The sequence below is a fragment of the Capricornis sumatraensis genome, chromosome 5 (genome assembly GCF_032405125.1).
Source record: "Capricornis sumatraensis isolate serow.1 chromosome 5, serow.2, whole genome shotgun sequence".
NCBI classification, from domain to species: Eukaryota; Metazoa; Chordata; class Mammalia; order Artiodactyla; family Bovidae; genus Capricornis; species Capricornis sumatraensis.
Window position 1 is genome coordinate 45,839,236 of NC_091073.1, and position 144,179 is coordinate 45,983,414.

A 144,179-nucleotide genomic window follows, 5' to 3' on the forward strand; every position below is an offset into this window, starting at 1 on the left:
ATGTAATTACTACAGATATTTTTCCCTTGTGGTTACCATGGAGCTTACATAAATATTTTGGAGATACAGCACCCAATTTTAAGCAGTTAACAACCTAACTTTGATGACATTCCTAAACTTTATACTTTTATTTCTCCCCCTCCCCTCACATTTTATGTTATTGATGTTACAATTTACATATTTTAATATTGTTTATCCAGATATAGATTATTATAATTATAGTTATTTTGCTACATTTGTTTTTTAACTTTGAGTTGTAAATGAATTATGCACCACCACTTACATATTTCTTCTTCATGGAAAGTCTGCTTTTGAAACTCTATTCAGTTCTTCAGATCAGTCATTGTATTTTTCAGCTCTTGGATCTTTGGTCAGATTTTGGATGGTTTCTATTTATTTTGAGGGCAAGAAGAGAAGGAGGCACAGAGGATAAGATGGTTGGATGGCATTATCAACTCAATAGACATGAATTTGAGCAAACTCTGGGAGATAGTGAAAGAGAGGGAAGCCTGGTATGCTCCACTCCATGGGGTTCCAAAGAGTCAGACATGACTGAGCAATTGAGCAACAACAATATTTATTCGTTGGACTTCTTTTGTTCATGCATTTTTTTCCCCTTAATTTTGGTTAGTTGTCTGTGTGTTCTTGTAGGTCACTAAACTTCTTTAGGAGAAATATTCTGAATTTTTCATGTTACAGTTCATAGGCCTCTATTCTTTGGAGTTGGTTCTTGGAGCTTTGTTAGTTTCCTCTGGTGTCATGTTTACCTGATTTTTTGTGATCCTTGGTTACTTATGTTGGTGTGAGCACATTTGAGTAAGTATTCTCTTCTTCTAGATTCTTTACAGCTTCACTTTGGCAGAGATAGTTCCTCACCAGTCAGCTCAGCTTGAGCTTCTGATTGTGTCCACTTGTAACATCCTTGGGCAGATGCAGCTTGCTGTTAGGGTCTGTTTTGGGGTGAGGCCACTGCCCACACTATGAGGTTGGGAGTGGTGCTATTGGCTGAGAAGAGTCGGTTTTCTGATTGATGGCTGACGTGGTTCCCTGTACAATGGGTTCTGCAGTGATGATGGTTCTCTGGTCAGGCTTACTAGATGGTTGGGACTGGGTACTACACTCAGTAGAAGGTAGGAGTATGAATAAGCTTCCCTTCCCTGGTGGGATAGCAGAAGGGGCCATGAGCCTGTGTGGCTCATTGTTTGGGGAGCTGAGTCAAGCAAGACTATGCATTGAGTTCCCTGGCCAGATGGAATCGGCTGTTTCTCTCTGCAAAGGGAGAAAGCCCTCGGCTGAGCGCTCTGTTCAGGTGCCGCTGTAAGCAAGGATGTTGGATGGGCTGTGCAGTGTTTCATGTGCTCTAGTTAAGCCTGATGATCAGATGGGTTGAAAGCTGTCTTCAGCAGTGGGTGAGGCCATGATTTAGTTTCCCTTCCCAGCTTGAGTGGGAAAATAGGCTCCAAGGCTGGAGCTCTTTGTTTGTGGTCTTGACTCAAGCTGACCCATGTACCAAGTTTTCTGCTCAAACCAGGCCACTGGCTTTGCTTTGTGAACGGTTGGCTCTGCCTGCCAGACTCTCTCATCAAGTGTTGCTGGGCTGTACAAATTACTATATCTAGGCTTTCTGGGCAGGCAAGATTGGGAGCTATATTTAGTAGTTCATTGGGCTAGGACTCAAACCTCCATTCCCCATTGCCAATCTGGATAGATACAAACCAGGGTCAAGGTCCTTATTTGAACACCCAAATCAGGCAGACCTGCAATCCCACCAAGTTCCCTGGAGTGACTGCACCACCATCTTGGTTCTTTAGATGAGCAAAGCTCCTGGTTGGGTCTTCTCCTTGAGTGTTGGATATAGGGAGTCAGCCTATCAAGACATGAGTGCTGCCTTGTTGCAAACCCCTCCTTGCTTCTCCATGACAGTGAGATTCCAACTGGTCGAGCCCCGAAGGTCCCCCAGGCTACTTCTGTGGGGTGAGACTGGAGTTGGAGTTCCCAAGAAATAACCCACAGTTTTGGAGGTTATTCCATCCTGGGCTCTTTTCCTCCGGGGAAGAACCGTAGAGTTAGGGAGCTGGCCAGCCTAGGGGAGGGGTGGTGCAGTCAGCTTGGAGTGGCTCCTCTTACCCTTCGAATGCAATCTGTCCTGGTCTCTGTGATGCAAGAAGGGTGTGCTTCAGTCTCACCCCTGCATTCTAGGATCTTCCTAGTTGTGTCTTGTCCATGAATAGTTGTCAGTTTCCCTCCCGTTGGGGAGCAAAATCAGGATCAGGTATGTTGACATCTTGGTGACAGCACTCCTGCATTTCGAATTGCTTTCTGATTAGCAAATAACCATAGTGTCTATAAATGAATCTGGTCTAACAGGTCAAATGCTTCTCACCTGCCCTTCACAATCACTAAAAATAAAGAGTATTTTTGCCATAGGCTCAAGGAAAAGAGGTAACATTTAGTTAGAAAATATGGAACTTGTATATGGCTTATATGAGCCAAATTTCAGGTGAGTCATGTTGAGAAAGAGCTCTTAACTGTAACTGCCAGCCAAGTGTGTGAAGTCTTCTACTGGTTAATAAACAGAATAACCATTGATTTTGATTATCCACATACTAATGCCAAGAAAAATCACAGGCCTAAAAAATAAAATTGTACTCTTTAAAATTCAGTAGAAGATTTATGCTGCTTTTTAGGGAAAATACTGCTTCCAGTGTGAATCAGGACATATTTAAGTAAAGATAAATGCAATCTACTGATTTAGTAATATGAAGAGTGGAAACAGAATTACCAGAATGAAGATAGGACTTACGTGTGAGCATGATTTGATTTTTCTAAAGATGGATTCTTTGATTCAAACATTAGATTGTTTGATATAAAAAAGGAATAAAAGTTTACTTGAATGTTAATGCCTTTAATGAATACATCATCATTTAACTCTGATAATTAAGTGTATATAAAACCTATTCTTTTTATTCTTACAATTATTAGAGAAACTTAAATCAGCTTTAATCATTTTGTGTGCTCAGTAGCTCAGACTTGTCTGACTTTTGCAGCCCCATAGACTGACTGTAGGCTGCTGGGCTCTTCTGCCCATGGAATTTTCCAATCAAGAATACTGGAGTGGGTTGCCATTTCCTACTCTAAGACCCGGGAATCTTCCTGACCTGGGGATCAAACCTGCGTCTCCTGCGTTGGCAAGTGGATTCTTTACCACTAAGCCACCAGGGAAGCTGTTTAATCATTTAGGCTATTCCAAACTTTAAAAAGCCCCAAATTAGACATATTTCTGAAATATGTCTTGATAATTTCAGCTATTTACAAGTAACATTATTCACATATCCCAATATAGTTTTATTTGGTACACATTATACTGAGAAAACATATTTCTCATGGAACGATTTTTGTATGTATATTCTAATTGAAAGCATAGCTAAAATATGCATATATGTAAAATAACCTTTCTCAGACTGCTACTGTTAAACTAATGAACTCAAATCCTGAGGGAACTTTAAGAATCTAGAAAGCTTCACTTATACAGATAAACAGATGTGATTTTATTAAAACTTAACAGATGTGATTTTATTGCTGTCTTCTGTTTTTATGAAAAGTGTGCATCTAAGGCCTTGGAATATTTGATATCCTATCCTGGTTTAAGCCCTTTAGAATATCAGATTCCTGTCCTCCTCCACACCTCCGGGGAGCTACTCTTTCTGAAAAAAAGTTCAGAAGCTTTTATAAAGCATGACTGTGCTCAGCCCAGGCCTGTGGGAGGTATGGAGGGAGAAAGGAATTTGGCCAGGGGAATTGAAACATATTAAAAAACAAAACACAACACAATAACAATGTTAAAAAAATAACCACTAATGTTGTGATTTGGCTTAAGAACGCTAAAGACATGGGTTTGTAAACCAGGATTTAGTAATTTTCCAGTGCCCTGATGGATCTATTCCTGTTCCATGTATTGGAACTAAAGATATAGCTATTTGAAAAATCCATTTCTTGAGTATGGATTTATTAGAGCTGACAAAGTAGCAGTGACAATGAGAGAGCCACTCCTCCCCCAACAGTAAAGGTCATATTGTGTCAAACCAAATCTTTGTATTTTATAACTGGAATAGTCTTCAGTTCCTAGCTTTTTATCCATGGTATGTGGTTCTCCTAAGCTTGAAAACTGTTCCATGGAATGCAGATGGAGGTGTGTGGAAGGAAAATAAACAGTGTTTCACTTTCCAAGTAGAAAGACAATGCAAGATGCTTGAATTGTTTATATTTCCCACCAGGCAGGTAAACCGTGTAAGAAGGAATATGTAGGATTTTAAAGATATATTTCATTTAACCCAGCATATCCAAAATACTGATTTACCATGTACATTCTTAGAACCCGCTGTGTCTTTTTCCCTCATGTCACACCTCAGTTTGGACCAGCTACATTTCTGGGCTCCTAGAAGGAAATGGCAACCCATTCCAGCGTTCTTGCCTAGAGAATCCCAGGGACGGGGGAGCCTGGTGGGCTGTCGTCTCTGGGGTCGCACAGAGTCGGACACGGCTGAAGCGACTTAGCAGCAGCGGCAGCAGCAGAGTAATATATTGGTGGTGGCTGCTTTGTTAGCACAGCTCTAGGCTTGTAAAACAGCAGGTTAGCACACACGGGAGCTTCTTTATTGTAGGACTTTTCAAGGCCATTGACAGGCTGTGTACACCAGACACACTTCACATCTGCTTTGTTGTTGATGTTCAGTCTCTCAGTGGTGTCAAACTCTTTGTGACCCCATGGGCTGAGCACAGCAGGCTGCCCTGTCCTTCACTGTCTCCTGGCGCTTGCTCATACTCGTGTCCATTGAATTGCTGATGCCATCCAGTGTTGTCCCCTTCTCCTGCCTTCAATGTTTCCCAGCATCAGGTCTTTTCCAATGAGTTGGCTCTTCACAACAGGTGCCGTGGTATTGGAACTTCAGCTTCAGCATCAGTCCTTCCAATGAATATTCAGGATTGATCTTCTTTAGCATTGACTGGTTTGCTCTCCTTGCAGTCCAAGGGACTCTCAAGAGTCTTCTCCAACACCACGGTTCAAAAGCATCAATTCTTTCGTGCTCAGCCTTGGTTATGGTCCAACTCTCACATCCATACATGACTCCTGGAAAAACCAAAGCTTTGTCTATACAGACCATTGTTGGCAAAGTGATCTCTGCTTTTTAATACACTGTCTAGGTTTGTCATAACTTTTCTTCCAAGCAGCAAGTGTCTTTTAATTTTATGGCTTCAGTCACCACCTGCAGTGATTTTGGAGCCTAAGAAAATAAAGGCTGCCACTGTTTCCATTATTTCTCCATCTATTTGCCATGAAGTGATGGGATTGGATGCCATAATCTTAGTTTTCTTTACCCTAGAGTTTTAAGCCAGCTTTTCCACTCTCCTCTTTCACCTTCATCAAGAGGCTCTTTAGTTCCTCTTTGCTTTCTGCAATAAGGATGGTGTCATCTACATATCTGAAGTTGTTGATATTTCTCCTGGCAATCCTGATTCCAGACTGTGCTTCATCCAGCCCAGCATTTCACATGATACACTGTGCATGTAAGTTAAATAAGCAGGGTGACAATATACAGCCTTGACATACCTCTTTCCCAATTTGGAACCAGTCCATTGTTCCATGTCCAGTTTTGACTGTTGCTTTTTGACCTACACACAAGTTTCTCAGGAGGCAGGTAAGGTAGTCTGGTATTCCCATCTCTTTAAGAATTTTCCACAGTTTGTTGTGATCCACACAGTCAAAGGCTTTATCATAGTCAATAAGCAGAAGTAGATGTTTTTCTGGAATCCTCTTGCTTTTGATCTCTGGTCAAAAGATCTTGGCAATTTGATCTCTGGTTCCTCTGTCTTTTCTAAATCCAGTTTGTACTTCTGGAAGTTCTCTTTTCACATACTGTTGAAGCCTAGCTTGGATGATTTTGAGCATTACATTGCTAGCATGTGGAATGAGTGCAATTGTGCTGTAGTTTGAACCTTCTTTGGCTTTGCCCTTTTTGGGGATTGGAATGAAAACTGACCTTTTCCAGTTCTGTGGCCACTGCTGAGTTTTCCAAATTAGCTGGCATATTGAGTGCAGAACTTTCACAATATCGTCTTTTAGGATTTGAAATAGTTCAGCTGGAATCCATCACCTCCACTAGCTTTGTTTGTAGTGATGCTTCTTAAGACCCACTTGACCTCAAAATCCAAGCTGTCTGGCTCTAGTTGAGTGATCACACCATTGTGGTTATTTGGGTCAGGAAGATCACATCTGCTTCAGTTCAGTTTAGCTCAGTCACTCAGTCGTGTCTGACTCTTTGCGACCCCATGAACCGCAGCACGCCAGGCCTCCCTGTCTATCACCAACTCCCAGAGTTCACTCACACTCACATCCATCGAGTCAGTGATGCCATCCAGCCATCTCATCCTCTCTTGTCCCCTTCTCCTCCTGCCCCCAATCCCTCCCAGCATCAGGGTCTTTTCCAATGAGTCAACTCTTCGCATGAGGTGGCCAAAGTATTGGAGTTTCGGCCTCAGCATCAGTCCTTCCAATGAACACCCAGGACTGGTCTCCTTTAGGATGGACTGGTTGGATCTCCTTGCAGTTCAAGGGACTCTCAAGAGTCTTCTCCAACACCACAGTTCAAAAGCATCAATTCTTTGGCGCTGAACTTTCTTCACAGTCCAACTCTCACAGACATACATTACCACTGGAAAAACCATAGCCTTGACCAGATGGACCTTTGTTGGCAAAGTAATAATGTCTCTGCTTTTTAATGTGCTATCTAGGTCAGTCATAACTTTCCTTCAAACAAGTAAGCATCTTTTAATTTCATGGCTGCAGTCACCATCTGCAGTGATCTTGGAGCCCAAAAAAGAGTGTGACACTGTTTCCACTGTTTCTTCATCTATTTCCCATGAAGCGATGGGACCGGATGCCATGATCTTCGTTTTCTGAATGTTGAGCTTTGAGCCAACTTTTTCACTCTCCACTTTCACTTTCATCAAGAGGCTTTTTAGTTCCTCTTCTCTTTCTGCCATAAGGGTGGTGTCATCTGCATATCTGAGGTTATTGATATTTCTCCTGGCAATCTTGATTCCAGCTTGTACTTCCTCCAGCCCAGCATGTCTCATGATGTACTCTGCATAGAAGTTAAATAAGCAGGGTGACAATGTACAGCCTTGACGTACTCCTTTTCCTATTTGGAATCAGTCCATTGTTCCATGTCCAGTTCTAACTGTTGCTTCCTGACCTCATATAGGTTTCTCAAGAGGCAGGTCAGGTGGTCTGGTATTCCCATCTCTTTCAGAATTCTCCACAGTTTATTGTGATCCACACAGTCAAAGGCTTTGGTATAGTCAATAAAGCAGAAATAGATGTTTTTCTGGAACTCTCTTGCTTTTTTGATGATCAATCAGATGTTGGCAATTTGATCTCTGGTTCCTCTGCCTTTTCTAAAACCACCTTGAACATCTGGAAATTCATGGTTCATGTATTGCTGAATATGTTCAGCACATCTGCTTAGGCAACTCCATTTGGGACACACTGCCTGATATCCTGCAGCACTCTGAGGGAATAACCTTTGATGTGACTGGATTCTGAAGACATGGCTAACAAATGACTCAGTCCTGGGTTGTGCTCACTCCCACTCTGCTGGTGACCAGGGGTTCAGCATTATACCAGACACTGAACCTTTCTTAATTGGTCTGCATATCAGAAAAGTGAAACTGACCAGTGGCATTGAAGGGCTGCTCTGATGACTAACTGAGGGAATTAGTAAATCACTGAGAGAAGTTCTGGCACATAGTAGATACCTAGGAAATGTGGTATATATGCATTTTCTATGTATAGTTGTGTTATTAGAAGGGACAGATTATCTGAAATATAATTGAACATTATCCTGAGCTTATGGTGTTGAATGAATCCTGTTAGTAAAACTTTTCGAAGGACTCAATTTGGAACTATGTTGATTTTCCTTATATATAAATACATATATCCATATTTTTGAAGTATAATTGATTTACAATGTTGTGTTACTTTTAAGTGTACCACAAAGTGATTCAGTTATACACACACACATCTATCTACCCAGCTTGCTATATTCTTTTTCAATTCTTTTCCATTCTAAGTTATTACAAGATACTGAATATAGTTCCCTGCCTGTTATAAATAAAATAGACAAAAAGCTATGTTATTTTAAATCTGCACTTAGAAGCTTTAGGTGCAAGAGATCAGAGGTGGAGTCTCAGAGAGAAGAAAGGGTGCCTTATACTGCTTCCATGCTTTCTTTCCTCTCTACCTTCAGCCAGAAGAACTCTTTAATCATTAGACATTAGGATGAGTTTCTTTCTGAAGAAACACATACACAGTTAAAACTAGTTCATAATCTAAAATAGGGAATTTAGGAATGGAGTAAAATGTATACCCAAGCCTGCAAGAGATCCACTTATTCAAAGTTAATTGCCTTGAAGTGAAGTAGGTTGCTATGCGAAATGGTCACTTATAACAACAAATTACTTATGTTTAAAAAGAGAAACATTATATTCTATTGGCATGAGGCACAATGTGCAGCACAATTTCGATAGAAGAACTTGGTGCTGGGATGGTCCACATTCCACAAGGTACAGAATTGACAATTCAGTATTTTTTTTTTCCCTTGAGTACATTTTTATTCAAAGACAAATAGAATTTTAAAGCTGGAAAGATGTCACACATCTATTCCTTATTCTATTTATTTTTTATTGAGATATAATTGACATATTTCAGGAGCACAACTTAATGATTTGGCATTTGTGTACATTATAAAATGATCACCTCAGTAAGCCTAGTTAAGGTCCATCACCACACATAGCTACAAACATTCTTTTGTAATGCCAACTTTTAAAATTTATTTTCTTAGCACCTTTCAAATATACAACACAGTGTTATTGACTATAGTTACACTGCTGTACATTAAATTATCCTCATGACCTTTCTTGTAACTGGCAGTTTGTACCTGTTGACCACCTTCCCATGTTTCCCCCACCTTCCCACTCCCCAGCCCCTGGCAAGCGCCAGTCTGTTGTCTGTACCGATGAGCTGGGTTTTTGTTGTTGTTTTTATGTTCTGTATATAGTGGGATCATACGGTAGTTGTTTTGTCTGACATATTTCACTATTATAATATCCTTAAGGTCCATCCATGTTGCAGATGGCAGGATTTCTTTTATTTGGCTGAATAATTTTCCATTGTGTGTGTATGTGATGTTTCATATATATATATATATATATGTTAAAATGACATCTCATATTGATATACAAATGTATACATGACATGATACACATGCATGTATATGATGCCGCCTTTTCCATATCCATTTACCCATCAGCAGACACTTAGGTTGCTTTCACATCTTGGCTGTTGTAATAACGCTGCTGTGAATATGAAGGCACAGATAACTCTTCCACACAGTGCTTTTGTTTCCTCAGGATATATTCCTGGGAGTGGAATTTCTAGGTCATTTGGTGTTTAATTCTTGAAAAACCTCCATACTATTTCCCATGGTGGCTGTACTTATTTGTATTTCTGTCAATGGTGCACAAGGATTCCCTTTTCTCCGTGTCCTTACCAGTGCTCGTGATTTCTTGTCTTTTTTATAAAATCCATTCTAACAGGTATGAGGTGATAGCTCATTCTGTTCTTTATTTTCATTTCCCTGATAGTGACGTTGATGGACCTGTTTTTCATCTATATGTCTTCTGAAAAATGTCTGTTGAGATCCTCTGTCCATCTTTAACTCAGACTGTATTTTTTGCTAATGTGTTGTAATGAATTCTTTATACATTTGGTCTTTATAGATTTAGGTATTAACCTCTCCCTTTATCAGATATATGGCTTGAAAAATTTTTCTGTTTCCAAAGGTTGCCTTTTCAGGTTGTTGGTTTCTTTTGCCTTACAGAATCTTTTTTTAGTTTAGTGTAGTTCCATTTGTCTATTTTTGTTTTGTGTTTGGTATCGAATCTAAAAATCATCACCAAGACAGATGTCAAGTAGCTTACTGCCTGTTTTCCTCTTCTAAGAGTTTTGGCCTTAGTACTAAATTCAAGTCTTGAATCAGTCTGTATTTAAGTCTTTTGTGTGGTGTAAGACAGCAGTCCAGTTTCATTCTTTTGCATGTGGCTGTCCAGTTTTCTCAACACTGTATGTTCTGGGATCCTCTGTGGTAATTAATTGACCATGCATATGTGGATTTACTTCTGGACTCTATTATTCCTCAGATATATATGTCTGTTTTTATGCCACTATCATAACTTTTTTGATTACTATGACTTTGTGATAAAGTCTGAAATCAGGGAGCGTGCCTTTAGGTTTGTTCTTGCTCAATATAGCTTTAGCTTTCAGAGGTTTTTGTGGTTCCACATAAAATTTAGGATTGTTTGTTCTATTTCTATGAAAAATGTCATTGGAATTTTGATAGGGATTGTATTGAATCTTTAGATTGACTTCTATGGATATTTCAACAATATTAATTCTAATTCATGAGCACGGAATATCTTTCCATTTATTTGTGTGTTCTTCAATGTCTTTTATCAGTGTCTTATAGTTTTTAGTGTATACCTTTTTGGGTTAAATTGATTCCTAGGTGGTTTTACTCATTTTGATGCATTTGTAATGGATTGTTAATTTCTGATTGTTTGTTATTAGTGATAGGCACCAGATTTTTGTATATTGACAATTATATCCTGCAATTTTACTGAATTTGCTTATTAGTTCTAGTAGCCCACAGCTTTTAAAGTATAAAAATACTATGGGATCACAAGCATAAATCCTATTGGCATCGGAGCCAGGTGATCTGGAGGCATCTTCTAGGCAGTGGTTGCAAACATTAGGGCATCAGATGAGTGCCTGAGCCCCTTCCCAGAAGGTACTAGCAATCTGGAGCAAGGAAGGGGGAGCACACAGATGGTGTCCCCCTGGCCACACTCCCCAGAGAACAGCTCAGTTGACCTCTAGACCTCTTTCATGTCAGAAGCCCACCCCTTAGGCTGCAGTTCCAGTACAAGGAAATAGGCCTCTTTTCCCATACAGACCAGGGTGTATGTACTTCAGTCTACCGTCTGCACTGTTCCCCAGGGGTGGTAAGCAGCTCAGAACTGTCTTCATTTGCTACAGTCCCATAACACTCATCAGTGAAAGCACCACTGGCCACCAGGGACAGGAGATGAAGGGATATCCTCTGGTTGACAGAGAAAAACTGAGCCACAAGACATAGGTACAGAGCTCCCCTCTGGCGGGTACTGTCACTCAAGAGCGCAGCAGAGGGAGAATGAGAAGATAGTGTCAGCCTCTGACGTCCCTGGAGAGAACTGGGGTGGCCCTTCGATGTGTGTTTAATAAGCAGCCTGCCCCTCAGGCTGCAGCTGTGAAGATGAGCTGTTGCATCGCTTTCACAGAAAGACCGGGCACCACAGTCTCCTGTCTCTCACTGAGCCCTGGGGCTGGAGTTTGTTAAGAACTCTTTCTGTTGGTGACAGTTCCAGGGGGACTGTGAGTTTCAGCCCCAATGGCACCAGAGCCAGGACTTCTAGAGGTGTCCTTGGCAGCAGCTGCAAAAGTTGGGGAACCAGATGAGAGTGAAAGTCCTTTCCAGGAGATACATGTGACCTGGAGCAAGGTGGAGGGGCCTGCTGTCCTCCGTTCCTGGAGAGTTTTCAGCAGGCCCTCAGTTCAGTTCAGTTCAGTTCAGTCGCTCAGTTGTGTCTGACTCTTTGCGACCCCATGAATCGCAGCACGCCAGGCCTCCCTGTCCATCACCAACTCCCGGAGTTCACTCAGATTCGCATCCATCGAGTCAGTGATGCCATCCAGCCATTTCATCCTCGCTCGTTCCCTTCTCCTCCTGCCCCCAATCCCTTGATGTGTTATATTAGATGCCTGCCTCTCGGGCCCATGCTGTGGGATAGACAGGTAAGCCTCTTTCACAGGGCTGTGTGCTTTTCAGGTGGCTGCCTCTTTGCTGGTCCCTGGCCTGGCTGGCTCCATTCCTCTGAGAAGTGGCTCTGTTTGCTGTAATCTTGAGAGTCTCATGGACGTGAGCCTGCTAGCTTTCAAAGCCAAATGTTTGGGGTGCTCATCCCTTAGGTGCAGGCCATAAGAGCTGGGGTGTACAAGGTGGGGTTCAAACTCTTCCCCAAGGAGAAGTGGGAGTTTTGAGTTCTCTCCTGATTTTGAGTTGCTGTGCCGGCAGTGGGTTTTATGATGAGATTGTGTTGTCTTTTACCTGCTTCGATGTGGCTTTTCTCATTTGCCCAGTGCAGAGGAGTCGCTCAGCTAGTTTTTGGTCTTTCTTCAGAAGCAGTTGTTTCACCTGTAGCTGTAAATGCAGTGTGTCTGGGAGGAGGTGAGTTTAGGGTCTTTTTCTATATCACCCTTTTGAACCACAACCCACTGATTTCATTCGATGAAAATTAAAGACAGAATTGTTTAGAAGTAGCTTTGACCTTACTCATTTTTTATTTTTAAAAGTAAGGAAAGGATCAAAGCTGAAATTATTTTCAAAGAAAATAATGAAAATTCAAGAAGATATAACAGAAAATTCCAGGTAATATCCAATCTTCACAATGGCTTATTTATAAGACTAGCTTTACAAAGAAATTGTAAAAATATATCAATTAAGTTAAAAATGCAAAAGTGTACATCTCTCTTGGAAAAGGAATTTCTTTGTTTGGGTTCTTAGGTTCTCAAGAGGCCTACTCCATGTGTTTTTGGTGAGGCACTGTGCCTCAGGATATGGTATCTTCTTTTGCTTAAAGTGGCACTCGCTTTCTAAAGTAGTATTTAGTAGTTAAAACCTGCTTTATCGTCTCTGCGTGGTTTGCTAATACTAGTGTCTAGTTTGTAACCATTTACAATGCATTCTTACTTTGAACAACTATCCTTTGGCAACGGCAATGTTTCCATTCAGTATGGAACCCCAGGAAGATGGCCAGTAAATCAAAGTCAGAGATATTTGAACTTGTATATGGTGCTCAAGAGTTATAATGTGGTAGGAAGGGATAGGATATCCACTCCAGTATTCTCAGGCTTCTCTAGTGACATAGGTGGTAAAGAATTTGCATGCAATGTGGGAGACCTGGTTTCGATCCCTGGTTTGGGAAGATTCCCTGGAGGGATGGCATGGCAACTCACTCCAGTACTCTTGCCTGGAGAATCCTCATGGACAGAGGAGCCTGGCGGGCTGCAGTCCATGGGGTCGCAAAGAGACAGATACGACTGAGCGACTAAGCGCACACAGCAGAGGACTGTCCTGGGTCAGGCCTCCTCAGCCCTGGCCTGCATGATTACAACAGATCCCTGCCTGTGCACATTTGGGTGTTTCTGGACTTGACAAAATGTGTTTCATAACTTTTAAAGTAACTGAAAAATACAAGTAAATAATAGAACACATCACAACAGACACCAAAGCAAAGCAGTTATTGGTTAAGGGAGAAATGCCCAGGAAACAGGCCAATGGAGTAGTAAAACATAAAACTCCTGATACAAAGACATTTTAATTATTAAGATGTAGGTTTCCAGAAGCAATTACAAGAGAAAATTTCCCAAACTTTAAAATTAGATAAATGTCCGTATTTTTGGTTACATTAAATAATGTAATAATAAAGAATAAAAATAACAGAAGTGTCCTGAAAATGAAGAAATGCATTTCTTTACCTCTGACATTTTCCAATGTCATCATCAATGTGAGACATTCAGAAGTTTCATCTATAAAGATGAACTATGATACTTGTTTTGAGACATTTTATTCAAAGATAGTATCAACAATTATTATTTAAGCACTGATTAGGGTTTTAAAGGCACCCCCAAATTAAAGTCTTTATAGTCAAGTAGCAGTACAACTTATCAAGTGCTTACCACATGCCAGACTCACTTCTAAGTGTGTAACATGCATTGTGAATTTAATGGCCTTATTATTTAATCCCTATTTTTTTTTCCAGATAAAAAGGAGACTAAGTACAATTAAATAACTTGCCCCAGTTTACCCAATCAATAAGAACCAGAGCCAGGATTTAAACTCACATAACACCAGTGCCTAGGCCACCCCCACCACTTTCAACTTTTCTCTAAAATAACACACTGAGCAATGAAAATGCTAACATCTATAAAGCAGATTACATTATTAAATCCCTTCACACAAGGCACCATGGGTGAGTCTGCTAACAATAAATGATGTAAAAATGTCCGTAACTGATTGTGTCCTTAAGAATCTTCACATCTAATGGGTGTTATCATAAATAGCTTTGATATGAGATTATAAGTATATGTATTTTTAAGCTTTTATGCATTTTGAGATATATTTGACATATAACATTTCGTGTGTACACTGAGTTTATGCTACTGCTAAGTCACTTCAGTCGTGTCCGACTCTGTGCGACCCCAGAGACAGCAACCCACCAGGCTTCCCCGTCCCTTGGATTCTCCAGGCAAGAACACTGGAGTGGGTTGCCATTTCCTTCTCCAATGCATGAAAGTGAAAAGTGAAAGTGAAGTAGCTCAGTCGTGTCCGACCCTCAGCGACCCCATGGACTGCAGCCTTCCAGGCTCCTCCATCCATGGGATTTTCCAGGCAAGAGTACTGGAGTGGGGTGCCATTGCCTTCTCCGAATGAGTTTATATATATGGCAAAATAGTCAAAATAAGTCTAGTTAACATCCATCACCACACAGTTACATTTTTTTTTCTTGCAATGAGAACTTTAAAAACTTACTCTTTGTAACTCCCAAATATGCTACACTGTTATTAACTATACTCACCATGGTATACTTTATATCCCCATGACTTATTTCATAGCTGGAATTTATTATTGACTCTCTCCACCCATTTCATCCACACGCACACATCACCTCTGGCAAGCACCAATCTGTTCTCTGCATCTATGAGCTGAATTTTCTTGATTGTACATATAGGTGATACCCCCTATTTGGCAGTCTCAGACTTACTTCATCTAGCATAATGTCCTCCTCAGGGTCCATCCATGCTGTTAAAAATGGCAAGATCTTGTTTGTTTTATGGCTGGTGATCATGCGTGTGTGTCTGGGTGTCTGTTGCATTTTCTTTATCATCTGTGCATAGACACTTAGGTTGTTTCCCTATCTTGGCTACTGTAAATAGTGCTGTCGTGAAAATGAGGGTGCATGTCTTTTTGAATCAGTGTTTTCACTCTCTTTTTGGATAAATACCCTGAAGTAGAATTTCTGAATCATATAGTCATTCCACTTTTAACATCTTGGGGAACCTTCATCCATAGTGACAGCCCCAGTGTACATCCTGACCAACGGGGTAAAAGGGTTCCTGGTTCAGCACATCCTTACAACGTTTGTTATTTCTTTTGGTAATAGTCATCCTAACAGAAGTGAAGTGATAGCTCACTGTGATTTTGATTATGTAATTCCCTGATACTTAATAATGCTAGGCAACTTACTGTGAACCTATTGGCTATCCATGTCTTTTTTGGGAAAAAAAAAAAAAAGTATATTCTCAGGCCATTTTAAAATCAGGGTTTTTTGGGTTTTTTTTGTGTGTGTATTTTGGATGTTAACTATTGGATTATATTTGGATTATAAAATATGATTTGCAGTTTTTTCTCCCGTCCCACAGGTTGCTGTTTCAGTTTGTTGATGGATTCCTTTGCTGTGCAGAAGCAGCTTCTTAGTTTGAATGTAGTCCCACTCTTTCTGTCAAATCTCAAAGATTATCACCAAGACCAGTGCAGAAGAGCTTATTATTGCCTCTGTCTTCTGGGAGTTTCATGGTTTCAGGTCTTAATCCATTCAGGACCTTAATCCATTTTGGGTTTATTTTTGTGTGGTATAAGATAATGATCCAGTTCCATTCTCTTGCATAGTGTCCAGTTCTCCCAACATCATTTATTGAAGACACTGTTCTTCCCCTGTTGTATATACTTGGCTCTGTCTCATAAATTGACCATATATGTCTGGGTTTATTTTTAGGCTCTCTATTCTTTTTCTCAGATCTATGTGCACGTTTTTATGCCAATAGAACACTGCTCTACTATAGCTTTCTAGTATAGTTAGTACAAAGCAGGACACATCATGCTCCATAATTTCTATCTTATGTATTTTTAGTCTAAAAATATGATTCAGATAAACTCAGAAGGTGACAGTGGGGGTGCTTAAAAGAATACTTAAGACATTTTCTGGAAATAAGGTAGCATTAAACCGATGTGAAGTCAGAAGTCACAGGTTTGAAATGTTGATCTTGGTTGATTAACCTCTCTGAGACTTGTTTAATCTATCTCACAGTTACTGCTGGCATTTAGTAAGAACTTGTGCATTTTAGTCAGCTTTTTTTTTTGGTAAAAGTCTGAACCTGAATGAATGACACAAAGTGTTATTTTTTAAAAGGATACTGAAATAAATGAAATGAAGGGACTTTAGCAGCCAGAAGAGCTTTAGGAAATTGAGAAATGAGAACTGGCTCTATGACTGGCTCAGCTGAGCTGCTTCCCAGTGAGGGGGATGAGGGCTGATCAGACTGAGCCTCTGGCCAGGGAGGTGAGAACTGTGATTGGCAGCCCTATGAGAACCATGCAGTTTCATGTAGGGCAGATGGAAGACAAAATGCCAGTTGATCTAAAAAAAGAAACCACCAAAAATAGTGCTAATAAATAACAATAACATTAATAGATATAAAGGAACACTTCCTGTGTCCCAGGCATTGTTTTAAGCATTTGCAGGCAGTATGTAGTATAGTGCTTGAAGGAAAGCCCAGGCTATGCATAAAGCACTGTTAGAATGTGTGGAAGGTGGCAGGGGGAGGGGACGTAGTGAAGTGGGCTCATATGATGAAGAGCATGAATGGAAGGCTAAGTAGATTTCATTTTACTGACAAGTCAGAGCGAATGCACAGAAAGGAACACAGGCGCAGTTCTAGATTAGGATAAGTAACCTGCACTGAAGAAAGGAGAAACTGGAAGCAAGTGGGGAATTTAATTAATAATCCATTTTAATTGGAAGTTAAACAAAGACCTGAATTCAGTAGATGGTAGTGGGAGTGGGAAAGAGAAATAAAACAAAAACCACATGTAAGGCACTGGGAAGGAGACCTGTATGCAAATAGTGGCTTATCAGAGATGGAGATGAGGGCTAAGGGCTTACGTGAATGGCGGTTCAGTGGCCAAGACAGAGGGTGAGAACTGGTTGACAGGGAAAACGATGATGAATTTGGTTTGGGCATACTGAGTTGGAGCAGGAAATTCCAAATGTGGCACCACATCTTGTGAGAAAATTTAGGGCAGGAAAAGTCAAGCTTTGGGAATAGATGAAATTGCAAACACAAAGGTAAAGAAGAAATGAACTATAGACTGATAAGTGCTAATACAAAAACATGTATTTAGCCAAGAGGTTTGTAAAATTTTAAAAATTCGAATTTATTAGATTTTATTAGTAACACAATTACACAGAATAAAGTTCAGGAATTCATCAATGGTGGTCACCAATATGTGCTTCTTTGTGGCTTTTTAAACTGTTATTTCTCATGATTCAAATCAATTCACAGGACAGTTGAATTTCATACATAGCTTCATAAGATGAATACAACAGGTCTTCCATCCATAAAATTAATGAAAACATATCTTTCATGAAAGGCACATAAAGAATCTAAACTAACACATTTATTTAAAGAATTTTGATAACTTTGAATTTCTTTACATTACAAAAAAGAAAAATCCCCAAATGAAACAGATGTAAATGTAGTTTCTGGTTACATACACACACACAAACACACACACACTGCAACAAATAGACCTCAACAAAATGATAACACACAGCTAAATTTAGAAACTACTTACCCACAAAGCTTATTGAAACACTACATAAATGTTTTTAAGACGAGTGAAAAAAGAGAAGTAGGGTATGGAATGCTGTTCACTTTGCTGAAAACAAGGTCATAGAGAGATACTGTGAATAATTAAAACAACAGTGACTATCAAAAGTTTAATATCGAGCGAAAATGTAATACTTACTTGAGAATACATACAATTGCTGACTTAATTAAATACGCTTACTCATTTTCCTAAGTGTAATTGCCCATTTCATTCTCAGAGATAATAGCACAGTTTAAAGAAATAATACAAACTCAAGCAAGTGGAGGAAATTTGAATAATCTCAGGGAAAAAAGTAATTTTAATATAACGTGATAATTAAATTTGAAACTAGTTACTTACATATGTGAATTTAAAGCTTGCATTTTATCAGCAGCAGAATCTTCAGAGGTCTTTCCTGTTACCTTCTGAACAAGGAGCGGTCATGTATGGTACGTACAAAGGATTTCCCAAAGGAAATACACAAATGAATGTCTCAAAATTCATTATGCTGACTTATTTTTTACCCACAAAAATGCTCTTGCACCCACCTAAACTTAGTTATAAATAAAAATGTAGTTATTTGAAGTTTATAAAAATTAACTTGGCATCACCTTTAAGGCAATGCATGAATACCATCCAAATATTAAAATTCAAAGTGAAAACAAACCAACTGAATAAAAATTAACTGTTTATAAGTCTATACGTATATCCTCAGAAACCTGCAATTTTACAGTTTTTAAACCAAATCTAACATAGAACCAGATTAGCATGCACCCTTAAAAGAAAAACTGAAACGCATACAATGTTTAACTGATCCAAAGGCAGGTATAGTCATATTCAAGAACATTTCAAAAAAACACATAAATTTAAAGAACGAATCATGTTATTAAAATAGTCTGTGCAATGTTTGTACAAATAACATTTATGATTACAAGTATACTACATATAATCAAGACAAGAGCTGCAATGTGTCCTAATATTAATCATCGTACTTAAAAATTTATAGGACAGGAACATAAATAAAGCTGTTTAGAACTGGCAAACATGACAATAGTCTGTCATTCAGTACAAAGTACTTAATATTTCTGTTATTTCCAAAGCCATCACGCTAAAATTATAAGTTGCCACTTACTAAATACCTAAAAGTAATGTGGAAAACTAAAGTCATAAATACATGTATACATACATTTGCATATTTACATGTATGTAGAAGTCATCAGTACACTAGAGCCCAGCTTTAACACTGCCCTTAGTTTCACACTGCAGGACCACCTCTCACATTTAAGAAAGGTCCTTCCATTACTTTCAGTTTAAAAAAACAAATAGAACAGCTTTGGTCAGGTCCCAGATGCACTTGCCATATACTACATTCTGTGTTGCTGCAAGACTCTAGTCTAGAGAGATCCACATGTAAGTACTCATTTGGTTTGAAAATGCATTTTACCATTTACTGCCAAAACTCAGAAGAGACCACAATCTTTTAGATTGTTTTTTATGATGACATCTGTTACGGCATCAAAGACAAACTGCACGTTCTTGGTATCTGTGGCACATGTGAAGTGGGTGTATATTTCCTTTGTGTCCTTTCTCTTATTGAGGTCTTCAAACTGACACTGAATATATGCAGCTGCCTCTTCATATGTGTTTGAGCCTGAGAAGGGAAATGGAAAGAAACGTAAGCAACATGGACCTTAAAATACAGAAATAGGTTTCATACGTATAAAATATGTAGATTCCATCATAACTGTCTTTGCCATTTGAGAATAAGATAAACTTTAAGTGAAAAATACCCAATGTTAATCACCCTTTAATGACTGTAAGTTACCCTTAAGGAAAAACAAAACAAAAAAAAACAAAAGCATGGTATTCCATGTACCCCATGGTCTTTGTTCCTGCCTCAATCTCCAAGTGTCAGAGCCTCTTTTTGCTTTTACCCCTTACACTCTACATCCTAACATGGAAACAACTTACACAAATATCTGATGTGGCTTCCTATAACACTTCTAGCCTATAGTGGCTGATCAAGAAATGCTGACTGAGTACTGACTGGTATATTTTTATTCAAAGTCTTACGTTAGTTGCTCAGTCTTGTCCGACTCCTTGCGACTCCATGGACTGTAGCCTGCCAGGCTCCTCTCTGTTCATGGAATTCTCCAGGCAAAAATACTGGAGTGGGTTGCCATTTCCTTCTCCAGGGGATTTTTCCATCCTAGGGATCGAACCCAGGTTTCCCACATTGCAGGTGGACTCTTTACTGTCTGAGCCACAAAGGAAGCCATTTTTATTCAACTTCCTATATATATTCAATACATTAACTAGCATTTATCTCTCAGTTTTTTATTCAAAAACTGTATAGTGGTCTACAATGTGGTATATGGCTATGAGGTTACAAAAAAGTGAATGACAGAATGACCACCACTTTCATCAGATGACCAAAGACTATCACCTCCACTGGCTGTGTTCATAGTGATGCCTTTGTTCATGTGACTTCACATTCCAGGATGTCTGGCTCTAGGTGAGTGATCACACCATCGTGATTGTCTGGGTCATGAAGATCTTTTTTGTACAGTTCTTCTGTGTACTTTTGCCATCCCTTCTTAATATCTTCTGCTTCTGTTAGGTCCATACCACTTCTGTCCTTTATAGAAACGAGCACACTGCGCTACAGAAATGGCTGTGCGGCGCTGGAGTGGCGAGAGGCTGTGAGGATATCCCACGTCCAAGGGCAAAGTAGAAGACCCAGCAAGATGGTAGGAGGAGTGAATTCACATTTAGAATTAAACCCCATTCCCACCAGAGATGCTAAGAGGGCTCAAACAAACCGTGTGGACACCAGGACCCAAGGACCCCACAGAGACTGAGACAGAACTGTGTTTGAGCATCTCCTGTGGAGGTACAGTCAGCAGTGGACTGTCACAGGGGCAGGGGCTCTGGGTGCAGCAGACTTGGGTTGGCATAAGCCCTCCTGGAGGAGGTCACCAATAACCCCACCATAGAGCTGCCAGAACTTACACAGGACTGGGAGATAGACTCTTGGAGGGCACAAACAGAACCTTGTGCACCAGCACCCAGGAGAAAGGAGCAGTGACCCCCCAGGAGACTGACCCAGGCTTGCCTGTGAGTGTCCAGGAGTCTCCAGCAGAGGTGTGGGTCGGTAGTGGCCTGCTGCAGAGTTGGGGGCACTGAGTGCAGCAGTGCATGCATGGGACCTTTTGAAGGAGGTTGCCATTATCTTCATTACCTCCACCATAGTTTGGCCCCAGGTAAATAGCAGGGAGGGAACACAGTACCAGGCATCAATAGAAAATTGGATTAAAGATTTACTGAGCATGGCCCCGCCCATCAGAACAAGACCCAGTTTCCCCCCCCAGTCAGTCTCTCCCATCATGAAGCTTCCATAAGCCTCTTATCCATCTCCATCAGAGGACAGACAGACTGAAAACCACAATCACAGAAAATTAACCACTCTAATCAAATGGACCAGAGCCTTGTCTAACTCAATGAAACTATGAGCCATTCCGTGTAGGGCCACCCAAGACAGACAGATCATGGTGGAGAGGTCTGACAGAATGTGGTCCACTGGAGAAGGGAATGGCAAACCACTTCAGTATTCTTGCCTTGAGAACCCCATGAACAGTATGAAAAGGCAAAAAGATAGGACACTGAAAGATGAACTCCCCAGGTCGGTAGGTGCCCAGTATGCTACTGGAGATCAGCGGAGAAATAACTCCAGAAAGAATGAAGACAATGGAGCCAAAGCAAAAACAACATTCAGTTGTACTTTGGCTGGTGATGTAAGCAAGATTAATGCTGTAAAGAGCAATATTGCATAGGAACGTGGAATGTCAGGTCCATGAATCAAGGCAAATTGTAAGTGGTCAAACAGGAGATGGCACGACTGAACGTCAACATTTTAGGAATCAGTGAACTAAAATGGACTGGAATGGGTGAATTTAACTCAGATGACCACTATATCTACTACTGTGGGCAAGAATCCCTTAGAAGAAATGGAGTAGCCATCATAGTTAACAAGAGAGTCCGAAATGCAGTACTTGGATGCAATCTCAAAAATGACAGAATGATTTCTGTTCGTTTCCAAGGCAAACCATTCAATATCACAGTAATCCAATATGCCCCGACCAGTAATGCTGAAGAAGCGGAACGGTTCCATGAAGATCTACAAGACCTTTTAGAACTAACACCCAAAGATGTCCTTTTCATTATAGGGGACTGGAATGCAAAAGTAGGAAGTCAAGAAACACCTGGAGTAACAGGCAAATTTGGCCTTGGAATGCAGAATGAAGCAGGGTAAAGACTAATAGAGTTTTGCCAAGAAAATGCACTGGTCATAGAAAACACCCTCTTCCAACAACACAAGAGAAGACTGTACTTATGGACATCACCAGATGGTCAACACTGAAATCAGACCGATTATATTCTTTGCAGCCAAAGATAGAGAAACTCTACACAATCAGCAAAAACAAGACCAGGAGCTAACTGTGGTTCAGATCATGAACTCCTTATTGCCACATTCAGACTTAAACTGAAGAAAGTAGGGAAACACTAGAACATTCAGGTATGACCTAAATCCAATCCCTTACGATTATACAGTGAAAGTGAGAGAGAGATTTAAGGGACTAGATCTGATAGACAGAGTGCCTGATTAAGTATGGACAGAGGTTCGTGATAATGTACAGGAGTCAGTGATCAAAACCACCCCCAAGAAAAACAAATGCAAAAAAGAAAAATGGCTGTCTGAGGAGGCCTTACAAATAGCTGTGAAAAGAAGAGACGTGAAAAGCAAAGGAGAAAAGGAAAGATATACCATTTGAATGCAGAGTTCCAAAGAACAGCAAGGAGAGATAAGAAAGCCCTCCTCAGTGATCAGTGCAAAGAAATAGAGGAAAACAACAGGATGGGAAAGACTAGAGATCTCTTCAAGAAAATTAGAGATACCAAGGGACTATTTCATGCAAAGATGGGCTCAATAAAGGACATTTTGAATGTTAACCCCTAGGCAGATAAATGGTTTGCAAATATTTTCTCCCATTCCTTTGGCTGCAGTTTTATTTTGTTGATGATATCCTTTGCCATGCAGAAGCTTTTTAGGTTGATGTAGTCCCACTTGTCTATTTTTGCTTTTGGTGTCAAACCTAAAAGTTTACAGTCAAGACTGATGTCCAGCTTACTGCCTATGTTTTCTTCTAGGAGTTCTATCATTTCTTACACTCAGATCTTTATTTGGGTTTATTTTTGTGTATAGTAGAGAGAGCAGTCCACTTTCATTCTTAGCATGTGGCTGTCCAGTTTTCCTAACATTGATTAAAGAGACTGCTCTTTCCCCATTGTGTATTCTTGAGTCCTCTGTCATAAATTACTTGATCATGTATGCATGGTTTACTTCTGGGCTCTCTATTCTGTTCCTCAGTTCTGTTTTTAATGCCAACACCACACTTGTTTTGATTACTCTAGCTGTTGGAAACCAGGGAACACGGTGCTTCCACCTTTGTTGTTCCTTTTAAAGACTGCTTTAGTTTTTGGAATCTTTTATGACTTAAAATTATTAGGATTATTTATTCTTCCTGTGAAAACTGCAATTAGAATTTTGATATGGATTACACTGAGTCTTTTAGACAACTGTAGGTAGCATGGACCGTTCTAACAGTATTCTTCTAATCGGGCATGGAATACCAGACCACCTGACCTACCTCATGAGAAATCTGTATGCAGGTCAGGAAGCAACAGTTAGAACTGGACATGAAACAACAGACTGGTTCCAAATAGGAAAAGGACTAAGTCAAGGCTGTATATTGTCACCCTGCTTATTGAAGTTATATGCAGAGTACATCATGAGAAACGCTGGGCTGGAAGAAGCACAAGCTGGAATCAAGATTGCTGGGAGAAATAACAATAACCTCAGATGTGCAGATGACACCACCCTTATGGCAGAAAGTAAAGAAGAACTAAAGAGCCTCTTGATGAAAGTGAAAGAGGAAAGTGAAAAAGTTGGCTTAAAGTTCAACATTCAAAAAACAAAGATTATGGCATCCGGTCCCGTCACTTCATGGCAAATAGATGGGAGAAACAGTGGAAACAGTGCCTGACTTTATTTTTGGGGGGCTCCAAAATCACTGCAGATGGTGACTGCAGCCATGAAATTAAAAGACCCTTAATCCTTGGAAGGAAAGTTATAACCAACTTAGACAGCATGTTAAAAAGCAGAGACATTACTTTGTCAACAAAGGTCCGTCTAGTCAAGGCTATGGTTTTTCCAGTAGTCATGTATGGATGTGAGAGTTGGATTGTAAAGAAAGCTGAGCACCGAAGTACTGATGCTTTTGAACTGTGGTGTTGGAGAAGACTCTTGAGAGTCCCTTGGACTGCAAGGAGATCCAAACAGTCCATCCTAAAGGAGACCAGTCCTGGGTGTTCATTGGAAGGACTGATGTTGAAGCTGAAGCTCCAATACCTTGGCCACCTGATGTAAAGAGCTGACTCACTGGAAAAGACCCTGATGCTGGGAGAGATTGAAGCCAGGAGGAGAAGGGGATGACATGGTTGAATGGCATCACTCAATGGAGGCGAGTCTGAGTGAACTCCGGGAGTTGGTGATGGACAGGGAGGCCTGGCGTGCTGTGGTACATGGGGTCGCGAAGAGTCGGACATGACTGAGCGACTGAACTGAATTTTCTTGTGACTTATTTGCCTGGTTTAGGACAGGTAACGCTGGCCTGGTAAAATAAGTGATGGAAGAGTTAGAGAAGAATTACTAGCAGTGCTTCTCAGAGTGTTTGGCAGAATTCACCAGTAAGGCCATCAGGTTATGAACTTTTGTTTACTGGGAGGTTTTTGATTACAGATTGAACTGTTTACTAATCAGTCTATTCAGATTTTCTATTTCTTAATGATTCAAACTTGGTTGTTTCTAGGAAATTTTCTCTAGATTGTCAAAATAAGTTTACATTTTATCTCAAGTCAACAGCAGATAGCCATATACTCTACAAATTAAATTTTAGTTTATTAAATCATAATAAGGTTGGTACACTGAAATATAAAGGAATAAATAATGTCCTGTTGACTCACAGAAGCTAATGCAACCTCTAATTTAAAAATATGTTTTGAGAAAACAGCTTGCCCTGTGTGCATTCCTCAACCTGCTGTATATATTCCAGGTAACTAGTTACATTACTTAATCTCCAGAACTACAAGATACATGAATGAACTAGTAAGTACAATATTAAACCTGATTTTAAGTTTTGGTAAAGAATGACTGACTGAGGGAAGGAGTGGTGGAAGACGACATTAGTTTCTAACGTAATAGAACTGTCTTGACTAAAGGTTTATTACAGATGATATAGCCTGGCTCAAGACTGGAGAATGGGAGGCTGGTGATACAATTCAAAGGGAGATAAAGGCGATTTGGAAAAAAAAAAATAGCGTGAGTTCAATTTGAGTCTCAAGTGCTAAAAAACACAGATATGCTCAGCAAGCAGTTGGAAATGCAAGCCTGAGTCTCCACAGAGAAATTAGAGTTGACAACAGAATGTATCATGCTGAGAATAAATATGCCTATGAAAGAATAGAATGCTGGAAGATTATAAGACTGCAGACAGAATTTGGTGAAATGCCAACATACAGATAAAAAGAGAAGACAGGAGCAGAGGGAGGTAGGAGATAAACCAAGTGAGGAGTTTGCAGGCTACATGTCATCTTCTATAGCAAACAGTATAGAACAGGAATTAAGAATTGAAGGTGCTTCAGAGAATCTGAATCAGGTGAATCAAGAATTCTATAATACTCTTTGCTAAAAGAATCTTAGATCAGTGATTATTACTAACTTTAAAAAATGTATACCTGGCCTGGCAAAAAAAAAAAAAAAAAAAAGAGCTCACAAGTATGTTCTTGGTGGCTCTAAAATCTCTGTAGGTATGTAATATTTGAGGAGTGATTTGGGTTCTCTGGGACTTTCCCTGGTAGCTAAGACAGTAAAGAATCTGCCTGTGATGCAGGAGACCTGGTTCAACCTCTGGGTCAGGAAGCTCTCCAGTATTCTTGTCTGGAGAATCCCATGGACAGAGAAGCCTGGTGGGCTATAGTCCATGGGATTGCGAAAGAGACACAGCTGAGTGACTAACACTTTTACTTTTTTACTTGGGTCCTCTGACACAAGGTCTACTTTACAATGTTGCTGTTGTTTAGTCCGTAAGTTGTGTCTGACTCTCCCAACCCCATGGACTGTATTCTGCCAGCTCCTCTGTCCATGGGATTTCCCAGGCGAGAATACTGGAGTGGGTTGCCACTTTTTTCTCCAGGTGATCTTCCCAACCCAGGGATCAAACCCACATCTCCCGGATTTGCACGCAGATTCTTTACTGCTGAGCCAGCAGGGAAGCCTTTGCTTCACTACAGAAAATGAATATGACCTTAAAGTAAAGGCAAAACTGAATTGCCTTGATTCTAGATATCTTCAATCTTGGAATCAGAACTATTAATAATTCTATCCCCAATAAAGCACTAAAAATATTTGAGTAAGGTGACTTAGGATACTAAGACTTTCAAAAATTAAACTAAAAACAAGTTAACTCTGTGAAATTAGTTTGAATTGAAGTATGACTCTGTGGGCTTTCCTTGTGGCTTAGCTGGTAAAGAATTCACCTGCAATGTGGGAATCCTGGGGTTCAATCCCTGGGTTGGGAAGATTCCCTGGAGAAGGGAAAGGCTACCCTGCCTCTTGAAAAATCTGTATGCAGGTCAGGAAGCAACAGTTAGAACCGGACATGGAACAACAGACAGGTTCCAAATAGGAAAAAGACTAAGTCAAGGCTGTATATTGTCACCCTGCTTATTTAACTTATATGCAGAGTACATCATGAGAAACACTGGGCTGAAAAAAGCACAAGCTGGAATCAAGATTGCCGGGAGAAATATCAATCACCTCAGATATGCAGATGACAATACCCTTATGGCAAGAAAGTGAAGAACTAAAGAGCCTCTTGATGAAAGTGAAAGAGGAAAGTGAAAAAGTTGGCTTAAAGCTCTACATTCAGAAAACTAACATCATTGCATTTGGTCCCATCACTTCATGGCAAATACATGGGGAAACAGTGGCTGACTTTATTTTTTTTTTTGGCTCCAAAATCACTGCAGATGGTGACTGCAACCATGAAATTAAAAGACGCTTACTCATTGGAAGAAAAGTTATGACTAACCTAGACAACATATTAAAAAGCAGAGACATTACTTTGCCAACAAAGGTCCATCTAGTCAAGGCTGTGGTTTTTCCAGTAGTCGTGTATGGATGTGAAAGTTGGACTCTAAAGAAAGCTGAGTGCCGAAGAATTGTTGCTTTTGAACTGTGGTGTTGGAGAAGACTCTTTAGAGTCCCCTGGACTACAAGAAGATCCAACTAAGTCCATCCTAAAGGAAATCAGTCCTGAATATGCACTGGAAGGACTGATGTTGAAGCTGAAGCTCCCATACTTTGGCCACCTGATGCAAAGAACTGACTCATTTGAGAAGACCCTAATGGTGGTTGGATGCCTTCACCGACTCAATGGACATGAGTTTGAGTAAAATCCAGGAGTTGGTGATGGACAGGGAGGCTTGGCATGCTGCAGTCCATGGGTGCAGAGTCGGACATGAGCGACTGAACTGAACTGATACCTCTGTGATTTACAAAGAGGGCTGTAGTAAAGGGCAGTAGGGTCACACTGATTGAAGAACCCTCTGCTTTGCCTCCAGTGAGAATGTAATTAAATGTACTCTGACTGTTAACGTTCTGGACGCAGCAGGTCAGCAGACTTGGATCTGGTTTGGGACTCTCTTGCTTCATTCCTCCCACTGCTCTCACCTGTGTTAGTGGGATATAAGCATCCATAGCACACAGTTGTTTTAACACTGACCATGGAAAGGCAGTAAATATTTGTATCATTTACTCAATACAAAACTAAAATTTTGTTTATAAGAAAAAAATTCTTAAAATAATTAGGATGGAGCAAGGGTTGTTTTTTTCTATCACGTTCAACTCTTTGTGGAGGGGACCTGGGGGGCGAGGGGTGGAATATCTGTGTTCCTTGTGCCCACTTTCAGTAGCAGCCAGGGAAGTGTTCCAAAGAACTAAAGCAGGGTTTTTGCCTAACTTTTGATTTCACAGATGGAGTACTGAGACAGGGAAATTAACTGCCTCATTCAAGATCAAAGAGCAAATTATGGGAAAGCCAGGACTGCAACTCAGCTTTCCTCTTCTCAAAGCAGACCGTTTTCCACAGCAGTAAAAGTGAAGTAGCTTTAAGGTCTCATTACCAAAGCCTGGATTTCTTGTGACCCCTTCCCCCATTCCCCTGAGCAGTTAGCTACCTCAGACTCCTTTCTCGCCTTTCCCCCCTTACAATTACTGTTCACTCTCCTCTGTAGCCACATGCTGCACTGTTGTTGTATTATCTGTTTCCTTAGGAGTATCTCTTTTTTAGAGATTAGTCAGTGAACAGAGACATGTCTTATTTATTGTGCATCACACAATGCCTAAGATCTGTTAACTGCATGAACAAAGCAGTATCTTACGTTTGCAAAGACTCAGGGTCACCATAGAAAATTATCTAACAGCTTTTCCATAAAACCAATGTTATTTTTAATCCTCCACACCTCAAGGAGCTAGCCCAAGCAAGCTGGCCTTGAATGCAGTTTGCTAAATAATTTTGCTTAGAGGTTAAGAACTACTAAGCCAAGAGATTCAAATCAACAACTGAAATCTTGGCTTAGGGGAACTTTCACTTAGAAATCTACGAGTTGACAGAGAAAGTAAAATACCTGCATATTCTGGATAGCATATAGTGAGAGGGCTCTTCTTGATTTTTTCTTCAAAGAGATCCTTCTTGTTCAGAAAAAGTATAATAGATGTATCTGTAAACCATTTGTTGTTACATATGCTGTCGAATAACTTCATGCTTTCATGCATTCGGTTCTATAATAGAAAACAGCCAGTGTGTCATAAGGGCAAAGATTCTGAGAAATATTACTTTTAAAAAATAATGAGTGTCTGGTAAAAAAAGTGTGGCAGTACAATAGAGCTTAGTCAGCTGAAAAATAGATAACCTATCACAAAAATACACTTCTGCCATTTAAGAACAAGCACACGTGACGATTTTAGGCGAGATGAATATCTGCATCACTCATCACCCTTTTGCATCCATCCAGCACTCGCTGAGTGCCCGCGGTGTGTCACTGTACTGCAGGAGCTTGTGATCTAGAAATGGCAAGTGCAGACATCTCAGAGGAGATCTCATCATGACTGAGTGAACTGAAGTTTCCATTAAAAGGTAAGTAGAGGTTTTTAAAGATTAATAAACTGAAAAAGCTGAATACAATTAGACCAATACCCTATATAATAGTGTATGAAGGAAGGAAACCTCCAATTCCTGTTTCCTGCCCTTCTGGTATTTGTGGTTTCAAAAAGGGTACTGATATATTATAGAGCACCAGAAGGACAGAAATGAATGCTGTATGTTACACCTACTGAACGGTAACTGTATATACCTTATCTTAAAAGAAAAAAAAAAAAGAAAGAAACATTTATAGCTCTTCTATTTAAAAATATTTCCCCCAGATTAATGGTACACTGAAACACATGTGCCAATTACATGACAGCCGCAAAGTATAATATAGTATAATATAGCCCAGGGATTACTAAGCTGGCAGAAGAAAGAAATATAAGCCTTGGACTATAATGGAGCTAACTTTATTTTTATTCAGTATGTAGATACCAGATCTCAGAAATGCCTAGTTAAGCATCGAGGGTTGAACTCTTTTGTCTTCTCCTTTTTATGAGGATTCATCATAAAAAGTATGCTTCTTTGCATACTAAGACGGAAATGTATTAAATAGAAAAGTTAGAGAAAAGTGCCTGAACTTTCACATTATTCAGGCATTAGCAAGAATTTCTCAAGACGTTTTCTTAGAAAAATTCTTGGCAACAACTCCAACTCTTCCTATTCCATGTTCAATCTTTAAAAGAGGTTCTACTTGCCATTTCTTCATCTTCAGCTAGAACCAGGTCATAGTCACTCAGCGCCACACAGAAGATGATGGCGGTCACTCCTTCGAAGCAATGAATCCATTTCTTCCGCTCAGATCTCTGTCCTCCCACATCAAACATTCTGTAAGAGGAGAAATGAGTTTGACATCACCCTGAATGCTCAGACACACCAAGGAATTCTATAAAAAAATCAACAAGAAAGCTCCAAATCGCATGGACAATGTGGGATGGAAGGTAAGGAGAAAAGGACTTTAAGGGAGAAAAAGTCTGCTAGAAGGGAAGGTCTCTCACAAAAAAACACAAAAAACCCAAAATACGTTAAAAAGAAAAAAACCTAAATTCATTAACATATGAGACCACCTTAGAACAAGAACATTACACATAGTTCAGCCCCTTCATTTGTGTGTTTTAAACAGAGAAGTCACAGGAAATATCTAGAGAGTGCAGAGATAATAGAATATATTCAATTCACCAGAGTCACAGAACATTAGAGGCAGAGAACATGGTCCCCTTGTCCAACTGCAAAATGTTTTCTCTCTGAAGCAATATAGCAGGACTTAAATGTAAAGGAGAAACCATTAGAGGTAAGAAAGGGGTCACATTCAAATAGGGGCAAACAGATTGCCTAAATCAAAATATAACCAAGGTACAGAAAAAAAGAGATGAGATAAATGGGTGGCCTACTGAATAGTGTGAATACTAGGAGTTTTTAAATGATATGTAATAGGAGACCATTCTATTCTAAGTTGCTATACAAGGTAGTAACACAAACAATATAAAGATAATGATGTTTTCTGCTTTCTCCTCTAAGAGTATAAGTTAAGCAAAAGTTGAAATTCACATAAATTATTATGTAATCTAGAAATAGCTGCTTACATAATAGAAACACTATGCAAACTGGTACATTTTAAAAGACTCCATTTATCTAGATACTGCACTAATTAAAATAGTCCCTATTTAATTCTCAGGCAAAACGAATTTTCCCAGTAGAGTAGCACTGGCCTATAAACCAAATCCAAGTGCATCAGATTTGTACTCAATATAAAAGTAACAATACTAGTTTTATCATCATTTAAGTGGTATTCTATTAGTCTACCTGGGAAATTGTTCATTAAGTTTAAGTATGCTATATAACAAAATGATTCTACTACACACTAAATTAAAATGGGTAAGATGAAAAAAGGACAGCTGGTAATGAAGATCAAACAAAATAAAAGAAATTAAAATGATTACCCATCTGTTAAACTGCCAAGGAACACAATTTGAAGACTACATTACCAAAAAAATAATATATTTTAGCTAACTTCTCTGATCATATGTCATATACCACTCCATGTAAAATAACAACAGAACCCTCCCTCTCCCACATTTTCCCTCTGTTGATGGTTGGTTTATGTATCAATTTGGCTAGGCTAGCATAGGCAGTTACTTAATCAAGCACTAATCTGGGTGCTGCTGTGAAGGTATTTTATTGTTACGCTTAGTATCCATAATCAGTTGATTTTCACTAAAGGAGTTTATCCTTGATAATGTGGGCAGACCTCATCTATTGAGTTGAAAGGCCTTAAGGGCAAAAGCTGAAGTTTCATAGAAGAAAAAAATTCTGCCTCAATACTGCAAAATTAATATCTACCTAAGCCTGCTGTCCTGCACTGCAAACCAACACCCACTGTCAGGTAAGCCAGGTTCTTGATAGCAAGGAGAGATAAGAAAGCCTTCCTCAGCCATCAATGCAAAGAAATAGAGGAAAACAATAGAATGGGAAACACTAGAGATCTCTTCAAGAAAATTAGAGATACCAAGGGAACATTTCATGCAAAGATGAGCTCAATAAAGGACAGAAATGGTAGGGACCTAAGAGAAGCAGAAGATATTAAGAAGAGGTGGCAAGAACACACAGAAGAACTGTACAAAAAGATCTTCATGACCCAGATAATCACGATGGTGGGATCACTCATCTAGAGCCAGACATCCTGGAATGTGAAGTCAAGTGGGCCTTAGGAAGCATCACTATGAACAAAGCTAGTAGAGGTGATGGAATTCCAGTTGAGCTATTTCTATCCTGAAAGATGATGCTGTGAAAGTGCTGCACTCAATATACCAGCAAATATGGAAAACTCAGCACTGGCCACAGGACTGGAGAAGGTCAGTTTTCAGTCCAATCCCAAAGAAAGGCGATGCCAAAGAATGCTCAAACTACTGCACAACTGCACTCATCTCACATGCTAGTAAAGTAATGCTCAAAATTCTCCAAGCCAGGCTTCAGCAATACATGAACCGTGAACCTCCTGATGTTCAAGCTGGGTTTAGAAAAGGCAGAGGAACCAGAGACCAAATTGCCAACATCTGCTGGATCATGGAAAAAGCAGTAGAGTTCCAGAAAAACATCTATTTCTGCTTTGTTGACTATGCCAAAGCCTTTGACTGTGTGGATCACAATAAACTGTGGAACATTCTGAAAAAGATGGGAATACCAGACCACCTGACCTGCCTCTTGAGAAATCTGTATGCAGGTCAGGAAGCAACAGTTAGAACTGGACATGGAACAACAGACTGCTTCCAAATAGGAAAAGGACTAAGTCAAGGCTGTATATTGTTACCCTGCTTATTTAACTTTTATGCAGAGTACATCATGAGAAACGTTGGGCTGGAGGAAGCACAAGCTGGAATCAAGATTGCCGGGAGAAATATCAATCACCTCAAATATGCAGATGATACCACCCTTATGGCAGAAAGTGAAGAAGAACTAAAGAGCCTCTTGATGAAAGTGAAAAAGGAGAGTGAAAAAGTTGGCTTAAAGCTCAACATTCAGAAAACTAAGATCATGGCATCCAGTCCCATCACTTCATGGCAGATAGATGGGGAAACAGTGGCTGACTATTTTTCTGGGCTCCAAAATCACTGCAGATGGTGACTGCAGCCATGAAATTAAAAGACGCTTACTCCTTAGAAGGAAAGTTATGACTAACCTAGACAACATATTAAAAAGCAGAGACATTACTTTGCCAAAAAAGGTCCGTCTAGTCAAGGCTATGGTTCTTCCAGTGGTCATGTATGGATGTGAGAGTTGGACTGTGAAGAAAGCTGAGTGTGGAAGAATTGATGCTTTTGAACTATGGTGTTGGAGAAGACTCTTGAGAGTCCCTTGGATTGCAAGGAGATCCAAACAGCCCATCCTAAAGAAGACCAGTCCTGGGTTTTCATTGGAAGGACTGATGTTGAAGCTGAAACTCCAATACTTTGGCCACCTGATGCGAAGAGTTGACTCATTGGAAAAGACCCTGATGCTGGGAAAGATTGAGGGTGGAAGGAGAAGGGGACGACAGAGGATGAGATGGTTGGATGGCATCACTGACTTGATGGACATGGGTTTGGGTGGACTCTGGGAGTTGGTGATGGACAGGGAGGCCTGGCGTGCTGCGGTTCATGGGGTTGCAAAGAGTCGGACACGGCTGAGCTGAACTAAACTGAAGAGGCTGTTTCATCAAGAACCCTAAGTGACACATGTTTAGTACCCAGGTTTGGGTAATGCAGTAAATCAAATACTCCTGTGGATGTGGCTTTGGATGTGGGTAGTAGAGAAAGGTTGGAAGAATTTTGAATAATTTGATAGAAAAAGTCCAAAATACCTTGAAATATGGTTGGTTAGAAATACAGATATTAAATGTGATTTTGATGAGAATTAGATTTTTTTTTTTTAGCCTTCAGGAAGAGCATAATCCTGCTAACAAACTAATTTCTCGCTTCAAGTACTATCACAGAATAAATTTCTGTTGTTTTATGCCACAAATTTGTGGTAATTTGTTATAAAAGCTTTAGGGAGCTAGCTAGTATATGCCATCTTGCTGTTCTCATCATAGCAGTTACCACCCTCTGAATACTAAATATGTATTTCATTTCCTCTCATCGCCCAACCCTACAATGATGTAAAGACAAAGACTTTGTTTTGGCCTCCACTGGACAAACAAATGTACTGCATAAGTATTTCTTGAATGCAATAATGAACTGTGTCTACAGAGTATTTTAAAACACTTTTAAGCAGTAATAGACTAGTGTTTACCAATGCTATTTTTCACAAAACTAGAGCTAAAAAACTTTAAAATTTATATGGAAATAAAAAAGATCCCAAATAGCCAAAGTAATCTTGAGAAAGAAAAATGAGGCTGGAGGAGTCAGACTCCCTGACTTCAGACTATACTACAAAGCTTCAGTAATCAAAATACCATGATAGCATGATACTGGGACAAGAACGGAAATACAGATCAAGGGACTAGGTCAGAAAGCCCAGCAATAAACTCATACACCTACAGTCAGTTAATCTAAGATAAGGGAGGCAAGAAACTACAATGGAGAAAGTGGTGCTGGGAAAACTGGACAGCTACATGTAAAAAGAGTGAAATTAGAGCATTCTCTAATATTATATATGGATCAATAACAGACTAATTTTAACATGTTAAAGATACAGACCTTCCAGTTATGCTCTGGGAATGTTAAATATAAAAGAGCTTTAAGTTGATAAGTAGTATGAAACAATCTCTTCAATTTAATTTATGAATGAATGAGGGTCATTCATTATTGATCATAAGTGAACCTATGGACTATAGCCTGTCAAGCTTCTCTGTCCTTGGGAATTCTCCAGGCAAGGATACTGAAGTGGGTAGACGTTCTGTTCCCCAGAGGATCTTCCCAACCCAGGGATTAAACCTGGATCCCCTGCATTGCAGGTGGATTCTTTACCATCTGAGCCACCAGCAAAGCCTAACATAAACAAAGACTCTTTAAGCCAGTGCTTCTCAAACGTTATGTGTGATGTTGATGCTGCTGATTTGCAGACTGGACTTTGAGAATCACTGGCCTAACTCGAGCAAAAATGACTAAGAACTAATACAAAGAAGGATCAGACTGTATACAGAGCATTATTCATTGTTTCACACATGTACTAAAATTATCTTCAAATTCTGAATTTCCATTTAACCCAAAACAAAAAATGATTATAATATGTTCTCCTTCATATGAAGAGACTATTGACTAGTATTAAACAGGGAGTGAAATTGAGCTTTCTTAGATTTCTTTCTTTAGGGAAGCAGGAGGAGGGAGGGAAGATGGAAGGGAATGTACTGAAGATCCTGAACTGTGCTGACTTACTCTCAAGACTGTTACTTGATATCACTGTGACCAAGACTGGGGCAATGCTAATTGACTATACATGAACACTACCCCATAAATGACTTTCCACCCCAAAACCAACTGCACATTTACATGACTGTAGAAAAGGAACAGAAACATATTACAATGATAAAGTATCCCTTCTATTAGATAATTCTATTTTCAACAAAAATGTAACAAAATACCAATAAAACTGTTGATTCTTTAAAGCAAAATAATCCTCATAGACACTGTCCATAAATGTCTGGTCACAGAGGTGATAGTATATATTCCTAAGTTATAATGCTTTGTCGCCTCATTTTAAATTTGTTAATTCCCATACCACAAAACAAGTGAAACAAATTTTGTATCAGCAGTTAAAAAATTGGACAATGAATTTATACCACACAACACACAAAAGAATAAAACACACTCAGGAGTTTCCAGTAGAATTGTTCTAAGCACATTTTTGTCTTCATTTTTCTGAGACTCTTAAATATATAAAAAGCATACTTGGAACCATATGTTAGCAATGATAGTAATTTAACAATTCAAATCCAAAATAAGACAAAGTTTATTTGAAGTTCCTGACAGACCTATGTTTAAGTCAGCAAGTGAAAACAGTGACTAAAAACATCCTGTGAAACTTTACGTCACCCAAGAAGACTAAACAGAGCAAGGTTCCTGGGAGGATCATGAGAACAGACAACCTACCTGATGCTGAAATGACAACTTCGGGAAATCTAGGCTGGAAGTGATGAGTATGATCTGGAAGTAAATATTTATAGTGCATCTACCCAAGAACATGACTGAATTTAACACAGATTGCCTGAAGCACCAAATAATTGACGTAATATTTACCTTTGCCATTTCCCATCATTTACAGAGCTGTCACCTCTATGTTTTTCTTTCACAGATAATAACCCATTTTATGTATAAACCTCTGACACTGGGCAAGATTGGAACAATCTATTAAGAATCTTAAACACGTTTGCCTTTACCTAGCAAGGGCAAGTCCAGAATCCTTATTTGATAACCTTAACCCCAGGTACTTTTTCCTCAGATTTCACGGTTAGAATAAAGTGATGATCTGAACATAATTTAAGATTGCTACCAAATACGGTCGTAAAGCAAGGTTAAAAAGAATTTTTTTTTTAAATCAGAATTTAAGGTGTACTAGGATTTTAAAAAAATGCAATAACCCTTACAAGTCAAACACTGAACTTCCTTATACTTAAAATCATTTCATAATTTTAAAATAAATCCAGCAGTAGTAATCAAGTAAGACAAATCAGATGATTTAAAATAATGCTATTTTAATATTCCTGAGTTTGGCTATGTAATATTCTACAAATAGTAAGCAAACTAAAAGAAGGCAAATGATTTCAGTAAATAAAAGATAATACCAGCAGGGAGAGGAGAAAAAAATTACAAGCAAATACAAAATAGTACCATATTATAGTACCAAAAGTTACATGCTCAGATAAACTAATTATGATCTGTATTTCTGTTTAAGAAAGCAAGGTAGTGTTTGCTTCTGAGAGGGAAGCTGCCATGGAAAACTGAAATTAAATTTTAATTTCCTGGAAAACTCAATTACATGAATCACTGAATGTGGGATAATGTAGTGATGAATGCTAGTAACAGATGTATTATATTTAAAATACTTATGGAGAGACTCAGAGGTATAGTTGCATATTTAGCTGTGCTCCCCACGGTGTGTAATATTGAGCTTCTTTGAGGTGAGCTGACGAATATTTCTTTTTAATCTCTGACTAGAAACCTCTTTTTAAGATAGTTTCAGAAATTCTGATTTGTTATCATACTGTTTCAGAGCACTGGAATTAACTGGAGCAAAATTCAGCACTTTTTCTCACATTTTGTTTTTCTTTTTTCAATAAGTAACAATTTTCAATGTTTAACTGAACTTCCCTGAACTTGGTTCATTATAAAATGAGCAAACAAGACAAAATGAATTTCAGGATTCCTTTCATTCTATAGGCTACCATTCAATGCTTCTCTGTTCAGACCTCAATAAGTTATAATACACTGTAAGTTAAACGAACATTTTTCATCATGAAAGAGTAGAAATGTAAGTGTGCATAAAAATCTTTGTGAAAAATTTTAAAAAGGTAGCTTTTAAAAACATTTCCATAAATCAGCATATATTCTATCAGTAAAACCTAAAAATAGATGGTAACACTTTTCCAAAATATACAGTATTAGAGCAGAAGTTTATATTTAAAAATAAAAACCAAAATCTATTTTTATTTAAGCCACTGTGAATAATACAGGAAAAAGAAATCTGCATGGTTACTTTTTCTTAAATAAAAATATCCCTCTTTGGACCTGAAAAACATTTTTTGTAATTTCCAACTCTAAATTTTAAACTTTTTTATACCTTTTTCCCTTAAACATTGTATTTTGTATTATATATCTGAATTCATATTATATGCTTTGAAGCTACTCACTTAAAATGAAGATCTTTGAAAGTAAAATGGGTCTCAACAATTCCTGTGGTTTTCACTCGAGTTCTGAGAACATCTTGTTGAGTTGGAATATAGTTTGGTTGTGCAATTCTGTCCAAATCATTCAAATAGCTGAAAAATAAATAATATGCTAATAGTTAACATTATCAATAAAGATCATCTAAATCAAAGAGCAAAACATTTTGATGCATAAAGTACTACAGATCACTGCAAGTTTTTACATTTCTGTGTAATGATGTAATTTGACCAATTTAAATCTGTATCTTACACAACTCTCTCTGAAATGAAAATGTTTATACTTCTCCAGCCCCAAAACTCCATAAGCACCCGAACTCACTGCAAGCCATGAATTTGTCTCTAAAAACTCTTTATTACGTTTTTTTGATGTACCATTGTGTTTATTTTCTAAACATTTTTTTGTTGAGGAGTTATTGTAGAAAGGCTTCCTTTTTGAGAAAGTAGTGAGGAAACCCCTTGCCAAAGGCTGAATTCAGTATTGTTCCTTTTCAACTAGCCTTAAGTTTTACACAGAAAAACACTACACATGCTCCTGTACTCTACATTTTACTGGCTCTATGAATCAATCTTCATATTTTATTTCTGGTTTCAGCCACTCACTCAACTCTCTCTGCCAATAATGAAGAATATGTCGTGCTATAAAAATGTAGTGGTATCATACTATGCAATTCTTTTGTGTCCAACTATGCAGTAGAATCAATAATGTTACACACAGTACAGGTATAGAGAGATTAAGGTGAACCTGAGTGGTTAAGAAGAGGGCTTATTGGAGAGTGAGGTGAAGAGTGTAACAGAAATCTGAAAGGTACATGGATAAAAGGGAAAGTTATTCACATCAGAAAAAGCGTAGTAAGGAGGTAGGAACAGTCACATCTTGTATCTTGGAACATAAGTCCACTACTAGGCTATGCATGGAATTAATCCTAAGGTCACCTGAATGTGGGGAGCATGACTGCAGTGTTTTCTAATACTAGAATGGAACAGTTCAAGATAATTTAGCAAATACCTCAGGGTTCATTACAGAAGCACCAACTTTTGCAACTTTAATTGATGCTGCCCTCTCAAAGTGTTCTTTAGCCATTCAGAATGGGGACTTATCCACAAAAGGAGCTCAATAAATATATGATTTGTGGAGATGGAATTGGGAAGCCATCTGCTGAATTAGTAATCAAAATGTTACAGACAAGTATATGTATGTGATGTTGATACTAGAATACACAGAGATGATAGTTTATCTGTATTTTAAAATAATGTATTACCGCATTGTTGATAATCTATTTTATCTGTTTTTAGTTCCACATATATTAAAGCTCACTTTACTGTAATAAAATCTGACTTAAAATAGGCCATGACAAGTTTCCTAACTGTCCCTTTGAAATAATGAGCTGTTCTTATTTACACTATGTTCTGATTACTCATATAAACATTTATTTGCTTAACACTGCTATAGTTCTATTAGCCTCTAAAAATAATGCACATTTATATTTCAACAAGACAAAAAAGAAAAATGGGCACTGTGAAAAACTCCAGTTGTTTTAAAAGATCACAAATTTTTCATAGATGGATGCTTAGGTGGTCTTACTGGGCAACTTGGCAGCACCCTCTATCTCCAGTCAAGAATTCAGAAATCAGATGCCTTATAACTACCAAGGAGAATAATGAGTTTCATGACTGCCTTCATTCTTGAAAAATGGCTCCATTTTGGCCATCTTAAGATCAGAACTATTAGTAATGAAATAACGGAGAGCCAAAGTGACTCCAAGCACTGTGCACAGGACAGGGGGTCTGGGCAAATATACTTGGCGGGAAGTGGGACATCCATCGAGGAAGATACGGGGAAGTGAACTTTAATCTACTGTCCCTGAGAAGCACCCCTTAATTATTCAAATAGCTCCTCTTGCTGGGCTCAGCTCAGAGCAAGTTACTCACCATAAGTAATTTCCGCTTTGATCTTTCTGTAGGTTCTGGTGGTCCCAAAGCAAGTACTGTGGACCAAGAGTTGTGTTTTGCACTAAGAAAATTTTTTTCTAATTTTTTCCTCTAGCTTCTGGAAAGTTTGGTTTATTAATATAAGGGCATATTGTGTGATGACTATGTATCAGGTAATGGAGATAGAATACTGGGCAAACAGACCTTACTGAGTTTACAGTTTAGTGGCACAGATTTAAAAAAGAAAATCAAATAGTCCTCACTGTTAAGTATAAATAATATTACCTCAAAATACGTGTAAATCTGTGAGAGCTAGGGAAAAATAATACTGCAGATCATGAGTACACAGCATGGAGACAAAGGCCTACCCACTGAGTCAAAGAATAGTTCCTTGTAAAAAGTCAGGACACCAGATGGAGAGATGAACTACGTGTCAATGAGATGTTATACCCATGTAATAATACATATGGCTTATACACTTGTAAAACACTAAAAATACATGTTTAAAAATATAGCGCTATAAAAATTATGACAGATTACACAATATCTTGTATTACTTCTTCACTCACACTAAATCATTAACGTAATGCCGAGTATACTGACGTGCAACACATGACGATACTATAATTAGGTTCTCAGCAGCCACACCCATTTGCTTTTCACTGTGGCAAAGTGAAAAGCAAAATTAGACCTTCTAATACTTGGCATCTTCTACCCTGAGAGCTAAGACCTCTGTCAAGAAAACTAACTTTGGAAAATAAATAAGCATAAGGCACTTGTTTCTACTCAGAGTATCATCTTTGACATTGCTGAGTATGTGTGCCAAATAATGGAAATAAATTCTTGATTTTTTTTTCCCTATGCAGATCACCAAACAGAAAACTCCCTGACTAGGTTTTATCAAAACTTACTTTATAGACTTTCTGAGGCCACCACCTAGAAAATTGGGGCAAATTTTTCTTCTAAAAACTGCAGTTTGATATCTATTAATATAAACAATGTCTAATGCAACACAGCACATATACTTGATAATTGTCAAGTTTACAGCTCCTTTATTTTCATTAATAAGAATATCTTGATGCTATCACTGTACACCCCTTCAAACAGGCTGCCTGTGACTCAAGGTGCCTGTCACTGGACAAGTGACTTCCCAGGCATGTTAGTAAATGAAGAGCACTCACATTAGTTACCCTTCCCTTTGGCTGGTCCCAGGCAAACTAGAGGTCTACCCAAATTCAGAGTAAACTTTGGGAAATCCCAAATACTTTCTTGGAAGTATACTGGAAACAGTTCCATGCTGCATGATTAGAGTTAGTTACATAAGCATGAGTCCCCTGAGACAATTTTTGAACACAAAAGAAATATGAGCCTTGCTACCTGCAAACACACACACACACACAGACAGAAAAAGTGTTCAAATATTATCATCTTGAATACCTTGAATTGTACAAGAATGTGTCAGCCAATTCTGCATTAAAACTGACTTGGAGGTATATTTGACTTGCAAGTAACTATTCATGATCACGAAGTTATGATTACTTACTATGCTGCAGAATCATTAAGCTGGTACTCTCGGGATCTGTTGAAGCAGGCTTGTACACCACTGTCTTTCCACAGTCTCTTTATAACTCCAGCAAGTTCTGCAGTCATAAAACCTTCCTCTGCAGCACCAGCAAGCACAAAGAGTTGGCGGGCATCATCCTGAACATTCAAAGGCCATTTTTATTTAAAAAGTAAAAAGACACTACAGATAAAATACATTGTTGATTACAAAAGGTACAATCATGAATTTCCTTTATGCTGTCTATTGGAGTCATAACTTGGATTTCCCTAAAATACCACTTTAAAAATTGGCTTAATCAAAAAAGCACAATCTTAAGTCATGTGTCCATGTTTTGTGATATTAGTAAAGCTATCAAGGCACCAGAAAGCTCAAATGACGAGACAGCTCATGAGGGACTATATTAACCAACTACCCACTGACAGTCAGCCGTGCATGGAAGATGATCACTTGTGACCAAACAGAAGATTGTATTCTTTGCCTCCCATCACCAAAATGTTTTCTAATCTAAAAAACACATGACACCATTAGAAGTTATTTTCGGAATTGAATTGTCAGCTCTGTGATATACTTTGTAGAGGCATAATAAACTCAGATAAGGGAGAAGTAATGTGGAATAAAGCAAGAATAGTTCCACAGAATAGTCTGAGATTTCAGAATACCTTAAAGTGTGTATACATTAACATCAGTGGGTCCAGAAGTGGGGATAGGTGTTTGCTAATCCAAGCATAGGAAACAAACACAGCTCTGAAGTAGAAATAACTCATGATGCATACAGAAGATAGCATGCAAAAGTTTTTAAAAGGAGGAATACTGCACATAAAATTAAATTCTGCTTAAGTGCTGAGCCTACAACGCATGTGTGCTAAGTCGCTTCAGTCGTGTCCAACTCTGCAACCCCATGGACTGTAGCCCATAAGGCTCCTCTGTCAATGAGATTCTCCAGGCAAGAATACTGGAGTGGGGGGCCATGCCCTCCTCCAGGGGATCTTCCCAACCCAGGGATCAAACCCCCATCTCTTATCTGTTCTACATTGACAGGCAGGTTCTCTACCACTAGCGCCACCTGGGAAGCCCAGAGTCTACAACAGTTACAGTTATTCTGATCTACAGGTAATAAAACCCACTAAGTCAGGATTGTCCAAGAGATTTAAGCCACTGATGGAATTCTAAATTTTCTAACAGCACATTTTAAAAAGTGTAAAAAAAAAAGTAAAATTCATTTCCACAATACTTTATATCACCTGTATATAAAATATATTTCAACATTTAACCAGTATAAACTTAGATATTTACTCTTTGAAACTTGGTATTTCTTTTATACAGACAGCACATCCCAATTCCGATCAGGCACATTTCACACACTCAATAGCCACAAACAGGTAGTGGTAACAGTGCTCTACAACACAACTCTAGTCTTCGGGTAATCACATGGTTAACACAAAATAAGGGAGATGTGAGGATACCATCGTCACAAAGATTGTTGGGCTGGGATTTGCAGCTTATGTTAACTGGGTAGACCGTTCCTAACTTTTCTCTAGGGGCATCTTTCCAGCCTGGTGTAGTAGCTCTTTACAAAGTGATGGCACATCTCAGGATACGGTGTACAGAAGGGAAGCATTTGGTGACACAGGCTAGCAGCGGGTACCAACTGACAATATAAATTCATTCTACTGCCAATTTGAGAAACATTTTCTTTTCAGATGGAACCCATCATGAGAAATAATTAAGTCACTCAGCATGGGAACATATTATTCAAGCATATGTTTCCCTTTTTAGTAAATCACAGGAGAAATGCATGCAAGCAAGTAACACATGTACAAGATCCTTAATAAACTCCAACAAAACACGATTTCAAGTTGTTCTTAGCACCATTTACCTTATTCCAGTAAATAGGTACTCAGTTTTCCAAATAATGACTTACATATAAGAAATTTCTAAATTTGGTCATTTTTATTTTTAACTAAGTGACATCAAACATACTTTTCTCTATCCATTTTAGAAAAGTGCTTTTCACTTAAATGAGCTTTCATTATGATGTATTTATTCAATTTCCATAAAATTTTTTGATAGAAAAGACTAATGCCCACTGGTATGGGTCATAAGATCACATTCTCTTCAAACTTACCAGGCAAGAAGCCTGAAGAAAAGACTTGGGAAACTGTGGAAACTCTATTTATAAACTGTATTCTCTCTGTAGTATTCAAAAATGTCTCCTCTTCACAAAAATGTTCAGAAGTCTCTTTTCCTTAATAAATAAATTGGAATACTCCCACGTCATTAGCAGGATATTCAGATGTCTACAGATGAGCTTTAAGGAATAAATATAAGCTGGAAGGTACTTTTTAAATTATTCTTACTTTAGGTTTTATATAAAAAGAATCCGATGCACAGAAAGACTGCGCAATTTATTTGGAGTTCCACAGGTAATTAGTCACCTCACCCAATCACACATATTAGTCAATAGTTACTAAGTAGCCACCGCCTAAGATAAGACACATTGGAAAATTGCAGAATGATGACAAGTCCTATCTTATCATCAACTGAAGTATTTTCAAGATTCACGTAGAATGTTATTTAAGAACATTTAGGGCTTCCCTGTAGCTCAGATGGTAAAGAATCTGCCTGCAGTGTAGGAGACCAGGTTAGAGCCCCAGGTAGGGAACATCCCCTGGAGAAAGGCATGGCAACCCACTCCAGCATTCTTGCCTAGAGAATTCCATGGACATAGGAGCCTGGTGGGCTACAGTCCACAGTGTTGCAAAGAGTCGGACACGACTAAGGTAGTGACATTACTAAGAACATTTAAGAAAGAAAAACTCAAGTGCAGCAAAACAGTGTGATGCAGAGTAGAAAACTGATAGGTATTACTGAAGGGCTACAGGTAAGTAAAACAGCTTGTAAGGACTCTTGTTTGTGAAGTTGAGAAGAAATTTACTTATCAGGCAATTACTTGCAAGTATCAAGAAAAAAATCTGTGAATGTAGCCAAGTTAGTATGTTTTTAAATGACTAAGAACTAAATGCAAATAAGATGGTTTGAAGAATGGAAGTTCTAGTTCATACAAACTGGGCATTTGGGGAACTCAGAAAAGAGATAAGAAATGCTATCTGCTATCATGTCAAGAGACGCATAATAGCCTCTTTTCCCACACTGATGATGAGCGAGCACCTGTTACTCAGCGACAATACATACGGCTGTTTTCTGATTTCTGATATATCAAGGTTCATTTAAGGGAAGAAGTAGACTTTGTGCTTAGATACAGAGCAGAAAAAGAATTCTTAGGGCAAAGGAGAGCAGATTTCAATTCAATAAAAGCACTTTTTAACAACCAAAGCCACCTAAAAAACAAGAAATGGAGGGAGAGGGAGAGACTGAAATTTTAAGCAAAGGCTACATGATTGCTTATTGTGATCTAGCAGACAGAATTTATGAATCAGAAGGAGAGTTTAAACAGAAATCATCAGAAAGCCCTTTACGATAGAGGCTAAATAATATGCTCAAGGAGTGTTAAAAAACTGTGACACCTTCAAAATTTTGGCTGCAGGGAAAATATCAATATATTGATGTCATGATGGATATACACATAGAAATCCTTTGTTTCAATGGTTTTGAATAATTATTTTCATTAATAATATTAGTTAACAACACTGAACACCACATACAATGAGAAATGCTCCTATATTTAATCTACCACATTTCTATAGCATAAATCACTCCTATAAATTTAAAACGACTATACAGCTTTTACCAAAGTTAGTGTACTCAATAGGAAATACTCAGAATGTTAGTGAAATCACCTCTCCACAGCTCCTGGTGCTAATCCCAGACATTAAAGAATTGCTTTGATTAAAAAATAAACATAAAACTTTTTTTTTCCCCTCTAAAAACAGAACTGTAACTAAAGTAAAAATGACTGAGACAAGGAAATGGGGGGAGGGTGTGCTAAAAATAAAATAATCTAATTTTAAATTGCAGATGGCAAAACTTGACTAAATTGCAGTAAGCATGAGCTTCATTAAGTCTAAAAAAGAAATTACAATATATTACACAAATATAACATGGATTTATTAATTTTACAAATGTATGTATCTTAAAATATCAAATCAATAAAAATAAATATTTAAGTGTTCTTTGTATGGACAATAGAACCTATTGTCAAAAGACAGTTAAATATGTAATGAATGATATATGAATTGAGTAAAGTAGAAAAATACTGTGCTGGAGGGACATAATATATTTCAAATTAAGGTAAGTATCACTTTCCACATTTATAAATCATTATTTCTCAGACTCAAAAACAATATAACTTCTTCATCATCCTGGTTCTCAAATATAAACCAGACTACTACTATAAATAACTCAAATACTGATCTGGGAAAATAACAAGCAGAAATACCTAGAAACATCTTGAAAAAGAATACTGGGGACAGAGGGCTGACATTACCAGATATTAAAAGTCTACAATATGTCGAACATCTGGTATTGAGATCAATCGGGGTGGGGAGTCCCAAATCTGAACTTATATGGTAAAGTTGGCAAGACCAGGAAAGAATGCAATTACTTAAAAAACACTTGTGAATATTTAGATAGCCATCTGAAGAGGAAAAAAAATAGTGTAGATCCTTATTCCATGCATACAGCAAAGTTTCAGAGGGATTTGAGGATCTAGCATAGAAACAATGCTGAAATCTACTCCCTAAAAAAACTCTTAAAATATCATAAATATTCAGTAAACCTTTGGTTGAGAGAAGACTATCTAAATTTAAACATAGTGGAAGAAATAATAGGGGATTTTTTAAAAAATGAAAACCTAAGATGAAAGGCAGTAAGCCAAATGTGAGAGAAGTATGCATTAGTGGACCAAGAGTTACTATATATGTACATTTGTTGTTGTTTACTGGCTAAGTTGTGTCCATTCTTTGTGACCCCATGGACTGTAGCCCGCCAGGCCCCTCTGTTCATGGGATTTCCCAGGCAAGAATACTGGAGTAGGTTGCCATTTCCTTCTCCATGGAACCTTCCAGACCCAGGGTCTGAACCCACATCTTCTGCTTGGCAGGGCAGAGTCTTTACCAATGAGCCACCTGGGAATCCCATATATATACAAACAAGCAAAGAGATTAATCAAAACACCAATACTCTAATCAATAAATGAATACAGGATAAAATAGGTGACAAACGTAGAGAGAAAGAGTCGATGAAGATATGGAAAAATGCATAGTTGTATTAAAAATTGAAAAGGCAAATTAAATTGAAGTAAGACTTAAATTAGCCAATATTTTTAAAATTTAAGACTGCAAGATTTTGGCTACTGAGACTGCTAAGAAACAGCGCTGATGCTAGGAAAGTACATTGATACAGCCTTTCTCAAAAGCAATCTGGCAAATTTGGCAGACAGATATAATGTAACTAACTAATGAAATAAATTTAAAAATCAGAGGAAGAGGAAAGTGGCCATAGTGCAGGAGCCCACTCCAGTATTCTTGCCTGGAGAACCCCAGGGACAGAGAAGCCTGGAGAGCTACTGTCTATGGGGTTGCACAGAGTTGGACACAACTAAAGCGACTTAGCAGCAGCAGCAGCAGCAGCAGTGCAGGAGCATGCTGAGGCCTGGGGGAGAAAGGGAGCTTAAGTCAATTCAAGGCAAGGATTTCTGTTCCTTATAGCCCAGCTTATTCTAAGGAAGTACTTCTCAAGCTTTCCTGGATGAAAGATCAGCCCTGTGTTTTATCTTCTTTTGTTTCTAACATTTTAATACTAATTCTACTGGAAATTAATTAAATGACATAATACATTTTTATTAACTTGTCAATTGTTGCAAGTCTGTCTAATTACTTCCCCTACCTCTGAGCTCATTTGTGTACATGCTTGTGTGCAGTGCCTAAGACATGTTTACAGGCCCCTATTCAAGGCTTCCCTAACTGCACATTATTAAAAACAAAATAATCTAATTTATCAGTATTGTCATCCACAGATTAACTACACTCATTATGAGAGTTCTGAAAGTATATTAGGTACAAAATTTGATTGCTCTATGCCAGCCTTGAAAACAATTTTGTTTCCTCTCATTTTAAATAACTAATGTGTAATCTGCTTTCCAAATTCACTAGCTGCCAAATATGAAGCAAACCACAGCAAATGAGTCACCATCTCTTAAAATTTAAAATACATTTTGTCATCAGTTCTCACTCACCCAGTTACCCTACATATTAAAATATAATTCCAGTTAAGACACTGATAGGCTTTTTCGTTTCAATAGGGATGTGGGGAATTACAATGATTCCTGAGTTCATCTGGAAGAGAAATGGATAGTAGCCTTGATATTTTGGTTAAAAAATAGTGGAATGGATGCACTCACCCTAGCAAATACCCATGTCCTATAAATCAAGAGAAACTAAATGTTACTCTGACAAAAATTATAACAGTAGTATAGTCATTATAAATGACAGTAGCAGTAATAAACATTTATTGAAATCTCTTATGACCAAGGCATGTGGTAAAGTCTTGTCATTATTCCTCACAACCCTCAAAGGTAGATGTTATTATTATTTCCATCTTATGATGAAAATGTGACTGAGCTGGGGAAAAAAGAATATATCAGTGAGAAAAAAAAAAAAAAACGGAGTCTAAAAACACTCAACAGAATGCTAAGGGTGGCATTTTCAAGTCACTCAGGAACAGACTACTTAATACATGGTTTGTAAGGCAAGAGATGATCAAATTATAAAACATACTTAGATTCCACCTAGCAGGAGACACAAATAACATTTCCAGATGAGTGGACATGTTATTCTAGAAAAAGAAGATAGGTTTTTAAAAATAATTTTAAGATGAAGAACATCTAAAGGCACAAAACACAGAAGTCAGAATTGCCTGAAGGAAACGACTTCTAACGTAAGAAAAATACTGTTTTAAAACAATAAAAGAAATATCCTGAATAATATTCTAAGAGACTTAATGTGAAAAAGGACAAGGTATTAAACAGAACTGAGTAAAGACTACTAAGACGAGTCCAAATACTAAGTTCAGTACTAAGAAGAGAGAGAAGAAGAAAGATTCTCAACCTCAGTAAAAACCAAGAAAATAAAAGCCAGTAAAGAAAAAAAGAGAGTAATTTTTCACCAAGATATTAACAAATTCGGAACAATCCCTGGTGGTCAGTCCAGTGGCTAAGATTCCTTGGCTCCTAAAGCAGGGGGCTTGCGTTTGATCCCTAGTCAGGGAGCTAGATCCCACACGCTACAACTACAAACCCAGTAAAGCCAAATAAACTTACCGAAAAAGATACTAAATAATTCAAATGTTGACATATCTAAGTTAATGAGGCTGAGTTGACAATGATGCACAGTTGCTAGAAGAGATTATTCACTTTGTGTTTTTTCTGAGAACAGAAAAAACTATAGTACCTTCACACTTAAATATCTGGTTATCCTTCAACTTAAGGCTAACACTTCCAAGAATTGATACCTTAGAAAAAGAAACATATGCAGCCTTTCACTATACAGTTTCTTCTTTCTAGAATGCTTTTTTCCTTTGTTTTGGTCTAGAAAACTCTTAACACATGCTCCAATTATCAAGCTCAAAGTCCAAGCTGTCTTTAATTCATCTTTGTATTCCTGAGCACAATTTCCAGAGCCTCACAGTATTTTAAAACTTGCATAGCGGCAAGGCTGCAAAGACATGGAGGAGACCCCTCAAAACCAATGAGACAGCCTGAAGACATTTGTGTGAAAGAGTGACAGTGGCTAACATTAGCAGAGGTAACAGGCAGAAGGAAGGAAGAAAATAAGTTACTAGGATACAGCTAGAGAGTCTAGAAAGAGTGGGTGAAACAGAACTGACCACTGCAGGCCCTCATGTAGATTCCAAAGCATCAGAAAACCAGTTAAAAAAAAAAAAAAAAACCTTGTGTGAGGGAGCAGTTATTCCCAGTCAGTCCTGAAACAAAGTCTCTGAAAGTTGCTCAGCCATGTCCAACTCTTTGCCATCCCATGGACTATATATACAGTCCATTGAATTGTCCAGGCCAGAATACTGGAGAGGGTAGCCCTTCCCAGATCTTCCCAAGCCAGGGATCAAACCCAGGTCTCCTGCCCTACAGGCCGATTTTTTATCAGCTGAGTCACCAGGGAAGCCCAGTCAGTCCTGAAATTAAGCCCTAATCTCCCCCCAGAGGACAGAAAATGAAAATATTTCTTGAGAAAAATATGAAAATAAAAAGACCTCATAAAAAAGCAGCTTGCATTGACCCTTCATTACCTCACACAATGGAGGCTACAAAACATTTCTCTTTAATAATCACATGTAAGATCTGAATGCATAATACTGTGCATATGAATTGGAATTAATGTAAAGTACAATTTATTCAATCCCTTATCTTAGGGTAGCTCTCTTGTGTATGACTAAGAGCTCAAAACCATTTCCTGAATGAATAACGATAAATGAATAAGTTACAGCCTGAATGGATAGGAGATAAGGCAAAAATTGTCTGGATATGATCAAATGCTGTTTCAGAAAAGATAAGTTAGAAGAATGCTATGAATTATTATTAAAAATGATCTTGAAGTCTTTGAAAATATTCCTTATTTAAAAAGAAAAGCTTAGTAAATTAATATGCCCCACAACTTATAAAATTTTAGTGACTTATTATACAAAATAAATTTTAACAGATTTCCCCAATATGTTTCCTAATGATGCTTTCATTCATTTTTTTTTTCCTATTAAGTACAAATTGAGCCTATATATAAAATTAAAAACCTGGCAGATGTGAGAAGATAAAAAGTTATGGTCTCTATACAAAAAAGTCTTTATAGTATTATTAGGGAGATAACACACATATTGAACACATAAAAATAAAAAGGAACTATAAAAGGGGGTAGTAGTAGTAACAGTAGTAATAATATACATCTACTTTGTACCAAAATATTAAAAACTAATCTAGAGACTTACTTAAAGGTTTCTAGAAACATCAAGTTTTACCATGTTATTTAAAAAAAAGAATGAGTGAAGAATAAACCATACACAAATTAAAAAAACTTAAAACAGATTAAGCAAGCTACCCAGGACTGGGGAGAAAAGAGGAAAACGTAATAGATGGGCCAGGCTGGGGCTGTTTCCAATCAAACTGCAAACAAGTTCCATACTGGGTCACATAAGGAAGCACAGGCACACTGCCTCGCTCACCACCCTGGGGCAATCTTTCCTATCATGGGATGTCCTGGTTTCCAGTTCCTTTACTGCCAAAACGAAGTGATGGAACTAGCCTGTCTCCTAAGGTCCTTGTCCTTCTAGCTCTGAAATTCTGAAAGATGTTTTCTAATAGCAAGTATTTTCTGATTCCAAAGATAAGCAAACTTTATACTGTTTTCATCATCTGAGACTAGACTGCTTTTTAGTCTGGGCATGAACACAAATATTTAGATCATTTCAGCATTCCAAATCACATAAATTCTGAAGAATGCCAGTGTAGGCAGTTTACTGAACTCGGTAGTAACTACTCAAAACCATGATGGAGATTCAGAGGTAGTCAGTATACTGTGTTATACAGAAAACACGGTAATGGTTACTGAGTGGTCCAAACCATCTGATGGATAAGGAAAGCATTCTGGATAAGGAAAGCATTCTGGCTACATGGGAAGATTATGAAATCTGTGTATTCTTACTCTACTCACTTCTAAAGCTTCTGACCTATTTCACTCACTACTATTCTTCTGGTCCTGAGACAGCTGATAAATACAGTATGGTGTTATCATGTAAGCTTTCTTTTTTTTTTAACTCTTCTGGTCTGCTGCAAGGACTTTAGTAACTTACCGCCCGGGCCGAGTCACCGAAGTCAATCTTCAATCTCCCCATGGCCCTAATGATAGCGATAATTGACTGGATGGTGTTACTGTAGACCACTGCTTTGTACTGCTTACATTCCTCTTCTGAATAACCAGCTTCGTGGATAATTCTAAGGAGACGAAAGGAAAAAAAAGAATACTTACTTCCTTTGAGGGAATACTTAAATAACATCAAAAAAAAAATGTTTTAAATCTACTTACTTCATTTGCTTCACAATTGTACTTTTCCCAGATTCACCAGCACCTAAAAAATGTGAAATAAAATAATTAAGGGATTTCTAGTTTTATCACTTATGTATATCCAACTCTCAAACACACACATTCTCACAGTCGAATTTTTTTAAAACATTTTTTTTAAATTGGAGTTATAGTTCAAACTACAGCACAACTGCACTCATATCACATGCTAGTAAACTAATGCTCAAAATCTCCAAGCTAGGCTTCAGCAATACGTGAACCATGACTTCCAGATGTTCAAGCTGGTTTTAGAAAAGGCAGAGGAACCAGAGATCATCCGCTGGATCATGGAAAAAGCAAGAGAGCTCCAGAAAAAACATCTATTTCTGCTTTATTGACTATGCCAAAGCCTTCGACTGTGTGGATCACAACAAACTGGAACATTCTGAAAGAGATAGGAATACCAGACCACCTGACCTGCCTCTTGAGAAACCTATAAGCAGGTCAGGAAGCAACAGTTAGAACTGGACATGGAACAACAGACTGGTTCCAAATACGAAAAGGAGTACATCAAAGCTGTATATTGTCCCCCTGCTTATTTAACTTCTATGCAGAGTACATCATGAGAAATGCTGGGCTGGAAGAAGCACAAGCTGGCATCAAGATTGCTGGGAGAAATATCAGTAACCCCAGATATGCAGATGACACCACCCTTATGGCAGAAAATGGAGAACTAAAGAGCCTTTTGATGAAAGTGAAAGAAGAGAGTGAAAAAGTGAGCTTAAAACTCAAGTGTCAGACTTTGTTTTTTTGAGCTCCAAAATCACTGCAGATGGTGACTGCCGCCATGAAATTAAAAGATGCTTACTCCTTGGAAGAAAAGTTATGACCAACCTAGACAGCATATTAAAAAGCAGAGATATTACTTTGCCAACAACGGTCCATCTAGTCAAGGCTATGGTTTTTCCTGTGGTCATGTATGGATGTGAGAGCTGGACTGTGAAGAAAGCTGAGCGCCAAAGAATTGATGCTTTTGAACTGTGGTGTTGGAGAAGACTCTTGTGAGTCCCTTGGACTGCAGGGAGATCCAACCAGTCTATCCTAAAAGAGACCAGTCCTGGGTGTTCACTGGAAGGACTGATGCTGAGGCTTAAACTCCAATACTTTGGCCACCTCATACGAAGAGTTGACTCACTGGAAAAGACCCTGATGCTGGGAAAGATTGAAGGCAGGAAAAGGGGACGAGAGAGGATGAGATGGCTGGATGGCATCACTGACTCGATGGACGTGAGTCTGAGTGAACTCCGGGAGTTAGTGATGGACAGGGAGGCTTGGCGTGCTGCGATTCATGGGGTCACAAAGAGTTGGACACGACTGAGCGACTGAGCTGAACTGAACTTATAGTTCATTTACATTGCTGTATTACTTTCTGCTGTATAGTAAAGTAAATCAGTTATACACACACATAAATGAAAAATATATTTTCCCATATAGGATCATTACAGAGTATTGAGTATAGTTTCCTGTGCTATATAGTAGGCCCTTATCAGTTATCAATTATATATATAGTAGTGTGCATATATATATACACATATATATCAATCCCAGTCTACCCCCTTTTACCCTGGCAACCATTTTTTTTAACATCTGTGACTAAATTTTATATCAAAATGGTCTTTAAAGCACTTAAAAAAAATTCTTCTTCTATGACTTACACTGAAGCAGTATAAATTAATTTTATTCAAGATTTTGCCCCTCACTGGAAGACACTTAACTGTTTGGCCAATTATCATAATTTTAACCTTTGCCTCTCGTGAAACAGAAAGCCAGCAGTACCAAGAAACCATGAAAATTATTTTTAAATATTATGTTAAAATAACAATGTCTCATGCATTATATATAGTCAACTACCATTATTAAACAACTGACAGAGAGCCAACACACTTTGCCAGCAGTAAGGATGCAAAGGTATGCAGGAAGAAATATCTCTGTCCATGTTTTTCCATACTCCCTATCACCTGAGTCATAAACCCAGTCTCAAAACTATCCCAAAAAAAAAAAACCTCTCCCTGACATTCTATACTCATGCACGATCTCCTCACCATTTGAGTCTCTAGAATTATGCCATCACAACATGAAAATATTAATCACAAAACAGCCCTTTATAAAATTAGAGCCCTCTAGATACTGAGAACATCTGAGCAGAGCACACAGAACAAGGAAGGCGTGACAGCTTCACGCTGTCTTCGGCCAGAGCTACACATCACGGAGTGATCACGCCTGTTAGAGAGACGGGGCTCAGGATTTTCATTATCTGGGCCTCATATTCCCACTTTCCCAGGGCCATTCCTACAGTGCTTTATGCTCCAGTATCACTGAACTTACAGTTCCCAGAACGCCTACTGCTGATGACGCCACAAGTCTTCAAACATACTGTTTCTCCTGCCAAGTGTTCCTCGTGCCACACCAGTGATGCTGTATCAGCCATCGAGCCTACCTCCTTCATCAGCCTTTCCCGACCCACTCCCGCTGTGATCCCTGCTGCCTGTCCCTTTCCACACTTTCCACTTGAAAGCTCAGCAGCTAACCTGTGCTAGACACACCATCAACCAGAAATGTACCTGAATTTATTTAAGCTATCTGTGATGGATGTGGTAGATGGCAAACTTCTGGGCCTCGTTCCCTTGCCCTTCTCCCTCAGCCACATGTACACAACCAGATCATCAGAGCATCTGAGAATAAGTCACAGTTAAATGGCCTATTTGGAAATCTGGGGGAAAAAACTGCTTACATTTTACTTGTGATTTGATATTCAAGAAATTTCTCCAAGATAGCTGCATATTAAATAGAAAAGCAGGCGCTGAATAAACAATGAGGTCATTATTCGCTTACAGACAGCCTTTGAATTTTAGAGGGCATCTGCCAATACAAACAACTCCAAGATAAACAACCCATTATTCATTAATCAGCAACAGTATACTTGGCTCTATGAAAAGCACAATTGTGGGCATCATGGCTCACACATTTCTCTAATTCAGGAGAGGTCTGCCCAAGTCACACACCATCAACAGTTTCCAGCAGAGCTATCTCCAAGGGACCTCTGAGCTTCCAGGGCCCTGCACGTTGACTCAGCAGCAGGCGAGCTGTGGAGACACCCCCATTCTGTTAGTGAAACAACTAAGAGGCTCAGAGAAAGGCTTACGTGACACAAGTCCATGAGGTCTGAGAACCACACAAGGTGAAAAAACCAGAAACAGTGGGAATAAGATGAAACAGTAAAGAACAGAAAAGTTACTAGCTAAACTATGTGTATAGAGATGAAAACTTTAAAATCTTAATGAGAAAAAAGTAAGTTTTCCTAATGTTGGACATTATTTTTACATTCAAATTCACTTCCCATGTCATCAATTATTGTATGAGCAATAGAGAATCTAGTCAATGCTTTGCAGTTCAAAAAAATCCTGAAATATGTTAAACATTTAAGAGTGAGGGGTGGCAGTGTTATTGGTTGAATGTTTAATGATTTTTTTGCTAGATACAATGTACCCTCTGTGGAATAGATATCCCAGAGGCAGAAACACTTGGGGGCGGGGGATCTTTCAAAATTTAAAGATTTATGTAATTAGTTTTCAATTCCTAGTTCCACACAGACTCTTAATAGGAAAATTAGAAATGCTGCCTGGTTACGGTTCCAAAATTCTAAACACTGCTATTCTTTCCATACAGCATACAGGAGACTCAGTACAGTTCAGTCACTCAGCTGTGTCCGACTCTATGCGACCCCATGAATCGCAGCATGGCAGGCCTCCCTGTCCATCACCAACACCTGGAGTTCACCCAAACTCACATCCATCGAGTTGGTGATGCCATCCAACCATCTCATCCTCTGTCATCCCCTTCTCCTCCTGTCCCCAATCGCTCCCAGCATCAGAGGCTTTTCCAGTGAGTCAACTCTTCGCATGAGGTGGCCAAAGTACTGGAGTTTCAGCTTCAGCATCATTCCCTCCAAAGAACACCCAGGGCTGATCTCCTTCAGAATGGACTGGTTCGAACTCCTTGCAGTCCAAGGGACTCTCAAGAGTCTTCTCCAACACCACAGTTCAAAAGCATCAATTCTTCGGTGCTCAGCTTTCTTCACAGTCCAACTTTCACATCCATACATGACCACAGGAAAAACCATAGCCTTGACTAGATGGACCTTTGTTGGCAAAGTAACGTCTCTGCTCTTGAATATGCTATCTAGGTTCGTCATAACTTTTATTCCAAGGAGTAAGCGTCTTTTAATTTCATGGCTGCAGTCACCATCTGCAGTGATTTTGGAGCCCCAAAAATTAAAGTCTGACACTGTTTCCACTGTTTCTCCATCTATTTCCCATGAAGTGATGGGACCAGATGCCATGATCTTCATTTTCTGAATGTTGAGCTTTAAGCCAACTTTTTCACTCTCCACTTTCACGTTCATCAAGAGGCTTTTTAGCTCCTCTTCACTTTCTGCCATAAGAGTGGTGTCATCTGCATATCTGAGGTTATTGATACTTCTCCCAGCAATCTTGATTCCAGCTTCTGCTTCTTCCAGACCAGCGTTTCTCATGATGTACTCTGCATATAATTTCAATAAGCAGGGTGACAATGTATAGCCTTGACATACTCCTTTTCCTATTTGGAACCCAGTCTGTTGTTCCATGTCCAGTTCTAACTGTTGCTTCCTGACCTGCATACAGATTTCTCAAGAGGCAGGTCAGGTGGTCTGGTATTCCCATCTCTTTCAGAATGTTCCACAGTTTATTGTGATCCACACAGTCAAAGGCTTTGGCATAGTCAATAAAGCAGAAATAGATGTTTTTCTGGAATTCTCTTGCATTTTCTATGATCCAGTGGATGGTGGCAATTTGATCTCTGGTTCCTCTGCCTTTCTAAAGCCAGCCTGAACATCTGGAAGTTCATGGTACACATATTGCTGAAGCCTGGCTTGGAGAATTTTGAGCATTACTTTACTAGCGTGTGATATGAGTGCAATTGTGTGGTAGTTTGAGCATTCCTCGGCATTGTCTTTCTTTGGGATTGGAATGAAAACTGACCTATTCCAGTCCTGTGGCCAGTGCTGAGTTTTCCAAATTTGCTGGCCTATTCAATACAGCACTTTCACAGCATCATCTTTCAGGATTTGAAATAGCTCAACTGGATTTCCATCACCTCCACTAGCTTTGTTTGTAGTGATGCTTTCTAAGGCCCACTTGACTTTGCATTCCAGGATGTCTGGCTCTAGGTGAGTGATCACACCATCATGATTATCTTGGTCATGAAGATCTTTTTTGTACAGTTCTTCTGTGTATTCTTGCCATCTCTTCTTAATATCTTCTGCTTCTGTTAGGTTCCTACCATTTCTGTCCTTTATCGAGCCCATCTTTGCATGAAATGTTTGCTTGGTATCTCTAATTTTCTTGAAGAGATCTCTAGTCTTTCCCATCCTGTTGTTTTCCTCTGTTTCTTTGCATTGATCGCTAAGGAAGGCTTTCTTATCTCTTCTTGCTATTCTTTGGAACTCTGCATTCAGATGCTGATATCTTTCCTTTTCTCCTTTGCTTTTCGCTTCTCTTCTTTTCACAGCTATTTGGAAGGCCTCCCCAGACAGCCATTTTGTGTTTTTGAATTTTTTTCCCATGGGGATGGTCTTGATCCCTGTCTCCTGTACAATGTCACGAACCTCCATCCATAGTTCATCAGGCACTCTGTCAGTCTGATCTAGTCCCTTAAATCTATTTCTCACTTCCACTGTATAATCATAAGAGATTTGATTTAGGTCATACCTGAATGGTCTAGTGGTTTCCCTACTTTTTTCAATTTAAGTCTGAATTTGGCAATAAGGAGCTCATGATCTGAGCCACAGTCAGCTTCTGATCTTGTTTTTGCTGACTGTATAGAGCTTCTTCATCTTTGGCTGCAAAGAATATAATCAATCTGATTTCAGTGTTGACCATCTATCTGGTGATGTCCATGTGTAGAGTCTTCTCTTGTGTTGTTGGAAGAGGGTGTTTTCTATGACCAGTGCATTTTCTTGGCAAAATTCTATTAGTCTTTGCCCTGCTTCATTCTGCATTCCAAGGCCAAATTTGCCTGTTACTCCAGGTGTTTCTTGACTTCCTACTTTTGCATTCTAGTCTCCTATAATGAAAAGGACATCTTTTTGGGTGTTAGTTCTAAAAGGTCTTGTAGGTCTTCATAGAACTGTTCAACTTCAGCTTCTTCAGCATTACTGGTTGGGGAATAGACTTGGATTACTGTGATACTGAGTGGTTTGCCTTGGAAATGAACAGAGATCATTCTGTCGTTTTTGAGACTGCATCCAAGTACTGCATTTTGGACACTTTTGTGACCATGATGGCTACTCCATTTCTTCTAAGGGATTCCTGCCCAACTAGTTCTCTACAAATCTCAGCACAGTCTTGTCTGGAGAGATGGACAGGAAGCAATTGTTTATATATCAAAAAAACAAACAAAAACAAACCTCAGAGGTCATGGAGGCAGGATAAAGGAGAAAAGGGTAAATTTTCCTAGCAGGACTCAGCTAGGCAGCTATCACTTTTCAATTCTATCCATAGGCGAGATGAGAGTGAGAGAACCCTTCTTTCCAGACGACACAAGGAATATGTATCACCTATCGTCAGGAGAGATCCTAGTCACAGACTCCTGCAGTCACTAAGCTGACCCAGTCAAGGTGACTAGGTGGCCTCTAAAGTAACTCTCGACAAGCTGGTCGGTGTGAAACAAGAGACTTCAGGGTAGTGGTCAAAAATGTGTGCAACGTGGCCACATGAACCATAAGGCCACTGAGGGGGATGCCCCAGGCCTCTCTTTAAAGAGGAAGTGGCAGATGGAAAACTGCAAGTCTGTGAGCAACACTGCACCCAGCAGTTGTGTGAAGTGGAGCTCGGCATCTGGTAACACACCACACAGATGATGGGAGAGTAAGGGCACACCACCACAGTAACGCGGACAGGGACTCACCTGCAGGCACGGCCACGTGTGCAGGCCTGCTTATTAACAGCACATCAAGTGCTGACAAGGAGAGACAAGAGGAGGGGAAACACTAAAATCATACAAAGGTCTAAGTCAAGTCACCAAGGCTAGATTCTAAGGTCATGAATAGAATTATGTAAGTTACAGTTATAAAAGTGATAAGCAAATAGTGCCTACTCCCGATGTTTGTTGTGAGGCTGTCTAGGGAAGTTAGGAATTTTAACTGTAGTGAAGTGTAAAAGAAAAAAGACCTCCAACCTCAGAACACAAACGTCTTTTCCCCAATATTCTTTGTCCAGGACATCCCTGGTTCCTGAATGGTAAAGAACTGCCTGCCCATGAAAAGATGCAGGTCCTATCCCTGGGTTGGGAAGATCCTCTGGAGAGGAATGGCAAGGCACTCCATATTTTTGCCTAGGAAATCCCATGGACAGAGGATCCTGACAGGCTACAGTCCATGAATCGCAAAAGAAGCAATAGACTTAGCAACTAACCAACAGTTCTTTGTCCGATTCTCTGCTTAGGTGCATATTTATATAACTTACCAGCATCACAGGCTGTTTAACATGAAAATAGTGATTTAGCCAAAGTCATCTTATGCTGAGCTCCTGAAAAACTCAGTTCAGTTCAGTCATTCAGTCATGTCCAACTCTGCGACCCCATGGACTGCAGCATGCCAGGCCTCCCTGTCCATCGCCAACTCCCGAAGTTGCCTCAAACTCATGTCCATTGAGTCAGTGATGTCATCCAATCCTCTCATACTCTGTCGTTCCCTTCTCCTCCTGCCTTCAATCTCTCCCCAGCATCACGTCTTTTCCAGTGAGTCAGTTCCTCCTATCGGGTGGCCAAAGGATTGGAGTTTCAGCTTTAGCATCATTCCTTCCAATGAATATTCAGGAATGATTTCCTTTAGGATGGACTGGTTGAATTTCCTTGCAGTCCAAGGGACTCTCAAGAGTCTTCTCCAACACCACAGTTCAAAAGCATCAATTCTTCAGCACTCAGCTTTCTTTAGAGTCCAACTTTCACATCCATACATGACTACTGGAAAAACTACAGCTTTGACTAGACGGACCTTTGTTGATAAAGCAATGTCTCTGCTTTTTAATATGCTCTCTACATTGGTCATAACTTTCCTTTCAAGGAGTAAGCGTCTTTTAATTACATGGCAGCAGTCACCATCTGCAGTGATTTTGGAGCCCCCAAAATAAAGTCTGTCACTGTTTCCACTGTTCCCCCATCTATTTGCTATGAAGTGATGGGACCAGATGCCATGATCTTAGTTTTGTGAATGTTGAGTTTTAAGTCAACTTTTTCACTTTCCTGTTTCACTTTCATCAAGAGGCTCTTTAGTTCTTTTTTGCTTTTTGCCATAATGGCGGTGTCATCTGCCTATCTGAGGTTATTGATATTTCTCCCGGCAATCTTGATTCCAGCTGTGTGTTATCCAGCCCAGTGTTTCTCAAGATGTACTCTGCATAGAAGTTAAATAAGCAGGGTGACAATATATAGCCTTGACTTAGTCCTTTTCCTATTTGGAACCAGTCTGTTGTTCCATGTCCAGTTCTAACTGCTGCTTCCTGACCTGCGTACGGATTTCTCAAGAGGCAGGTCAGGTGGTCTGGTATTCCCATCTCTTTCAGAATTTTCCACAGTTTGTTGTGGTCCACACAGTCAAAGGCTTTGGCATAGTCAAGAAAGCAGAAGTAGTTTTTCTGGAACTTTCTTGCTTTTTTGATGATGCAACAGATGTTGGCAATTTGATCTCTGCTTTCTCTACCTTTTCTAAATCCAGCTTGAACATCTGTAAGTCCACAGTTCACATACTGTTGAAGGATGGCTTGGAGAATTTTGAGCATTACTATGGTAGTGTGTGAGATGAGTGCAAGTGGGTGGATAGTTTCAGCATTCCTTGGCATTGCCTTTCTTTGGGATTGGAATGAAAACTGACCTTTTCCTGTCCTGTGGTCACTGCTGAGTCTTCCAAATCTGCTGGCATATTGAATGCAACACTTTCACAGCATCATCTTTCAGGATTCGAAATAGCTCAACTGAAATTCCATCACCTCCACTAGCTTTGTTCATAGTGATGATGCTTTCTAAGGCCCACTTGACTTTGCATTCCAGGATGTCTGGCTCTAGGTGAGTGATCACACCATCGTGATTATCTGGGTAATGAAGATCTTTTCTGTATAGTTCTTCTGTGTATTTTTGCCACCTCTTAATATCTTCTGCTTCTTTTAGGTCCATACCATTTCTGTCCTTTATTGTGCCCATCTTTGCATGAAATGTTCCCTTGGTATCTCTAATTTTCTTGAAGAGATCTCTAGTCTTTCCATTTCTATTGTTTTGCTCTATTTCTCTGCACTGATCACTGAGGAAGGCTTTCTTATCTCTCCTTACCATTCTTTGGAATTCTGCATTCAAATGGGTGTTATCTTTCCTTTTCTCCTTTGCCTTTTGCTTCTCTTCTATTCACAGCTATCTGTAAGGCCTCCTCAGACAACCATTTTGCCTTTTTGCTTTTCTTTTTCTTGGGGATGGTCTTGATCCCTGCAGCCTGTAGAACGTCATGAACCTCCGTCCATAATTCTTCAGGTACTCTAACAGATCTAATCCCTTGAATCTATTTCTCACTTTCACTGTATAATTGTAAGGCATTTGATTTAGGTCATACCTGAGTGGTCTAGTGGTTTTCCCTACTTTCTTTAATTTAAGTCTGAATTTGGCAATAAGGAGTTTATGGTGTGCCACAGTCAGCTCCTGGTCCTTTTTTTGCTGACTGTATAGACCTTTCCATCTTTGGCTGCCAGGAATATAATCAATCTGATTTCGGTATTGACCATCTGGTGATGACCATGTGTAGTCTTGTCTTCTGTTGTTGGAAAAGGGTGTTTGCTATGACCAGTATGTTCTCTTGGTAAAACTCTATTAGCCTTTTCCATGCTTCATTCTGTACTCCAAGGCCAAATCTGCCTGTTACTCCAGGTATTTCTTGACTTCCTACGTTTGCATTCCACTCCCCTATAATGAAAAGGACATCTTTTGGGGGTATTAGTTGTAGAAGGTCTTGTAGGTTTTCATGGAACCATTCAACTTCAGCTTCTTCAGTATTACTGGTTGGGGCATAGACTTGGATTACTGTGATATTGAATGGTTTGCCTTTGAAATGAACAGAGATCATTCTGTCGTTTTTGAGATTGCATCCAATTACTGCATTTTGGACTGTTTTGTTGACTACGAAAACAACACTACTCCACTTAAAAAAGTCCCAATTAAACCATTTTTATACTGAATAAGACTAAATAATAATTTAAACTGTAATAAAACCAAATTTACAAGTGCATTTAAAGTCACTTCTGTTTAATCATAAAGCTACTGTAAGATTAAGAAAATCAAGGTCCTTATTTTTAAGACAGAAGCAAAGAAGATGCAAGGGCAAATATGACAAATCTCGACAGTGTATTAAAAAGCAGACAGTACTTTGCCAACAAAGGTCCATACAGTTAAAGCTATGGTTTTTCCAGTAGTCATGTATGGATGTGAGAGTTGGACCATAATGAAGACTGAGCGCTGAAGAAAGGATGCTTTCAAACTGTGGTGTTTGAGAAGACTCTTCAGAGTCCCTTGGACTGCAAGGAGATCAAACCAGTCAATCCTAAAGCAAATCAACCCAGTATATTCACTGGAAGGACTGATGCGGAAGCTGAAGCTCCAATACTTTGGCCACCTGATGCGAAGAGCTGACTCACTGGAAAAGACCCTGATGCCTGGAAAGACTGAAGGCAGGAGAAGGGAGTGACAACGGATGAGAGGGTGGATGAGATCACTGACTCAATGGACATGAATTTGTGCAAATTCTGGGAGATCATGAAGGACAGGGAAGCCTGCCACACTGCAGTCCATAGGTTTGCAAAGAGTTGGACATGACTTAGCAACTGAACAACAGCAAAGGGCAAATATATATTAAAGAGGCTTAAATTATCCCTGATGGAAATAAAGTAAAATTTCTTTCCCTTCTTCTTAGGACATTTACTTATAATACTTTTAAATGTAAGTAAAATTTCCCCTCTCTTTGAAATGTATGTACAGTTGACCCTCAAACAACCTGGGTTTGAATTGAATGGGTTCACTTATACATGGAATTTTTTTTCTTTTTTGAGTAAATTCACACAGTACTACACAAAGACTCTCAGGTTGGTTGAATCTGTGGCAGGTCCTGGAACCAATCACCTTCAGATACCCAAGAACAACTGTATTCCCTTTGGAAAACTAAATAGGCCTTTTTTGTCAGCTTTATGATGGAGAATGTCTTTCTCAAGGACCTGAAAATCATCTCTTTGAAAGGTAAACAGCAGGGAGGTAGCACCCCTAACTGCCCGTTTCTGCAGGTGGGCAGAAGTCTAACTTGGTTGAATATATTGCTCCAAGTTGCAAAACTACCTCATCACAAGATAAGCTTGTTTCTCTTCTAGACAAGGCCAATTAGCTAAATGATGATTATTTCAATTACCCAGTAAAGTTATGATGAACTGTGTATTACATAAGGTGTTGTAAAGCCTGTCATTTAGAAACTAGTTGTTTATCTTGAAAACATGTGTGTAATAGGTTGTATCAGCTTGGCTACGTAAGTCGGTGAGATACCTTTCTGTCTCTGCAGTCTCTTAATGGAATGCCTGTGATGCAATCCATTCAATTAAAAAAGAAAAAGTTTTCTTTCTCCACTACTGTCGTGAAGATGATTTCTGGGTTGAGAGAAGACTTTGTTTTTAATTATAAGTCCCCAACATAGGTAATAATCTAGAAACTTTTCTTATGTAGCTGTAAGCTGGACTTACATTTATATGAATACATACATTTTATGAGATTACCTGATATTCTGAGATATAAAAATAGTGACTGTAAACACCAGAATCTATAGATTCCCCCCAGATGATCCTCTTTCTCTAAATATCAGTTCCCCATAAAATCACTCCCCAAGCCATTCATGTCTGAAATAGGGATCACACTGTAACACTAAGCAAGAATGATTACACATGCAAGGGCAGCATAGAAAGGGAGGACAAAAGAAAGGAGAATTGTGGGCAACACAGGAAACTTTTTCCTGGCAGGCTAGTCAAAGAGACCACAAAGTAGCTAACTGAACTGAGGGATCAATGTTTGTTTCAGATAGTCAAGTCTGCAGAATCCAAGGTGAGGCTGAGGAAGGATAAAGGACTGGTGCTAAGAGCAAACTCCTGAGAGTTTACAAGTTTTCTGCAAGAATTAATTCAGTGTTTTGTTTTGTATTTGTGTAACAAGAATATTTTAAGAAATCCTGAGTCATCTGAATGCCTCTATATGGATGAATTTCAGGATCTGTATTTGAGCTTGTGTTTACAGGTCCAGGCTTCTCCGTCCATGGGATTCTCCAGGCAAGAATACTGGAGTGGGTTACCATTTCCTTCTCAAGGGAATCTTCCTGACCCAGGTATTGAACCCAGGTCTTGCGCATTGGAGGCAGACGCTTTAACCTCTGAGCCACCAGGGAAGCCCTAAGATACTCAAGCAAGTGCCAAACATTGTACCTTGCTTGAGAAGGTGTCTAAGCATGACTCTATCCAGTTTGGCTGTCAATCACTAGACCCCCTTATCCAAAGAAAGGACGATGTGTTTCCAGCAGGCTAATCACAGTTGTGTCTGAGAATAAAACTCCCTATTCTTATAGATCATTTACAAACCATCAAAAAAGTTTTAGAAACATACGTAAATATATCCATATAGGATATACATAATATATACTAAAAGCTTAACAAAAAATCAGTTTGGATGCAGTGATTTCCCCCCCCCCCCCCCCGCCTCCAAGGAAGGAATGAGATCTAGGTGCCAGAGATCTTCCCTGGCCTTTTATGTGAAAGTTAAAGAAAGAAATTACAGGAAAGGATAATGTGAAATCTGGTCCACAGAAGTCATTTTCCACGATCAGATCATGGAAAACACTATGAAAGGATGGGGTCAGAACAGAGGGAAGGAGCACTAAGAGAGAGCTAGGATGAGAAAAGCCTGAAGCGTCCCTGAGCCTTTAGTCACATTTAGGGAATCACAATACAAATGACCTTAGGAAGTGGGGCACTGCTGAGAGTTAAAGGGGGCAGAAGCACAAACCAGGACTGACCTGGGAGAAGGAGAAAAGACACCACTCTAGTCAGAACTGAAGGCAATTTCAACTCAGTTTCCAAGCTATGAGTCAGTTATGAGTTTGTGTTCTGTCACAAGGACCTGAAAAGAGTTTTGGATAACCCTGTGCCAAACGTTATTACTTTAATTATCTTTAGCTAATGAGGGGAAAACAAAGGGGGTTAATGATGCATTTGCAGCAAGTAAAGGTCAAATGATAATTACTGGATCCTTTAAAAAAGAAAAGTTACAGAAGTTTAGAGAGAGAAAAGATGTGGGAAAATTAGTCATCATATAGCCCACTGTAGGAGAGGTATGCCTTAATCCAAGAGTCATACTGTAAGTGCAATCTACTGTGACTAATGCATCACTATTTGTCTAACTAAATTCATATTTACCTTTTAAATGTCCATATACATTTCATAAAACTATTTGATTTTATAGTTCAAAGAAGACCTGTAAAGCATGAGAACTTTGTTCCCAATGACAGTTACACACATTTGTGAAAATGATTTGGTACCACACAGAAGGGGAAGGTTTCCTTTATTAGGGAGTCAGACATCCCATTTTCTAAAACTCAAGTCTAATTGCTCTCAGGTTCTGCTTAGCTGTTTACTAGTAGGACCACTGAGTAATATAATACACAAACTCGCAACTCCTCCTATGTTGCTGTGCAACTCTCCATGGGTCTCTCTCACATTTTTGAACGTACATGAGCCTTTGTCCTCAACCATCTTTTCAAGGATGTTTATGTAGAGAACAGTCTTTCAAGTCAGAGATAAGGCTCTCCTCTGGAACCAAGAGCAAGTCTCTTTGCTGTCCAGTATAATAAAGATAACATATCCTCTGGGACAAATTCCCAGGCACTGCACATTATGAAAAAAATACTGAGGATCCCTAACTTCAGGGCTCCTCTATTGCAACATAACTAACAGACTGTGTAAGAGAGAGCCATGGCTCTCTTCTTGCTGCCTTAGGGCATCAGGGCTTGGTAAATTGCCATAAAGGCAACTCCAATTGCTGTAATATAGTCATTTTTGTCTCTGAACAAAGATTCTTATGTCTTCGGCCAGTAACCATGAAGCTGAGGTGGGAATTTTCTGGTGGTCCAGTGGTTAGGGCTGCCATGAGCCTGTACCCTCCTTGGTGGGGGAACTAAGATCCTACAAGCATCAAGGCTTGGCCAAAAAAAAACAAAGAAAAACAAAACTGGGGTAAGCTAACTCGTTATATTAGCATGTTAGCAGGGTAAAGTCTCAGGTACTGAATCATTCTGGACATGCTCTTCTGCTTAATTTTTAGTTAATTCCCAAATTTCTGACAGAGATCCAAACAGTCCATTCTGAAGGAGATCAGCCCTGGGTGTTCTTTGGAAGGAATGATGCTAAAGCTGAAACTCCAGTACTTTGGCCACCTCATGAAAAGAGTTGACTCACTGGAAAAGACACTGATGCTGGGAGGGATTGGGGGCAGGAGGAGAAGGGGACGACAAAGGATGAAATGGCTAGATAGCATCACTGACTCGATGGACGTGAGTCTGAGTGAACTCTGGGAGTTGGTGATGGACAGGGAGGCCTGGTGTGCTGCGATTCATGGGGTCTCAAAGAGTCAGACATGACTGAGTGACTGAACTGAACTGAAGGACACTTCCAGCCATTATCTTTACACCTGTACTACTTATCTTTTTTTTTTTCCCTTTCCTCAAATGGCAGGTCAATCAGCTTGTCCAATAAAGAGCTAGAATAGTGGTTCTAAAACTACAACCTAAAGACCAGCAGTATCAGCAACACTTAGGAAATATGCATTCTCTGCTTACAATAGCCAAGACATGGAAGCAACCTAAATGTCCAACGACAGGAATGTCCTGTGGTAGCCTGGGTAGGAGGGGAGTTTAGGAGAGAATGGATACTTCGATTATGTATTGCTGACTCCTTCTGCTGTCCACCTGAAACTATCACAACATTTTTAATCAGCTATACTGCAATGTAAGGTAAAAAGTTAAAAAAAAGAAAGAAGTGTGCATTCTCAAGTCCTACCCAGAACTTAGTGATTCAAACTATGGGAGTGGGGCCCAGGAATCTATGTTTTAACAACCCCTCCAAGTGATTCTAATAGAAGCGAGGGACTGAGAACCAGTTAGGTAGAAAGGTCACCTCTTTTTTCTTGTGATCAGAGTAATTACAGTGATTAAGTTGCTGATCAGTTATAAAAAGCTTATTATTTTTATGAAATATTTCTATTTTCCCTCCTCCTCCTATAAGTGAAACAAGTAATATTCTTTTACTTTTCTGCAAATACTAGATTCTTATATCTATGTCTGCATTTAAAGTGATATAATATATTACTTTGGTTGAGTGAAGAAAATCCATTTTCACATAATAAGTTAGAAAATGAAAGAGCATTTTAATAACATTTGCAGATAACTGTGGATAGTTTTCATTGATTCTATAGCAAAATTTGAAAAGAGTAGCTTAAAGGTTGATTATAATGCATTTCTTTGGACTTTTTATACTTAGGTAGCTTAAAATCCATTCGTCTATCTTGTACTTGGAACGTATCTTCTATCTATGTCTGATGTGGAAATTAGTTCACTAACGTACAGAGAACTGAATGTCGACATATTTTCAATTTTTTAAAAAAGCATTTATGTTTACATTGCCTTTACTGTAATATTACACATAATTTCACCAGGAAAAGCTTTAGGTGAAATGGTATCAAGCTCCCAGTGGTAGGGACAAGGTTATAAAATTTCAATTTATTTATTTATTTATTTTTATTTGAAAGCTCACATTTTATTATTGCCAACAAATACTGTTTGCTGTTTTCCTAGAAGTGACAACTGACTGACTGCCAAATCCCAAGTCGGATTAACCATAATTTTTCTGTCTGTCAAGTGAAAATGGAATGGTATTCCAGGAGAACAGTATCTAGCTCAATTCACAACACAAGCAATCACACAACTGCTCTTTCTCAAAACACCACGTGCAACAGCAGTCTGGAAGCACTTCCCATTTGGTCACACAGAATATTAAAGAGGTATTTACTCAATGGTCAAGATTTAATAAAAATAATGTTTATGACTTCAACATTTTTAAATCAGAAGTGCACAGTAGTGAAGAATACAATGACCACTGCTACAACCCATTGCTACTGACATGATTCAGCAGTTTGACTGATTATTACTTTGGTACCATCAGACCAAATGACACAATAGAAAAGGCAAGTAATATCTTAGTATTATGAAAATGGTCTCGGGGTCTCCAGAGTCCACTGATCCCTCCTAAAACCACAGATTTAATGTCTTTCTCACCCGCTGGACTGTGAGCTATGAGGGAAGAGAGCACTTGGTTTTTGTCATCATGACATCCCTAATAATAGGAACACATTTATTCACTGGTTGGATGACAGAAAGGGAGGGAGTGGGAGAAGGGAAGAATACACAACATGAAGAAAGCATAAGAAAATGTAACTGAATATTTATATGAACCATGGAAAGGGAGAACAGAATTCTGTTAGGAGACAAAATAAAGAAATGAGTGGAAGCCTGTGACTGACCATTAACAACAGGTTCATAAAGAAAGGAAAAGCAGGTTCTCTTCTTCTATTACAGTAAGAGTAGTGGCCGAGAGCACGGCAGCAGGAGACTACCTTGCTCATCCTTACTTGCTGCTGGGTGTAGCCATTTCCCCACATTTCTCATCAAATCACTATGCATATAAAAGGAAAATGCAGGCTTGGACTCTTATCATTCAGGTTCCTACATATAAGCCAGAAAATAGGTTTCCCTCTGGTCTTCTTCCAACTGGGTGAATGAAGACAATGTCCAAGGATGGTAGGGCAGTAAGAAGGCAGGAATGTGGGCAATGAACCGTCATGCGAGGCAGAGCACCCCAGCACTACTTAACCTTAAATCCTATTATACAAGAGAACTAAACACCTATCTTCTTTAGGCCATGGTCAGGTTAGGTTTCTCTGATCCTGAAACAGCCTTTTATACTAATTCTTAAAAGCTGTCTGCTGCTGCGGCTGCTAAGTCACTTCAGTCGTATCTGACTCTGTGTGACCCCATAGGCAGCAGCCGGCCAGGCTCCTCCATCCCTGGGATTCTCCAGGTAAGAACACTGAAGTGGGCTGCCATTTCCTTCCCCAATGCATGAAAGTGAAAAGTGAAAGTGAAGTCACTCAATTGTGTCCGACCCTTTGCGACCCCACGGACTACAGCCTGCCAGGCTGCTCAATCCATTGAATGTTCCAGGCAAAAATACTACAGTGGGTTGTCATTGTCTTCTCCTAAAAGCTGTCTAGGTATAAATATACAAGCAAATATATATATAATATATATATATATACACACATATACACACATATATTTTAATATATAAATGAAAAAAACTAAAAAGTCCCAAAATCTATAAATGTTTTAAAAAATTACCATCAGTTCAGTCAGTCAGTTGCTCAGTCACGTCCGACTCTTTGCAACCCCATGAATCACAGCACACCAGGCCTCCGTGTCCATCACCAACTCCTGGAGTTCACCCAAACTCATGTGCATTGAGTTGGTGATGCCATCCAGCCATCTCATCCTCTGTTGTCCCCTTCTCCTCCTGCCCCCAATCCCTCCCAGCATCAGGGTCTTTTCCAATGAGTCAACTCTTCACATAAGGTGGCCAAAGTACGGGAGTTTCAGCTTCAGCATCAGTCCTTCCAATGAACACCCAGGACTGGTCTCCTTTAGGATGGATAGGCTGGTTGGATCTCCTTGCAGTGGAAGGGACTCTCAAGAGTCTTCTCCGGCACCACAGTTCAAAAGCATCAATTCTTCGGCGCTCAGCTTTCTTCACAGTCCAACTCTCACATCCATACATGACCACTGGAAAACCACAGCCTTGACTAGATGGACCATTGTTGGCTAAGTAATACCTCTGCTTTTTAATATGCTATCTAGGTTGGTCATAACTTTCCTTCCAAGGAGTAAGCGTCTTTTAATTTCATGGCTGCAATCACCATCTGCAGTGATTTTGGAGCTCAAAAAAACAAAGTCTGACACTGTTTACACCGTTTCCCCATCTATTTCCCATGAAGTGATAGGACCAGATGCCATGATCTTAGTTTTCTGAATGTTGAGCTTTAAGCCAACTTTTTCACTCTCCTCTTTCATCAAGAGGCTTTTTAGTTCCTCTTCACTTCTGCCATAGGGTGGTGTCATCTGCATATCTGAGGTTATTGATACTTCTCCCAGCAATCTTGATTCCAGCTTGTGCTTCTTCCAGCCCAGCGTTTCTCATGATGTACTCTGCATATAACTTCAATAAGCAGGGTGACAATATACATCCTTGACATACTCCTTTTCCTATTTGGAACCCGTCTGTTGTTTCATGTCCAGTTCTAACTGTTGTCTCTTGACCTGCATATAGGTTTCTCAAGAGGCAGGTCAGGTGGTCTGGTATTCCTATCTCTTTCAGAATTCTCCAGTTTATTGTGATCCACATAGTCAAAGGCTTTGGTATAGTCAATAAATCAGAAATAGATGTTTTTCTGGAACTCTCTTGCTTTTTTGATGATCCAGCAGATGTTGGCAATTTGATCTCTGATTCTTCTGCCTTTTCTAAAACCAGCTTGAACATCTGGAATTTCATAGTTCACGTATTGCTGAAGCCTGGCTTAGAGAATTTTGAGCTTTACTTTACTAGTGTGTGAGATGAGTGCAACTGTGCAGTAGTTTGAGCATTCTTTGGCACTGCTTTTGTTAAATTACCATAAATTAAGTCAAAAGGCAAACTATAGAATCGGGAAAACTATCAGTAATTAATGAATATCAAATGTAGACTTATTTCTTTTTCCCCCAGATACACAGCAAAATGACTCAGTTACACAAACACACATACAAAATTTTTTAATTGAACTTTTTTTGACCACATCATTTGGCATACTGGATCTTAGTCCCCAGTCAAGGACTGAACCCACATCCCCTGCATGGAGGGCTTGGAGTCTTAATCAATGGACCACAAGGGAAGTCCCAACACATATTCTTTTTCAGAGTCTTTTCCATTATAGGTTATTACAGATATTGAATATAGTTCCCTGTGCTATACAATAAGTAGGTCCTTGTTGTTTATCTGTTATCTATATAGTAGTTTGTATATGTTAACCCCAACTACTAATTTGGCTCCTTCTCTCCCTCTCCCCACACTATTCCCCCTTTGGTTATTTTCTGGTAAGCATAAGTTTGTTTTCTATATCTGAGTCTATTACTACTTTGCTAATAAGTTCAAATATATTCTTTTAGATTTCACATATAAGTGATATCATATGATATCTGTATTCCTCTGACTTACTTCACTTAACATGTAAATCTCTGGGCCCATCCATGTTGCTGCAAATGGCATCATTTCATTCTTTTTTACGATTGAGTAATAACACCATATATTTTATTCATCTATCAATGGACATTTATGTTGCTTTCATTTTTTGGCTATTACACATAGTGTTACTATGAACACTGGGGTACATGTATCCTTTTGAATTCTGTTTTCCATAGTGGTTATACCAATTTACATTCCTACCAACAGTGTAGGAGAGTTCCTTTTCCTCCACACCTTCTCAAGCCTTTACTGTTTGTAGACTGATGCCCATTATGACTAGTGTGTAACCTGTCCAGCACAACTTACTGAGAAGACTCTCTTTCCTCCACTGTGTTGATAAATTCTTGCCTAATTTGTCATAGATTAATTGATCATAAATGCATGGGTTTATTTCTGGGCTTTCTATCCTATTTCACTGATCTATATATCTGTTTTTGTGCCAGTACCACACTGCTTTAATTACTGTAACTTCGTAGTCCAACCTGATACAAAAAAACAGGACCTGTATACCTGCTGCCTATAAGCAACCCACTTCAGATCTAGAGACACATGCAAACTGAAATTAGGGATGGAAAAAGGTATTCCACACACATGAAAATCAAAAGAAAGTCAGAGTAGCAATATTTAATATCAGACAAAACAGACTTTAAAAGACTGTCAAAAGAAACAAAGAAAGTTATAAATCATATACATGATGGAACATTATTCAGCTATTTAAAAGAATGAATTTGAATCAGTTCTAATGAGGTGGATGAAACTGGAGCCTATTATACAGAGTGAAGCAAGTCAGAAAGAAAAAACACCAACATAGTATATTAACACATATACATGGAATTTAGAAAGATGGTAATGATGACCCTATATGCGAGACAGCAAAGGAGACACAGATAAAAAGAACAGACTTTTGGACTCTGTGGGAGAAGGCGAGGGTGGCATGATTTGAGAGAACAGCATTGAAACATGTATATTACCATATGTGAAATAGATCGCCAGTTTAAGTTTGATGCATGAAACAGGGCACTCAAAGCTGGTGCGCTGGAAGAACCCAGAGGGATGGGGTAGGGAGGGAGGTGGCAGGGGGTTCAGGATGGGGGACACATGTACACCTGTGGCTGATTCATGTCAATGTATGGCAAAACCACCACAATACTATAAAGTAATTAGCCTCCATTAAAATAAATTAATTTAAAAAAAAGAGACAAAGAAGGACACTACTTAATAATCAAAGGATCAAACAAAAAGCAGATATAACAATTGTGTGTTTGTGTGTGAATCTCCAATCCAACAAAGGAGAAACCTCAATATATAAGGTAAATGTTAATAGACATAAAATGAGAAATTAACAGTAACAAAATAATAGTAGGGGTCTTCAACACTCTCCACTTACATCAATGGACAGATCACCCAGATAGAAAATCAATAAGGAAAAACACATACCTTAAATGACAAATTACATCAGATGGACTTAATTGATAATTATAGAGCATCTCATTAAAAGCAGCAGAATCCACATTCCTTTCACGTGCACATGGAACATTCTGCAGGACAGACCATATGCTGGGCCACAAAGCAAACCTTGGTAAATACTGGGTTGGCCCAAGAGTTCATCTGGGAAACATTTTACAAAAAAACCTGAACAAATTTTTTGGCCAACCCAATATAAGAATACTGGAATCATATGAAGTATCTTTTCTGAGCATAATACTAGGAGGCTAAAAACCAACTACAAGGGAAAAAAAATTGCAAAAGTACAAAAATGTAGAGATTAAACAATATGTTATTAAACAAGCAATGAACCACTGAATCACTCAAAGAGAAAATCAAAAAATACCTACAGACAAATGTAAATGAAATCACAATAATCCAAAACCTATAGGATGTAGGAAAAGCAGTTCTAAGAAGAAATTTACACCATACAAAACTTGCCCTCAGAGAACAAGAAAAATCTCAAATAAGCAACCTAACCTTACACCTAAAGCTACCAAGGAAAGAATTACAAACAAAAATCCAAAGTTAATAGGAGAGAAATCATAAAGATCAGAACAAAAATAAATGAAACAGAGACCATAAAAACAGGAGAAAAAGTCAATGAAGCTAACAGTTGGTTCTTTGAAAAAATTAACAAAATCAATAAACCTTTAGCTAGCATCATCAAGAAAAAAGAGAAAGGGCCCAAATGAAATAAGAAATGAAAAAGAAACAGTTACAAATGACACACAGGAGTAAGAGACTACTTCACTGTAGCTCATACAGTAAAGAATCTGCCTGCAATGCAGGAGACCTGGGTTCAATCCCTGGAACATCTTCTGGAGACAGGAATGGAAACCCACTCCGGTATTCTTGCCTGGAGAATCCCATGGACAGAGGAGCCTGGTGGGCTACAATCTGTGGGGTCGCAGAGAGTTGGACACAACTTAGTGACTAATACCACCATGCAGGCAACTATATGCTAATAAATTGGACAACCCAGAAGAAATGGGCAAATTCTTAGAAAGGTTCAATTTCTCTGAAATCGAAAATTGAACCAGGAAGAAACAGAAAACATGAACAGGACAATTACCATAACTGAAATTGAATCAGTAATTTTAAAACTCCCAATAAACAAAAATCCAGGACCAGATGGCTTAACAGGTGAATTCTACCAAATATTTAGTGAAGAGTTAACAGCTATCCTTCTGAAACTATTCCAAAAATTGCAGATGAAGGAGCATTTCTGAACTCATTCTATGAGGTCACTATCACCCTGATAGCAAAACCAGACAAAGACATCAGAGAAAAAGAAACTGTGTATTTTTAAAATTCATAATAGATTAAACATTAAATGACAAGAAAAATACCAATATTCTAAAAACAAAGGACACAAACACAACTTACAGAGAAAAATCAAACATATATAGTAGTTTTAAACTCTAGATATACATATATTCATACCAAACAAGGAAAAGGCAACGCACTTCAGTATTGTTTCCTGGAAAATTTCACTGATAGAGAAGCCTGGTGGGCTACAGTCCATGGGGTTGCAAAGAGTCAGACACAACTGAGCATGCACACCAAAAAAAAAGTACCTTGAAAGAAATATACTGAGAAGTGTTTGTATCTGAATAATGCAATTTTATGTCTCAAATATCTGTGTAATTCCAAATCTTTTACACTGTAGGAATGAATCAAAATGATGTAATTTATTTAGAAAAATTTGGTCATATCTCTATGATTAAAGCTGAATAACATCATGTTCTTTAATCTCCTTTGCTTCAACCCACGTTCCAATCTCATCACTCATGCACATAAATCGCACATTCTAATCACAGCAAACACTTTTACTTCCAAAAGTTTCATGATCATGCCTGCTCCATTCCTCCCCCAGACTTTTTCCCAAGTGGAGCCCCTTATTAACATCGGGAATAAAAAGGACCACGCCATATTTAGGCAGGGAGCAACTGGGGTTGAACTTTTCCAACCAAAACACAGCTAATTCCCAGGGAGTGTGAAACTGAGCAGAGATATGCCAGGCCTGCTCCATGGCCCAATATGGCAGGCAAGAAAACCACCAAGACCACGGCTCTACAAAGACCCAGGAGAGAGACTCAGGGCTGTACTAAGAGGCATCTAGAGCAGCCAGGCTCTAAGCAGGCTGAGTTATAGCACCAGAGACTTCAATTATGATGCCAGGAGCACCAAGGTGAAAACTATCACCTCCATGACCAGAGGAAGCAGAGATGAGCATATTAAATCTAAAGGACCAGAAGGAAGTCACTCTTCCCTCCCAGCCCACTCACTGCCCCCCTACCAATTAGGGAGAACAGCAGGGAGGAAGGATGGCAAAGGATGAAACATTTTTATCTGAACACTACATAAATGATTGTTCAAATAATCAGATTGGACTAAAGCTTAAGCAACATTGAACATTTTATTATTTTCTCTACTAATCAGCAGGAAGTAAGTTGATTTTAGATTAGATAAAATACTGTGAATTTTGTTACTCAATTTATAGGCAATAATCTTTAAGCATATTTTTTAAAAGACATGGATATTATACTTTCCCCTATCAAACATCCCAAATTTTATACAGTATCTTCACAGCCTGTTCAGAGGAATCATAAATCTGACTAGGATGACATGTCTCACATCTGATGTGAACTGACTCCATCCTTTCACCACTTCAAACACTTCCCTTTAGTACATAATTCAATGCACATACTACCTTTTCTACTCTTATCGACTCAGATAAATCAATTCCGTGGGGCACCAAGCTTTTGGCATGTACACATGTACCGTAAAGTTTTAACGAGGATTCTGGTTCAGGAAATGGAAGTGGTTTAAACAAGACAGAAAGAATTCCATCATTCTTCACTCAACAGTCCATATGTGAGTCATCCAGGGCCTGCACTGAGAGGCCCGAGCACCTTCTACCTTATTGCTCTGCCATCTTCATGACAAGGCTTCCTACTCAGGTATAGGTATCTGTTCAGGAACTCACTGGTACAAGAACTTGCAGTCACTGGAGGTGACAACAAGTAGAGGAAGTGGAGGGAATGTGCTTTCCCTTTAAGGGGACAACCCCAAAGCTGTAGCTTATTTCCCTTCATATCCCCACGAGCAGAATTTATCTTTCTAGTTTCATGCTAGTCGAGCTGGGAAATATAATCATCACTATCTGTGTGGCAATGTGTCCTATCAAGGGATAGCGGCTAATGGAGAATAACCAGAAATTTTTGCTTATCTCATAGGCCTATTCTTTTCTTTCCCGTGCTGTCTGTTTCATATTTGAATTAAAAAAAAATTTAATGAAACATTATGCCAGTCAATATATTAATATATAAAATAAATGGGTTATGTTTTGTTTTTTATCTGCTTTGGTTTCCTTCTAAAAACTAAGTTGGATGCCTTGGAAAAATGCAAAAAGCAAGCTGCTAAAAATGGCCACTGAATTAGATCAATGTGAGAAACTCTTCAACAGAGAGGAGGAAAAAAAAATCTAAGAGGATTCTTCACTCAGATTCCTTTGCAAGTATCTTTAGTTGAAAAAAAGGGAAGAAACTGGAAATAAGGGGTTCATTTTAACTATGCAAAACAGGCAACTATGAACTATATCATCAGTGAATCATATTTCCCTAGAAAAGGGATCAAAATTGTACATCAAAAGATTGCTAAACAGAATTATACTTATGTTTTCAACTAAAAAAGAATATTTAAGTTATTTTACAAAAGTATATATATTTTTTTACTCTCTAGACTGGTAAATTCTGATCCTAGCAATACAGAGAATTCTACAAAGGAAATTTTCCCCTGCATGTCAACAAATTCAGAACTTAATTACCTTTATCTTCTAATTTTTATAATGCTCCCACAACCATTCTTCTAAAATGTTTAAATGTGTATCAGTTCTTTAACACAAACTGAGCATGACATTCCAAGGATGCTAGAATTTGGACCCACAGGTATTCCAGCCTCACCTCTTTCATATACCTCCAAGCATTCTCTAGCCATGGAAGTCTTCAAAATAATCTATCGAATCTACTCAGCCAGAATTCCAGCATCTGTGTGTCAAGGATCACATTACACAACCAAGTCAATGTTGAATAAATCACAGGTCCTGACTCTATAAAAGTTGTATCTAGAATCAAAGGAGACAGTCAAGAAAATGAACAATTTCAACATATTTTCTTTCATTCAAGAAGTATGAAGTACTTGCTGTCTGGCAGGTACAACTCTGGGTATTGAGAACAGAATGATTGGGAATAAGAGTTGCGTGTCCTCATCTCATGAGGGGGAGGAACAGGTGGCAGGAAACACTTCAGATCGTGTGGGGAGGAAAGGCTACTTAGAGGGGTGATTAATAAATACATGCAGATGGTTTACTTAAAATATAACTGCTACTAATGGATCTAAACAAGCTAATGTACCTAGTATGTCAGTGGAAGAACTAAATTAATGAGAGGAAGAAAATGATAGTAGAAAGTTACTATAAAATAAAACATCTACAAGTATATAATTCCTAGGAACTACAACCCTAATATATTTTTCACTGGTTCAATAATGTCTAAAATGTCCTCTAGACACAGTTCTAGGAAGAACACAGATAAAACAGAATTATGTCCAGAGAGGAGGCACAGAGGACTCTAAACTACTTCATTTGAGGAAAGGCTGAGGGAGGGAGGAATGTTTAGAAAAAAGACTAGGAGAAAGCAGGATGTATGCTAAACAGCTTGAGACCCTACATAGGAAGGGAAGCTACACTGTGTGACACTCAAGAAGGCTGAATTAGGATCAATAACTGAAATTACACAGAAGCAAACCTCAGTACAAGGAATAAGCTATTAACAAACTGAAGCCAGAATCTGTGAATAAGATTGTTACTCTCCTCAGTTCTCTATGCTATGGTTTAGTCACTGAGTCGTGTCTGACTCTTGCGATCCCATGGATTGTAGCCCTCCAGGCTCCTCTCTTCATGGGATTTTCCAGGCAAGGATACTGGAGTGGGTTGCCATTTCCTTCTCCAGGGGATCTTCCTGACCCAGAGATCCAATCTGTGTCTCCTGCACTACAGGCAGATTTTTTATCGACTGAGCTATGAGGGAGTTCATTTTAGCAGGAGTCATATATATAGTTTTGTTAGACGTCATTTTACATCATTAAGATACGTTAAAAAGAAATGAGGCAACCTTCTGATTTTCCATGGTTAACAATACTGTACACTTGACATTTTGTTAAGACAGCAGATCTCATTTTAGGTACTTTAACCACAATAAAAGGGGTGCTGGAAGGAATGGGGCAGTACAGAACTCTAGACAACACTACTAGAAATCATCAAAACTACTTGTACTACCTTGCTGTATACAGTCATGTTAAACTGCAGGTTTCATACAAACAATAATAAAAAAAAGACTATGCTGAATTCATACATTCTGGCCATAGCCAGTTTCTGTACTGGGTCAAAGTCCTATAGGGATCAATAAAACACAAGCCTTTGCTTTTTCTTATCAACTCTCTTCACCAAACAAATGTGAATCTAAAACTGATCGGTGATGAAACAGCTTTAACTAAATTCCTGTACTCCATGTAAACTGAAACACAGAGACTTAAATTTATAAGTAATAAACAAAATTCTTCAGTAAATAGCCAATAATTTTATAAGGAAATAAGGAAAACAATCTATTAAAAATAAGGATAAATAATGCATCAAATCCCTCATGATTGGTGGGGACATGATAAAATAGGCTGGCAAGTATCAGTGAGCTAACTAGAAAAGAATTGTGGAGGCAAAGAGACCTCACATCCCAAGTTACTTAAAAATTTAGTCTGGTGATCTGTAAGAGAAGGAATTATTAGTACTAAGTCCTAATCTGAGAACCCTTTAATTTTTAGATGAATCAGTTGCTCTAGAACTATGGTACCAGAAGCCTCAGTAAACTTCTTAAATGCCAACTGGGTTTTCTTTTTCAAGTTGTCTTTACTATAAGCCAGATTATACTTACTGTAAGATGTGCATGTGCTGATTTCAGTATGTTAAACGTGAAAAATGGGTGAAGTGAAAGTCACTCAGTCATGTCCAGCTCTTTGCAACTCCATGAACTATACAGTCCATGGAATTCTCCAGGCCAGAATACTGGAGTGGATAGCCTTTCCCTTCTCCAGGGGATCTCCCCAACACAGGGATTGAACCCAGGTCTCCCACATTGCAGGCAGATTCTTTACCAGCTGAGCCACATGGGAAGCCCAAGAATACTGGAGTATGTAGCCTCTCCCTTCTCCAGCGATCTTCCAAAATATGTGTATCGGATAATTAATGAAACATATGTCTTGATTCATTCTCTCTAATGGAGTAAATGCCAGATTAGAGTTTCCATTAGGGATTTAGTATACTTAAACTTTAAAAGTTAAATAGGAGTTAATAAACATGTAAAGATACTCAACATCAGTAGTCATCTGGGAAATGCAAATCAAAACCATAAAACGATACTACTTCACATATACCAGGAGGGCTAGAACCAAAAGGTGAGATAGTAACAAGTGTTGCTAAGTGTGTGAATAAATTGGAATCCTCAGAAGTTCAAAAAGTTAAGTGGAAGTTACCATTTGAGTCAATATTTCTACTCCTAAGTATTTAACCAAGAGAAATGAAACATGTCCATGCAAAAAATTGTAATCAGTGGTCAAAGCAGCATTATTCATAATAGCCCCAAAATGGAAACAACCCAAGTATCCATCAACTACTGAAGAGATCAACAAAATGTGGCAGATCAATACAATGGAATATTATTTGGCCATTTAAGCAATGAAGTACTGATAGAAGCTACAAACGTCATGTGAAGCGAGAGAGGTCAACAGAAAGACCACACAGCATTTGATTCTATTCACAGTAAATGCCCAGAAAGGTCAAATCCATAGAGACAGAAGCAGATTAGTGGTTGTTTAAGGCCAGGGATGGGGGTGTGGGGTTTAGAGGAAATAAGAGGCAACTGGTCAGGGATACAGGGTGTTTTTTGGGAGGTTATGAAAATGCTCTAAAATTCATTACAGTAATGGCTGCACTACAATGTGACTATACTAAAAAACACTGAATTGCACCCTTTAAGGGCAAATTGTTTGGTGGGGGAATTATATCTCAATAAAGATGTTTCAAAAGTTAGTGAAAATTTGATAGACTATAATTAAAAAGATCGTTTTAAGAATATTTTAGTAGCAACTTATAGCTACTCAGGGGAAAGCAAGGAAGGAGGTAAATTGGGAGACTGATTGACATATACGCTACTATAAAATAGAGACCTAATAAGGACCTACTGTATTGCACAGGGAACTCTCCTCAATACTCTGTAATGGTCTATATGGGAAAGAATCTAAAAAAGAGTGAATGCATGTGTATATATAACTGACACTGTGCTAGTACTGCACAGCAGCAACTAACAACGCTGTAAATAAACTGTGGTTCAATAACAAGTTTTAAAAACAGATTATTTTAAAATAGATTACAAACATTCCATTTACCTCCCTCCTATGAAACTGTCTTGAACCTCGACTAATGCTTGTTTCTTTGCTCCCAGGAGACCAAACTTTTTCTAAATGGCACCTTTGTTGTATCTCCTCTTCTGTCATGTAGACTTTCTGACTACACAATTTGCTGAAGACTAGTGATTTTACCTAAAGGAGAAGTCCAAAGATTTCATACCTAGCAGACCTGAATGCAGAACTAGCAAAATATTCCCTGAGGAAGAAATTTTAACCTGTAAGTCTCCAGATTTGCAAAAGTTAAAAGCTTTTAGGCCACTCAAACAGTCATTTTAGAACTTCATTAAGGAGAGCTCTTCAGACAGCTCCTACAGGAGCAAGGGGATGGGAAAGGCCACCCCTAGTGCCAGATGTAGGGCAGGATGTGGAATCGTCCTAAAATTACCACTGTTAAGTCATGATTCTTGCTCCTCCTCTTAAATCCAGGAATATTTAAAAAGAGGAAAATCATAATTTTAAAAATTCCGACAGACAACAACATAGTCAAAACTAAAAGAATCAGGAAAATAACTACAGAAAAAGGGTAATGAGAAAACAACTATTTAAAATTCTTAAACTAGACAAGATGAAACCAATACGCTAACACAAAGTAAGCAACAATAAAGAAATAAAAAATGAAGCACAAGAACTGGCAACAGAGGAAATATATAAGCCCTATAAACATAAAAAGACAGCCAACCTCACTGATCACTAAAAAGAAAAGTAATGAAATATTTTTAGCTAAATCAATATGGTATAAGAAATGGTGTGCAAGTGAGTATACTGTCATACTATTCCTGAAAGTACAATGGTTACCACCTTTCGGAGGACAACAGATAATACATTTCAAAAGCCTTAATACGTACCCTAGTCCAAACCATACAATCCTTTTTAGAGATCTGTCCTAAGCATATTTATACATTTTTTAACAATATGAAGAGTATAGTCAACCGAAGCGACCAGTAATAGGAAGCTGATTTAACACATCATGATAGGCATACAAAAGTATTTTTATAAAAGCATTAAATTGTGATAGCTTTATATGAGTCAACATAGAAAAATGTTCAGGATATGTTATGTGGGAAAAAACAGGCTACAAGAGTGTATGAACAGATTAAATATCTGTGTTGGAATATACACATATACAATCAGTATCTAGAAGAATATACATGAAATTTTATTACCTCTTGAGGCAAGGATAATGAAATGCTTTTTCATTTTATAATTTATATATTTTAATAAATTATTTTCTAATAATCAAATATCACTTTATAATAAAAATGGAAAAATAGCACTCAAACCAAATAAATAATGTATCAAGCAGGCAAATGCAAAAAGAGATTAAGGCATATCCGGGTTAAAAATAATAAAGACTGAAAAGAGGACAAAGCTAAATAATTGCAAAAACTGAAGAAACAAAACATGCTCATATTTAAGAATAAAAATAACTGTATAACATAAATTAGAAAATAAACAGATTGTTTTAAAAAATGCAAAAAAAGTTTTATGTGAAAGAAGATCAAGACTGTATAATGTAAGACAGCTAAAATTATAAACAACAATTTTGAAAGTAAAAAGTTGAAAACCTAGTAAAGTAGAAATCCACATGTAAAAGAATGAAGTTGGATCCTTACCCTGCACCATACAAAAAAAAATTAAGTCAAATGGATAAAAGGTCTAAACATAAGGGATAAAACCATGAAACTCTTAGAAGAAAACACAGGAGAAAATTTCATGATACTGGATTTGACAATGATTTCTTGGATATGATACCAAAAGTTCAAATAACAAAAGAAGAAACAGCTAAATGGGACTTCATCAAACTTTAAAATTTGTTCATTTAAAGACTAAAAAGAAAATGAAAAGGCAACTCAAAGAATAGGAGAAAAAATATTTTCAGATTAAATATCTGATAAAAGATGAACATCCAGAATACATACAGAAAACTCCTACGACTTCACAAGATATTTATCTTGTTAATAACCCAATTAAAAACTGAAAAAAAGGACTTGAATAGACTTTTCTCCAAAGAAGATATACAAATGGCCAAAAGGCACATGAAAACACACTCAACCTCACTAATTTTTAGGAAAAGGCAAATCAAAACAGCTATAAGATACCAACCATTAGGAGACTACTTGTCAAAAAACAAACAAAAACCTATAAATAACAAGTTTGGGGTAGGATGTGGGGAAATCAGAACCCTTGAACACATTTGATGGTAATGTGAAATGGTGTAGCCACTATGGAAAATGGTATGGCAGTTGAAAATTTAAAAACAGAAATGTTAATTCTAAAAAATGAAAATTAAAAAAACAGAATTACCATATGATCCAGCAATTCCACTTCTGAGTATATACCCAAAAGAACTGTAAGCAGCAACTCAAAGCGATATTTATACAGCCATGTTCACAGCATTATTATTTACAGTAGTTAAAAGGCATCAACAGCTGAAATGTGTATTAATGAATGAATAAACTGTAGTATATACAAACAATGGAATATTATTCAGTCTTAAAAAGGAAGGAAATTTTGTGCAGGGAACAAAGTAGGTAGACCTTGAAGACATTATGCTAAGCCAGAAATAAGCCAGAAAGAGAATACAAGTATTCTGTGATTCCATTATACAAGGTATACAGAATAGTCAAAACTCATAGAGATAGAAAGCAGAACAATTATTGCTAAGGTCTAAGAATGTGGAGCTATTGTTTAATAAGCACAGAGTATCAGCTTGGGATGATATAAAAAAAGAAAAGAAGTTTGCTAAGAGCTGAAGAATTGATGCTTTTGAAAGCTGGTGTTGGAGAAGACTCTTGAGAGTCCCTTGGACAGCAAGGAGATATAACCAGTCCATCCTAAAGGAAATCAGTCCTGAATATTCACTGGAATGACTGATGTTGAAGCTGAAACTCCAATCCTTTGGCCATCTGATGCTAAGAGCTGACTCACTGGAAAAAACCCTGATGCTGGGAAAGATTGAAAGCAGGAGAAGGGGACGACAGAGGATGAGACAGTTGGATGGCATCACCAACTCAATGGACATGAGTTTGGGTGGACTCCGGGAGCTGGTGATGGACAGGGAGGCCTGGCATGCTGCAGTCCATGGGGTTGCAAAGAGCTGGACACGACTGAGCGACTGAACTGAACTGATGATGTTCTAGGTATGGCTTTAGTATGCATGGGGTGGGGGGGCTTGTTTATAATAAATTTCACAGTAATTTAAAAATAGAATCTAGCAAGTTATGACTAAAGATTTCTACCAAGACATTTCACAGGCACAGGTTTATATAAATTTTTGACCTAAGGAAGTTCCCTGGGCTTCAAGGTGCTGGTAAAGTTCTACTGGAATCAACACAGGGCAGTGATTCTCAAGAGAGATGGTACAGCCTCATGAGCAGTGTAAAGGAAATTTATGAGAGCATTTTTGGTTGTTGGGGTGGCTGGGTGGTTTACTGCAATATACAAAACAATCCTATCAATGAGGCACTGGTCTTGTGTGCTGTACAATTTTCAAATGATCCTTTGGAGATCCCTATCATTCAAAAAAAAAAGTTCATGATCTAAGTCTAGAAACTAACCCCATTTCTCATATAAACACAAAGGCCTTTTTGCACAGTTTTAGTATATGCTGGATTTTTCCGGGAATGCAACTGCTGCAAAAATGGGGTAAATATGTTCTTATCATTTAGACATTTTAAGAAAGCTGAGCTCCATTTCTGACAATCACATTCTCAGTAGAACACATGCTGTAGTCTGCATGTGTAGCAAACTACACAGATTCCATACACAGAACAAGCATCTGAGTTTTATAATGACCTATAGTTGTGGTTGAGTCATAAATGGAAAAACATAAATTGCTTTATTTCTCATAATACATTGTAGTTAAACTGTTATAGTGTGAAAGTCACTCAGTCATGCCTGACTCTTTAAGACACCATGGACTATACAGTCCATGGAATTCTCCAGGCCAGAATACTGGAGTGGGTAGCCTTTCCCTTCTCCAGGGGATCTTCCCAACCAGGGATGGAACCCAGGTCTCCTGCACTGCAGGTGGATTCTTTACCAGCTGAATCACAAGGGAAGCCCAAAGTGTTACACTGATTGCTTTTTAATATGTCTATAATTATAGGTTATTTTTATCTATCAATTTTGTTTTGAAATATTAGAGGGCACGTTAAAATTTTTTCTTCTACAAAAGGGGCCACTGGGCCTGATGAGGATGAGAAGCGTTGATCTAGAACAAGTGAAATATGGACCACTTTTCCTTTCTCAGACACTTTCCCTTCAGTTCAGAACACTAACCTCCATTCTGAAGTACAGAAAAGAAAAGCTAAGTCCACATGACTCTTGCCGTCCATTGTTGACATTGTAAATGTCTGTTTTCCCCAGAACACCAAGCACTGCAAGAAAGACCTTCTTTTGTTCCACCCATCCAGGAGCAGTGCTCAAAGGCAGGATGCCCATCAGTCAGCGATGCAGAATGATACAGGTCATTCTTACGCTAGCTGAAGGCTGGACAAGGGTTAACCCCAAGTTTCTTTCTAACTTCAAAAAGTCTATGAAACTAGCAATAGTTCTAAGGTGAGTTTAAGTTACCAAACCCCAGGAAACAGCAAGTCATTAACCCACTCATTCTCAATGGTTGTTGTTTATAATGATGTTAACCAACCACCTCGTCAAGCTCTCAGGACTAGCAGACATCTGGTCCTGTCTAAAATGTCCATGAGACATTTTATCCACACCAAAACGTCCTTGAAATTTGGCCCTGTCCAAAACTACTTGGCATGGGCCCGATACACTCACGGATGTTTTAAATAGGACCAAATGTCCTAGAAAGGCTTTCACAGGCAACATAATGCCCCAGGTGATAGACCTCAATGATGACAACTGTACCAAGTCACTTTTAAAAACCACAGGTATATATTTTACAGAGCACTATGTGTAGAAGAAGATCCATTTCTATCCCCAAACACTAACATTAAAAATAGGGGGAGCAAAAATGAGACTGAAAATAATTTTATAAATATTAAAATGGGCACTCAATCAGAGTAATCATAAAGTCAACTCAGAATACTAAATTAATATCAATATGCAAATATTCACAACAGAATTAACTGTGAGACTTCACTTCCTCCAACAGTGCTCTACAAGCAATCACTTAGAGTCAAGCAAATGCCAAATGTATTACTACTAACTTAATGATTATTTACAACAGCAATGTATTGATGTTATTTTGCACACAGGAAAATGATCTAAATAGCACCCTTTAAAAAAATATTTTCATTCTTATCTGTTCAGTACCCAGCATAATGCCTAGTGAACAGCAGTAAGCAAACTGCATTTGTTTCTGTTAATGTATGAAAATAGCTACCTTTATAATTGTTACTATGTGATAAGCACTATACTAAGCATTTTGCATTAATTTTTTCTGTCTTAATAAGCATGACCATTACTATAAGTCATTACTATATTATATAATAAATACTAAAACTGAAGCTTAACCTGGATTACACTAATTGCCCAAGGTCACACCCCTTGCAAGTAGAGATCCAAAAGTCAAAGATTCTATGTTAATCTACCTTCTCTGCTATGATAAACCAAGACAGCATATTAAAAAGCAGAGACATCACTCTGCTGACAAAGGTCTATATGGTCAAAGCTATGGTTTTTCCAGTAGTCATGTGGAGGTGAGAGTTGGACCATAAAGAAGGTTGAGCACTAAAGAATTGATGCTTTCAAACTTGTCGGAAAAGACTCTTGAGGGTCCCTTGGACAGCAAGATCAAACCAGTTCATCCTAAAGGAAATCAACCCTGAATGTTCACTGGAAGGACTGATGCTGAAGTTGAAGCTCCCATACATGGGCCAACTGATGTGAAGAACTGACTCACTGGAAAAAACCCTGAGGCTGGGAAAGACTGAAGGTGGGAGGAGAAGGGGACGACAGAGGATGAGACGGTTGGACGGCATCACCGACTCAATGGACACTGAGCCTGAGCAAGCTCCAGGAGATGGTGAAGGACAGGGAAGCCTGGCATGCTGCAGTTCATGGGGTCGCAAAGGCTCCGACATGACTGAGCGACTGAACAACAACCTTCTCTGCCTCTAATTCTCAATGAAGGACAAAGTAATGAAGGTCAAACAGGATGGCATCTCCTGTATAAAAGATGCAATAATTGTTATGGAAATAACTTACAGATTGAACTTTGTTATTTTGATTATATCTGTAATTAACTTTATTTCCAAAACAGAGAAAATTAAGAACTGATGTTCCCAAACAGCATTTGTTCTTCTGAGATAGATAACATGACTAGCTTAAGAGTAATCTAGTTTCTAAGAAGTACTACAGTGAAAAACACCCCCAGTTATAAAATAGTTTAGCTAAAAGAACTACCTAGTAATGAAATATCTGAAATATCAAGTAAAAATAAATGCTAGCATATTCAGTTTCACAATAGACAGAAAAAATCTTGAGCCAAAACTCTTAGGGTGAACTGAAAAGCAAAGACCATCATTAAAAACAACTAATCATATCACTTGCCATTTAAATTACCAAAACATTATAGGAGGCATTTATATTTTACATAAACATATTGAGTTTTATTTTTATACAGAACAGCACACTAAACTGCCTAGTCACTTTTCCATTAGCAGCTTCATGAAGGAATGTTCACAGCATTTTAAATGACAGAAAGAGAAAGAACTGGAGTGACTCTAAGGCATCAGATCTGTAGATGTGAGGTGAGATTTGTGAAAAGACAGAATCACTGGGCCAGAAAGGATTTGTAAAGGTCACCTAGTATCTCTGTTAGCCTTGGGGAGCACTACAAGGCTACACCATTACTGAGAGATGAAAATCTGTTATTTTTAGACATTAGAAGGGAGGGAAAATACCCTACTTCCTTTAAAAAGTCACCCCAGAGATGAACAATATTTAGAGTCAAACCTCTATTTATACTCAATATAAAACCTTGAATAATCCTGCTTAAGTCCATTTCCTTTTGTATGGTCTTCGTGGAATGTGCAAAGCAGCTGGCCATCACACTACATGTAAAGTCTTTAGCTTTCTTTTTTGGGGTGGGGGGGGACACAAATATGCCATCTTTAGCTTTTTCTCATTAGACTTTATTTTCTAATCTGTTATAAATCCTTCTCTTTGATCTCTCTCCATTCCTCATAAAAGGCCAAGGGAGGAAGTGGGTGGTTTCTCATGCTCTAAAATGTCAACCCACTGTTAGTAAGCCATCATTCTTGCTTCTCCAATTGCGGGTATCTTTGTAAAGTCATCAAATGAAAGTTGAGACATCGTGAAGGGTAGAGAAGAAAAGAAATAAGAAATTAGGTAAGCCTGGAATAAACTGCTGACAACTTTGAAGACAACTTACAAAAAGTAAATTGTAAGCATTTAGAACAGAAATCCCTGGCATGAGGAAGTAGCTACAGGTTCACTAAAAAAGGTCAGTACTATTTTGATGAGATTATTAGACAGAGAAAAAGGCATGGCTACACATGAGCCCAAAAGTAGCTTAGTTTCAGAAAGGCTTTAACAGATATCCCATAATATCCTTGTGCTCAATACAAGAAAACAATGCTAAGCTCTAGTTTAGGTGGGTGTGTATCTGGTATCTATTTAAATAATGGGTTTAATGAATCACTATCTGTGAATAATTAGTTATAAAACTTATTCTTTAATCATGAGATAGGAGGAAAAAAATAGAAGGGATACCAGCATCTCTTAGTATCTCAAAATTCAGTAATAAAGGGCAAGGACAAACTGTTTTCACATATGTTAAAATGGATGTAGGAAACAGAACGTAGACTCAAAATTTCAATTTTTCAAATGTATGTTACTGGTTTGAGTTAAGTAGTTATGTAATGAATTTCAGTGGGATATAATTAACATGCCAAGAGTAAAGAGAAGTTTGCGAAACACCAAACAGTGACGGAGAATCTACTCTAAACAGAACATACTACTAGAGGACGTGCAGAGATCAAGCAGTGGCTAAGTCCTTGCCATTGTATAAATGTATGTGGAGTTTGCAAACAGGTGTGGGCCTACCTACAGCAGGGCTACTGATGCTAAGGTGTCTGAGAATAATGCTTACAGAAGGATTACAGAGCTTAAATTATTTAACTTATACAAAAGAGTGGGAGGTTTTGGGGAAGGGGCCATTCTCTCCTTTAATCATCTAAAACCCTTTCAGATGCTACATAAAAGAGAAGTGACACGTATACTGCCAGAGGGAAATATATACAGGGACCACAGACAAGCCTGGAACTTAGGGGTGTCAGCCTCCCTTGGGTCATCTCAGCAAGTCAGCTCTGAGTTTCCCCACGAAACTGCAGTTAGTACTTGGACTAAAAAACAAACCCAGGTCCACATGTTATTTTTAAAGCGTTCAATAAAGAATCTGTGGGGAGACAAGGGATAAAATTTGTATCACACAATGCATTCCAGAACCTAACAATATTGCCCCCACACACCCATTCTTCCTTCCCCTGTTTCTCCTCCCTGGAAGTCACCCCGACCCTCTTCCATTCTACTCTCACATGCTTTCTCAAAACCCACCATCATGCACAGCCACAGCTAATGTCTGTGGCTGAACGAGGACCATTTATTATTTCTCCCAGGCACCTTAAACATCTCTCCCCTAACCTCAAGGAACTGTTCAAAGCATCCCTTCAACCCAAGAAGGGTTTCTTTTCAAGAGGAGAGATTTGCTGTTGCTACTGACATGGGAGCTCCATGAGCAAATCCTCCTGGAAAACATGAAACTGAAGAGATTTCTGCTGATTCTGCTTGGGTATCAAAAAAACCAATTCCAGAAGAGGTAGCAGAGTTCTTTTCCTGTCTTTGGTATTAACCTTGGTATTCAGGTGTGTCGTCTCAGTTTGAGATGCATGAGAAGAGTATCTGTCTCATCTATAAAATGTGTATAATAATACAAATTTTCAGTCAGCTGCTGTAAAATTTAATAAAATAACTCAAAAAACCAAGCAAAGTACCTGGCATATTAGCAGACACTCGATAACAATTAATGAAATAAGCTGATATTTATGGGTCCCTTGGAACACTGTCTGGAAAATGCTAAGCAATATATAACCATCTGCTAATAAATAAAACTGAGCATCTTTCCAGTGATTACCAATCGTGCTATATGATTCCATGATCCAGAAGGAATGGTGCAGGGATCATTTCAGCTTTTAGAAGAGAAGGATGGACTAAGGGACACAGAAAATCTCTTTCAACACAACTTCCTATCAGTCTATGATCCAATGGTTTCGATTGTGGGGCTCCCACTTTAGAAACAAACACAGGCAGCCTTAGCAAACAATAACATTAGAGATTAACACGTACTTTAAATTTTAAGTTAATAAGAATCCAAGGAGTTTATATTACAGAGCCACCGCTGCTGTTCAGTTGCTCAGTCGTGTCTGATGCTTTGTGATCACATGGTCTGCAGCATGCCAGGCTTTCCTGACCTTCACCATCTCCCAGAGTTTGCCCAAGTTCACACCCATTGAATTGGTGATGCCATCCAACCACCTCATCCTCTGCCATCCCCTTCTCCTCTTGCCTTTAATCTTTTCCAGCATCAGGGATAATGTACTTTTAAAAACGTACAACATTGAAAGAAAGTCTTTCTTATTGACACAAACATAATTAAGGAGTGGAAAATTTCACTCGCACGCCCAGTGGTAAATAGTTGACATTCTTAAACTCTCATTCCCTAAATCAATGTCTTCTAATATATTTCCCTTTAATCAACAAAGCTGTACTGAATTAACTTCGCAAATACTTCTTAAAACAACACACCACTGCTGGGTTAAGATCAAATTTCCTTCTCAATATAAAATCTCCAGCTAAGTAAACATGCGCCTTTGTAATATAGCCATAGTTTCTCCAATACTCATACATCTGACTAGTAAAACAATACCTAGCAGAGTCGTGAAAATCAAAGGAGGTAATCATGAACAGTACTTCATAAACTGCTAAGAATTATACAAGACTGAGTTTCTCACAAACTATCCTTGGAACACTAATATGAAGAATGCCAATAGGCGTTCTGTGAATACCAAGCTGTACAGTATAATAAGGTGCTTACCATACCTACTTTAAGGATATACACAATGAACATAAGCATATTAAAGACTAACTCAGTACTTCTTAGAGGTAATGAGAACTAAGAAACCATTCTACTTGATTTATGGAAATTCAGAAAACTATTGCAAAATAAACCATAAAATATCAACTATGATGTCAGCCATCAAATTTTTTTTCCTGAAAAACAGTATTACTAAATGGAAGGAGATAGGAACTTGAGCGAACTCCGGGAGATGGTGAGGGGCAGGGAAGCCTGGTGTGCTGTAGTCCATGGGTGGCAAAGAGCTGGACATGACTTGGCAACTAAACAACCACAAAATGGAAGGAATATAAAAAATATTAATTACTGCCTTCTTTAGAAAACACTCAAATTGTTTTATCAAAATATCCTCTTTAACAGATTTTCACATTGCTCTCAAGAATATAATATGCTATAACAATTCAAAGTAATATTCTTCCTTAACTGGTAAAATCACTACAAATAATACATTGGCAAATAACTTGATATTAATTCTCTGATTTGCAAATGGATATCATAAGTACTATCTATTTTTAAAACTAATGAAAATCATCAAAGGCCACAACCAAAAGGGCTGGAAGCTGTTGGATCTATTTCCAAACTCTGACTTGTATTAGGTTTATCCTGGATATCTACTTATTCCAGGATAGGAATATGAGAATACATCTTACTTATGTGGAAACCTCTAGCCTAAAATACAAAGTTGAGCATAACAGATCTTGTCTTAGAGAGTAACAGATTGTTTTAACATGGAGAAGCTCTTCAAAGATCACCTGGTTGCTTCCTCCCATCTGTAAAAATAACCAGACTGTGGTCCAGAGAACTGCAGAAATGCCGGGCTCTGTGAGCAGTTGCGTTTTAATCTAGACTCTGCTGACTGTCACATGCTTACATCATGTGCAAACAGTCCCAATGTTTCCCCTCACATTTTAAAGGAAAACTGTCTGCAGTGAGCTACCAATAAACAACATATAAGTCACTTTTGGGGTGATTGGTGAGATCATTTAAAAAGAAGCAGTCATTTTCCAGAGAAGCTGCAGAGAACTGATTTGCAGTAGAGCTGCCTGTTAAGCACAGATCTATGAAGCAAAGTAACAGGAAAGATTCATTTATTTACTGATGGTTAATGAATGATCCAACCAAGCCAGGAAGGTCAACATTACCTACCACATAATAAGCATTCAGCATGTGCACAGCCCCTGATATATATCTAAACTTCACAACAAACCCTGTAAGACAGATATTTTCTTACAAATTCACAGATGAGGAGATTAAGCTTCCCAGAAATGTAGAAATGCATCATAGTCACTCCAACAGTTAAAGTGCTGATGTTAAGATGGAAACTGAATTCTGCCTGCTTGAAAACTAGGATCTTTCATCATAGAAAAGTGAAGTGGAAAAAATCGACCTGGAGACAACTACGGCTAAAGATTCTCCGCCACCCAAATGGGAAGCAAAGCGTAATTCAAAATGTGAAAACAGTTTGCTGAAAAAGAAGGCAGTAAATAGAAACGTCTCAAGTGTCTGCTAAGAACCACCCACCGAGTGTATTTCTTGAACTTGAGCTGTGGTCACCTAGGATTTAAGGCTTTTCTAGACACTAGAATACACTATATCAAAAGAAATTGGGGGCTGGGGATGGTGAGCAGTCAATCCACACAGACTGGCTCAAGAACAAAGAACGATGGCGCCTCAGAGCTATGGTTCTTAGCATGATGTCAGATAGCTATGCCTGTACAAGGGCACTGCAATCAACAAGCAAGTCAAACCTAAACAGAAGTGTTTCACAAAACTCTCCATGGGACTGTGCGAGCACAAGGCTCCAGAACCTGCGCCAGCAGCTGGGGCCAAGGACAGTGCTCTCAACCTGACACGGGAACCACCACAAGAAATCTAGAGAGACCACGAGACAGACAAGCAAGCTCAAGCCAGGGCACCAAGAGTCCCAGTGTGTCTGCGTGAGCAATGAGACACGGCAAAAGCTAGCATATCTCTGATCTCAACAGCCTTAGAAGACATCACCACTGTGAGCTGTAGCCAGAACACTGGAAAACAACGGAGTTCATGCAGAAGCCAAGAAAAGAGACACGAGGGATTTGAGTCTCCCTCACAAATCTCACGGAGAAGGCAGTGGCGCCCCACTCCAGTGCTCTTTCCTGGAAAATCCCATGGACGGAGGAGCCTGGTGGGCTGCAGTCCATGGGGTCGCTAACAGTCGGAGACGGCTGAGCAACTTCACTTTCACTTTTCACTTTCATGCATTGGAGGAGGAAATGGCAGCCCACTCCAGCGTTTTTGCCTGGAGAATCCCAGGGACGGCGGAGCCTGGTGGGCTGCCGTCTATGGGGTTGCACAGAGTCGGACACGACGGAAGTGACTTAGCAGCAGCAGCAGCAGCACAAATCTCAGGGTGGACTTGGAGGAATTTGAAAAGGATGGATATCCTTAGGCTGGCAAGAGTAGCTTGGAACCTCCTGAGAATACAGTGCTTTGCCCTTTTCACTGTGACTTTTTATCTGAAGGTCGCTCTTTGGGAAAGAAAAGTTTAATGAAATGTCTAGAAACACTGTTAAGTATTAGTATGCTTATTCAGCACGTGAACCTCATTAAAAGCTTTGCCATTTGAAAGAAATGATTTCATTTCTGTACTCAAAAGCCCTCCTTTTAAAAAAGTATACTTATACTTGGGGGTTTGTTTCACCTAAAAGAGCATCTTAAATCTCTCACCTCTAGATCCAGTCTTAAACCTCTTACCACTAGATCCAGGGTACAAGAGCCTTCTCTTGCCTCATTTTCTTTTACTGCTTCCAACATGCCTCCAAGAGGATGCATGGCATACGATAAGCCCACAGTAAGTGCTTAGTGAATACAGCATATTTAAGACAGGGGGAAAGTGTTCGGAAGGATTATGCAAAGAAGCATGGTGCCCTCCACAACTCAGGCCTGCTCCAACAGCTCTGATAATGTCATCTGGAAGACAGGCAAACTTGCCTGCTCGTCTGTACATTCACTTTCTAATAGTCTGCTCAGTGACACACTGGATTTCATTCTCTTAAACATCTAGCTGAATAACTCTGTTATCATTCTTTCTGGAATGCCATTGCTACTTAAAATTTCAAAACCTCAATTATAATCACTGATCTTTAATAATAAAGACACCAACCTACTCGCTGACTTTGACACCTTAATGACTAAGAGTGCAAAGTCTTGAACACTAGACTACATAAAATATATTTAAGGAATGTAAGCACATATGAGTTTTTGTTTAACCTTGACAAAATCATTTTATTTCAGAACAAAAAAAAAAAACCACCAAAAAATACATTCTGAAATCAATGAAGTCTAACTATTATAGATCTGGTATATACCAAAAGAACATCATTCTTATGCTATATACAGGTATTATCTGATAGAAATATAGAATTAGAAATTATCTGAAATTCATAATACTAGCAAAGAAAATTTTATTTCCTTTTTTATGTAGGAAAAAGCGATTCAATTATGATTAAAATATTAAAACACAAAACAACCCATGTATTCGTTTAATATCAACTCTCAGAATCATTTGTCCTTATTCAAGTTAATGAGATTCTATTAAAAACATTAAACTTTTCCTTTTACTAAGAAAAGCTCAATAAAACAAATGTTGTATAATCCCACTGACTAAGTCAGTAATTTTAAAAAATCTCTACACTTTAGTTAGAAATACAACATTTATAGACAATGCACTTAAAAATGAATTCAAAGGCAGGCTAAGACAAAATAAAGAATAACTAGCATGTTATTTAATTTTCCCCATAATATATAATAGGTATTTCTTCTACAGCAGTATATCTAATTAAACATGAAACAATATTTTATAAAAATAATCTACTTTAAAAATATTATATCTATAACCTAATAAACAAGTCCAAGTCTTTCACAATTAGACTCCACCTATAATTTTGGAACACAGCCCAGAAAGCTATTCTGGAAGCCAAAGTTCTAGTTACAATAATTGAAATCTTTCTAAATTCTTCCAACTTGCAGAAAACACCATTATCAAGAGATATTTTATAGTTTTCTCTTAAATATAAAATGCACCAACGATTTGCTTTACTATAACAAAGAAAATAACCTTAAAAATTATATAACTGAAATGTGTTGTCAACCATGAAAGTGCTGAACTCAATCTGCAAGCAAATTTGGAAAACTCATCAGTGGCCACAGGAATGGAAAAGGTCAGTTTTCATTCCAATCCCAAAGAAAGGCAATGCCAAAGAATGCTCAAACTACCACGCAATTGCACTCATCTCACACGCTAGTAAGGTAATGCTTAAAATTCTCCAAGCCAGGCTTCAGCAATAGGTGCACTGTGAACTTCCAGATGTTCAAGCTGGTTTTAGAAAAGGCAGAGGAACCAGAAATCAAATTGCCAACATCCACTGGATCATCGAAAAGCAAGAGAGTTCCAGAAAAACATCTATTTCTGCTTTATTGACTATACCAAAGCCTTTGACTATGTGGATCACAATAAACTGTGGAAAATTCTTCAAGAGATGGGAATACCAGACCACCTGACCTGCCTCTTGAGAAATCTGTATGCAGGTCAGGAAGCAACAGTTAGAACTGGACATGGAACAAGAGACTGGTTCCAAATAGGAAAAGGAGGACATCAACGCTGTATATTGTCACCCTGCTTATTTAACTTCTATGCAGAGTACATCATGAGAAATGCTGGGCTGGAAGAAGCACAAGCTGGAATCAAGATTGCTGGGACAAATATCAATCACCTCAGATATGCAGATGACATCACCCTTATGGCAGAAAAGTGAAGAGGAACTAAAAAACCTCTTGATGAAAGTAAAAGTGGAGAGTGAAAAAGTTGGCTTAAATTTCTACATTCAGAAAACGAAGATGATGGCATCTGGTCCCATCACTTCTTGGGAAATAGATGGGGAAACAATGGAAACAGTGGATGACTTTATTTTGGGGGGCTCCAAAATCACTGCAGATGGTGACTGCAGCCAAGAAATTAAAAGACACTTACTCCTTGGAAGGAAAGTTATATCCAACCTAGATAGCATATTAAAAAGCAGAGACATTACTTTGCCAACAAAGGTCCATCTAGTCAGGCTAATGTTTTTCCTGTGGTCATGTATGGATGTGAGAGTTGGACTGTGAAGAAAGCTGAGCGCCAAAGAATTGATGCTTTTGAACTGTGGTGTTGGAGAAGACTCTTGAGAGTCCCTTGGACTGCAAGGAGATCCAACCAGTCCATTCTGAAGGTGATCAGTCCTGGCTGCTCATTGGAAAGACTGATGTTGAAGCTGAAACTCCAATCCTTTGGCCACCTGATGCGAAGAGCTGACTCACTGGAAAAGACCCTGATGCTGGGAAAGATTGAAGACAGGAGGAGAAGGGGATGACAGAGGATGAGATGGCTGGATGGCATCACCGACTCAATGGACATGAGTTTGGGTAAACTCTGGGAGTTGGTGACGGACAGGAAGGCCTGGCATGCTGTGGTTAATGGGGTGGTAAAGAGTCGGACACAACTGAGCAACTGAACTGAACTGAACTGAGTAAAGTATCTATGGCCGTATTTCAGACAATTAAAATGACCCCTCAGATAAGATCACCAGAAACACTTCTTTATATATTTACAGTATTTTAGCATTCCTGAAGGAATAAGCATCCTATCTTATTAATAGGATAACTTTCTAATCTCTGACTTAAAATCTCACATTTTTCCTATGGTGAATCAGAGCAAAAGCACATGTAGAAATGGAAATGTTTTAATTCCAATTTGATAATTAGACATACCAGTGTTCAAATATACTTACAAAGTTAGAAAACTGTAAGCATTAATTATGCTTACCAATTTTAAGACATACATTTTACAACCAAACCCTTAAACCAAAAATATAAAACTGTCTTATTATGCCTATGTCAAAGAAAAAAGAATTCAAAGTTAAAGAAAATATTTTGACTTTTCATGAAGTGTATATTAGACCTGACAAGCTTGATTAATTTAATCTGTCCTCAGTTTCCATCATTATCAGTTTGTCATTGAGAGGGTTATTTTTACATTGTGGCATTATCTTTAAAATTTAGTATTTTAGTTACCTTGGTTAATGGGAAAGTCACTGATATAGAAAACAGCTGTTCTAAAATCAAATAGTCCATAATCTTTTCCTATGGTAAATATAGCAGAAAGTGAAGTCGCTTAGTCGTGTCAACTTTGCGACCCCATGGACTGTAGCCTACCAGGCTCCTCCATCCATGGGATTTTCCAGGCAAGAATACTGGAGGGGTTGTCATTTCCTTCTCCAGGGGATCTCCCCAACACAGGAATCGAACCCAGGTCTGCCACATCACGGGCAGACGCTTTACCATCTGAGCCACACTGAGGGCCAAATATAGTATAGTAAGTATAATTACAGGCTTCCCTGGTGGCTCAGACGGTAAAGTGTCTGCCTGCCATGCGGGAGACCCAGGTTCAATTCCTGGGTCGGGAAGATCCCCTGGAGAAGGAAATGGCACTCTTGCCTGGAAAATCCCAAGGACAGAGGAGCCTGATAGGCTACAGTCCATGGGGTCACAAAGAGTCGGACACGACTGAGCGACTTCACTTTCACTTTCAAGTATAATTAACTCTTTCTTCAAAGATTCAGGATATTCAGTTTTACTATTTTTTTAAACAATAAATTTCATGTCTCATTTGAAATACTTCAGCCCTAGATCTGGAGATGGAAGAGATGGTATTAAATCTACACTAACCTCAGATTAGATTCTGAAGCTGATTTCTCAGACCTAACATTGAATGATTTTAACGTATCATTCAGTTTCCCTTTAAAAAACATCTAGCTAAAACATTTCATTATGCATCAGCTAATACTGGTGTTTTAAATTATTGGTCTTTCAACATAAGACACAACTGTTAATTTATTCAACCAATATTTAGAAAATGCCTATTCTGTACCAAACCCTTTCACCCTAATACACCCTTTAATTTCACAAATGCAAAAAAAAACCTACATGAAACAACAGAAAAGTAGATTACTCCAGATTTAAGCTTAAGAAAGTACTGATCAGGCAGTATACCAAGAGAGTTAAGAACCTGGAATTTAATCAAGAGATGTATATAAAAGGCCCAGCCTGGCCACTCAGCAGCTGTCTATCCTTGGGCAAATTACATACAACTCTAAGCCTCTATTTCCTACTTTGTAACATGGCATTATCATCACCTTCCTTAGTTCTAGAAAACTGAAGGAAATAGGTCTGTGAAAAAGAAGAGAGGCAATGGAAGCACATTTCATGTAAAAAAAAAAAAGTTCCTGTGAAAGATTTAATATTTAAATTTTAGATACTCTTAAACCTTCCAATGGGAGACGGAAATGGCAACCCACTTCTGTATTCTTGCCAGGAGAATCCTGTGGACAGAGGAGCCTGGAGGGCTGCTGTCCAGACAGTCGCAGAGTCGGATATAACTGAAGCAACTTAGCATGCATGCATGCATGCATTGAAGAAGGAAATGGCAACCCACTCCGGTATTCTTGCCTGGAAAATCCCAGGGACAGAGGAGCCTGGTGGGCTGCCATCTATGGGGTCCGCACAGAGTTAGACATGACTGAAGCAACTTAGCAGCAGCAGCAATGGAAGCAGAATGAAGAAAATGAATATGGAACTAGAGAAATCAATTCAAAATGAAACACACTGACCTAATTTTTTTTTTTGCTTGTATCCTTTAATAGCTTAAGGACTGAAGAGTGACCAGCTCTGAATTTGAAATCCTGGTGCCTCCCTGTATATGTTCAAATACCACCTCCAGCATTTTTTCTTCCTGTAATGTTTCCTTTTGCTTTATGTTACCACTAACCTCCTTGAGTTTTGATGCTTTTGAAATGTGGTGTTGGAGAAGACTATTGGAGAGTCCCTTGGACAGCAAGGAGATCAAACCAGTCAAATCAGTCCTGAATATTCACTGGAAGGAATGATGCTGAAGCTCCAATACTTTGGCCACCTGATGTGAAGAAATGAGTCACTGGAAAAGACCCTGATGCTGGGAAAGATCGAAGGCAGGAAGAGAAGTGGGCAACAAAGGATGAGATGGGTGGATGGCATCATCGACTCGATGGACATGAGTTTGGGCGAGATCTGGGAATTAGTGATGGACAGGGAAGCCTGCCATGCTGCAGTCCATGGGGCTGCAAAGAGTCAGACATGACTGAGCAACTGAATTGAAACTCCTTGAGAGTAAGACCATGTTTGATGTGTGTGGCATATGCTATGGCAGTCACTTTACTATTTATTAGTGAATCTGCATTTATCTCCAAATATACCTTGTTTCCCCCATGCACAAAATCAGGTTACTTGGTGGGTATAGCACTGAGCCTTATGATTCATGCTATCACAGATGATGCCTCAATGGGCATTTATTCCAATGACAGTGAGACCATAGGAATGAGGGGTTTGAATAACTCGATTAGAGAAAGGGAAGAAGAGAATTGGGGCATTTTGCCTATTAGTACAGGCATGCCAAAAGCAAAGGCAATGTACACCTGACTCATAACACAACCAGCACAGAATAAATGTTAGTGGGAATTGTATAAGTAGTTTTGTAATTTTTTTGGCTTTGTAGCTAATTAGGAGTAAGAAATATATGACTTTTTTAAACCTAATTACATGTTTGCACAACTATATATAATCAAGTGATATTGCAATACATTTAAAACAGTACTAGGAATCTGTAATTTGTTTTCTCTTTATTAAGGATCCAGATATTTCAATTTGGATGAAGGTTGTTCCAAACTCTCTCTACTCATGAACATTCTTGGGCAGGACTGGAAATCGGGAAGGATGGAAGGGTGTTCCTAGAAAGAGGAACCGCATGAGGAAGGGTATCCATGGGGAAAGCACGTGCAGTGTTCAGAGAGACAAGGGATCATCATGGGAAATATGGAAAGGCAGGGCAGACGCCAAACCACAGAGGTTCTTGATTACAAAAGTCATATACATGGTAATTTTCTGTAAGTAATCACAACTACTACATACTTCTGAGTAGTTACTGCTAGGATCAAGGCTGTCACTCAGAAGCATTAATTTAGAATGAAGGGCAGAAAGTGTGTAGGTAGGAAGTTCTGGTAGGAAGAAATTACTACAGTTCAACCTAACATGAAAATGCAACAACAAAAAAAAGATGATGAACAAGACAATAGACATTATTAGCAAACAAGTAACAGATGTGAAACACACCCAAAAATAAGGATGCCAAAACTGACAAGAATTAGCGAAGGGTAACAATACTTCAGTGTTCTTATGTAATATTTCAGTCAAACAGAAATATCTGGAAAATAAGAGAATCAACACCTGTGTGGTGTATCCAGTACACTGCTTGAGACATAAAGCACTATAGCACCCTGGATAGCCCTCCCTCATTCATTCCCTCTCTCTCTTCTCAGGAATCACCAGCACTTTGAATTTTATGTTTATCCCCTCCATGCATTTCTTTATACTTTTGCTATATACATTTGTATCTATAAACATATGGTATAGTTCTTAAGATTTTTTTTAACTTTACTTGATTGCGCCATAGACTAGAAAGTTGCTGAGTCGTGTCTGACTCTTGCAACTCCATGGACTGTAGAGTCCACAGAACCCTCCAGGCCAAAATACTGGAGTGGGTAGCCGTTCCATTCTCCAGGGGATCTTCCCAACCCAAGGATCAAACCCAGGTCTCCTGCATTGCAGGTGGATTCTTTGCTAGCTGAGCAACCAGAGAAGCCGAGTGTGCCATAGAGCATATCATTTACAAACTGCATACGTAACAACATTGGCACTGAGATTTATCATATATCCACTTTCTCTTTGAGTATTTCATTTGTAGAGTTGTCTACAGTACTTCATTTTTAATATAAACTCTTATTAATTTATTCCTGCTCATTTACTCCTGCTGCTGCTGCTACTGCTAAGTCGCTTCAGTCGTGTCCGAATCTGTGTGACCCCAAAGACGGCAGCCCACCAGGCTCCCCCGTCCCTGGGATTCTCCAGGCAAGAACACTGGAGTGGGTTGCCATTTCCTTCTCCAATGCATGAAAGTGAAACATGAGAGTGAAGTTGCTCAGTCGTGTCCGACTCTTAGCGACCCCATGGACTGCAGCCCACCAGGCTCCTCTGTCCATAGGATTTTCCAGGCAAGAGTACTGGAGTGGGGTGCCATTGAATACGAATAATTCTAGTATTTCCAAATTTTGCTTTTACTACTAACAATATTGCAGGAAATATTTTTCTTGATATAAGTGTTAATACTTTCTCTGGAGTCCATACTTAGGAGTGGGATTGCTTGGTCTGAGGGATGTATATCTTTACTAGATATGGACAAAACATTACCCCAAATGGTTCTGCCCTGATGCTCCCACTGACAGTATACGAAAGTTGTCCAGCTCAGTATTTGGTGTTGCCTGATTCTAATAAGTGTGAGATGGTGTCTCATTTTAATTTGCACTTCCACAAAACATATGCTATGTTTTCTCCCCACTGTGTTTAGAGTGCATATGTCATCAATGTTAATATGAATGAATTAATCAATCTTGCCTACTACAATTTGCAATGTTTTTTCTTCTTGTATAAGAAAGTCTTCTCTACTTCTGTTAAAAGTTCTTAAGTTGTGTATCCTGAAGGCACATATAACTAAGTGAATATAAAATATCAAGTCATAGTTTACATGGTCTAACAGTTTAAACAATTCTAAACCATAAAGAATGCTGAAAGCGAAAGTGGCTCAGTTGTGTCCAACTCTTAGAGAACCCATGGACTATACAGTCTATGGAATTCTCCAGGCCACAATACTGCAGTGCATACCCTTTCCCTTCTCCAGGGGATCTACTATGGGCAGGAATCCCTTAGAAGAAATGGAGTAGCCATCATGGTCAACAAGAGTCTGAAATGCAGTACTTGGATGTAATCTCAAAAATGACAGAATGATCTCTATTCATTTCCAGGCAAACCATTCAATATCACGGTAATCCAAACCTATGCCCCAACCAGTAATGCTGAAGAAGCTGACGTTGAACGGTTCTATGAAGACCTACAAGACCTTGTAGAACTAACACCCAAAAAAGATGTCCTTTTCATTACAGGGGACTGGAATGCAAAAGTAAAAGTCAAGAAACTCCTGGGGTAACAAGCAAATTTGGCCTTGGAATGCGAAATGAAGCAGGGCAAAGGGTAATAAGAGTTTTGCAAAGAGAATGCACTGGTCATAGCAAACACCTTCTTCCAGCAACACAAGAGAAGACTCTACACATGGACATCACCAGATGGTCAACACCGAAATCAGATTGATTATATTCTTTGTAGCCAAAGTTGGAGAAGCCCTATACAGTCAGCAAAAACAAGACCAGGAGCTGACTATGGCTCAGATCATGAGCTCCTTATTGCCAAATTCGGACTTAAATTGAAGAAAGTAGGGAAACCACTAGACCATTCAGGTATGACCTAAATCAAATCCCTTATGATTATACAGTGGAAGTGAGAAATAGATTTAAGGGACTAGATCAGACTGACAGAGTGCCTGATGTACTATGCACGGAGGTTTGAGACACTGTACAGGAGACAGGGATCAAGACCATCCCCATGGAGAAGAAATGCAAAAAAGCAAAATGGCTGTCTGGGGAGGCCTTAACAAATGGATGTGAAAAGAAGAGAAGCGAAAAGCAAAGGACAAAAGGAAAGATATAAGCATCTGAATGCAGAGTTCCAAAGAATAGCAAGAAGAGATAAGAAAGCCTTCCTCAGCGATCAATGCAAAGAAATAGAGGAAAACGACAGAATGAGAAAGACTAGAGATCTCTTCAAAAAAATTAGAGATACCAAGGAAACATTTTATGCAAAGATGGGCTCGATAAAGGACAGAAATCGTATGGACCTAATAGAAGCAGAAGATATGAAGAAGAGGTGGCAAGAATACACAGAACAGTACAAAAAAGATCTTCACAACCCAGATAATAACGATAGTGTGATCCCTCACCTAGAGTCAGACATCCTGGAATGTGAAGTCAAGTGGGCCTTAGAAAGCATCACTACGAACAAAGCTAGTGGAGGTGATGGAATGCCAGTTAAGCTATTTCAATCCTGAAAGATGATGCTGTGAAAGTGCTGCACTCAATATGCCAGCAAATTTGGAAAACTCAGCAGTGGCCACAGGACTGGAAAAGGTCAGTTTTCATTCCAATCCCAAAGAAAGGTAATGCCAAAGAATGCTCAGACTACCTCACAATTGCATTCATCTCACATGCTAGAAAAGTAATGCTCAAAATTCTCCAAGCCAGGCTTCAGCAATATGTGTACCATGAACTTCCAGATGTTCAAGCTGGCTTTAGAAAAGGCAAAGGAACCAGAGATCAAATTGCCAACATCTGATGGATCATGGAAAAAGCAAGAGAGTTCCAGATAAACATCTATTTCTGCTTTATTGACTATGTGAAAGCCTTTGACTGTGTGGATCACAATAAACTGTGGAAAATTCTGAAAGAGATGGGAATATCAGACCACCTGACCAGCCTCTTGAGAAACCTATATGCAGGTCAGGAAGCAATAGTTAGAACTGGACATGGAACAACAGACTGGTTCCAAATAAGAAAAGGAGTACGTCAAGGCTGTATATTGTCACCCTGCTTATTTAACTTCTATGCAGAGTACATCATGAGAAACGCTAGGCTGGAAGAAGCACAAGCTGGAATCAAGATTGCTGGGAGAAATATCAATAACCTCAGATATGCCAATGACACCACCCTCATGGCAAAAAGTGACGAGGAACTAAAAAGCCTCTTGATGAAATTGAAAGTGGAGAGTGAAAAAGTTGGCTTAAATTTCTACATTCAGAAAACGAAGATGATGGCATCTGATCCCATCACTTCATGGGAAATAGATGGGGAAACAGTGGAAACAGTGTCAGACTTTATTTTGGGGGGCTCCAAAATCACTGCAGATGGTGACTGCAGCCATGAAATTAAAAGACACTTACTCCTTGGAAGGAAAGTTATGACCAATCTTGACAGCATATTCAAAAGCAGAGACATTACTTTGCCGACTAAGGTCCATCTAGTCAAGGCTACAGTTTTCCAGTGGTCATGTATGGATGTGAGAGTTAGACTATGAAGAAAGCTGAGCGCCAAAGAATTGATGCTTTTGAACTGTGGTGTTGGAGAAGACTCTTGAGAGTCCCTTGGACTGCAAGGAGATCCAACCAGGCCATTCTAAAGATCAGTTCCGGGTGTTCTTTGGAAGGAATGATGCTAAAGCTGAAACTCCAGTACTTTGGCCACCTCATGCAAAGAGTTGACTCATTGGAAAAGACTGATCCTGGGAGGGATTGGGGGCGGGAGGAGAAGAAAACGACAGAGGATGAGATGGCTGGATGGTATCATCAACTTAATGGACATGAGTTTGAGTAAACTCCGGGAGTTGGTGATAGACAGGGAGGGCTGGCATGCTGCGATTCATGGGGTCGCAAAGAGTTGGACACAACTGAGCGACTGAACTCAACTGTACCGTGTTAAGGGTTTGAGGCTGTGAGTGGTGCAATGTGAACTTTAAGTTCATGGAAGCGGAAACCAGAGGCTGGATGGAAATCATGGAGGCAATGCTATACACAAGCCAGCACCAAAGGTTCCAGCCCTGATTCCCCACCTGCCATTTTAAAGAGTTTCAGCCTTGGACTTCCTCTGAGCCTCTTGTAATGATGATGCCCTTTTTGTCAGAGCCGGCTTGAGGAGTATCTCTTCCTAGCCAATAAAGAGCCCCACCTAGCAACAGAAATGTTCTTCAAATACTTATCGTGTCAGATATTTACTGTATCTATCAGCACAGATGCCAGTTTACATTTAAGAGAATGAGATATATCATTAAATATAAAATTAAGAGAAATAGAGAGCTAGAAAGGAAGAAAAAACTTTGTGAATATGTTATGTCCAAGTAAGTTGAAGAATGTGTCCTTTATAAAGTCTCTTTACTGAAGCTGTAACAGCAGACTGTATTGAAGTATGAAAGCACCATGGATCTATATCATATAATCCATTATTAATAGAAGAAATGTATTCAAAAGACTAATACCACAAATGCTCTGGCTAAATGCTTCCTTAAGGCCACACATCAAGTTTTAGAAACTTAATTATAGTAAACTAAAGCTTGAAATCTCAACAAATGTAAATGAACAGTATGAAAATGATACCTATACACAATTAAAAACCAACTTCTCTTCAATCATACTATCTATATGGAAAACACATGACAACTAATTACACCCCTATATTTGCACTTGAAATGTTCTAGCAAATAAGCTGATTAACTTGACTGCAAACTTACCCACATAGTATTTAACAGTGAGAAATATCAAAAAATCTAAACATCTAATCTTAACTTAGATGTCTTCCCAGGTGGCTCAGCCGGTGAAGAGTCTGCCTGCAATGTGGGAGATCTGTGTTCAAATCCTAGGTCGGGAAGATTCCCCTAGAGAAGGAAATGGCAATCCAACCCAGTATTCTTGCCTGGAGAATACCATAGACAGAGGAGCCTGGTGGGCTACAGTCGATGGAGTTACAAGGAGTCCGACACAACTGACTGACTCATACACACACACACAAAATCTTAACTTTCAGAATCCAGACAAAATCATTATGCCAAATTATTTTTTTAGAGTATTATGATTCTTAAATTAATAAAGTTCAACTCTCAACTTATTCCCCCATGTATAGGAACCCATTTTAGAAATTTTTCATGGCTATGTTTATTCAGAAAAAATAAATTGCATACCTGACAGATTCATTCTGATGTTTGAATTTTCTAACACTTTTGTTTTTTAAAATAACATTTGTCCACTAATGAACAAAAACATCCAACACACCAAAATGTAATTCAAACTCTACACAAGTCTATGAATCACACAAAGCTTAAGTTCTGCTGACTGACTGTCAAAAGCTAGCCACTATGAAGAGTCTGTTAAGAGTTTTGTATTTTTCAGAATCATTCTTTATATACTGTTTACTTCCTAGATTAGAGCTTCAGTTACTTTGGATGTGACTGCAAGAACTACAATGGGCTACATTTGTAGACTGACAACTTCTCTGGGAATTAGTTCTGAAATACCATGGGTACAGTATAAGTCACTGTGGAGCTCATTACATACTTTCTGCTCTGAAAGTTTTTGAACAGCTTTTGGCAAAAAGTAGTAAAATTCAACTTGACATATAAAATGCAATCATCCAGAGCAAAGTTAAAATGATCTCTACTATAAAGGGTAAGACAAATGTCAGAGTGGAAGAAACCCAGAACCCAGTTTTTAATACTTAAACTTATAACAAGCCCAAAATAACCATATTGTTCTTATCTAATGGTAAAATGCTTAAAGAATGCTTTCTCTACTTTAATTAATACCAGCTTCCCAAAGATTTTTCCATTCCCAGATACCTCAATGCAGGCCATAGGGTTGGCATTCTATAAATATTCGTTGAATGAATTTACATATGTTTCATAAGAACCAGATGTCATAGCTAACTTAAAGTAAGCCCAGCCAGCTAATGATACTATAATGAAAACAGAAGTCATTGAACATTTATGCTATATTTAATCACATTTTGTAAGTGCAAGTCAGTAAACACTAATGTGACAGATAAGTTTTCTAAGACCAGAACTCCCTTTAAGGGCAGGGGAAAATGTGTTGTATGTGCATACAGATTAGGAAAGCTGAGGTTATAAAAGTGGCAATGGCTATAAACTTCCTCAGACTTTGTAACTATCTTTTATTTACTTGTAACAAAGGAATTTCATCATGAACTTTACCAGATGAAAATGTTCATAAAAAAATTATAAGGTCACATTCAACCTGACCTGAACAATTATATCATCAAAAGAAGAAATCCACTGTAAAAATTCTTGCTAAACACACAGAAGATTCATTATCACTAATTATAGTTTTTGATTACTTTCCAGGAAGTGCATGCTTCCATGCAAGATAGTATCAAGTAGTTTTTTTTTCAAAGTGCACTACTAAAACAAGACTCCAGATTAACATTAAAAGTTGACAATTAAATGATAAGTGGTAAGAATTATACAGGACTCCCTTAGTGGCTCACAGATAAAGAATTCACCTGCCAATGCAGGAGACACAAGAGACGTGGGTTCGATCCCTGGGTCGGAAAGATTCCCTGAAGAAGGAAACGGCAACCCAGTCCAGTGTTCATGCCTGGGAAGTCCCATGGATAGAGGAGCCTAGTGGGCTACAGTCCATGAGGTTGCAAAAGAGTCAGATATGATTTAGCGATAAAACAACAACAAGCATTATACATGCATGTACATACATGTGAATGCATAAAACATAATGAGTGCTTACTTTGAGCAAAGTGCTGTTTTAAATACTTTGTTGAGAAGGTTATGGGAGGCTTCAAGAATGTGGCAAAGACAGGATAAGTCTTGCAAAATGTGTACAAATGGATAAATGGGAACAATCCAGGAGGATCACCTACTCAAGGAATTTGCTTCTCCAAGTATGGCCTGGGCTGTGGATCAGCAGCCAAGGGATCCCCTCTGAGCTTGTGAGAAATGCACAAACTTAGATCCCATCCCAGACCTACTGAATTAGAACCTACATTTTAGAAGATTCCAACTTACCTTTCTGTGCTTAAGAAGAGCTGCTTTAGGAAAATAAAGGTGCGCACACATGGAGCAGCAAGAACTCACAATTAGGACAGTAGCGGAAAAAAACCAGCTTCAGAGCAGGAAGGTAAAGGACAACAGAGAATGTAATGTGAGAAATATTTTTAAATTTTTTGTGTTTTTTTTTTTCTCTTTCACATTTACATGAATAATGGGAAAGAGGTAGAAAAGAGTTCATTAGTGTCATCAAGACAGAAATGGGTGAATACACATGGCATACTTTCCAGGTATCACACAGCCGAGACTGCAACCCTGGCAGCCACAAGGCACTCAGTGGTCTGGGAGCAACTGCAAAAGGCACATGGGGACAAGGGAGGTATGCAGTCTTCTCTATGCTGATCTTCTGTTTGAGCCCACATTTCAGGCGTGAATGGGATATCAGAGAAGAGACTGCTAAAGGCAGTCTATTTGGGATCATGGGAGAAGAAAGTCGCCTAAGGCAGCAACACATCCAGGCAGCCTGGTGGTGTGACTCTGCAGAGAGAACACACAAGTTCGTCTCCCTCCAGCACCTTGGCATCTCCGCAGCATCGATGCCACACAGAACCTTCCACGTGCTTGAGGTGACTAGAGAAGGCAGAGCTCTCAGGAGGCTCACAGCTTGGCTACCACAGTCTGGCTCTGCAACAAAGGGCTGTCTGCAAAGGGGGAGACCAGGAGGCCCAGAGCACCACTAGAGACAGAGGACAGCCACGGCAGTGAGACAGATGGTCCTGGCTGTGATTAAATGAGACATAATGGACCAGCACGGACACCCCCACTTCAGCAGTGGGTGCCAGTAGCCAGGAAACAAGCTGTCTGCCAGGGTCACGGGCACAATGGAAGTGAATGAGGATCCCAGAAGACCCTCCCCACTGGGCTCACACAGACAGGTGTGCATGAACGAACACACACACACACATACCTCTCACACACACAGGCGCACATGAATGAACACACACACACACACCTCTCAACCTAACCAGAGACCATACACACACACGGCGAACACACACACATGCACACACACACCTCTCACACACACAGGCGCGCATGAATGAACACACACACACACACACACACCTCTCAACCTAACCAGAGACCGCGTAAGTGAAGGGTCAATTCAGTTCAGTCGCTCAGTCATGTCCGACTCTTTGCGACCCCATGAATCACAGCACGCCAGGCCTCCCTGTCCATCACCAACTCCCGAGTTCACTCAGACTCACGTCCATCGAGTCAGTGATGCCATCCAGCCATCTCATCCTCTGTCATCCCCTTCTCCTCCTGCTCCCAATCCCTCCCAGCATCAGAGTCTTTTCCAATGAGTCAACTCAAGTGAAGGGTAGAGGGAAGCAAAAAAAAAAAAAGAGAGAGCGCACATGAGTGAAAGGAACCATAAATATTCAAATTCAAGGTTGCTGGATCATTAAAAAAAGGCAGGAAAATACTTAGAAAATAAAGTCAATGGTGATTTTGACTAATTAGGTGTGAAAACAAATAAAAAGTGAAGGATTGGTGGTGACAGGAACTAAGAAGGAAACAGGAAGAAGAAGAAAGTGGTTTAGTGAGTGGAGGAGAGATGATGCTTTCAGTTTTAGAACACCATGTTAGGTAAACGAGAAATAAACCTGTCCTCTGCCCTCAGTTCGCAAAACAGAGGAAAACTGCAGCCAATACAGGGTGCCCAGAATTCACACAGGCCATGTTTTGGTTAATATACACTCAGACAAAAAATTACAAGAGAGTACAATCTACTTACCATAAGATACAATCAAGACACTACAAGTAGCTGCAAGAGACTATGAAGTTAGTATTAATAAAAGTGATTTTTAAGACAAAAAATACAGTAATAAACTATTTTTAAAAATTAGAAACAGTTTCTAGAAATAAAATTGTCACCATTAGAAGTAAAAAAAACCACTTATGTTACAAGGCACATTAATTTATTACTGAATTGAGAAAGTAAACTAGATTATCTAAGTAGCATACAAAAATGGATTAAAAAAAAAAAAACAGGAGAGAGGTTAAGAGATGTGGAAGTTAGAATGAGAAACCCATACTAATTATAAAAGAAACTTCAGTGAACAGAGCAAAGTCACAAGACATTATCTCTTTTAAAAAGATATTGGTGTGCATTCCATGAGCGTTTGTATAGTTTCCAATAATTCTGTATCACTAGAAAAGTCCACAATTTTAAAACATAAAGCAGCTTAACTACTGAATTAAAAGTGAAAATGATGGGAATATAGCCTAGTGTTTTGAAAAGTTTAGATGACAAAATATGGGATGAAACATTTTTAAAGGAGTGTATGATTTTATCACTTTAAATTTTTGTCCGGATTCTATTACTTTTAATGCCAGGCATGACTTGATAATATTTATGGAACAGGACACAGGAGACTTTAAGGAAGTGTGAAGAGGATGGGAACGTCCTGCGTGCCGAGAGAGGATGAAGGCGTTGAAGCCAGTGCAGTGCACTGGCCTTGAGCTGGGAGAGCCCCATCTCATCACTTCCAGCAACTCCAGGGACCGGCACCACCACTTTACTGTCACAAAGCATCCCTGGCAGGTATGCCTTGATCTGGTTGTTAGGGACACTGACGTGCTCAGTTTGTAAAAATTCAGTGGGTCAAATTTTTAAATTGCATGTTATTCTTCAGAAGATTAACTTCAACACTACTAATCAGAGGCAGTTTTCTTCTCCGACTACATTATATTGATCTTGTATGGTTTACTTACAGGTTCCATGCTTCTGAAATAAATTAAAGGCATGTGCCCAAACAAGAAAAAATATATTGTAGATTAGATAAGTATATTACCTGGATTAAAAAAAAAATCTGGTAGAAACCTTAAATAGGTTAAATAGGCATGGTAAACAGAACAATTCCAGGTAATTCAAGGTTAAGTCTTAAGGGACGTCTTTGAAAAATTATTAAAATAAGTACTGTAACAAATTCAAAGCTTCATTGTTTTTATTTCAAGGTTATGACCACTTTTCAAGAGATGCTGCTTCTCTCTTAAAAGTAAATTCATTTTAATTCTGGAGTTTTATTAGGAATCTATTTGAGTTAGCAATACAGGAAGTTTCAGAAAAGTTCTAAAATTTGTGGGAAATAATCATAAACTTCAGTGATAAATGGCATATTCATTTGAATCAACTCAAATTATATTTCATAATTTATATTAACAGCTATGTTTTATTTTTAAGAAAGACAAAAGGAAAGTTTGCAGGAAATTGCTGCATTTATTCTATGAACGGGTAATAAAATGGGGAGAAAATTACCTCTAAATCATTTGTAAAGTTTTCTATTTACTCAAAATTCACTCTCTACAGAATTCTTAACCTAGCACAGGTATTTAGCTGGTCTATTCCCAGTGGGGAGTCTGTTAACAGAAATCCAAGTCCCAGAACAAAGCTGAGGTGGGATTGGAAACTAGTAATTACGACTGATTTTATACTTCTTCAGCTATGTACACACCCTTTGCTAAGAAGAGTCAACAAAAAGATTTAATATTTGTGACCATAAATGGATCAAACTGCAAGGAGGCAGGAAGAGAGGGCTGACTCCATGGAGTCTCTGAAGCATTCATAGTAACAGCTTATACCAATACTTATTAAGATGTGTGTGCCATGAACAACTGCTCTATGTACTGTAGATACGTTACCTTACTTTGTCTCCCAGCCCTATAGGATAGCAATGCTTATCGTCTGGAATTTATAGAAAACTGAGGCTTACAGAAACTGGATAACCTGCCCAAGGTCTTAAAGAAAACATTTTACTGCCCAAGTTCTGGGTCAACCACCTTTCCCAAGTGAAGAGTCTTCCTACAGAACAACAGCAACAAACCCTTGGAGGAATAAAAGTCCTTATACATGGAAAAAGTAAGAAAGTAAACTATAGATGGCAACGTCTCTTCTAGATTGTAGGTTTAGGTACAATACCACGCTTACAGCTGACAGAATCCAACAGTCCCTCAGAACTACATGAAGGCAATGGGCAGATCTGTAACCACCTGATTTCTGAGATGCATGCTGCATCCACTCTCATCTCACAGGATCAACAAAGCAGTCCCCTCCCCCAGTGTCTCTTATACCACTTTTCCTTCCCTAAGGAGACTGTAAATTCTCCCAAGGAGTTAGCAAACCTAAGGAAAAATACCAAAAATATGAACCACACTTACAAATGCCACCAATAACAATTCTCACCAGACGAAGGCCAGCGAGACATAAAGAACAACTGATGAGCTTCTGAGCAGCCCTGCTGGCTCCTGCAAGCCAAAGTTACCCACCGGGGCATCATCCTGTAGGCCAGATATGGTTGTGAGAGTATATTTAATGTCTTGTTGCATTACTGTATGCATTTTAAGAAAGCATTCAAAACAAAGCATTCAAATAGTATGTGAAGTAGCAATGTAACAATCTTGTTAAAAACAATGCGTTCACAACAAGGACCTACTGTGTAGCACAGAGAACTCTGCTCATTGTCATGTGGCAGCCTGGATGTGAGGGGACTTTGGGGGAGAATGGATACATGCATATGTATGGCTGAGTCCCTATGTTGCCCACCTAGAACTATCACAACACTGTAAACTGGTTATACTTCAGTATGAAACAGTTAAAAAAGTGTATTCAGAATATACAAATAAACAATCACATTTTACTCCACCACTTACCAAGAGTCAAAATATTTTTCTGATCATGTAACAAGAATTTGGTCCTCTATGTTATTTTTTAGAACTCTGTTAGAAATAACACAGTAGGTTCTATCTAGTTACTCGTAACTAGCAAGGTATTAAACATAAATAGGGATACAATGGGCCAAAATTCACTAATTTACCCAAAGCACAAGGATAATATATTGACTTTTTCCCTTTTAAAGACTATTACTCAAAATGAATCATTTAACTAGTTACTCATTTAATTAATGCTTATGAAATGACAGTGTCTCCTCAGTAGGTGCTAAGTCGTACAGGGTTTGCGCTCCGATGAAACCAATCCACGTGTAGAGATGCGAGAAACACAAAAGTAAATGGACAAGATGATTTCAAAATGGTGTAACTTGGAAGGGAGAGGAAAGAAGACTAATTTAGACTGAATGGTCCAAAAAAGCTTCACTGAAGAGGAGGCAAACAAAGGAAAAGTCATTCATTCACACTATGTCTCAAGTGAAATACCGCAAATTCAATATCAAGCAGCAGAAACTGGTGGTTTCGCTGTTATCCTAACAGTTCAGTAAATTACAAGGGACCAAAGGATATAAAATTACTAACATTGTGCATCCCTAAAGTTAAACATGAGATATCAGTGAGGGTATCTGGAAGTACAGTGTTACTACAACAAATACTAAAAACGTGGAAATGGCTTTAGAATGAAGCAATGGGTAGAAGCTGAAAGAATTTTGAGGAGCACGGGAAAAAAAGCTAAGATTTGCCAGGACATGCTTTTTAAAATATAGATATTAATGGCTCCCCTGGTGAGACTCAGAAGAAAGTGAGGAAGATGGTAGAGAAAACTAAATACCATCACGAACAGACTGTCAATAAACAGGTGAACATAACACGTGCTGCTGCTGAGGATGTGGATGGAAAGGAGGAACGTATTATTAGAAACTAGAGGAAAGGGAACCCTTGTTATGTCATGGCAAAGCATCAGTGAATTATGTCCTGCAGTTGTGTGGAAAGCAGAGCTTGTGAACTATAAAGCATATTTAGACAAGGAGGTTGGCAAGCAAACTGCTGAAGGTGCAACCTGTTTTTCTTTTACTGGTTATTGGAAAATGGGAGAGGAAAAAAGTACAAAATGAAAGAATGCTGTCAGATCACCATCATACAGACAAGAAACAGGCTGATAAAACGGTGCTGCCTTTCCTTGAAAAGAAAAGATGAAAACTGAAGGGCGGAGTCCAGAGGCCAGAAAGTGAAGCAGAGTCACCAAGAGTGTTCGTAGGCCTTGAAACCCAAAGTAGTTTGCAAAGTGTATGGGACTGAATATACAGGCCTTTTTCTTTCCACTTTATCCCTTTCTGAATGAGAATGACTATTACTGGTATCCTGATACTTTTGAACTGTGGTGTTGGAGAAGACTCTTGAGAGTCCCTTGAACTGCAGAGAGATCAATCCTAAAGCAAATCAGTCCTGAATATTCACTGAAAGGACTGATGTTGAAGCTAAAGCGCCAATACTTTGGCCACCTGATGCGAACAACTGACTCACTGGAAAAGACCCTGATGCTGGGAAAGACTGAGGGCAGGAGGAGAAGGGGACAACAGAGGATGAGATAGTTGGATGGCATCACCTACTCGATGCACATGAGTTTGAGCAAGCTCTGGGAGTTGATGACAGAAAGGCAAGCCTACCGTGCTGTAGTTGATGGGGTTGCAAAGAGTCAGACACGACTGAGTGACTGAACTGAACTGATGCCTGTTTTATAAGCTGCGCATTCTTACTATATTCTCAGAGCAGATAACATGTTTTCTAGTTTCACGGGTTCACAGATAAAAAGAAATTTGGTTCCAGTATGAATTATATGAAGATGCTCCCCCTTACCAGAAGTAGATTCTGAGATCTGGATGAGATTTCGGGTGTTGAGTTGATGCCGTAAGGGGCTGAGACTTTAAGGAGATCAAACCAGTCAATCCTAAAGGAAATCAAACCTGAATATTCACTGGAAGGACTGATGCTGAAGCTGATACTTTGGTCACCTGATGCGAAGAGCCGACTCATTGGAAAAGGCCTTCCTTTATGCTGGGAAAGATTGAGGGCAAGAGAAGAGTGCGACAGAGGATAAGATGGTTGGATGGCATCACCACCTCAGTGGACATGAATTTGAGCAAACTCCAGGAGACAGTGGAGGACACCAAAGTCTGGCGTGTTGCGGTTCATGAGGGTGCAGAGTCAGACACAACTTGGTGACTGAATAGCAACAACTGTTTTTGCACGTGGAACAGACATGAATCTTTGGGAGCCAGAGGCCAGATTATAGTAGACAGAATAACAGTCCCCAAAGATGCCCATGCCCCCAGCCCCTGGAATCTATTAGCATGCTATCCTACAAAACAAGGAACTTTGCAGATGTGATTCAAGACTCAGCTTGAGATAAGTCTGTTATCCTGGATTACCTGGGTGGGCCCAAAGTGATCACAAAGGTCCTTATAGGTGAAGGAGGGAGACAAGAGAGTGATGCTACATGAGAAAGTCTCCAGTCGCCACTGCTGGCTTTGAAGATGAAGACGAGGCCAGGAGCCAATGAAAGCAGGTAGTCTCTAGACAGAGGTTGGATTCTCTTCCACAACCTCCAGAAGAAAAGTAGCCCTAACAACATCTTGATCTGAGTTTGGCATAAGGCTCTGACCTACCGAAAGTAAACGTAATAAACTGTGCATTGTTTCAAGCCACTAAGTTTATGGTAATGAACGTTCCTTTTAAAATTGTTTCGTCCCATTTCTGTTAAGATTTTTAGCCCCGCTTCTGTTACAGGTTTTAATTAGTATTTAACAAATTATAACAGAATACAGCCTAAGCATTACAAAACCAGGTGCCGCTGACTTTAGCTTATTCAACTCAGATGCCATCTGGGGGTCCAGTGTCACACTCTGGGATGCCAGACACTGGGTCACTACAAGCCAGAACATGTGACCAAGAAATACAACAGAAATATGACAAATACATCAGGTCCTCCCATGTAAATCTGTGGTATACTGAATTTTCCAAGGTAGAGAGAAGTGCATCACAAAATACAAATCAAGATTGTGGTTGGACACTCAATTGTTGTCTTAAAAATCCTAGCACTCTTTTCAAGGTTTAAATAATATTTTCCACCACATCCTATAATATGGGTATCATATTTGAATGCAGAGTTCCAAAAAATAGCAACGAGAGATAAGAAAGCCTTCCTCAGTGATCAATGCAAAGAAATAGAGGAAAACAACAGAATGGGAAAGACTACAGATATCTCTTGAAGAAAATTAGAGATACCAAGGGAACTTTTCATGCAAAGATGGCACAATAAAGGACAGAAATGATATGGACCTAACAAAAGCAGAAGATATTAAGAAGAGGTGGCAAAAATACACAGAAGGACTATACAAAAAAGATCTTCATGACCCAGATAACCACAATGGTGTAATCACTCACCTAGAGCCAGACATCCTAGAATGCGAAGACAAGGGGGCCTTAGGAAGCATCACTACGAACAAAGCTAGTGGAGGTGATGGAAATCCAGTTGAGCTATTTAAAATTCTGAAAGATGATGTTGTGAAAAGGCTGCACTCAATATGCCAGCAAATTTGGCAAACTCAGCAGTGGCCACAGGACTAGAAAAGGTCAGTTTTCATTCCAATTCCAAAGAAAGGCAATGCCAAATAAATGTTCAAACTACTGCACAACTGCACTCATCTCACTTGTTAGCAAACTAATCCTCACAATTCTTCTAGCTAGGCTTCAACAGTATGTGAACTGTGAATGTACAGATGTTCAAGCTGGATTTAGAAAAGGTAGAGGAATAAGAAATTGCCAACATCTGTTGGATCATCAAAAAAGCAACAGAGTTCCAGAAAAAACGTCTACTTCTGCTTTATTGACTATGCTAAAGCCTTTGATGGTGTGGATCACAACAAACTGTGAAAAATTCTTCTAACAATGGGAATACCAGACCTGCCTCCTGAGAAATCTGTAAGCAGGTCAAGAAGCAACAGTTAGAACTGGACATGGAACAACAGACTGGTTCCAAATAGGGAGAGGAGGGTGTCAAGGCTGTATACTCTCACCCTACTTATTTAACTTATGTGCAGAGTACACCATGCGAAATGTCAGGTTGGATGAAACACAAGCTGGAATCAGGATTGCCGGGAGAAATATCAATAACCTCAGATATGCAGATGACACCACCCTTATGACAGACAAAAAGCAAAGAGGAACTAAACAGCCTCATGATGAAAAGTGAAAGAGGAGAATGAAATAGTTGGTTTAAAACTCACACTCAGAAAATTAAGATCATGGCATCTGGTCCCATCACTTCATGGCAAATAGATGGGGAGACAATGGAAACAGTGACAGACTTTATTTTGGGGGGGCTCCAAAATCACTGCAGATGGTGACTGCAGCCATGAAATTAAAAGACGCTTGCACCTTGGAAACAAAGCTATGACCAACCTAGACAGCATATTAAAAAGCAGAGGCATTACTTTGCCAACAAAGGTCTGTCTAGTCAAAGCTATGGTTTTTCCAGTAGTTACGTACGGATGTGAGAGTTGGACTATAAAGAGAGCTGAGCACCAAAGAATTGATCCTTCTGAACTGTGGTGTTGAAGAAGACCCTTGAGAGTCCCTTGGACTGCATGGAGATCCAAGCAGTCAATCCTCAGGGAAATCAGTCCTGAATATTCATTGGAAGGACTGATGCTGAAGCTCCAAAACTTTGGCCACCTGATGCAAAGAACTGACTCATCTGAAAAGACCCTGATGCTGAGAAAGATTGAGGGCAGGAGAAGAAAGGGATGACAGAGGATGAGATGGTTGGATCGTATTGTGGACTTGATGGGCATGAGTTTGAGGAGGCTCCGGGAGTTGGTGATCGACAGGGAGGGCTGGCGTGCTGCAGTCCATGGGGTTGCAGAGTCAGACAGGACTGAGTGACTGAACTGAACTGACTTACTATCATTGATAAATTAATTTCATGTTGTTTATAACTAACAGTCTAAAAATAAAGAGTAAAAAAATGAGATCTAGGCTTAATACAAAAAAATAATTTTAAGGAATAATACTACAGTATAACAACATAAAAGACCCTCCTCAGATATCCATTGTCACTTTCTTGAATTTATCTAAATGTGTCAAATAAACATAATGACTGTGCAACCAACTTGCTTTTAGATACCATGCACTTATTGGTTGTCATTTACTTTTACTGTTTCCTTTCTGTTTACATTCCCATCAATACTGAAAATGGCAAAGTATAAGGTTTATATTGCAGGTGAATTCTAGTCCCACACAAGATATTAACATAATTAAGAACTAAATATGGACTTGACAAAATAAAAGGTTTGTCAGGACAACTTACAAAGATTCTGCTCCTGAAGTTTCACAATAGTTTGGGAAGCGGATAGGGCATAAGGCAAAATCACTCTGGAAGCCAGAGTGCAAATATGCTTCACCATATGCCAAGCATTCCTGTTTGGAGAAGAATGGTGCCCTGAGGAAAAGAGCACGAGGACAGAGGGAAGCTAGGTCTACAAGAAAGCTTTTATTCTACAGGAAAGGAGAAGTCAAGAATGGTTTTCTGGAGTTAGCATGATATCTACTGCAGGCTAGAGGTGAATGAAAAGCAAAGGCAGGAAAGTCTACTGCAACTGGGCTGCCAGAGGCAGAGTAGAACCTGAACTATAAAAAATGAGAATGAAAAAGAGAAGATACAGAAACATCAGCACTTTCAAAACATAAATCCCCACCACCTGTGGCTTCTATTACAGTAACTGCTAATACAAAGCAGGTGAGGAAGAGAGAAACAACCTCTGTTGAAATACCAGATCCACTCACTCACTCAAGGAACTATCTGACATCTAAGATCCTGAGCCAACTCTAAGCAAATAGCTAAACCAATGCAAAATCAAAAGTTCTGCAATGCCATAATTTCTCAACTAGGGGAGTCACGGGAAAAGTTTAAAGAAAGCAAAGCGATGAACGGTACAGTTCCTCAAATAGCTCGTCAGTGGCAGGAATGGAAAAATATTCACCAAGTAGAAGAGATCCAGTTCCTCACATCATTTTAAGAAGCTAAAGAAGAAGATAAAAGGTGTGGATTTGTATTTGTTTGTTTGTGGAGATGACTCTGGTGGAGGGAAGGATAATGGGTGGAGTGAGAGAGAGTAACAGCTCAAAGTTTCAGAATCAAATAATTTAAAAACAATTTGTAAAAATTTTATTGGCATATTTTCTACCCTCATATATCATTGAAAATTATCATAAAATATGTAGTAAGTATCCATATGTACAATATAGTCTCACTGAAACAGGTTTAATGATGACGGTAAGTTGTAACATCCTCAAAGATATAACAGTAAGATTTTCCCTTGAGAAAGTCACATATAATGGAAAGAAAACTTTCATTATTAAAATAAGTTTCTTTCTTTAGGATTATCACTCTAATACTAAAGCCTGAAAGCTAAATCTAAAAGGTCGAACCACTTAAACCCTGACCTAATTTTCTTTAGGTCAATTAGACTAGGTCCTCTGTTTTGTAAGGCCTAATTCACTGCTCCTAATAAGGATAGTGAAATACCTCTGAGTTTAAAATATATATATTTGTTCCCAATAACATAGACATCCAGTACCAAAAACTTTTTACTCCTGTGTGTCTTATACCCGAATCTCTCAACCACAATGTCTAAAATATAATTCTTGCCTTAATAAAAAATGAAATATAATGGACTATTTACTACACCATCTTAAAGGTACCTTAGGTACCTTAGGTGCTTTATGCCTTAAATTAAAAAAAAAAAAATCATTTGATGAGGAAAAAAAAAAATAAACAGAAAACGAGATGTAAATGGAATTGACATTGGTTATAGGTTACCTAGACACCATTTTATATTTCTAGATGATTCAGTTGCTGCGTTTTACATGGAATGATTTAATTGAGCTCTTTACACACTAAGAACTAAAAAAAAAAAAAAATCCCCAAAAGAACCAAAGGTCAACACTTCACTGCTAAAGTCAAACTAGGAAAAAGAAATATTTTTTCAAACATTCCAAGAATAAGTCAACATTCTGTTTAAAAGAACTAGAATGTTGGAACTCTGGGCAAAAGGGTAGAGGGTAGGATGGGAGTAAGACAGACGAGGAGGTCGTCTGTTTTGTAAGGCCTAATTCACTGGGCCAATAATATGATGCTGTGATGGGACTTCTACAGAGAAAAGGTGTGGGAACAGCACAAGACTAAAGCTAGAAAAGAGAGCTGAAAAAAATTAGCTACCTAAAGATTCTAAGTCATTTTGAAAGCCTTCTAATGTTATTGGTATGGAGAAACAAAACTCCTTAATTTCTTCTGAAAATCGTAGCTCTGCTACACCTCCCTCAGAGTTCTCACTACAGTTCATGGTAGAGACCCAAACTCAGGTTCTACCCTACATATTCAGTATATATTTTTCAGTCTAGAAGAGCTACTCTCAGCTGAGATTAAACTTGCCCCTAGGGCATGTTTGAGACATTAGTTGGAGGCCAAAGATTCTGCTAAGCTTCCTATAAGGCACAACACAGCTTTCACAACAAAGAGATATTCCATCCAAAATGCCAGTAGTGCTAAGTTTGAGAAATACTGATCTCTTCTGAATATAAGCAAACACCAACTCCTTGGACCCTTATCCTTGTCTATTTCTAATAGACGTCTATGTAAAGCATATTACCATACCAGAGGACTCATTTTTCAAGGCTTTAAACAAACATGGTGGATAGCTGGCTCAAAATGAGCGTCACACAATACACTGAAATAATACATCAGAGCAGGAGTGCACAAACTGCTGAAGAGAACTTTTCAATCCTTTCTCCATTTTTGTCTCAAGCACATTCCATTTGAAAGAGGAGCACCTATATGTTCCCATACCAAGGTATGTCCCTTCTGTGTTCAAGATACTAAAAATACATTGCCTTCCTCAAAAGACTATTTCTTATTAATGTAAAAACTTAGGTAAACAGTATGAACTGAGAAAGATTTACTTTGGGTAGGGGGAGGTGTGGAAAAACCACCAGGTCTCTAAAATGCAAAGTTATTTCACAGTTTACTTGTAGAATGACTCAGATCATTATTACTTTTACTCATGCCAAGTTTGCAGCTTCTAAGCCTACCAGTAATGGAGAAAAAAACCCACCATTTTTCCTGCACTCATTAAACCAATGAAACAGAAGCTTACTGAAAATAGGCTTGTGCAATAGTATTTATTTTATTATAGCTGTTACAAAAATAAAAGCAGTCACTGCAGTGCAAATAAAGATTCTGAGATTTTTCACCTACTTTGCTACCTATAGGTAGGGTGGTGTGGTGTGTTTGCGGGGGGTGGGGGGGCGGGGCAAACAAAAGAAAATCCTAACTCACACATCGAAAATCTTAAACTGTGAATATTTTCCAAATGTATCCCTCAATCAAAATCCTGGATTACTCTCTTCACGTTCCCTTCCTTCAAACAGCTGGAAAAGACCTCCTCAGAGCGTTTTACCACCAGAACAATACTAAGAACAAATAAAAGCCTTGCGTCGACCTGGCAAATCTCATTCATCAGAAGCCCTGGCAGCAGAGGAGAATCCTGTTGTCCCGTGTGACCCATTCACACCTTTCACATCGGTTTTACTGAAGCCAGTTACCGAACTTTGGTGGTTCTCATGTCCCCACAGTTATTTTAAAAAAATCCAGCATAGCCTACTCCCCCTACGCAAGGTAAATGTAATCAGTGCTCCTTTAACACTTACTCAGTCGCCACAGGAAGTTCACCAGAAAGACACAATTCAACCCTAAGGAGGCCCCACAAAAGGTACACCGATTTCACAAAACGTGGCACTCTTGACATCCTCGAGGAAACCACAACCGCGATACGATACCTTGTACGCAGGGTTTTAGCGCGGGGGGTGCTTTTCTTTCTTTTTCGCCAATGCCCTTTCATTTTCATAAAGCTGAGCTAACTTAAAAGAAGGGGGCTTCCTTGCGAACCGCTCCTGGGCTCCTGGTGAAATTTCACACCAGGCACGCGAGTGAAGTCTTGCCGCGCCACCGGCGAGTTCTCCGCGGCCAAGGGAGCAAAGAGAAGGGGACCGAGGAGAGGGGCCCCCGCCTCAGCTCTGCGCGGCACAAGCTCGCGCTCCGAAACCATCCTCGGACGCTACACCATGCGCCCTCCGCCGCTTTGGCACGTCCCCTCCGGGTTTCCCAACGCCAAAGAGCCCAGCACAGCCGCGCCCGGCTCTGCCGCCCGACCCCCGGGTTCCAGGCCCACCAGGAGCCCAATCCGGCCCGGCCGCCCTTACCGAGCAGCAGCAGCTTGACCTCGCGCGCCGCCTTCTCGCCATCCTCGCGGAGGTTCCGGTCGATCATCTTACTCCGCTCCACCGCCGCCTTGTCCTCGGCGCTCAGCGTACAGCCCATTGTGCCAGGAGCGAAAGCTGGCTGCCGCTCCCTCCAAGTCCGGCGCGCTGCCTCGAAACACAGGTGAATTCTTTCTTTCTGGATGCAGGCGTTCGAATTCCTCCTGACGCCGGCCACGCCACCCCTACCTCCTTCCGAAACTGAGCGAGGGCAGCGCTCTCTGCCGAAGGGCGAGCAGCACCGCGCAGCTCTTTTCTACAGTCAGGCTCTACTCCTCGCCTCCCTAGGCGCCCCCTAAGACCAGGTTCCTAGGCTCTGGGAGCAACTGCCAGCGGCCTCCTACTGGTGGCCGCGCTGCAGCCTCTAAGAAGCCCAGCTCGCCGAGGCATCCGCGCGCCGCCGCGTCCCCGCCCCTGCCCGCCCCGCCCGCCGCCCCGGGCCCCGCGACCACTCCCAGAGCGCGCGCCCGCGCACGAGCCCTCGGACCTCGCCCCCTCGGATGGGCGCGCGCACCCGCGCTGCCGCGGACCCCGGCGCCGCACAGCCCGCGAGGGCCGGCCACCCGCGCGCGCCCGTGGGAAGCGCCCCTGGGAAGCGCCCAAGGAGCCCCAAACCTCTCGGGGAATTCCTCTACCTGGCTTCCTCCTCGAGAGTGTGATAATTTCTTCCCATTTACTCACACCCAGGGATGTGTGCGGACCTGCCCCTTGGGGTGCGGGTGGGAGAGCTGCCAAAGTTGGAAACCGAAAAAAAACCAGTCCTGGGCGTTTGAGCATGCCCAGCTCGGGCGGGCGCGCGAGGGTTTTCAAAATGCAAACCCGTGTCAGCGGGCCTTCATGGCGGTGGGAGATAGAGAGAGCTGTTTGGGAATGGAGCCATGGAGAAAGCCGAGCAGGTGAAGTGCGGAACAGAAAAGTCCCGAGAGGACAAGAGGTCAACTTTCTTCCTTTTTTATTTCTTCTCTCCTCCCTCCTACCATCCATTTTCACGTTCCTTTCCACAAGCAGAAAACATTTTGAAGGATTTCCTCAAACCTGAGAAAATATGAGACAAAGAATCAAAGAGTATATTTTTAAAATAAGAGCCAACACACCCACACAAACAAACCCGCTCCTCACCGTAACTGACCTCCTCTGGGGCGACATAGAAGCTTCTAAGCCAAGTTCTGCACCAATATTCATGACCATGTTAGTAAATCAGAAGCCACTGGGCATGTCATTCTTTATTGCAGGCTTTGGCTTCCTGAACCATAAAATGAGATGGAACTGATCCACACTATCCTCCATCCTTCCAGCTTTACCTGGTCTGGGAGAAATCACTTCTGTGGGTGTTGGAGGCATCTCACCCAGCGTGTCATCAATGAGCATAGGTTTAGGATCTGGTCTCTGTCCGTTGCACTACTACACTTTTCCTTACAGATATCACAGGAAATGTTGGTTGATTATAAGATTGGGTTGGTAGCAAAGAAAAACGTCTTCTTTGATGTGTTATATTAGGTAATTGCTCTAACAGAAACCAAAGAGCAACCATTTATAAGTCTTATTTTCTAAAAATAAAAATAAAAGGTTTGTTTAAAAAAACTGGGCTTGAGTTTTCCAAGAAGGTAAGGCTGAGCTGATGCTACAGGAAGGATAGCCTTAGAGTGGGTCTCCTAAGGAAGGCCTGGGGCCTGGGAGAGATTGCCAGTTTCCTCCTAATTGGACATGCCCTTTCCTGTTCTGCAGTAGTCAAACATGCTGGGCTCAAGAACTGCCATTTCAAGAACTGCCTCAGCTTTTCCTATGGTCTTTTGTAAGATATCAGCAAAAAGGAGCAAGCTTTGAATTATAATGAATCACCTTTACCCTCTTTGTATTTCTTGGCAGTATAAATGTTGATGTTCATCAGAACCTATGGAATTAAAGTTGACAGAGTGAGCTTTCAACATAGTGTTTGCATATTACAATTTTGTATTATCTGTGAGTCTTTTGATTGAAGCATCTTAGCACACATCAGTGTGTGCTAACAATAGGAATTTATTTCTCACAGCTTTGGAGGCTGGGAAGTCCAGGATCAAATTACCAGCCAATTTAGTTTCCTGTTGAGGACTCTGCTCCTGGCTTTCAGATGGCTACCTTCTTGCTGTGCTCTCACCTATAGAGAGAAAGAGTTCTAATCTCTCTAACTCTTCTTATAAGGACATTAATCCCATCATGGGACACCCCCCCCCCCCCGGCCAACCTGCCAAAGGCCCCAACTCCAAATTCCATCATACTGGAGTGAGGACTTCAACATATGAATGGCAGGGGCAGGGACACAAACTTTCACTTCATAACAGGGTATGTTTTGTTTAAGAGGAATAACCAGTTAAAAGAGTTAAGTGCAAAGTATATGATGGAAATAAAGGATTTTAATAACAAAACAAATGGTGTTACCAGCAAGAGGATTTTGTTAGTAGTGCAGATATAAGGTGATAAAAATCATTCAAATTAATAATTCACATAATTATGACATTGAAAAACATGATTCAACAACCTCATCAAGCAGGTGGAACAGATAGTATCAACTCATTTATTTTATAGAGAATGAAACTGAAATACAGAGGTTAAAGCAATCACTTCAGAGTACTGTTATACCTTCTGGCCATCATCTGTTTTAAACAACTATACTGAGATATAATTCACATTGCATTTATTTTATCCACTAAAAAAGTATATAATTCAATGGCTTCTAGTATTCTTGCAGAGTTGAGTGGCCATCACAACAGTCAACTCTAATAGAACATTTTCATAACCCCTAAAAGAAACCCCATGCCCTAAAGCCATTATTCCCCTAATCTTTCCACTGTCCCTCCTACCCCCGGTCCTAGGCAACTAATAATCTACTTTCTGTCTCTATGGATTTACCCATTCTGGACATTTTATATAAAAGGATTCATATACGTGGTCTTTTGCCACTGCCTTCTTTCACTTAGCATAAAATTTTCAAGGTTCATCCATGTTGTAGCATATTTCATACTTCATACATTTTTTTACTGCTGAATAACACTCATCATCACATGTTAAGAGAATCAGAGACAATGTTAAAAGATGAATTGGGATACATTCAGCTGAGAGCATCTAGGTCTTAAAGTAACTCCAAACTGTGTCATAAGGAATAATCAAAGAAACTGGGGATATTTAATGCAGCAATGAGAAGATATAAAATGGCATGATAGCTCTTTATGAATGACTGAAGAAATATCATAAATCAGAGGCAACAGACATTTTCTGTCTGGATTCAAGGTGGTAGATTTAAGAACTATTGGAAGAAAGCCAATAAATTGTACCTTGAAGTGGGAAAAAAAAAAAAAGTGGATAATTTCCCCCAAAGGAAATAAGGAACCTCGGAAACTCATTTATACTCAACTAAGATGTAAAAATCTAGACTGGGTGATCATATATTGGGGAAGATCTAGAGAGTGATGCTTTTGAAATCCCTTGCAGCCTTGAGATTACGTATCATTCAGAAGTTAAATGGAATTAGTGTGAGAACTGATATTAAAATTCAGAAATTCCTTCTGGCCTCACTTCCTTTCCTACTCATCCTGCCATCAATACACAAGCAAAAGTGGGAAAGGAGAGTTTATGTGAGACATGTTGGCTTAGTGTGTGGATGGATTAGTGTGGGGATATGGAGGAGCCAAAGGAGAGAGTCAGGACAACCTGATGTGTGTACACACACACATACACACACTCACACATGGCACCAGGGTAAGAGGAGACAAAAAGAGACAATAGAAAAGGCAGTGTGTATCTTTGTCTAGCTGAGCTGGAAGCAGAAGTGACATGTGGACACATTTCCATTGTTTACATTGAGAGTTCTGCTAAGAAGAGAGTCTGGTTTGGGGACAGGTTATACACACAGAATAGAGGGGTTAGCATGGCATCCATACCTGTCTATAGTTAGAGATAGAAAAACACCGAAAACAAAACCATTTTTATTAGAGATGTGAGAATCTGGGCAAATATTGAAATATGACAGCTCATGGAATAATTACTGAAAGACTCTAAAAGACAATCAGCACCCTTTGGTTTGCAAGTTACAGCACCGTGGGGCAGAAAAAATGGTAACATAAGGCCGTCGTCTCTGCATAGAACATACCACCGCTCAGGCACCAGCGCGTTGATGAACTGAAAGTGTATAGAGACAGCACTTGGGTGTGGATGTTCACATGCTGCCGATGGGCACTGCACCACTGGCAACGCTCAAGTCTCCCCTGCTTAGCTTCACAGACAGTGGCTGTGATAGAAAGGAATGGGAAAAGAAGAGGGAAAACATGAGAGAAAAGAGGCAGTGATTTCAACCAGCAGACTCATTTGTGAGCACGTATGAACATGATGCCAATTAGGACACTTAATTTCTTACTGAAGAGGGTACATCTTGAGTCATTGTCCATGAGGCCAAGGGCATTGAGGAATATAACAGTACATAAGCAAAGGTGGAAGATGTTTAAGAAAAAAAAAGACAGAGAGGTAATAGAGTATTTCAAATGCATCAAAAATACTCCCAGGGACAAGAATAAAGAAAAGAGTATTGGAAATAGTATTATGGTAGAAGAAGCTCTAAGCAGGTAATCAAATAACCTTAGAGCAATTCAAAGCTCTATTATCAACTGCATATCTGTCTTTGAAAGTCCCTTAACTAATATCCTTTAAAATATCCCTACCTATAAAAGTGAGTATGTTGAATCTGATCATCAGCAAGATACCAATAATCCTGGGTTCCAAGGAGCCTACCATTTCAACAGGAGATGGTTGGCAAATAAACTAAAGCATTTTGATGGACTGCAGTGAGGAAGCCATACCATGTAAAATCAAGAAGGAGGTAAGCACTGAAAATGCAGAGATTAATGAGGACATTTTCCAGAATGTTTAACCACGAAGAATGGTAGACACATGGGATGGTAGACGGAGAGGTAGGTTTGGGATATGCTGTTGTTTCCTTTAAGCCATGACTCTTCTTCCCAAATATTAGGCAGGGGTAGAAAAGGAAATTGTTACCATCCCAAGGAAGGAACGTGGCTGTCCCAATTTCTGATCTCTACCTCTGATTTTTCCATCTTATGCTGTCTGAAATCTCATCACCATCAATTCCTCAATCCACCCACCTTGCATCCATTGCCCTTATGCCTTTTCCCTGTCCCTTATGTCTTGTCATGTGATCATTTCTCTCCTTAAGCAACTTATGCAACTTGTACCAGGATAATCATTGCTTTGCAGATAACCTCCCAGAAAACCACACCATTGGATTCAACAGAAAACCCTCAAATTCGGTTAAATCAACTCCTAGCCTATCTGTGTCTGTACCTGCACAGCAGCTTAACTGGAGGAAAACAGAGTGATCAGCAATTCTGCCCTTCCATTTGCTCGGGCCACAAAGCCGGCACCATCTTTGATTCCTCCCTTCCTCTCAGGCCCCTGAGGAAATCCTGTATACTCTGCCTTCATATACATTCGGAATTTGGCCAAATAGCACCATCCACTGATATATCCCAGTTTGAGAGATGGATGCAATTTCACAATACCCTGTTTTCTTGTCCCTCTCTCTCTGCCCCTTATCCCTGCCTATTTTCTACCCAGCAAACAGTCATCCTTCAGAATGCTCATTCTTTACATGGAACTAGCCATCCATTCACTTTCCACCTTACTTAGAGAAAACTCCCACCTCAAGTTCTTATGACGACAAAGATTTGCTGGTTTATCAGACTCACTTTTTTACACTCAATATTACTTCCTACCACTCTCCTTGCCTTCAGTGATTCAGCCTCGCTAACATGAAGGCTACTCTTTGAACTTGCCAAACACACTTGTCATGGGACTTTTGTACTTCTGTTCACCCTGCCTGGAACACTCTTCCTCTACTTATCTGCTTGGCTCATACATCAGTCTCAGTCAAATGGCATCTTAAAAGGGAGATATATTGCTTAACCACCCACCTGTCACTCTTCATTCCTTGACTATGCACTGCCATTTCTTTATAACTTATCCCATCACACGCATATTTTTGTGACTTGTTTACTCCCTGTCTTCTCTCACTAGAACATAAATTCAAAAGAGCAGAGAATTTGTCTCTTTTGTTTACCGTTTTATCTCCAATCACTAGCATGTAAATGCCCATAGTAAACAAATGAAGACCTGGATTTAGAGTATGAATCTAACCTTCTGAACCATTGATTCTTTCACTCAACTATTAAAGACCTGTCATGAACCAGATAATGCTCTTAGCACTGGGAATGAAGTGGTAAATAAGATTTACTATGTTGGGTTAGGGGCAGTGGTAGAAGAGAGATGTTAAATAATTAGGTAAGTGGAGCAATTAAACATGATACAATTAAAAATACTTGTAAGTGCTCTGAAGATAAAGAAAAAAAGTGTTTTACGAGAGAATACACCAGTTCAGGCCTTCTGAGAAGCAAACTCCAAAACAGGGTTAGGCACGAGAGATTTATTGGGGGAAATGCCTATGAAGGGTAAAGGTGCGATGGGAACAGGAAGAGATGGGGCAAACTTTCAAAGGGGATGCAACTCTGACACCTGGGGAAGGAGAGAGAGAAGAATTGCGCAGGAAGAGTCTCAGACTATGTGACTCTGAGAAAGTCTTGCCCAGGCCTACGGGGCTCCCTTTCCCTACTCCCCAGTAAATACTGCTCATTAGACAAACCCTGCCTTGGGCAGAAACAGCCAGGGTCTAGGACCCCCACCTTGCTCTGTCATGGACTTTGGGCAACCTCAGACGGGATCACTGCAGTGGACCTAAAGATGGGGCAGTTGGAGGTGGTCAGCCAACTACGCTCCCCTAAAGTGGGATCCGAGTGTAACACTCTTGTGGCCATAATAGGGAGTTACTCTGACTATTGTAACTAGCAAGCAGAAAGTAATTTTTCTTCCAACCAAGGGTTCAGGGGGAATTACTTTCAACTGAGGGTTCAGGGATATCAGTCTGAGGAGGTGACCCTTTTGAACGGAGACCTGGAGGAGAAGAGGGAACCTGATTTGGGGGAAGAGGATCCAGTCTCATCGTAAACTGCCAGTAGTAAATCCCCAGGATAGAACTGAGGTTGGCCTAATCAAGGAACCCAAACACTGGTTTGACTGAACCGTAAGAGTGAAGATGAGAAGGGTGGGGGTGAGAGAGATGGGGGCTGAGAAGGAGATGGAGTCAGATCCTGCACAGTGAGGCAGACCATGCTTAGGTGGTCAGAATTTACTCTAACTTTATTCTAAACTGGAATTTGTGAGCCTCTGCTAAACTGGATATATCAGCAGATGTGTTTTGATGATTAAATAACATCAAGGATAACAGTTCCTGGCACATCATATGCTCCTAATTATTGTACTTTTTCTTTCTTCTTTGTCAGACCCAAGAGTTTAAGTATTTCACTGTTATATGAAACAGAAAATTAGGTGGAGAGAACAATTGAGGATGCTGAGGGCCAAGATGAGGGTCTGAGTAAGATCGAGAGAAGAAACTACAGAATAGTAGAATTCATGATATGGTGTCTATTTGTATTTCGGTGGACAATGCTAAATGATTTGGTTTTTGTGCTTCCTATTTGCCTTGTCTTTTCTTGCTTCTTAAATTTCATGCTTCTCTTTGTGAGAATAAGCCTAAGAATGAGGTCATGTCTTTTTTTGTTTTTTTCCCTCACATTTATTTGTTTAACCTGACCAAAATTTCAACATGCTATTCTAAAAAAGGATCGAGCAAACCTTGGGCCAAGCTTGAAGCATAAGCGAGCTTCTTCCAGAAAGCTACCTGGCTTTATTAAAGCCTACGTGTTTATTTACTACATTGGATTGAAAAAAAAACAGTTGTATTGACACCTCCCCTGCAGTGTTTGCTTCCTGCTGGCTCAGCTGTTTTTCTTCCCGGTAGCTCTCTCTTTAAACTGTGAAACCCGCATGTGTGTCTCTTATTCAGCTCAGCAGGAACTGCAACAGAAGGGCTGATCAGGACTGGAATTAGGAGCCAGGCCAAGGGGATTCAGGGAAGCACTGAGTGTTTTTCTGTCCCAATTACTGGTAACAGCAATATTACGTCAAATCACGGTAATAAAGAGGTTAGCAAAATACCAACACGTTATTAGGCTATGTATGGATTAGGGGCTAAAAAGCACAAAATATGATTTATATTAACATATTAAGAACTGAGTTCTTTGTAAGAGTTCAGGGTCACTGAATGGGGGGAAAAAAAGCTTGTATGAGGAACTTTAAGGCATGAAATTTTCAAGGTTTTCCGTACACACAACCACAGTAAAACAGAGTCAATTAGTCAGTGCTAAAGATCAGACTTTGTCTCCTGTGAGAATAGTGACTGGGATAAAATATATGTATTGGCAGAAAATCTCTGGCCACTGCTCCCTGGGCCTGGCCTATCCTTACCCCCTTTATTCCCAGCTTACTGTTACTATACCCCTAAAACCCAGGAAGATAAATTCAATCACTCAGGAACAGCATGAGGGCTGGTACGCTGGTTTCCTCCTAGGGATCCATGCTACCCTTGCATGCCCTGGGGTGGGCAGATGCAGTCTTGGCCTCAGCAAAGCTTTTCTCTGTCTTTTGATGCACTCTGGGTGGGTACGTGGGCTCAAGGTCTGCCTGGGGTACACTGTTTTGCCCAAGCAAGCTAAGTGTGTTGGCCCACAAATATTTAATATCTGTTGACTGAAAAGTGCTGCTTAGCTCTCAGGCTTCCACCACAAGTTCACCCTCATCCTTTAACCAAAGTTCTGCTTGCACAGCTGCTTGCAGAGTGGCGCTTTGATTCACAAAACGCTTGTGTTCTTTTCCTAAACAGCTCCTTCTAAACACCTGGCTGAGGAAGAGTGTTTATGTTGGTGGAGCACCTTCAAAGCATTTCTTAGTCCTTGAAAGTAAAATTCAAAACTTCTTCTTCAGCGCTTTCCTGGTGGTCCAGTGGTTAAGACTCTGCCTTGCAATGCTGGAGACACCGGCTGGATCCCTGGTCTGGGAGGATCTCACATGATGTGGAGCAGCTAAGTCCGTGGACCACAACTATGAAGCCTGTGCTCTAGAGCCCATGGGCCGCGACTGCAGTGAGAGAAGCCACCAAAATGTGAAGCCTGAGCAAGGCAAGAGAGCAACTCCCACTTACTGCAACTAGAGAAAGCCGGCGTGAAGCAACAAAGACCACTACAATCAAAAGCTTCTGCACAACAAAGGAAACTATAAGCAAGGTGACAAGACAGCCTTCAGGATGGGAGAAAATGATAGCAAACGAAGCAACAGACAAAGAATTAATCTCAAAAATAACAAGCAATTCCTGCAGCTCAATTCCAGAAAAATAAAAGACCCAATCAAAAAGTGGGCCAAAGAACTAAATAGACATTTCTCCAAAGAAGACATACAGATGGTTAACAAACACATGAAAAGATGCTCAACATCACTCATTATCAGACAAATGCAAATCAAAACCACAATGAGGTACCATTTCACGCCAGTCAGAATGGCTGCGATCCAAAAGGCTACAAGCAATAAATGCTGGAGAGGGTGTGGAGAAAAGGGAACCCTCTTACACTGTTGGTGGGAATGCAAACTAGTACAGTGGCTCAGACGGTAAAGCGTCTGCCTGCAATGTGGGAGACCCAGGTTCAATCCCTGGGTTGGGAAGATCCCCTGGAGAAGGAAATGGCAATCCACTCCACCACTCTTGCCTGGAAAATCCCATGGACGGAAGAGCCTGATAGGCTACAGTCCATGGGGTCGCAGAGTCGGACACGACTGAGCGACTTCACTTGACTTCACTTCACAGCCACTATGGAGAACAGTGTGGAGATTGCTTAAAAAACTGGAAATAGAACTGCCTTATGACCCAGCAATCCCACTGCTGGGCATACACACCGAGGAAACCAGAACTGAAAGAGACACATGTACCCCAATGTTCATTGCAGCACTGTTTATAATAGCCAGGACATGGAAGCAACCTAGATGCCCATCAGCAGATGAATGGATAAGAAAGCTGTGGTACATATACACAATGGAGTATTACTCAGCCGTTAAAAAGAATGGATTTGAATCAGTTCTAATGAGGTAGATGAAACCAGAGCCTATTATACAGAGTGAAGTAAGCCAGAAAGAAAAACACCAATACAGTATACTAACACATATATATGGAATTTAGAAAGAAGGTAATGATAACGCTGTATGTGAGACAGCAAAAGAGACACAGATTTATAGAACAGTCTTTTGGACCTTGTGGGAGAGGGTGAGGGCAGGATGATATGGGAGAATGGCATTGAAACATGTAAAACATCATATGTGAAACAAACTGCCAGTCCAGGTTTGATGCAGAATACAAGATGCTCGGGGCTTGTGCACGGGGATGACCCAGAGGGATGGTATGGGGAGGGAGGAAGGAGGGGGGTTCAGGATGGGGAACATATGTACACCCATGGCAGATTCAAGTCAATGTAGGGCAAAACCATTACAATATTGTAAAGTAAAATTAATTTAAAAAAATAAAAATATATATAATAAATCTTAAAAAAAAACTTTTTCAGAAGTTCATCAGATTATTAAGACTCCTTTTTAACATAAAGTAGCTGACAGGAAATTTTGGAGAGCATAGGAAAACATGGAGGAGGAAAAGGCAGCAATGGAAGCAGTGACTGCAGTGGAGCTAGTGTTCATTTATTATCACATTATTTATGCACAAGAAAAACATCTATTTCTGCTTTCTTGACTATGCCAAAGCCTTTGACTCTGTGGATCACAATAAGCTGTGCAGAATTCTGAAAGAGACGGGACTACCAGACCACCTGACCTGCCTCTTGAGAAACCTATATGCAGTTCAGGAAGCAATAGTTAGAACTGAACATGGAACAACAGACTGCTTCCAAACAGGAAAAGGAGGACATCAACGCTGTATATTGTCACCCTGCTTATTTAACTTCTATGCAGAGTACATCATGAGAAACGCTGGACTGGAAGAAGCACAAGCTGGAATCAAGATTGCCAAGAGAAATATCAATAACCTCAGATATGCAGATGACACCACCCTCATGGCAGAAAGTGAAGAGGAACTCAAAAGCCTCTTGATGAAAGTGAAAGAGGAGAGTGAAAAAGTTGGCTTAAAGCTTCCCATTTAGAAAACGAAGATCATGGCATCTGGTCCCATCACTTCATGGGAAATAGACGGGGAAACAGTGGAAACAGTATCAGACTTTATTTTGGGGGGCTCCAAAATCACTGCAGATGGTGACTGCAGCCATGAAATTAAAAGACTCTTGCTCCTTGGAAGAAAAATTATGACCAACCTAGATAGCATATTAAAAAGCAGAGACATTACTTTGTCAACAAGGGTCCGTCTAGTCAAAGCTATAGTTTTTCCAGTAGTCATGCATGGATTTAAGAGTTGGAATATAAAGAAAGCTGAGTGCCGAAGAATTGATGCTTTTGAACTGTGGAGTTGGAGAAGACTCTTGAGAGTCCCTTGGAATGTAAAGAGATCCAAGAGATCCAACCAATCCATTCTAAAGGAGATCAGCCTTGGGTGTTTTTTGGAAGGAATGATGCTAAAGCTGAAATTCCAGTACTTTGGCCACCTCATGTGAAGAGTTGACTCACTGGAAAAGACTCTGATGCTGGGAGGGATTGGGGGCAGGAGGAGAAGCGGACGACAGAGGATAAGATGGCTGGATGGCATCACCGACTCGATGGACATGAGTTTGAGTGAACTCCAGGAGTTGGTGATGGACAAGGAGGCCTGGCGTGCTGCGATTCATTGGGTCGCAAAGAGTCAGACACGACTGAGTGACTGAACTGAACTGAACTGAGAAATGTGATGTGGTTGGTTTTCTTTTTTAATTGGGATATAATCTACATATAAAAATCACCATTTTAAAGTGTACCATTCAATAGTTTTTAATTTACAAAATTGTACAACCATTACCACTAATTTCAATACACTTTTATGATGCCAAAAAAAGAGTTCTCACACCCGTTAGCAGTCATTCCCAATTCCCCACCCACCCCAGCCCTTGTTGTTGTTATTTAGCCATTAAGTTGTGTCTGACTCTTTTGTCACTCCATGGACTCTAGGCCACCAGGCTCCTCTGTCCATGGGATTTTCCAGGTGAGAATACTAGACGGTGTTGCCATGCAGTCCTCTAATCTTCTCGAACCAGGGATCTAACCCTTATCTCCTGTGTCTCCTGCATTGGAAAGTGGATTCTTTACCACTGAGCCACCAGGGAAACTCCAGCTCTTGGCAACTACTAATCTGATTTCTGACTCTGTATTTGCCTATTTTAGACATTTCATAAAAATGGAATCATACAACATATGATCCTTTGGGCTGGTTTTTTTATTTAGCATAATGTTTTTAAGTTTCATCCATGGTGTAGCCTGTATTAATCTTCATTTCCTTTTTTGTTGATAATATTATTCCATTGTATGGGTATGTCATGTTTAGTTTCCATTCATCAGTTTTCATCAGTCATCAGTTGGTAGGCATTTGGGTTGTTTCCACTTTGGGGTTATTATGAATATTGTTGCTATGAATATTTGTTCATAAGTATTTGTTTGAATACATGTTTTCATCTATCGTCAGCATAGCATACCTTCAGCATTTCACTTCACCTAGGAGTGGAATTGCTGGGTCATATGATAACTCTGGACTTCCCTGGTGGCTCAGACAGTAAAGAATCTGCCTGCAATACAGGAAACCCGTCTGATCTCTGGGTCAGGAAGATCCCTGGAGAAAGGAAAGGCTACCCACTCCAGTATTCTTGCCTGGAGAATTCCATGGATAGAGGAGCCTGATGGGCTACAGTCCATGGGGTTGCAAAGAGTCAGATATGACTGAGCAGCTAACACTTCATATGATAATTCTATGTTTAACTTGTTGAGCACCAGCCAAACTGTTTTCCAGAGGGCCTGTACCATTACATTCCTGCCAGCAGTGTGTGACGGTTGATGTGATTAGTTTTGAAATTTTAACTATTCAGTTCTGCTGCTGACACCAAATCAGGCTTTGTGTGACACTGCAATTTCAAAGAGAACTTAAAAAAAAAGCGGGGGGAAAGAAATTGAGAACATTGTGAACTGCATGGTCTTCCATTACTATTTAGTCTTTTCCTTTCATAATTTAAGATTCACTTTGTCCAACTATGCTTACTTATAGACAAAGGGCCATCCTATCACCTGCTTTAGTGCTGGTCACAGATTAGGAATTCAACCAGTATATATAAATGAGTAGACAAATGAATAAGTGGTAATTTTGGTGATCTCATTAAAAGCATTAAAAAGCATGAAAAGCAGTGTCTTCTTGATTCTTGCCACTATGGTATGCTCACCCCTGTTCTGTTGGTGTCATAACAGTTAAGTTCAGTGCAGTAAGATGAGCCTAGGAGTGAAGAAACATACCAGCTTCAATCCTGCCTTGAGACTAATTTGCTATAAGACACTGGATAAATGATTTTTAGCTTCCTCATCTATTACAGTAATGATATGTTTTAATCACTCAACAAGTTGTTGGGCAGGTCATAGGAAATAAGACATTTATAACCCTGACTCACTGCTGCCTCCCTGCTCTGGAGACCCGAGGCAGTGTGTGCTCTGTCTCTGCTTCTGCATACATTTCTTCTGTTCCTTACTGATTCCATCCAGACATATTTAATTTACACCCCCCCACACACACACATATACGCACACATACACACACACATACACACACTCTTACCTCATTTACATAATATCTACAGAGCAGACATAGAAACCAAATTACACAGAGTCAACTAAAAATCATATTAGGTTTTTGTTTTTTTTTTTCTTAAAGGACTTTTTTGGGTTAGATGGAGGCTGAGGCTTATCCTACCACCCAGGAGATTTTACAAGTTCTTTACTCCATGCAGCTCTGACACACAGCATGTCTTGGTCTCTTGGCCTCCCTGTCTCCTCTCGTCTTTCTCTGCCCTAGTCTCTGAGGAGCCAAATCCGACACCTTTCATTTTCTGGAACAGAGTTCCCTCAAGCACTCCTTTGTTCTTGGGACTCGGGAGGCACCCACACCCTCAAGATCTCACATCTCTTTCAAATAGTTTTCCAAAGTATTTTTTCTCCTCAACAAAACCAGTTTCATCCCTCAGAGAAATTCTATCTGTTGTGTATTATCTTAATACATTTTTTCACCTCGCTCACAAGTGAAAATGCTTTGGAAAGTTAAGGGGATTCGTGGCTACAAAGGGATCTGTCTGACCACCCCTTTCCTTGGGAAGGAAAAAGGGTTTCTCTTTCCAGTCTAGTGAGAACGATTCACCCAATAGCCATTTTGTCTATCTTGTTCTTCATCATTCATGGAAATATAGGCATGCGTGGGCACGTCATCCAAGCATAACCAGATTCCCTGTGAATTTGTAGTTGGATATGAAAGAGAGACCAGTGTCTTCAGGTGGCAGGATCTGTAAAATATATACTCTGGATCTGTGGGTAGTCACATTTTCATTCATGGGAAAGCAGAAGAAATCTATCTTTAGATTAAAATTTTTTAAAAAAAGCTTCAGGCAAACAGAGAAGAGAGAAGTTAACTGGCTTCTGTTTTTCTCCTAAGATCTTGATATGCTCCTGGTTTGATATACCAAGAGATGATTTTGCATTCTTATAATACAATCCTTTCTCCATGTTTTGCCCCTTACGTAAGCTTCTTTGAGTTGATTTTTATTGCTTGCAATCAAAAGATTCCTAATAAAAGAAATATTTACAAAATGAGGACTTGTTACTATTGAAATTTTTCTAAGCTTCCAGGAATAATCTCTCTTTTTGTTTTCAAAGTGTTATTTGTATGCTTTGCCTCATTTGATTCCTATGATAACCCTATGAAGCAGGTTGCACAAGAGTTACTGTCCTCATATCACATACGAGGAAGTTAACTTTCAGAGTTTAACTTACATACCCTTGTAAAATAATCAGTAAGTGACAGAGCCAGAAAGAGATGACAGACCTCCTGGTGCTTCTGTGACACTGTAGAAATGAGACAGAGAGGAGGGGTTCTAATTGAATTACAGTGTGTTTATATAAAAGTTGTAACTGTTGGAAATTTATCAATGCCTGAGCTGTGCTCAGTCACTTCAGTGGTTTCCAACTCTTTGCGACCCTATGGACTGTAGCCCGCTAGGCTGCTCTGTCCATGGGATTCTTCAGGGAAGAATACTGGAGTGGGATGCCATGCTGTCCTCCAGGGCATCTTCCCGACTCGGATCGAACCCACGTCTCCTGTGTCTTCTGTGCCTCCTGCATTGCAGGCAGATTCTTTACCCACTGAGCCACCTGGGAACCCCGTAACAATGCCAGATACCACTTATTATCTATTTAAGTCAAGTGAGATTGTAATACAATTCCAATGTGGGACACAGGACACAAAACCCTTCCTGAAATACGCTGATTGAAAAAATGTAACTGTACTGCTCTTAACCAAGAAAGTCTTATGTTTTTATTTATGGAGTAAGTAGCATAACTGATTCAAATTTTAAAATACTTTTTCTAGCAATGCTAAATATGGTATTAAAATTTATTCCCATATAATACCATAAAAGTCTATAATTTTCTCTACATTAGGTCTTAATCTTTTGTTGTCTAGGAACCTGTCAGTGGCCTGAGAGCTCTGGAATTTGTAATTCATACAATACTGAATCACTGAACATATATATGGGTTGAGTGGACTCAAACCTCTTGGAAAGCAAGACAGTCCTACTCCATTTATCTCCTCTAATGTGAAGTGTATTAGAAGTTCTCTAGAGACAATGTTGTTACTGATTCTGGATACCTAGAGCAGATCTAACAAGTTGGAGCACAAAGGATATAGACCTCCTTGAACTGGTCTGAGAACCATTCCATTCCACATCCTTCCCTGGTCAAACCCCGGAGGCTGCCCTAGGTGGGTAAATTCTGATGTGTTATCAGAAAAGAGATAACACACACTTTCTCCAGAGGGCTGGTTCAGTATACCTGTCCATGCAGGCTCTTTGTCTTCTGATGTGCTCATAGCATCTTCTAGAGTGAGGCAAAAATGACATATGTAGGCCACAGCTTTTAGCCTCTTAAATTCATGAGCTTGTATTCTATTTTTTAAAATAGAAGGTGCTTTCCTGGGGGTTCACCAGTTAAAGACTTCAAGCTTCCAATGCAGGGGGCCCGGGTTCAATCCCTGGTCAGGGAACTAGATCCCACATGCCACAACTAAAGATTTGACATGCAACTTTGTTTAGACTCCACATGCTACAACCAAGACCCAGTGTAGCCAAAATAAATTAAAAATAAATATTAGAAAAAGAATTACCATTACTTGAAAAAATAAATAAAAAGACAGTGCTTCATTTATCTAAAATTATTTTTAAAGTGTTCTCATATAACATATTTTTTCCGGAAAATTAGAACCATCTTAAATAGAATTTTAAAACATAATTTATTATTGATATAAATCTTCACAATATGTTATTTACTTTCTGCCTTAATAAACAGAAGGTATGAAATTTAAACTCTCTTTTATTCTTCTTAGGAGCGTCTTCTATTAGAACAATACGTGTAGGAGTTGCGTAAGGTCATTTGGACCAAATGTCTTCAGACAGCTCTGATGCCCCAGCTTCTAGTCACTTCTGTCTTGTCTTTGTTCCTGTTCTCATTGTCACGAAAACACTTCTTGTCACTACTTGTGTTCCTCCTGGAACTCCTTGTGACTGATTCTCAATTCTTTCACCCTTCGGTATAATAATCCACTATTGCTTTTGCTTTCTGTTATTTTCATTACTTCAATGATTTTTCCAAAAATTTCTCCTTGTTTTCTTTAATTGCTTTAAAATTTAGCACTGATGGTATTTGGTCTTTATAACCATGTCTCATGCATGAACATTACTTAAATTATGCTCCTAGCATTGTATATAAGAGTGAAAATATAGAAATCATCTAAATGTTTAGTAATAAAAAATATATCTAATATTCCACATAGTAAAATACTAAGCACTCAGTCAAATAAACAAAATATAGACCTATATTCATTGACTTCAGAGGATGTTTGTACAATATCACTAATTCAAGGAAGTAGTTTTTAGAAGAAGATGTTTTATAAAACCCTATATATATCTATGTATTTGGTTCAGTTCAGTAGCTCAGTCGTGTCCGACTCGTTGCGACCCCATGAATTGCAGCACACCAGGCCTCCTCCCTGTCCATCACCAACTCTCAGAGTTCACTCAAACTCATGTCCATTGAGTTGATGATGCCATCCAGCCATCTCAACCTCTGTTTTCCCCTTCTCCTCCTGCCTCCAATCCATCCCAGCAACAGAGTCCTTTCCAATGAGTCAACTCTTCACATGAGGTGGCCAAAGTACTGGAGTTTCAGCTTTAGCATCATTCCTTCCAAAGAACACCCAGGGCTGATCTCCTTCAGAATGGACTGGTTGGATCTCCTTGCAGTCTAAGGGACTCTCAAGAGTCTTCTCCAACACCACAGTTCAAATGCACCAGTTCTTCAGTGCTCAGCTTTCTTCACAGTCCAACTCTCACATTCATACATGAACACTGGAAAAACCATAGCCTTGACTAGACGGACCTTTGTTGGCAAAATAATGTCTCTGCTTTTTAATATGCTGTCTAGGTTGGTCATAACTTTCCTTCCAAGGAGTAAGTGTCTTTTAATTTCATGACTGTATTCACCATCTGCAGTGATTTTGGAGCCCAGAAAAATAAAGTCTGCCACTGTTTCCACTGTTTCCCCATCTATTTCCCATGAAGTGATGGGACCAGATGCCATGATCTTCGTTTTCTGAATATTGAGCTTTAAGCCAACTTTTTCACTCTCCTCTTTCACTGTCATCAAGGGGCTTTTTAGTTCCTCTTCACTTTCTGCCATAAGTAAGGGTGGTGTCATCTGCATATCTGAGGTGATTGATATTTCTCCCAGCAATCTTGATTACAGCTTGTGCTTCTTCCAGCCCAGCGTTTCTCATGATGTACTCTGCATATGAGTTAAATAAGCAGGGTGACAATATACAGCCTTGACATCCTCCTTTTCCTATTTGGAAGCAGTCTGTTGTTTCATGTCCAGTTCTAACTGTTGCTTCCTGACCTGCATATAGGTTTCTCAAGAGGCAGGTCAGGTGCTCTGGTATTCCCATCTCTTTCAGAATTTTCCACAGTTTATTGTGATCCACACAGTCAAAGGCTTTGGCATAGTCAATAAACCAGAAATAGATGTTTTTCTGGAATTCTCTTGCTTTTTTAATGATCCAGCACATGTTGGCAATTTGATCTTTGGTTCCTCTGCCTTTTCTAAAACCAGCTTGAACATCTGGAAGTTCATGGTTCACGTATTGCTGAAGCCTGGCTTGGAGAATTTTAAGCATTACTTTACTAGCGCGTGAGATTAGTGCAATTGTGCAGTAGTTTGAGCATTCTTTGGCATTGCTTTTCTTTGGGATTGGACTGAAAACTGACCTTTTCCAGTCCTGTGGCCACTGCTGTTTTCCAAATTTGCTGGCATATTGAGTGCAACACTTTCACAGCATCATCTTTTAGCACTTGAAATAGCTCAGCTGGAATTCCATCACCTCCACTAGCTTTTTTCGTAGTGATGTCCTCTAAGGCCCACTTGACTTCACATTCCAGGATGTCTGGCTCTAGGTGAGTGATCACACCATTGTGATTATCTTGGTCATGAAGATCTTTTTTGTACAGTTATTCTGTGTATTCTTGCCACCTCTTTTTAATATCTTCTGCTTCTGTTGTCCATACCATTTTTGTCCTTTATTGAGCCCTATATATATAAATATAGATTTATGTGTATAAAGTAATATTAAATGGAAGTATAACATAAGCCATGAATGTAACTGAAATTTTGTGGTAGCCAATTTAAGAAATAAAAATATCCAGAAAATAAAAGTAGATTAGATTAAAATATTCTACTTAATCTGTTAGATCCAAAATACTAATATTTTTAACATATAATCTGTAAGAGTTATTACTAGATTTTTTTGAGTTTTTTGTGTTGGCTTTAAAAATATAGCATATATTTTACATTTATAGCACATCTCAATTCAGACACTGTATTTTCAATCAAGCAAAACACCATCACACCAAACAATAAAGTGGTTTTTAAGAAAAAAAAAAATATTTTATGCTGCCTCAATTTTAAGCTGAAGCTCTAATACTTTGGCTACCTGATGTGAAGAGCCAACCCATTGGAAAAGACCCTGATGCCAGGAAAGATTGAGGGAAGGAGGAGAAGGGGCGACAGAGGATGAAATGGTTGGATGGCATCACCAATTCAATGGACTTGAGTCTGAGAAAATTCCAGGAGATACTGAAGGGCATGGAAGCCCGGCATGCTGCATGCAGTTCATGGGGTTGCAAAGATTCAGACATGACTGAGCAACTGAACAACAACAGAAATAAATAAGTAAACTAAAAATTCAGTTCCTCATTTGCACTAACCATGTTTCAAGTGCTCAATGACCATATGTAGATATCCTGGGGAAAAATATGGAAGTTATTTAATAAAATATTAGTTGAGGTTTTGACATGTTGATGGGGTGACAGGTATACTTAGATTATTTTTCCTTATATATTTTTCTAAGATTTCTACAATTACATATACATTTCTTTGTAAGTTTTCAAAAGAGAAAAAATGTGTCTCTCTAAACTTAGTATATTTGTTTTGTTTTTATTCTCTCAGCTGTGCTGTTGCTCCAGATATTCTTGGATTATTTATATTTTTTGAATTTTCTAGACAATTGAGTCTGGGTTAGACTGTCAAGTCATCCAGTTTCACGCTCTGACCTTTTTAATATAACAAACATACTTTATAAATAATCTATTCATTTAATCCTACATTTACTCACCAGTTAGCTATCAATTGCTATAGAGGGCAGACACTGACCTAGGCTTAAGAAAGAAAAAAAAAAAAAGAAACTGATCCAGAGTGTCAGTGTTCCTGTTCTCCAGGAGCTTCCATTCAAATGAATATTCAAATGGATAAAGAGTGAAGAAGAAACCAAATCAGGGCACTTGTCTGCTGGTCCAGTGGTTAAGGAAGACTTCATGTTCCTAACACAAGGTATATGGGTTCCGTCCTTGGTTGGGAGAACTAAGATCCCACATGCCAAAAACAGAGGAAGGAAACCAAATTGGATGTTTTCAGGTGGTGATAGACAGGTGTAGGGCTAAATAAGCAGAGTGAGAAAATAAAGAGTGGTGGGCAGAGGCTACCGTAAATGGTTTTGGGGAGGAGAGGACTCTGCAAAACAGACGATATTTAAATTGAAATATGAAGGATGAGAATAAGCCAATGGAAGGCTAGGAGTGGAAGGAAGGTCAGTTCCTTCCATAGAAAGCCAACGTGGATACTGGAAGAGCCGCTGACTGAAGAACAGGCTGTTAACTGAGAAGCAATACAGGGGATCTGTATTTGCAGAGGTAAATAGGAGCTTGATTGTATTTGGAAAGATGCTATGGGGAACAATTGGAGGAGAATAAACCAGGCAAGAATAATGGAGTGGTTTGCCATTTCCTTTTCCAGGGATCAAACCCACATCTCCTATGTCTCCCGAATTGACAGGCAGGTTCTTCACCACTAGTGCCACCTGGGAAGCAAACAGAGCTCAGAGGTAAAGAATCTGCCTGTCAATGCAGGAGATGCAGGTTCAATCCTGGGTCAGGAAGATCCCCTGGAGAAGGAAATGGCAATCCACTCCAGTATTTTTGCCTGGAAAACCCCATGGACAGGGGAGCCTGGTGGGCTATCGTCTCTAAGAGTCAGACACAACTTAGAGACTGAACAACAACAAAACAGAGAAGAGCAGGGATTGTAATTAAGAAGTTTTTGTGATATTTTACACAACACAATGAAGATGATTTAGGACTGGTGAAGTTCAGAAAGACAACTGACATCTTTTAGATAAATTCAAGACATATTTTACAATTAATTAGACCAACAGGACTTGGTGAGCAATTGGATTTATGGATGATGGTATGGAACAGAAAGGAATCAAGTATGATTTTTAGTTTTAGGGTTTTTTTTTTTTTTCTTGACTTGAATAACTGACAGAGTCATTGCATAAAGTAGGAGTATAAAATGATACAGCCTCTGTGGAAAACAAAGGGGCAGTTCCTCAAAAAATTAAAAAATGGAACTACTATGAATAGAGAAGAAGTAGGTTAGTGGAGAGAATCATCAGCTACCTTTTGGACATTTCCTACCAGTTAGGTATCTAGGAGATGTCAGGTAGGCAGCTGAATACATGAGTCTAGACTTCATGAGCCAGGATTCAGGCCGAGAAGACATATCTGACATGGAGAAACAGGCCTGCAATGTGGGAGAGCAGGAATACTATTTAAAGCTATGAGGAAGAGAAAAGTCAACCTGAGATGAAGATGCAGATAATAAAGAGTAAGGGGCACACCAGGATGGCATTTAGTCAGAGCTACATCAGGAACAGACCTTGGGGAGATAGTGACGCATGAGGAAAAACTGAAACTACTAGGTCAAGGAGTCCAGGAGGGAAGGCTTCCATAAGAACGGTATTCCTGTCATGTTGAATATACTGTCAAGGGGCCATGTAGGTTAAATACAGACAAATTTCTGTTGGAATTGGCAACTCTCAGGTAGCTGGTGACCTTCAAAAGAAGAGTCCGTGGAAGGGAGAATAAAGCCAGATATGTGTAGTTTGATGGATGAATTGGAGAAATGAAGTTGGAGAGAGTACATAAAGCCACTAACTATCATTTTCTGGGAAGAGGAGTAGAAAAACAGGACAGTAACTGGGGGAAATGATGAGGTTAGGGAAGGGATTTAAAAATGGAAATAGCAGGGAATTCCCTGGCATTGCAGTGGTTAGGGCTCCACGCGTTCACTGCCGAGGGCATGGATCCAATCCCTGGCCAGGGAGCTAGGATCCTGCAAACCTCATGACACAGCCTTTTTATTTTTAAGGAACTAGTAGAGAATATCTGTATGCTAGTGGAATTACGCCAGTACAGTGGAAGAGACTGATGACAGATGAACAGATTGAGGAGGTGGTAGGGAGGAGGCACGGCTGAGGAACTGAAGTCCTTGATAAGCCAAGAGGGGAAGGAGGCCGGTGCCTGCAAGAATAGACTTGATTGGACACTCCATTCCTACGCCAAGTAGGAGTTCAGAGAAAATGAATAGACTATCTGCTGGGAATATGAGGGAGCCACCCTGCAGTAACTTTTTTCAGTGAGCAATAAAGTGCAGTGTACCTCAGCGGAGAGTTAAACACTATGGGAGAGGGAGGGCAAGTATCCCGTGAATGGATGATACGAGCAACAGTGAACTAACTGGGGGTGAACAGGGAACCAACTGGGGAGGGACATTCTCACTAGGAGAAGGAGGGGATGTTTCACAACAGATGCACAACCTCTGTTGTGCTTTGATGTCATAATGAATGGGTTACGTTTCAAGACATGAGGATGAGAGTATCAAGTAACATGACTCACATATTTTTAAAGGTTCAGGAAAACAAGGTCCTATGATCAGTCCTGGGTGTTCATTGGAAGGACTGATGTTGAAGCTGAAATTCCAATACTTTGGCCACCTGATGTGAAATTCCAATACTTTGGCCACCTGATGTGAAGAGCTGATTCATCTGAAAGACCCTGATGCTGGGAAAGATTGAGGGCTGGAGGAGAACAGGACAACAGAGGATGAGATGGTTGGATGGCATCACTGACACAATGGACATGGGTTTGGGTGGACTCTGGGAGTTGGTGATGGACAGGGAGGCCTGGCGTACTGCAGTTCATGGGGTTGCAAAGAGTCAGACACAACTAAGTGACTGAACACAACTGAACGTAAACTTTAGAATAAGCTTTCTAACTATTTGTTAGAATCTAACTGATTCTGTTTTCATTTCATTCACCGAGTTTCTGTTTTGTTTTTCGTGATCTGGGAAGCACTTGATTATCTACATTTGCTGACACCTGGCCAGACTAAATGTCTTCAACAGAGTGATGTTTAAATAGAGTTCCTAAGATAGAATGTCTTAAAACTACCATTTACTGTAGTATTAATGGTAGATTGTACATCATATTTTACAATATTGAAGGGTTCTACATCATATTTTCCATAAGATTTTCTAAAATATATACATATGCATGTGCATGAAAATTTATGTTAAAATATTCAAATAAGTAAATAAGATAAACTATAAAATAATCTGTTCATGGGGTTCTCAAGGCAAGAATACTAAAGTGGTTTGCCATTCCCTTCTCCAGTGGACCACATTGTGTCAGACCTCTCCACCATGACCCGCCCGTCTTGGGTGGCCCCACAGGGCATGGCTTAGTTTCATTGAGTTAGACAAGGCTGTGGTCCTAGTGTGATTAGATTGACTAGTTTTCTGTGAGTATGGTTTCAGTGTGTCTGCCCTCTGATGCCCTCTTGCAACACCTACCGTCTTACTTGGGTTTCTCTTACCTTGGGCATATCTCTTTACGGCTGCTCCAGCAAAGTGCAGCCACTGCTCCTTACTTTGGATGAAGGGTATCTCCTTACCGCTGCCCCTCCTGACCTTGAACGTGGAGTAGCTTCTCTCAGCTCGCCTGTGCCCCCACAGCCACCACTCCTTGGACGTGGGGTTGCTTCTCTTGGCCGCTGCCCCTGACCTCGGGCCTGAGGTAGCTACTCTAGGCCGCTGCCCCTGACCTCGGGCGTGGGGTTGCTCCTCCCGGTCGCCACCCCGACCTTGAACAT

General features: G+C 39.4%; 1 protein-coding gene across 1 annotated transcript; it reads right to left on the reverse strand.

Moving 5' to 3' along the window:
* Positions 1-19,321: 19,321 nt before the first annotated feature.
* GNAI1 (G protein subunit alpha i1) lies at positions 19,322-120,495 on the reverse strand. Its single transcript, XM_068973493.1, has 8 exons — positions 120,378-120,495; positions 51,081-51,123; positions 50,848-50,989; positions 41,017-41,174; positions 37,509-37,637; positions 29,884-30,013; positions 28,668-28,821; positions 19,322-19,512 (listed from the first exon to the last, which is right to left on the reverse strand). The coding sequence occupies exons 1-8, from the start codon at positions 120,493-120,495 to the stop codon at positions 19,322-19,324; spliced, it is 1,065 nt and encodes a 354-aa protein (XP_068829594.1).
* Positions 120,496-144,179: the final 23,684 nt, after the last annotated feature.

Excerpts from the sequence above, each read along its gene's own strand:
- GNAI1 (XM_068973493.1), bottom strand. The coding sequence starts at position 120,495 with ATGGGCTGTACGCTGAGCGCCGAGGACAAGGCGGCGGTGGAGCGGAGT. Across the intron at positions 51,124-120,377 it reads GGTCAAGCTGCTGCTGCTCG|GTGCTGGTGAATCTGGGAAA; the intron begins GTAAGGGCGGCC and ends CACATTTTTTAG. Across the intron at positions 41,175-50,847 it reads TCGGTGACTCGGCCCGGGCG|GATGATGCCCGCCAACTCTT; the intron begins GTAAGTTACTAA and ends TTGAATGTTCAG.